Here is a 128,268-nt window from a genome sequence, read left to right as displayed (position 1 = left end):
ATATAAACTCGTGTAATCTCGCGTAGCTGTTTTTTTTTTTTTTTTTTTATTATTTTTTTATTTTATTTTCTGTCTTTATCTTTCTCATATATTTAAATCTCTTTTTGTTCGTTCACTTTTGTTACGTTTAATTTGAATGATATCATCAGTAGTATTATTAAATCTAAAATATGGGTAGTATTTCTATATATATATATATAATATTATTATCTATAATATAATATATATTATAATTAATATAATAATATTATTATTATAAATATAATAATATAATAATAAAATATATAATATATAATATATTAATATATATAATAATAATAATAATAATATATTATATTATATTAATATATATTATAATTAATATAATAATATTATAATTAACATAATAATATTATAATTAAAAATATAATAATATAATATAATATATATTATTATTTATATGTAATAAATATAATTTACTTTTAATTTACATTTAAACAAATAAATTACATAATTAAATATCACATTTATCAAAGTTACCCTTTTGTCAAAACTTGATTGATATTATCATATTATTTTAATTAAAATTAACTGAATTTATATTTCAATATTCTCTTTCTCTTTTTCTTTTTTTAAAAATACACACACACACACACACATATACCCGCAGAGAGAATAAGTGACAAAAAGAGAGAATAAAAAAAAAAAAACAGGGAAAATTCTAAAAAATCGATACGTGCCATGACTCGGTGATCCGCGGAAATTGAACGATGAGAAGAGGACTCTCTCTTTTTCCAACTGCGGTTTCGAAACTTTTACGAACACTCGAGTAGAAGCTTTTCCTTTTCTATTCTTTCATCGAATCTTCTATCCTCTTTCCCATCCCTTTTTTCTCAAATACACATACACGCAAACATACTAACACAAAAGAAAACTAAAGAAAGAAAGTAAGAAAGTAAGATAGAAAAACAGATCCTAGGGATGTTACAACGCATATAAAAACTAACACAACTTTCTTATAGGACAAATACATAGAATATTTCATATATCCACACTTATACAGCATATATACACACAGGCACACACACACACATAGACACATGTATCGAGTAACAGAAATCTTTCGACTTTACGACTTGTTCTTACTTCGATACACACATTGTACATTTCTAAAAATACATCCATGTGTCTATGTGAGAGAAGTGGAATGGGGTGGGGGGAATAGGTATGTGGGGGTGGGTTAGACTGGGGTGGTTAGGAGTATAGAAAGAGGTTGAGAAAAGGGCTGGTTGAAAGTGGGAAACAGCGTATGACTTGTTCGAGAGTTTTCGTTCAAGAAACTCACCAGACGAAGAATCGAGAATCGTTTCTACGTAATCTGGGACTTTGACGAGAAAGTAAGAGAGAGAGAGAGAGAGAGAGAGAGAGAGAGAGAGAGAGAGAGAGTGAGAGAGAAAGAAAGAGAAAAGTATGAGGATGGTCGAGGAGAATTCCGGTAGATTTATTTCTTGAAATCTTTCGACGAAGCGGAAGTTCAAAGGACTTCGAAGTCCCTTTTTCCACTGCGCAAAGGTGGGAATTGCTCGTTCGAAAGCTCCCTACGATCCGAAATTACGTTGCGATAGGTCGTAACGGGAACTTCTCTTTCTCTTTCTCTTTCTGTGAATACACACACACACACATACACACATACACACATACATATATATAATAAATGTTAGAGCAAGTGAGAAAGAAGATAAACGTTATTCGGTATTAGAACGACATACACAATCAATCCATCGAGATTCTTGATCGAGAAATGAAATGAAATAACATATGTGTATTTATTTGTGTATATGTGTGTATGTGTGTTTGTGTGAAAGAGAGAAAGTGAGAGAAAGTAATGGTAGTTGTAGTAGCTAGGAACAGACTGTGTGCTGGGAATAAAGCTTTTAACGGTTTCACTGAAGAATAGATTCAATATATAGAATTGTATGTATATGTGTTTGTGTATGTAGATGTTCATGTATATGTACGAGTGTGTATGTGTGTGCAGGAAGAGAGAAATTCGGTTAGCGGCATACAGAAATGCTTTGGGTGTAGGGTGGCTTGAAGAGGAGAAGACCTCAGACGGTAAAGTTGGGGGTGTGAGTTGGTTGAATGGGTGGGTTGGGTTCTGGAGGGTGAGGGATGAAGAAGAAAGCTTCTTCTAGGTGACGACGTTCGTGCATCTTTACCTACATGAACGTATAAAAGTAAAGGGAATATCCCTTTTTCTCGCTCTTTCTTTTTTTTTTTTTTATTTATTCTCATTGTCTGTCTATTTTTTATTCTCTTTTTATTTTTTATTTTATTTGATATATATATATATATATATATAGTTATATAGGAAATATCGTAAAATATCTAACACAAGGATAGACCCGACTGTTCGGCAAATGTTCCTGATGAAACATTCAACTGCAACAAAAAATGCAGCTTCATAAAAATTCTATTCTCCATTATGGTAGAAAATCTTTCACGGAATGGAATATCGGTTACTTACTTTTCGTCGAAGGTGCTTGTAATGGTAATACGTTTGTTATGTAGGTATGTGTGTGTACTGGTGCAGTATGCTATAAAAAATAAATGAATACTTATGTTGTTTAATTTATGAACTTGTGCAATATACGCTTATCCAATTTATATTTTTTGTTTCTTTTCTTGTTTTATTCTTTTCCATACTCTTTTTGATTATTTTTATTTTTATTTTCAAGTTCGTTGATCTTCATGTTTTCCATAATAATTCGTTCTTCTCGTAAAATGTGGCGTCTTCTTATATTTAAATGATCAATATTTTAATAATTGTTGCTTGCTATTGTTATTAATATTTTCATTGTAATATTTTATATTATTTTTAACTGTTAAATATAAGTGTTTTGATTTTAACGTGTTATTTCAAATGTAGTATGTAAAATGTATGGTAGATGGCATTGACATGTGTATATATAAATATGATTTAAATTTATAATTTTAGAATAAATAAAAAATTAGAAAATAAATTTACAAAAAACAATAAGTTAATTAACAAATAATTGCATTTATTTGCTTGCTAACAAATAAACAGCTAAATAATTATTAACTATACATATATTGTGTTTAAGAAAGTAATCTTTTAGGTTAGTTAAGGATATAACCAAATAACAGTCTTCATAAAATTATCTTTACTTTGTTTTCTTATTTTTTTTATCTTCTTTTAATTTTTTAACTTTGCTATAGAAGAATTCTTGAAAAAAATGTTGTTTAATTTAACGAGATTCATGAAAAATCATGAATGTAGATACACGTGTAATATTTTCCTTCTCTTTTTTTTTTGAGAATTTAACGGAAAGAAAATATCGTAAATAAATTCGTAACAGACTACGATTGGAGTGACATAAAGAGCGTGTATCTCTCTCAATAAACGAAGCGTCCTTCCCTCTGATTCTCTCCACCCTCTTCCACCCCTCCGACAATGTATCAAATGGATTTACGATCGGCTAGTATTTATTTGCTGTCGACGATGCCGATCATTGATCCGTATGTAAATACATTAAATCTTCCTGCCGGTTTATTGACATAAGTTTTTGCCCGAAACGTAAAAAAGTGATATTCCTATAGACCACTTCGTATATCTAACTCTTTCTATATTTATATATATATGTATATGTATATGTATGCAATATACAGATACTAATGTGTATATGTAAAATATCAAATTGATACGTCATGCTATGTAACAGATTATTTTTATTAAGAAAATTGGTAACATTCTTTTTTTTTCTATAATTTGCAGACGTGTTTGCTTGCAGTTGATATGTCAATTTGTTATGTCAATTTATTAAGGGGTAGAAAAATGTGAATATGTTTCGAATTAGAGATAGTTGACTAATTGTATGTTAAATAATTTATTTGATTATAGAATTGTATTTTTTAAATGCAATAAAACAATTTATGTAAATGGAATATAGGTTAGAAATATTTAATAATGTATTTGTCATTTATTTAATTAATTATAACATCCAAATATTATTTTTTTTATACTCTGCATGAGATTACAATTTATTTAAAATATTATTTATCGTAAGATTGTATTTTTTAAATGCACAAAATATTTGTATATGAAATATTGGGATCTCTGGCAGGGGCATGGTGTAGCAATTCGACCTATCTAATCTAATTTTGAATTTAGCCACTAGATAGCGTATTCAAGTGCTAGAGATCCCACGTGACGTAGCAAATCAACCTATCTACTCTAATTTTGAATTTAGCCACCAGATAACGTATTCAAGTGCTAGAGATCCTAATAGGTTAGAAATATTAATAACGTATTTGTTAATTATTTAATTAATTATAATATGCAAGTATTTTGTTCTATACCTTGCATGAAATTAATTTTTAATTATAATACAATTTACTGTAGATTATTATAAAATTATTTATATTAAAAAAATAAATCATTAAGTATCTCTTTTGACTTACAATTACTCTACAGTCATAAAAATCAATAACACATGTAAGTTAAGTTTAATTATATTCAAATTATTTTCTTTAACAATACTAAAATTAATGTTAACAATTTAAACATATATTTAAAACAAAGAATAAACAAGGAAAATAAAGTGCACGTATTTCTATAAATTTTCTCTTGGAAAAAAAGGGGTTCCCAAAGTGTCTAGGGAAAAAATCGATAGTTACTTTTTATCCGATAAAAATCTACTAGTGTCTAACGTTTTGCCGTTGAATGTATTTCGAAAAGAGAGGTAGTGCTGGAACAAAGTGAACGTACACAAGAGAAATAAATAAAGAAAGAAAGAAAGAAAGAAAGAAAGAAACCAAAAGAGAAAGAAAAGAAAAGAAGAAAGGAAGAAAGAAAAGGATAGAAAGAGTGCGTCAAAAGTCAAGAGGTGAAAAGGTTAACCCTTGCAGGAAACAATCGATTGGATCGAAGTTGTTTGGCCACCAAGGAAGAGTATATATTCATTTTATCGGCCGATACTTGCACCTATCAGAAGATTACCTTGTTTTTCTTTTTCTTCAAAATATATTACACCATCTTTCTTTAATCATAACCTCTAAATATTAACCTCTCACTCGTTAGAATTTATTTTAACTCTTTGTTTAATTAATTAATATTTTAACGGATGAAAAATACACACACACAATGACTCATTCTTATATTCAATTTAAATGATTTTAATTAATTATTTCTATTTTAAATTAATTATATAAAATGATTTTTATTCAATCAAATTGATTTTCATTGATATTTGCTCTATTTTTAATTCATTCTTATTCAATCTAATTGATTTTCATTCATTCATATTATTTTGAAATTCATTTTAATTCATTTTTATTAATTCATACTTGTTCCTATTCATTATTTCATTATATAAAAACATTTAAATTAACAAATAATTCATCCAACAATTTTTTCTTTAATTAATTCCACTAAATTTTCAAATGACATTTCTTTCTATCTAATTTATACTCATTCTCTTCAAATCTAAATGATTTTCATTCATTCTCATAGACATTCTAACTTTTATATTTTATACATGAACGTTTAAAAAGAATACACACATATACTCACCGAGCCTTAACTCATTCTAATTTATTTTAACTCATTCTTCCACACTTTAACTCATTCTAATACATTGTAACTCATTCTTTTATACTTAAACATTTTACGAGCTGAAGAATACACACACACACACGTACTTCAACTTATACTCATACATACATATACTTATCTATGTATACGTATACAAATATATATATATTATATATTCTTTTTTTTTTTTTCTGCTGCTCTTCCAGCACAGTATGTTTTTTACTCACATGGGGTAAGCCACGGGTGGCCGCACTATTACATGCTAGAACCTACGACGTCGGTCAGGCGTACATTTTTCGCGTCGCGACTACCAACTCTAGACCATCCTTTTTCCTACATACACAAGCACGCACTTATACGCACACATACTTAATCTTTTTCTTTCTCAAACACACCGGTATAGCAATGATTTTCCAGGAGGTCGACCGGAAAAATGAAAATTCCAGTAGGTGCTCGGTCTATTATGTTGCATCTATGCGGATGCACGACGATATCCCAAGTCTCTTATTTTCCTTATGCCACGTTTTTTTTTTCAAACTTACAACCCATAAGAGAAAGAAAAAAAAATATATATATATATTTTCATGTATACTTCGTGTATGTCTGTGTTTATCTGTGTATGTGTGTATGTAAAAAGGAAAATGATAGAAAAAGGTGGCTCGAGAAACGCGTTAAGGTCTCACCCCCGAAGCACCATGGCATATACTTCCAACACGACGCACGCTTTATGAGCTTTTTATGGGATCTCCCTTACCCCGACTCCCCCTTACACACCTACCTCTCTAAACCTCTCTCTTTTTTTTGAACTTCAACGCGAAAGAAAAGGAAGTTCAAACGGACGAATCGCGAGTCTGCTTTTGCTGCTGCATGCGATCTCTTTTGCGTTCCCGAGGATCCATCCAACGTTTTATATCCTTTTCTTTTTCTTTATTCCTCTTGGTATAGTAAAGAGAAAAAGAAAGAGATAGAGAGGGTTTGTTGGTGGAAATAGAGTGAGGATAGGGGGTCTGTATTCGATGATAAATTCGCGAACGAACACGTTAGCGTGTTATGGTGATAACGATTGAATTTTAACTGTGTACTTTATTGCCACCACTACTACTACTATTATCAACCCCATACCAACCCCTCTGCATCAATATATTCCATACAAATTTACATTCAACCCTAACCATTTTCGAGTTCATCGAAAGGTTTTAATAGTTTTATATGTCACTCATGTAGAACCCTATTTCTTATGGTTAGATTATTTTTATGTGGTATGTGATATGTATGTTTGTGAAGTTATGATAGTGGGGAGGGTGGTTTGGGTTTGTTGAAACCAGGAGATATCATCGATAGAATAGAATAAATGGGAACTGAAGAGGTAAACCTTTTCTGAATAAGTCAGATTTCTTTTTCAACATATTCGGTAGATTCATGTCATATTCTATTATGGTATAGTAGTTCTGAGTATGGGAATCTAGTCTTAGGATGGTCTATTGTGGACTCTACTTTTCTTGGATGAGTCTTGTTGTTGTATGATGATATTTTCGGATTCAGTTGAAATTGTTGTAGTGGTTTGATGAGTATTCGTAGTGTCTTTTTACGTATATATATATATATGATAATATATAAAAATATTAATAATCATAAATAAAAATATAATATATTTGCATATTACTACATTATACAATATTGTATTGTACTTTACTAAATTATACAATATTGTACTGTGTACTATACTAAATTATACAATATTATATTGTAATATACTACATTATACAATATTGCACTGTGTGTATTATACTAAATTATATAAAATTGTACTGTGTTTACTATATTACATTATACAATATTGTACTGTACTATACTACATTATACAATATTGCACTGTGTGTATTATACTAAATTATATAATATTGTATTGTGTGTACTATATTACATTATACAATATTGTACTGTACTATACTAAATTGTACAATATTATACTGTGTGTGTACTATACTACATTATACAATATTGCACTGTGTGTGTATTATACTAAATTATACAATATTGTATTGTGTACTATACTAAATTATACAATATTGCACTGTACTATACTAAATTATACAATATTGCACTGTACTATACTACACTACATTATGCAATATCGTACTGTACTATACTACATAAATAATATTTATAGGAATATGTACGCGTGTAATAATAAGAAAAATAAAAAATATTTTCGATAAATCGAGAAGACGTCTGTCGGAAAACGTTATATTTTCAATCGTTGATTAATAATCTTGAGATTTGACGTGTCGATGCTAGTCTAGGTAGACGCCTGACTTAACCTCGATTCGGCCGATGTGCTTCGACGTCCTCGGTGTAATCAATTTTCCGATCGTGCACTGTGCAAGACGGCGCACAATTTTTTATCGAACGATGCCCTCGATTCTACGACGAGCTTATACTCTCTCTTTCTCTCTCTCTCTCTCTCTCTCTCTCGTTCTCTCTATCTATCTCTTTCTATTTTTCTTTCTTTACTTTTTCTTTTTACTCTCTCTCTCTCTTTCTTTCTCACTCGCCACACTTATTCTCTCTATGTCTATCCTTCTTTCTCTAGCTATTTTCTTCTTCTTTTTCTTTTTGTTGTTTTTTTTGTTTTTTCTTTTTCTCTTTCTAAACCTTCCCCCCTCTAAAGCTTCGTACGAAGACGACACCTGTATGCGCCACTTGCACGAAAAGCTCGAAGCTTTTGATCGTTTATATGGGAACCCATCGGTCTTTTCTAACCTCACTTTCCATTTGCCTTCACACATTCATTTTCTAAAGAATATTTATTCCTTTTCAACGAGTTCTAATACTATTTTTTTCTTTCTTTCTTTTTTTTTTTTATTGATTTTTATTTATATGGTTTTATATGATTTGTTGATATTTTGTTTTTTTTTGTTTTTTATTATGAGAAAGATTCTCTTGTATTGACATTGTATTATCGGATTGATTATGAAATTGTAAGATCTTCAAATAATTTTCATGGAAGATTGAAATGTAACGCATTTAAGCTTTTTTTTTAGTATTTATATTTATTAAATTAAAATATATAAGTGCCAATTTGTTTCACAATCTCTTTCCATTTTTATGCTTAACTTCAAAATTTCGTTATTGCAAAATTTCTCAGGTTTTGTTTTTACCAAAAGAATTTTATGCCATCTACCGAAAATCGGCACGAACTTTCCAAACAATCCAATATTTTACTTCTTTTTTATTAAATTTATTACATTTATTCTATTATTATTATCGTAAGTATTATTTTAATATTATGATTATTAAATTGATGATTAAAAATTAGGAGAATGCTTTTTCTCTTCTCATAAAATCTAATGGAAAAATTGTACTTATCAATTCAATAAAACGCGTATCAGTATAAAAGTAAAATATACCACTTAAAATTATTTCTTTTCATATTTGAAATATCTATAATAAATCATAAATGGTATTGTTGTAAACGTGAAAAATAAATTTACTTTCAAATAGAATATTTTTCCCCTTATTCGCGAAAAATATATACATATATATATAGTACGAAATATAAAGTAAGTATAATAACTTTGATTTCCTTTTATGCGAAATATTTCGATATTGAAATTTGTCGAGATGGAGGAAAGAAAAATAAAAGACATCAAATAAAAAATGAAATATAAAATTCCATATATATAAAAGTAGTCTTGCACGAGACCTAATGCAATGGTGCATTCCAGCCTTATTTAACCCCAATTCAATGGTGTTTTCTAGTCTTACCTGACCCCGAATACAATGGTATTTTCTAGCATTGCTTAACCCCAATTCAATGGTGTTTTCTAGTCTTACCTGACCCCGAATACAATGGTGTTTTCTAGAATTGCTTCATCCCCAATGCAATGGTACATTCTAGTCTTACTTGACCCCCAATGCAACGGTGTTTTCTAGAATTGCTTCATCCCCAATTCAATGGTTCATTCTAGTCTTACTTGACTCTCAATGCAATGGTGTTTTCTAGCATTGCTTAACCCCTAATGCAATGGTGCATTTTAGTCTTACTTGACCCTCAATGCAATGATGTTTTCTAGCATTGCTTAACCCCCAATGCAATGATGCATTCTAGTCTTACTTGACCCCGAATACAATGGTGTTTTCTAGAATTGCTTCATCCCCAATGTAATGGTACATTCTAGTCTTACTTGACCCCCAATGCAACGGTGTTTTCTAGAATTGCTTCATCCCTAATGCAATGGTACATTCTAGTCTTACTTGACCCCGAATACAATGGTGTTTTCTAGAATTGCTTCATCCCCAATTCAATGGTGCATTCTAGTCTTACTTGACCCCGAATGCAATGGTGTTTTCTAGAATTGCTTCATCCCCAATGTAATGGTACATTCTAGTCTTACTTGACCCCCAATGCAACGGTGTTTTCTAGAATTGCTTCATCCCTAATGCAATGGTACATTCTAGTCTTACTTGACCCCCGATGCAACATTGCTTTCTAGCCTTGTTTAACAAAATAATTGTTAATTAATCTATAGGAGTGTCTCTTGTTACTTAAAAGCTCAGAATATATGATCTATATGCCTTCCTCTTCGAAATTTACCTTCAGACTGGCAGGTTGTCATCTATGCAAGTTTCTTTTATTCAATGTAGTTGAAAAGACTTTCCGATCATTAGGCATGTGTGCAACAGTAATAATAATTCTAATAAAGAAAATTCAAGATTAAAACGTTTGGATTTTAACATTCTTTTCATTCTAATGTATTTAATTTATTGTTCATGTGCAGTGATGACTTTTGGAAAAAATGCTTTTTTTTTATATTTATTTCTTTTAAATGAATATTCATGGCAACTATTAGTAAAATAGTTTTTAATATAAATAAGTATGTTTAATGTTATGAAAGAAATGATATTAGATTTAATTGGTAAATTTGCAAAAATTTCTAACACAAGAGACAATTTAAATTCTTATTCTTTTTTTCTCTCTCATAGAAAAAGTCGGCCAAATCGTAAATCACAAAGATATGATATTTTTTTTTTCTTTTTTTTTCTCTCTCTCTTTCTCTTCCCTAAAGCACCGGAAGACTAGTGTCCCACCGGAAGAGGACAAAAATGTCTCTGCTTACTCGGCTGTGTGTTAGCACTGGATGGCCTATTTCGCATCCTGATGCATCAGCTTCTCGACACTAGAAGTAATAAAAGTAAAAAAAAAGGGTCAGAAAATTATTGTCCTATTTTATTTTCTTTTGTCTCTGTCTCTTGTCAGATAATTTTCTTCGAATACTATGTAAAAATAATAATTGAAAATGATGATTTGTGTATGTATTTTAAAAATATTCTAACGTGTTCATTAAATCAATGTGAATGTTAATTAATAATTAACATAATGAATTTTCGATAAAGCATTCTAATTTGTTGATCTAATTTTTCATTCAACAAAAAATAAATTAACAAGTATAATTCGTTAACGAAAATAAATCAATATTACTGTTCTCATGTATCCTACGAGTTTCGGATTTTGTGATTAAAATTATGGAACTCCTAAACATTATTAAAATCAATTTAAATATTCCCTTTGATTGAAGTAATGATATGTAAAACGTATCATATATATATATATTTAATATAATATCAAATAAAATAAATAACGAATATTACTTTAAATATCATATAAATCCTTATTTGCATACGTACGAATATGCACCAATCGCAAAAACATAAAAAGAGAAAGGCAAAGGGAAGGGGAATAGAAAATAATTCAAAATGGGTTATAAGGATATAAAATACATTTCAACGAAAATGAGAAATTCTACTTAAAAAACATAGCGGCAAGTAGTAGTTATATATCATCCCCAAAAAGAAACATAACTTTTACGTGACCATTGGTGTAAAGTTTTTCTGCTGTTGCTGTTTGGAAGGACTAAAAAAAAAAAAAAAAACAAACCGTATTTCTTGTTCTACCTAAAGAAATAAAGAAACTAAAAAAACAAAAACAAAAATAAAAACAAAAACAAAATAGAATGTAACACGAACACAACATGTCGAGTTATTACCGATGCGTGATGACAGTAGTATAGTTTGCAAAAGTGAATGCCACGAAAAGCTCATCCATGCGTACAAAGCATGCCATCACACGTGTGTATGTATGTGTGTGTACCATAACTATAGATAAAATAGGATAGTAAAGGTAACGTTGCATAACTGGTCGTCAGGATGCACTTTCGTTTGAATTCAGTTAGACTAACGCACTGTACACCGCCTCCACTTTACCCCCTAACCCCTCTCGCCTAGTCACGTTATTCCTCATACAACAAAATGAATGACATTAAATTTAACGTAGGGCAATTTATCGAAGCGCAATACTAGCAGCTTGTAACACCTCGATTGCTACGACACTCATTCGTGATTACGCATAAATGCACAAAACTCGTGCAGATAAACAGGAGGGGTTAAATGTTCTCGGGTTGGTTAGGTTTAGCAAAAGCTAGCCGCCGAAAGCTAGCCTCCAAAAGCTATGCAAGAGCTATTGCAAGTGCTATAGCAAGTGCAAGCTTTTGCTATCTAACATTTGCCATCTAGCTTGCTCTTCTGTAAAGATGAGGTGGGGTTAGAGGTATGGGGCTGGGATTTGGGGGCTAGGGGTTGGGGAGAGGGGGCTAACGCATAAAGCACGGCTGTGCAAACACGTAGGTGTATCATTTGAGGGGACATTCGATGTGCTGCATAATATATGGACTGCGGCATGACGCCATCGTAATTGATTGTAGCGACCTGCGGTTTGGCACCCGCTGTTCGGAAGTGTTCCCAATTACTACAATGGAATATGCGCAAAGTTAATGGTAAAATATTCATTTCCTGAATAGTAATTCGTCCACTACTATCATCATCCATTTTACTAACGTTTACCTATTACTATTTCTATTCTTCATTATCTTTATCTAACGTTTACATTGCATGAAAACCCACCTATTTACTAATCCATTCATTTCAAACTGTTATCTGAAGCTTTATGGGTTTTATTTCTCCACAAATTTTCAAACAATATTAAGGAAGATTTTGAGGTTAATTGATGAATATGAAGAATCATATGGTAACTTGGTATATGTTCAAATTGTTAATATTGTAAGAATACATTTAAATACTCAATCTTTCATCGACATATTTGGTATAGGTTTTGACATTTCACCATGTGAATCTTGATATTCTAACCTATAATATATATAACTTGAACTAAAATTAAATAGAAATTAATTGAAAATATATTATATAAACTGAAAAATATATATGTTGACAGAATTATACTAAATTTTGATTATAACTTCGGTAAAATTAATTAAGTCGGTCATTAATCGTTGAAAATAGAGAAAGATAGAGATGATGATTCAGTAAGGATCAACTTCTTCAAACCGTTAGCACATAACGCGAGTTTACATTAGTAGAAATAGAATAGGAGGAAATAATAGAAGACGACTACTACGAGAATGACGATGTCGTCTTGCGACATTACGCAAAGTTGTCTGATTTATGCATTCACAAGAAAGAGTAAGAGAGATAGAGTGAGAAAGAGACAGACAGAATGAATGACTGAAACCAAAAGGGAAAGAGAATGAGAGAGATAGAGATATAGAATTGGTTTGAGCTGGGGGTGGAAGAGGGAAGGGCTGGTTGCACGAAGGATTCCAAAGTAAGTTTAAACGTTTCTGTCTTGAACGAATAGTTGGCACATCGTCGAAGTTTCGTCGAACGTTATGGGTCCCCATCTCAACCCCTTCCCTCCCTGTTCCCTTTCAAAACGGGTGGGGTGGGGGTTACGCAGAGTACATATAACACATTTACATGTTTACACGTTTACACGTTTACTGATTTACACATCTAGGTTTTGAGATACGTGCACCTGTAAGTAACAGACGGTGCGTAGGATGCAAAACCTTTTCGAATCTAGGATTAATGGGAACCGAAACGCGTTTAAATCATCGTGACGATAGTACTATGTACCAGAACACAAGAGTGTGTGTTAGAGAGAGAGAATGCAGAGTTACTCTCTAATGAGAATTTTATGCAACGACTCTTCGTAGAAGAACACGTGCTACCCTTGCACTGTTTCAAACGCGATATTAATTAATCGACTTTGCTTTCCTAACTCAACAGCTTTAGTTTTTCTACTTGGACGAATTACTACTACTACTACTACTACTGGATGGTACACGCAATTATTCTTTTTGCATATTTATTATTTATTAAATATAAATGTGTTGGGGAAAATATTTTGTATGTAAACGTTTGTTTCGTTTTAAAATGAGAATATCAAGTAATGCATTTGGTTTTTTTTTTAAATAATCAATTTGATCAATTATTATTAATTATTAATTATTAATCAATACTTGGATAATATACAACGTAGTTTATAATTATTAAATAATATTTAAATAGTAATATTGCAATGGTAATAGAATTTTATTTCAATTTGGATTATTTTGAAAAAAAGAATAAATGTATTATTGTAGAAGCAAATACACATGCACAAATATTTTACACAGTGTCATTGTTTTATAAATATATAAATTAGTATTATATTAATTTATAGATACTCCCATTGTACACGACTAACGCACACATAGTTAGTTTTATAACAGTATAATACACAGGAGGGGTAAATTCACGAAACCTTTGTGGTGTTGGAATTCCCTTTAGTTTGGATTACGCCAATTACATCGTGCAAAAGTCACATAGTCGACTCCCGGAACGCATTTCCTACAAATAATCTCTGCTAAAGTATATTTATTACGTTTTGGAAGTCGGAATGTTGGAATAGTTCGAACAATGTTTGTTACTTGTCGACATTTTCTCTTACTTTGTTAGAGATTAGAGTAATAACACGATTAACTCGTTCAGTTTTCCATCAAAATTCTGGTAAACAAAACTTTAAAGTAGCCAAATAAATTTAAAAGGATTGGATTTTAGTTATCTTTTAGGTTTATACAAATTTATATTTGATTCAATAGAAATTGTATTTTATAATATTCAAATATTATTATTCATTATTTGTTGAGATTGTATTCTTAAAATAACAATTGTATTTTAGTTAACACTATTTTTGTATTCTGTATTTTGATAGGTAATGCATTATATAAAAATTAGCACTATTTTTGTACTGTTTTTAGTATACTGTATTATAAAAAGGTTGGATACAGTATTCAACATTTAGGTACATATTTAAAATACTAACTATAATTATCTATGTATGATATATAACACCAATGCATACAAGGTTTGTTAACATTACCTTTTTACCTTGTATTTTGTTAGGTTATGCATTATATAAAAGTTATCACTATTTTTGTGCTATTTTCAGAATACTGTATTATAAAAAGGTTGGATACAGTATTCAACATTTATATACATATTTGAAATACTAACTATGTAATATATAAAATCAATGCACATTAAGTTTGTTCAAAATTTACAAAGTTAGGCTACGTAGATAGTGTGTTATAAAAAGATTATCATTACTTTGAAAATATAATAATTATACTGCATTTAGTATAGATGTATATTGATGTATATTTGGATTATCAAGTATATAACTAATATGTGTACATTAAATAATGTACATATATATATGTAGGAATATAGAATAATGGAACTATTACAAAGTAATTAACATTTCTATGCATTTGACTATCGTAATATTGGAATACACAAAGCACGATTAGTTGGCCATTGGTAGCAAATGGTTTTGACGTATAATACTTGATAGGTTTGCGCGTAGTTGGTTATTAGGTGAAATGTTTATATCATATCAACGATTATTGTTAGGTAATGACACTGATTCGCATTATTTGAGGGTTAATAATTCAAGTACAGGGTACATGGTAATACAGAAGCACGTAACACGTCATCCTCGTCCTCAGCTTGAAACGTTATCATGAAATTGATTTTGTGACGAACCCAACGATCCTTCTCATCCCCACTCTACTCGTTTCTATATGGATGTAATAGAGTATGGGAGTTTGATAGCTAATACCATAAGTAAACATCGACAGAGTTTCTGTTTTGCTCGAGTATACTTGAATTATATATACTACTTGGTTACGTGGATGATCCATCCGTTCGAACTGTTCAATTACCTGGATCAACAATGTTTTCTTTTCCCCATAACCAAATCTATGAAATTCATAGATCGACCTACTGTCTGATTACGTTCCCATAGAATTCAGTTTCATCTGAAGTATACTGGGTGTCTCGAAAATCACTTTAACAACAAATGATTAAACTAACGTATTCCTTATATTTATCGTAATGGTGAATAAGTTTTGTTATTAGTGCATTTTAGAAATTCTAAATGTGTTTTTTGTTTGGATTAGTTTATTTTAATGTTTATTTAATCAAAACGTGAATCAAATTCATTCTACCGTCAGTTTAATTAGTGCTAATATTTTATAGATGCCGGATATAACCGTCACCAATCGTTAAAGTATCAATAAAGTTACAATACTTATCTTAATTTTTTCTAAATACGAATGATACGAGTTTTAGAATATTTTTGAGAGAGACAAAAAAAAATCAAAAATATATAACAAAGTGTAAATATTTATCAAGAACACTTGCAGTTTGTAAATTATCGTTCGATTTGAGTCGACTAACTTTTGGAACACCTTTTATACATTTTTTTTTTATTTTTTATTTTATTTTATTTTTTTTTTATTCCCAAACAATCGAAATATTTTTTATCCAATGGACGAGGATATATTTGAAACTATTACTCCATTGCAATCGACGAGTAGTCCGAGTATCCACTGACCAGTTATCCATTCATAGTTAATTTCAATGTCTATCCTCGGGCATAGACAAGAGTTTTATTATTTTTTATTTTCTCCCCTATGTTCGATCCGTCAAATGAAGAGTGGCGGAAAGAGTGAGAAAGGGAAAATGATAGAGAAAAAGATAAAATGAGATAGATAGACAGACAGATAGAGAATTTTAGCGTGTAAATAAAAAGGAAAGTAAATATAAATAAAAAAAAAAAAGAAAAAAAAGAAAGGACAACCCTCACCAAAAAATAAAAAAAAGAGAGAGAGAGAGAGAGAGAGAGAGAGAGAATGATAAAATGAGTGAGTGAGTGAGAGGTGTATTGAAATGGATGTGGGTGGAAAATATCGTCATTCGAACACGATGAAACACAAGAGGGTAGGACATCAACGAGCAAATACATTGGAAAGTAGGAGGAATAGGAGTTGGACGATGTACAGGAGGAGGAGGAGGAGGTGATGGTGGAGAGGGGGGGATATCAGAGGAGGCAAAAGCTTAACGATGAAACGAGACGCGAAAACAACGGGGCCAATATTGTTTCCTGCCCGCGGAATTTTAACGCACCGCGAAAGCACCGTTACCCCGTTGACAGGATTTTGCCAGCGGGTTGCACTCTTTGTAATGCAATGTAACGGCTAGTGTATATGTCTGTGTGTACATATGTGAGTGTATATGTCCCACCTAGAATCTCTTTCAACAGTGAAAATGAGAAAGAGAGAGAGAGAAAGAGAGATGAAGCCCTTTTGAGCGTTCCAACGAACCACCCCCCCCATAAACTGCCCACTCTTTATGTGTCGGATATTCGACGATGTGTAGTAGCCACTACCTATCCTACCAACCCGCCTCAATCCCCCAACCCTAAAATCCCCTCTCGTTTCCCTCCTCTATCCTTCTATCCACCTACTATCCCTCATCCAAACCCACGTTCCAGAACCCCTTTTCCTCTCACTCGTTCACTCTTACTCTCACTCTTTCACTCCACTCTATTCCGAAACACCCCTCCCACCCTTGTTCGAGTAACCAACCCCTTTTTCCCCTCGCACATTCCCTGGTCTACCGTTTTGGCTCGTCCGAAAACGAACGGACCGTAACGACGACGTATTTCCAGTGAAAATTCGTGTTTGGTAAAAGGCAGCTGTGCTCCATTTAACGACTTTATAATCGTTCGTTGGTCACTTTCTTTTCTTTTTTATTTACTTTTTTTTTAATTTATTTATTTTCTTCTACTTCTTTAGATTCTTTCTTTCTTTCTTTTTCTTCTTCCTTTTTCAAGGATAATTTCGTTTTTATTTTTCTTGGTCAGTGGTATGAAGTTGATCGAACGTTCAAATTTTCCTATGGGGGTATTTTTTGGTAATTCGTCGAGTCTCTCGTTAGTTGGGGTTTCATCAGGATCGTTAGAAATGTATGTATTGTTATTTCAAATTGGATGTTTTCAATTACTTTTGTTTTATTTTATTGTTTTATTTATGTTCAAAGTGTTACTGTAATCAGGACATACATTTTGGTTAATTTTATGCAATTATTCGTTATTGGATTTATTTCTAAAAAAAAAAACAAATATAGAAAAAATAACGTTCGTACATATTGTCAGAAAAATTTATTAATTGTTTATTAAAATATATATGCAATAAATTATATTATAAATTATTTGTATAAAAAAAAATCTGTGCGAACCTTTTTTGGATAATTTTTGTTTAACTGAGGTATTAACTTTGAAAATAAGTTTGAGTTGGTTTCCAGAGAAATTGATGCATCGTCTATTAAAAATATATATATATATATATATATATATATATTTTTGTGTATGTTGGAAATTTTGGTGGATTTATTCCTTTTTTTCTTTATTTTTTTTATCTCGTTGGTCATTGATTTATAAAAATCATTCAATATCAGCTTTATTGTTTTCGGTCAAAATTGTTCAATTGTTTGGTTAGCCCCTTTTTAAAGCTGATCCTAAGTTTTTATCTTTGTTTTTTTTTATTTTTATTTTTTATTTTTTGCAAATATCTATGCATAAACGTATACATATTTTTGTGTGTATCTTTTGGTTTTTTTTTATTATTTATTGTTTTTATTTGTAAAATCTGTACATCGATAGTGTACGCGTTGAGATGATTTTTACAGATCATGGTGGAAAAAGGTTTCTTCCAATTTTTTTTTTGTTTTTTTTTTTTTTTTTTTAATTCTTTTTTACAGTTTGTTAAACCGATTCGCGTAATCGTTTAGATCGGCGTTTATTGATTAGTCAATTTTGGAACAAACAAATTTTCTCTTCGATCTGTCGAAAGAATTAGTTTCTCGAATTGGCAATATTTTATTTTTTTTTATAAAAAAATCAAATCAAAAAGTAACAAATGATAATCTTTAAACGATAATCTTCTAATAAATAAGAAAATGTTTTATGGTTCTAATATTTTATTACAGAATAAAAACAAAAGTCGTTTGTTTCTTTTAATGACGTCACGAAACAAAGATTACACTTTTGTAAAACAAAAACAAAAAAAGAACAAAAAAATAAAATAAAATAAAAGTCATTCGTTTTCTATCCCGTACAGTTCTGCAATTCACCTTGCAATTAAAAAAAAAAACCCCAAAAAATAAAAGAGAGAGAAAGAGAGAGAGAGAGAGAGGAACATCAAACTTGTACGATTCGATCTAACGGTACAGAAATACGATCTCGTGTACTTTACTCGGACGTCGTTAAGATAAAAAAAAAAAAAAAATAAAAAAAAATAAAAAAAGGTTGGTTAAAAATCGTGAAAATCGTAGGGTCGTCCTAACTCCTCCGAGTTAGTCGAAACCTTCTAATTTTATTTTTCTTTTTCTTTCTTTTCTCTTTTGCTTTTAGAACTACATACTTCCTTTTCCATTTTGTTTTTTTTTTATATTTTTCCTATGCTCCTTTTTTGTTTGTTTTTAAATCGTTTTTTTTTTTTTTTTTTTTTTTTAAATAGAACGAGAGAGATCCTCTCTCAACGATGTAACAAGCTTTTACGTCAACGAGGATATTACACACAACTCCTAAGTTGTAACTCTTCCTGACTTTTTATTCATTTCTTTTTTTTTTATTCCTCTCTCTCTCTATTTTTTTTTTTTTGATATTCGACGTTACGAATATATATTGTATAGTCCTCCTATTAATTCCAGAATTTATAACCCGTCCGGATCGTAAAAATCACGGTAGGCGAAAAAAAAAAGAGAAAAGAAAAGAAATGAAAGATAAAAAAGGGTCAAATCGTAGTGAAAGATCGTTGTGTCCGAGTTGGTGAGAACGAGACGTGAGAAGGGGTTGGTGAAGGGAAAGAAGGGAAGCAGGGGGTGACTCGTGGCTGAGGGTCAGGTTGAGGTGCGAAGCTAATGGTAGTGGGAAGGGTTCAGGTTTAAAGGTGGGAGACTAGTCGAAGAAGAGGTGGGAGCAAAAAAAAAAGAAGGAAAAAGATAGTAAAAAAAAAGGAAAGAAAAGGGGTGAGGGTTAGGGGTGGGGAGGAATAGTATAGTCGAGGTTAAGATAACAAAGAAGAATGGCTAACTCAACGGTAGAAAAGTCATGATAGGAGATTTGCCCTGGGATCGACGGAATATATATCGTCTTGCGAGAGAATAGGTGAGAACGAATCATGGTTGTAGAACAGTGAGATAGTGTGTTAGGGTACTCCTTTAAAAACCCCCGTGGTCAGCTTTATTCGGAAGGGATGCTAGGAAAATGGGTAAAAAAAGAGAACAGACACAACCTTCTGGTGGCAACTTACCAACCCCCAATGCCAAAACTTATACCGTTATTTTTCTATACAAAATATTACAATGTTGTTGCGTTTACGGAATTGGTATTACTGTAAATATATATATTCATATAAAATATAAATTTCGTTTGTATATGTGCTTAATCGGTAATCTCTAAAAGTATTAGGGGGACCTGAAAGTAATTTCGTTTCTACGCATGTCAATTTTTGTATTTTAATCAAAAACCGGTTGATTTTTATCAGTTCAGTATTAAAAATTTACATGATAGATGAAAACAGATCGTGGATTATGTTATTGATTAAAAATAAGAATTTGTTCAAAATTTATTCGTTTGAATTTAAGGTTAGAAAGCGACATTACTTTCCGATTCATCTAATATTTTACCGATTGTCTTGAAATTTTGAAACAACGTTGTATTCGCATACAGCTCGGTTTTTATTACATTAATTTATTTAGAAAATAACTCATTTATTTAAAAAAAAAAGAATAAAATACAGGTAAGTCCAGTACTATCTGTTGGTCATAGATTTTGATAATTGCAAAAAACCTTTGAACATAACCTAACCTTTATTTATACGACCATGTTTTATTTTGGCGAGAAACAGCTAGTTTTTCATAATTTTGTTTCTTTTTTAATTAATTTAATATTATTCAGGATTCTTAGGAAACTTTTCTTGCTGTCCAATTTATTTAAGAAAGAAAACAAAATACTACACTGATCAATTGATCAATTATTCAGTTTAATTTCCTAACCTAGTTATTTTATATTCATAACTAGGCCAATGATGCAAAGAACTAACCTAACCAATGGGAAGTTTTATAAAATCGTTTCTCGTATAGTATTTTATTTCTTTTTGAATATTTCTTATCACAATTTGTCTAAAAAGTATTTTAACTTATAAAAACACTCTGGAAATCGAATAGTTCTGTTCACTATCATATATATATATATATGTATGTATCTCTTTCTCTATCAATATTCCTATTTGCATTTGGATATTTTCCTAAATCATACATACCGTGTGTGAAATACTCAATCGTCCGTTGTTTCCTTTAGAGATTCCCATTTTCCTGGAACACACTATACTAGTCCGTTGACTTATTTATGCGTTAACTTCGTGGGTAAGGTAAAATACGTTAGAATTGTAGAACTGTATAACGGTATCGTTTCTACAAAACAGTATCCTTTTCGTCTTCAATATTTCGTTCAGTTTTCCTGACAAAAGAAAATAGCACATATTGTATAAGTATACCTCTCTCACAAATACACATATATATATATATATATATATATATATATATATATATATACATATACAGAAATAGAATAGACAAAAATCCTTTCTTTGTTTATCGAACTTTATCTTCCCAAAATGTTTCTCTACTTTCTACGGTCAAGCAAATCGAAAAATATTGTTCCACTTTCAAATGTACAATTTTGCAATTCCAAATAATGCACCGATGTTCATCTGACCATTTTTAGGATTCCACGAGTTCTACTCGTTTATCCATCATCCCTCCTCTCCCCTCACAACTCCCATTCACTTTCATATTTTCTTTGTTTTTTTTGTTTTTTTTTTCCGTTCGTATTACCATCGGGAACACTTTTGCTAAATATTTCTATACAAGAAGAATTCAACCATTAACATTGTAGAATTTTTATTTAAAAGATTTAAATATTATTTTCCATTTGGTTTAATATTATTATCGTTTTATTCTTTTATTATTTTTATGTTTCTACTTAATTTTACTTTACTTTAACGTTTTGTGCTTCTTCTTTCCACTTATATCATATATTTTTATTTTTTTATTTTTCTTCCACGTCCTGAGAGAACGTGCGTTAATTATCCTACCTGATGAAAAAAACATTACGCCAGAGGTACGACTTGCAAACGTCGAGAAGCTTACCTACTCGCGCAAAGCTTTACTTCGTTTTGCTGCATCGTTGCAGATATCTGGATTTCGAAAATGTAAACGATCAGAACCAACCAACTAGAGTCTCACACCACTCCCTCATCCCCCGTAACCCTTATTAAATATTAATGAAGTTCACCTACGTAAGCAGTTAAATATCAAAACGAGATTATTCTTTGAATTAACGATATTTATATTATCACTATATATTAATTCTACTAATACTTCATTAATATACTTCTTATTTCATACTTTGGATTAAGGAAGCTTTTATTTAAGATAGAAGATTTTTCAAATTCAATGTATTAACATTATCATCTCACATGAAGGATATTTTCATCTGAAATTAATCTTTTTTTCTTTTTTCAAGGGTTGTGATTGTTGATTTTACTTTTTTGTTTTTATTATGTATTTTTCTTATTCATTTAATTTATTGTTCATTTAATATTTAATAGATTTTAATATTGAAAATTAATTTGAAGGTTAGAATTGTTCAACCTTCTTTCTCATAGGTTCAAAATTTTTCAATTCATCGTCATTTATTTGGCTCATTGTTAGAACTTTTTAAAATGTATTTTTACTACAATTTCTTTGTGTTTTTAATTTTTTTAATATTAAACTAGAAAATGTATTTAACATGAAACTAACTTGTATGTAAGAATACACAGAAAACTTGTCCCTAAATTTGAGTATTGGGTCTCACTATTAGCACAATTTATGTTCCTAATTGAATTCTACAAACATTTACAATTTAAAATAATAAATTAAATGTCAACTTAGTTATTTTATAGTTTATAATAAATACAATGAACATTTTTTTTTAATGGTATAATCAAAATTATTTGATTGGTGTAAAGAAAGTGAGGTTAGGAATGTTCTTTTAAATGAAATAATATATAGCAAATGAAGATTATGATGATGACGATGAACATTTCTTTTTTTCTTAAATGATATAATCAAAATCGATTAATTTATACCATTTTATAGAAAGTGAGGTTAAGGATGTTCTTTTAAATGAAATAAAAATATAGCAAATGAAGATAATGAAGACAATGATGACGATGATATATTATATAATTGTATAATTAAAATTTATTAATTAAGTTAAAAAATGTGAGGTTAGGGATGTTCTTTCAAATAAAATAAAATATAGAAAATGAAGATAATGAAGATAATGATGATGATGAACATTTCGTTTCATTAAATGTTACAATCAAAATCAATTGATTGATATAAGGAAAGTGAGGTTAAGGATGTTCTTTTAAATGAAATAAAATATATCAAATGAAAATGAAGATAATAATGATGATGATGATGATGATGATGATGATATTAGATTATATATTATTATCGAGACTTAACGTTCTCACTCAATTTCAAATTCCGCGAAGTTCATCGTAATCTTTCGAGACTGTGGAACGCGGAAGTACCTACTTACGAACTAGGGAGGACAAATCACCGGAGGTACGTTAAATAACCGATAAAGTTGGCTCACCGAGTAGCAGCAATAACTCAGCAGAGTGTATCAGCGTAACAGGAAGTTCCGGTAGGGATGGTAAGGATACTATTTGTTACACTACTATTACTATACTTTTTCTTCTTCTTCTTTTATTTCTTATTATTTTTCTTTTACTTATTTCTTTCCCAGACCACACTGTTCACCTGTCCATATTTAAAACATTCGGTTACATGAAAAATACTTTCTCTTGTTCAAACTGAAACAGTAAGTGACAATAATTGTTGTCTTTCAAATTGGCAAACACTTTTCAGTGAACTACTGATATTTGAGGTTATGTATCATCTCAAAATTTACTCGAAAGTGAAAAGTGTTTGTCAATTTGGAAGACAATTGATTTTTTTTTATAATTATCATTAACCCTTCTCTACGAACAGCGCTTTTTGGCGCTCGGTTATAGACGCTTTCTCTCAACGAACAGCGCCTTATGGCGCCGTGAATTTGATTTACAAACATTACGCGTACCATGTCGTCCGTACAAACAACCTACCATCGCATTGGCTGCTCAGAGAACATTTCATTTTTAGGCGCTCTGCAGCGAAAGGGTTAAACTTAAAATTGAACGCTCACTTTTTTTCAGTTAATTGCAGAAATTTGAGGTTATGTACCATCGCAAAATGTACTCGAACTTTGTTTAAACTGAAAAGTGTTTGTTAATTTGAAAGACAATAATTCTTTTTTTTTTTCATAATTATCATTAAACTTAAAATTTAATACTCATTTCAGTGAATTGCAGAAATTTAAGGTTATGTAACATTAAGTAAAATAATCATTGATTTTAAAACTTGAATGTTATAGCATTCGAAAGTCAGTGAACGTGTTAATTAATATTTATAATCATAATATTTATTTATAAATTTAATGTTAACTATATTTTTAAGTAACCTTAAATTTTAAATATATATACAGTAAAAGGGTAATGAGATAAATCGCAATGGAAATATCAAAGTAATGAGATAAATCGTATAGAAATATTTTAATATTGAATTTATTTATTTGTATGGGACTAAAAAAAAAAAATAAAATAAAATAAAGGGGAGAATTAAGAGTAAAAAAAAAAGAAGCATCATAAACCTAGCGTTATTTTCATATAAGCCAGACACGATGAGCTTGTATGGAACACTATTGGATCGATGAATAAGAATCAGCGGTTCGCGCACGTGCTACTACAAAGAGAGAAAGTGAGATAGATGCAGACACGCATATGGAATATGAGAATATATAAGGTGTACGTATAAGATAAGTATTACACTTTCATGTGTATGCATAAAAATTGGTTTCATTCCATTGTTCTTAAATCATTTGTTTTTATTTATTTTTTTTAATTAATATTTTGTAAAAACATATTTCCGCAGGATTATTATATTTTTAATTACTGTACAATTGTAAATTAAAAAAAAATAATAATAATTGTTAATACAGCTTGCATATATTTATGTTTAAAATGCTATTTATATTTTTTAGATTTAATTTTTTTTTTTTCATACATCACTTAACAAAATTTTAATTATTAACTTTAATACTAGAAAAACATTTGAGTCATAGAATAATTAAAAAAAAAAAAAAAAAAAAATAAAATAAAATAACAAAGGAAAATAAACAAATTAAACAAGGACAAATTGTTATAACATAATATAACAAAATATTAAAAAATTTGTAAATAAATATTAAAAATTAAATAATATAAATATTAATTTTTTTGTATGCAATTTTATATTTAATGAAAAAAAAAAAGAAACAAAGATGACAATAAATAGATGCATAAGAATAAAAGTAGAGATCTAAAGTATCCATCCCACTTCCACCCCCTTCTTAACAATACTGAATAACCCTCATCCCCATTTGTAGTTTCAGTATATTCCGAATAAAGAAAAACTTTAGTATTGGAATGTTTTATGATAAATAATACCGGATAAGGACGATCGTGAAAACTATTTCGCATTACATTTTCATTGTACCTTAGTATAATAATACATGATTACCTTTTTATTATACACATATTTTATCTACGAGTAATTCTTGATATATTCCAAGTTAGACTAGTGAAAAGGAATTGGAAGAATTCTTGGAACGTAATAGCACGAGTATAGGATACTTAATATGAGAAATATATTATATCCGTAAGATTGAAACACATAGAAAACAGTGAAAGAAACAGAAAGATAAAATAGAGAAAAGAAAATGGGGAAAAATAGATAATGGAATGGTATTAACTTGATAACTTGTGTTATACCATTCCATTTCATTGATTTTATTATTTCTTTTTCTTCTCTCTTTTTTTTTTCCTTCCCCTCTCTCTCTCTCTCTCTCTCTCTAAATAAGAATTATCCTATTATTATTAAACATTATTAATAATATTTTTTATAATACAAATTTAATATACCAATCACAACAATAAAAATGTATGCTAATATTTTGTGTCAAATCAACATTTTTAATGTATGAATATTTTCCTTGTATTTTATTTATTTATTTAAATAAATAATGATTGTAATTGTTGGTGAATATATTAAATAAATTAATATTATAAAAATCTTTTATTAAATATTATATATATAATACAATTATACTTTTTCTATTTAATTAATAAAATCATTTAATTATATAAATTTTATTTAATAAATAAATAAATAATAATATTCATTTATATATATTTAATTATAATATATATTAATTTTATATATATATATATATATATATATATATATATATATATAAATAAATGATAATTGTATATAATATTATATATACATTATATAATATCATCACATTTCTATCTTTTTATATAAAAATTCAGTGTCACAATGTTTGTCCACAAATAATTTTGAAACTACTGAACCGATCTTAACAAAATTTTTTGTATTTTGTGTGATTTTTTTCAACTTAAAATATAGGATAGTTTTTACCGCGTTTATTTTGTTTTTTTTTATCGCAAATGTAAAGATTTATTATGTAAAGATTAACTAGGTTTCTAGGTTGTTTAAGTATTCAATAGATGGTGTTGTATTTCAATCCAAATTATTTCAATTTACACACGACATAACCTTACTTTTTATCAATTTATATATCCCATTTTAGTTGTCGTACTATTTTATATATTTTTATAATTTACTAAATAGTTTAGTATACATATATTTATTTCTGATTTGTTAACATTATTTATATTATAATAACAAGTAAAATTTTTGGATTATGTTCATTTTTTATGAGACACACTGTATATAAGTGAAAATGGCTTTTTATCGTATCATTGAAAAGTACTTAAGCAAATAAGAAAGGAAATCTTTGTGAGAGATGGCTTTCGATACTGCTTTGAAAAACGTCATGAGTTTCTTTAGCCCCCTCTTTCCTCCCCTTCTTCTTCTTCCACCCCCAACTATTCTATACTTCTACTTTTCCATCCCTCATGCAACCCATCCCCTTTTCTCAACTCCGTTCTCATCTTCTATCATCGCTTCTTCTTCTTTACTTCGTCACGTGCTTCTTTTCTTTTGATACTCTTTTCTTTTTTTTATTTATTATATATATATACATATATATATATATATATATATATATATATATATATATATATATATATATTTTTATATTATTATTATTATTATTATATATTATTATTTCTTCTTTGCTTCCTCTTTTGAACTCGTAGCTCGTTAGACGTCGCAAGTTGCTTTACAAACGATCGTCTTCTAAAGATGGTAAATTTATTTCCTGTCAAAGAAATCTATGTATGAATCTATAAGTGTGTTTACGTGTACAATTGTATATGTGTGTATGTGTGTAAAAAAGAAATAAGTATATCATATAAGTACTTTTATTCGTTCCATAATTTGATAGAATTGTATCGATCTTATTTTTTTCCATAAAGCTTTGATCTTTTCAAAGAGTCTAGTTTTTATAGGTTATGTTAAACGTTCAAGGGTTTTTATTTGTTATCATTAAAAAATATTTATACATTATAACGTCATTGTGTATCAATGAACAATAATTTACTTTTGTTTCTTCTTTTTTTTTCTATGTTCATGTAATGTTGAAAAAAAAAAAATAAAAAATAAAAAATAAAAGAAAAAAAAAATATTGATATAAATCGCTAGGAACATTTTAGGAAACCGAATACACGTTAAAGTATCCACCAAAACGAAATCCGAGATTGCATGGTATTTTCCTATCGAAAAATATTTTTCTGTAACCTCTGTTAACGTTCATCATGACAAGGCTATTCGGTTTTTTACACGGTTTGCGAGAGAGAACTCGTTGGGTCTCGTATTTTTGACTTCTCTCTCTCTCTCTCTCTCTCTCTCTCTCTCTTTATTTTTATTTTTATATTTTTATTTATTTTTCGTCGAGGAGGATAAAAAAATATTGCATTTTTCATTCCGTCAGCCGTCAGAAATTTCATTCCGTGGGTAACCATAGGTAACGATTTGTATGTGTAGTAGTTGTATAATAAATATATGTATGCGAGCACGTACAGTATGGAAACTAACATGATAGTAACTACTGGACACGTGATCATGGTAAATGGAATAAGGTAGGAGTTATTGTTAAATCTTGACAGACACTGAAACACACCAAAACACAGGGAACAGCTTAAGGTGTCCAATTCTGATGGTGTGTTGGAGATGGGATTGGACACAGGTGGTGTGGAGTAGATATTCTATAGACTAACCAAAGCTCAGAAGTCTTCCTTTAAAGGTCACCATGAACATTTGTTCTTCCCATTGTCCAATAGGAAGGAAGCTAAAGAAAATCTAAAGAAATTGTTTGAGTTGGTTTCTCGGTGAGCGATGGAACCAAGCCAAGTCAGAACACCAACAGCAGAAAACCGAATGAGAGAGAGAAAGAGAGAGAGAGAGAGAGAGAGATAGAGAGTGTGAGAGAGTTATGGGTTTTGCCGCATGAGACGACTGGATTCAAGGGATCACTTACCGCACGATTTCTAAAGGATTTTACCAAGGAGGAGACGGGACAATAGGGCTTCACGTGGGACTAGAATCTCATTCTTGAACGTATCCTAACCTCAAAACTATACCTCTCATAAAGAAAACTCCAATGATTTGATAATACATCTACTAATATTCTTCTTGTATTTAAATTTCATTTATAAGGTCATTTTTGAAATAAAATAAAATCAAATAATAAATTATTCATAATTTGAATAATTAATTAATTTAATTACTTTTGAACTCTTGCCAACATGGTGGCAATATGTATATTCCATTTTAAAAAATAGGGCTTTACCCCTAGTGACGAAATATTGAACTAATGTTTGTTCGAACGGACTTAATATTCCGATAGACCTAATATTATTCACGAAAGTTTGTTTGCAACTTTATAAAAAAGAAAAATCATTAAATTATTTAACTTAAAATCGTGAAGCATAAAAATATTGTGCCGTGTTTGTTCGTAGGGTGTTTTTCTTTTTTTATTTTGAGTTTTTTTTTAGACTATTTAACATCAAAATTATTTCGTTGATTTGATTTATTTTTGGGGTTTTTTTTTTCTATGTCGAGTTGTTTATTTTTTCTTGTTTTTTTCTTCTTTTTGGGTATAACCGGATGTATACGCAATCGCGCAGACAACGTATGGTTATTTATCACATGACCATGCAGCACATCCTCCGGTGCCGAAGATAAAAGCCGGACACTGGAATGAGTTGGATAGGGGTCGTTCGTCGAACGTAGATATCGTTTGAAACTTCCGTTTACGAACCGACAAACCCTCTCACTCGCTCATCCCTTTTACCATCACCCCTTGAGATCTTTCGATAAGATTACCGGATGCCACGTGTTTCTAACAAACTTCGATCATAAAACCACGTATGCGTGTCGTCACTTTACAGTATTACTACTCACTATCACTTTTATTCAATTCTATTAAATCTTATCCAAATGTTATTTGACTTTTTGATTTTTAATTTAATTCAATAAATCACAGATTTATCATGAAAATTCGTAGTTAAATGATCAATGATTAAATTGTTGCAAAACACTTTAATATAATTTTATTTTCAATATCAAATATCAAATTCTTATTATAAAATCATAAACGATTGAATTATTTTATTCGTGAATTAATATTAATCGTCTATTTAAAAGTAACATTATATTTAAATGAACAAATTAGTATATGGAATTACGTGATAGGTGAAAACAAAAGAAATCAATTATAATTTATTGAATGAAATTAATTATAAAATCTCATGAAAGAATAAATAATTTTAATAATGAATTAATATCAATTGTAAATATAAAAAAAGATTACATTTAAATAAAAAGAAACAGACTAATAAAGAAACAATAACGTGAATTGGTTATGTCACGTGATAAGTAAAAACTTACTTAAAAAGAAATCATAATTTATTGAATGAAATTAATTGCAAAATTTTATGAAAGAAGAGAAATCATTTTATATATAAATGAATATAAATCGTATATTTAAAAGTATAGGTTAGATTTAAAATGAGAAAAAAAGAACAAAAGATAAAAGAAAGAGGTTATGTATTGAAATAATAATATGAAATTCTTATGTCAAGTGATAAATAAAAATAAAAGAAAAATCATAATTTATTGAATGAACATTAATCGTATATATTTAAAAGTAAAGATTAGATTTAAAATGAAAAAAAAAAACAGAAGAAAAGATAAAAGAAAGAGGTTAGGTATCGAAAGAGTAACGTGAAATGCTTACGTCACGTACCACGTGATATAAGCCAAGGAGAATCGGTAGAATTGAAGAAGGCGGACGCGAAATAAGTAACCTCCGACCGTCTTACTTTGATCGTCTTTGGAGGAGAGCAGTGGGACGTAAAAAAAGTTTCTATGACTTCTCGCAAGTATCAACCGGCGAGGGAACAGCAACCAACCAACCAACCAACCAACCAACCAACGTACCAACCAACCAACCAACATACCTATATAAAAGTAGTATAGTAGGTATAGTTCAGTGAAAAGTATTGTCGTTTGGCAATTGTGTACTCTATCCACGTCTTTCGGTTCGTTCTTATTGTCGCACACGAACTTGCGAACCCACCAGCTTCCTTTTCTCGTCACCACCCTTGCTAGCTAGCTAAAGGAACCATCGGTGTACACTCGTCCACAGTCACATATCCAATAACGTAACACGCTCGCGACTCAGAAATCGAATTCCTCGAATATAGGAAGAAAGAAAGGAGAATGAGAAATAGAAGATCGGTTCCACTGGTTATATTGAAATACCAATTTGTTCAACTCTACGTTACATTATTTCCTTTCTATGTGACTCCTAATAGACATAAGGTTGTTGTCTTTTAAATAACAACAAAATTAAATATTCAAACAATTCATTTCTTTTAACATACATTGATTCAATCATGTGTTGCTTATTACAACGATTATATTCATGTGTAATATTATTTTATTGTTTATGTGTTATGCGATAAGTTTAGTATACATTTTTTTTTATTATTTTTGATTAAAAGTTTAGAATATTTACGGATATTTAAATGAAATGGAATAATTTGTTAGGAAAATAAATCAATGAATGCATTTGATATCAAATTAAATTGCTAGTATAGTATGTTTTTTTCCTTATCAATGAATAATTTTACTTCGAAGTATACTTGTTTTTTTTTTTTAAGATAAAAAAAACTTACAAATGTTTGCCTATTAAAAATATCGAATATTTTTAATTGAACATTTTCTCATGTTTGTTACTAAAGTTTTGAAACTTGTCCCATTAAGAAACTTCATCGGAATCATAGTTTTCAAATTAGATATATTTTTAATTGTACAAGAGAATAAACAAACAAAAAAATGATTGAAATCTTTTAAAAGCAACAACAATAAAAAAAAAGATAGATCGTTCCCACATTGATTTTATTTATCAGATTTATCTTTACAAACTCAAACCAAAATGATGTGAAACATTTGTCAATTAGTTTAATTATTTGTTTTTTTTTTGTCTGTCATAGTTCGTAGTAAATTAGTTTAGAAAATGGTTTTGGTACTGGTTTTTGGAGTCTAGTTTGAGTTTTGTTTCTGTGGAAACAACGTGCGAGAAAAACATCCGATAACGAAGTTACATTTATTACTAGGAAATAGTACGTAATCTACTTATTTTGTACCCGATCGATGCTGATGTCCTAAGTAAAGCTTCGTTCGTTCGTTCGTTCGTTCGTTTCGATGCTCACTGGGTGGATATCGACTTTTCCGTTTGATTCGGTTGTAAATAGTAGAAAAGGGAAATTTACTTAATATTAAGAAAAAAAGAGATATATTTAATAAGCAAATTAACAAACAGTGATACGGAACGGTTTCATATTTAATTCTTGATAATTGATTTTTTAGGTTATGGAAGAAAAAAGAAGGATAGAATTGATGACTGAAATTAACGAAATCAATGATAAACGACCGTTTATGATGAAAAGTAGGACGGTGTTTAACTATACGATACTTTTCTCAGAATTTTGTTGAGCTTCTAGCGTGTACTATTTTATATGTGATCGATATTACGTGGAATATGTTATCCACGTTTAGTGCTTCAACCATTTTTCGTTTTTTTTTTTTCAAAGAAACTATACGTTTTTTTGTTTTATTCCTTATAAAAATTATATAACATTTTCAATGCAAATGTCACGTGGCAAATGAATATCACGTGAATTATATTATTTATTTCATTTTTTTTTTGAACTCACTGTATACGTGAATGTTAACATATTAAAATAAAATTATTACAGTTGGCCAATGAGTTCGTAGAGTTATTTTTGTTTTTTGGTTTCTAAATTAAAAACAAACTGTGAGAAAAATTAATTATAATTATGATAGAACATATTTTTTCCTCTTGAAACAACATTTTTAGGTTATGTTTTGTAAAATAATTCATGACGTGTTAATTAAATACATTTAAATAATAATTTAATTTAATTAATGCTTGAATTTAAATAAAATTAATTATATTCTGTATTTTAATATCCATACGTGTCATATTTACGTATTTTATTTTTCCATTTAAATCAACACACCTAATTTGGAGTCAAAATAGTGTTAGAAAAAAAAAATAAATCAAATAAAATCACGTAGTAATTTTCAAAGCTTACTTTGTATCTAAAAATATTCTCTATAGTGTGTAAAAAATTAATTAATTACGTTCTTATATTATCATTGTGTTTCATTTTTGTGATAGTACATAGTTTTTCCTCTCGGAAGAAAATTTTTAGGTTATGTTTTGTAAAATAATCCATGACGTGTTAATTAAATACATTTATATAATAATTTAATGTAATTAAGGTTTGAATTTAATTAAAGTTAATTACATTTTATATTTTAATATCCATACGTGTCATATTTACGTATTTTGTTTTTCCATTTAAATCAACACACCTAATTTAGAGTCAAAATAGTGTCAGAAAAAAAAATAAATCATATAAAATCACGTAGCAATTTTCCAAGTTCACTTTGTTATGAAAAATATTCCCTATACTATAACAAAATGTTTTATCAAATTAATTAATTATTTTTTTATATTATCATTGTATTTCATTTTGGTTTCTATTTAAAATAAATCACACCATATATAATTTATTATCATAAAAATAAAAATATCCTTGAAAAATTTTTGTTTTAACATAATATCTCAAAATATTCCATATATATTATAGAGAAAAATATTCTATAGAATTGACTATGTAATAGTAGTTTCGTAAATATGTATTTGTGTTCCCCATTTAAATCGGCACGCCTGAACCAGTAGGGTAGATTTTACGATCAGGTTTGGGGTTCCAGGTTCCTTCCTGTCCCTTCAGCATCCTCCTATATCATAGCAATTCGTTCATTCCTAGTGTTACAGTTTATGGTATCGTCTTTACGATGCTTCCACCTGGGTTACCTATCCAAGCCACCTTCCAACTTCCATCGGGTATTAAATCAACGTTTCTCTGATATTACATACAGGTATTTCTACGAAGAAATTGTCGTGCGCGTTTGACCTAAAACGGGAGGTTGAACCTAAACCAAAGTCGGTTCCCAAAACTGGGTCGAAAACTTCTTAGAGTTATAGTCTCGTAGTTTTACAATCTTCGATAACTAAACTTCAAAATATATTTCATAATATTGAAAAAAAGAATAAAATCTGTGTTAGAAAATCGTTCAACAACTTTTGACACACCCTATACACGAGTATTAAAATTTCATCGATCGTATTGAAATATTTCTTTAAATGTAACCTTGAACTCTTCTAAACATTCCCATATTTTTTCTCAAATTTTTATTACTACGTTTTTATCTGTAAATCAATCAACAATTTCAATGATTATTATATTTATTAATTATACTAAACTAACAATAAATTCGTTTATATCTTCTTATCGATTATTCGATTCTTGATTTAATTGAAATAAATTTTGAATATTTGTACAGTAGAATACTACAAAGATTCGTTATACGGTTTGTTTGGTACAGTGTACAAATATACACAGTTCTATGATATTACATTTCTTTTGTTTACCTGGACAAACGAGCTTACGTATCTATCTCTAACATAGTTTCAACCAATCATATAAATATACAATATATCTATATATATACGCATGCATATATACATAAATCTAGAGATATGTATACACACAGTGTCCCCAAAAAAGCTTCTTTTATTAATCCTACAAATATTCAACAAAAAAATATTTTTGCATTTAAAGTATTAAAAAAAAAAATAGTCATCCTATAAATAAGCCCTTTTTCGTTATACCAACTACCCCTATAGAGTTCACAAGAATTTCATCAGGGTTATCTATATATATATATATTTTTTTAGTTGGCAATGCAACTTTCAGGACATACTGCAGGATTTATTGAACGTTTAAAAAACGAAACAAAGAATAGCCCAAAAAACATTTGGGGTTTGGCGGTGGGTTCTCTAGAACCCAGGATAGTTCGTTGTGGTTGAAATAGAAAGAGAAAGATAGCAAGAGAAAGATAGCAAGAGAGAGGGAGAGAGAGAAAGATAGCAACTACCAGTAAAGGCATTCCATGGTCAGAAGGTTAGGGTAACTGTGTGTGACTGTGGGTCAAATGCCAGACTGTGAAGAGCAAACGGGATATTACACTGCGTTCGTTAAATTTACCACAAACGTTATTCCCTCTTTATATATGTATGCACCTTTAAACCTTCCCCCCTCCTTCCCTCCCCCACCACTGTCTAGCACTTACCTAACCTATTCACCATCTTTCTCTTGTGTTCGTTCAATTTTACTAAGGTTTATGCATATTCCAGTCATTCCTACTGTTACTCAAAAGAATTTCAACGAAAAATTCTTTTATTTTACTTCCCCCTCCCCCACTCCTACTATTCCTTCTTTTTCTCCTTACCATACTGCCACCGCCATTTTTCTTTTCTCATACTTATTTCTTTTTTTTTGTTCTTTCGTGTGCATCTTCTTTTCGTTTTACGTTCCCCCTTTTTTTTTTAAGTCCTTGCTCGTGTTCACTTCGTTCTCTTAAAACTTGCCATCAAATCTTTAACACGGTAGGATTATGACTGCACGTTGTGGGAGTTAACCTTACCCATTGTAATTCGCCATCTTTTTCTTTTTTTTTTTTGTTGAAAAACTTTTATCTTTCCTCTTTCTTTATTTTTTGTTTGTTTTTACAAAAATAGTTACTTTCTCAAAGTTCGTGTGTCGTATTTGTCGCTTTTTACTACGAGGTGGAAATTTTTGCCTTGGGTTTTTACAATGATTTTGCAGTTTTTTTTGTTTTTTTTTGTTTTTGTTTTTTTTAAATCGATTACTTTGTTTCATTTTCTTTTTTTTTCTTTTTTCTTTTTTTTTTTTTGGCGAAACTTTTTCCACCTCGTTGCACTAAAGTTTAATCAAAAGTTAAGTAAAATAGTCTTTAATAGGTGGTAATTTATTTTTAGTGTTTCGAATTAATAATTTTTTTTAGGTTATAACATTTTTAAATTTATAAAATAAAATTAAAAAAAAAATAATATTCTGAGCTTGAATAGTCCCCGTTTAAAATGAATAATTGATTTAAAACATAACCTCTATAAACTTCTGCTACTACCCAATAACTTTTATTTTTAGACATCTATTAGCCTAATTTTCCTTCAAATTATAAAACAACAAGTGTATAACTTTTAAAACTATAAACGCGCTGAATAATACGGAGAAAAAAAAAACAAAAGAACAAAAGAAGTGGAAAAATCATTTCTAAAATTATCCACTGCTAAATTCTCTCTCGCCTAACCTAACTTAAAAAATAAAAATAAAAAAAGTAAACTTTTCTTTCATCCAGTGTTCAGGTAATTAGGTTACTAAATATAAAACTTCATTGTGTGCACGCAAACTTGAATAAAATTTTCAAATCTATTTGTATTAATTATCCAAAAACAAATGCCACCTATGAACAAATTTTAAAAACATCAACCTTTGTACCACCAATTACAAAACAACATTCTCATATTATACGAAAAGTTTGTAATCGATTAATACAAGAAAACAAAAAAAAACAATAACAAACAAAAAATCATCAAAAATTGTCTCTCACAAAATATAACTTACGAAATAAAAATAATATTAAAAAAAAATGTTGCCTGAACAATCCGATACATGCATGGCGTGTGTCATTTCGTTCAACCAAGGAAACTGGTGGTGGTAGAGGAAGGAGGAGGTGAAGAATCGAAATTTATTGGAGTATTTCATGTTTTATTGTTAGTCAAAGTTAAATAAAAAAAAGAAAAAAAAAACTGAAGCAGAAAATAAAGGTTTTTCCCCTGTCGTGCATTCTTCCAATGTACTTTGTGACACACGGAGGACTAATTCCCCTCTCCTCTTCTCTCCTCTTCAACCTACCCCTACCTATTTTCTTCCTTTTCCCCTGTTAGTTCTGTTTCCTGGTACGTACGATCGATCGATCGTACCAGGAAGCAGAAGGCACTTTACGTTGACTACGACGCGACAAATTATTCAACGCTCGGCGATGTCTCCACGCTAACGATGAATACAGCTTGCTGATACTCGTGTGATTTCATCGAAAAGAGTGAGGGAGAGAGAAGTAGTGGTGGGAGGGGGAGGGAGGAAAGGTAAAGAGGGTTTTAGGGTAAGGTAGGAGGAACAATCAGATGAATCTTCGATGAGAATCCCTTTCTTTCTCTCTCTCTCTCTCTCTGGTTTGATTGTTTGCTTGCTGATTTTATAAGAACCCCTCCCCTCCCCTCCCCCTTCCCCTTCCACCTCACTACTCTAGGAAAGTTTTAGGTTCTTACAATTAGCATGAGATTTTACCTACCCTATCCTTCTACAATTGAATTATGTATTTCATTTTTGAATGATTCATGGAAAAAAGGGAAAGCTTTTTTGCATCCCATTTTTCTTTTCTTTTCTTTTCTTTTGTAATTATTTATTTCGTATCTCGGATTTTTTGCTAATGGTTTAGTGCAATTAGATTTGTCGGATATTTTTGTATTGTGAGTTGAAAGTATTGATGTTGTTCGTTATACTATTCGTTGTTATTTTTGAATAAGAATGTTGAATTGTTTAATTTTTTCTATAGATTGTTGGCGTTTTATTTATTTTTTTTTTTAAGATTTATTTTTATTTTAATTGCTTTTTTTTCTTTTTAAGTAAATTATGATTGGTTTATGAGTATTTTTATGAATCAAGACTACAATTTATACATAGTATTATTTGAAGTTATATTAATGAATTTATTATAAGCAATAAAGTAACTTTTTGAATTATTTAAATTATTTTATTTTTATTATGAAAAAAAGCAATGCTATGATTCGTTTGGAATAAGTGTGTTCTAGGATCAAGAAAAATAGTAGTCAGTTATTCTAAAGAAGAGATACAAACGAGTAGATTTATTATAATAAGAGATAAAAAATAGTCGATAAGGGAAGGACTAGAACAATGTAGAGGAAAAAAAATGTTAGGTATAACTGGTGAAAGATTGGAACCATTAACTTAACTATTTTTTTTTTTTCAGTACTCATGAGTCGAATGTAACATTTCACATTTAATTTTATTATACAGTAGTAATGACTAATTTCAAAATTTAATATAATATAGTGTACATGTGGTATATACAAGTATCCAACAATAGTTGTCTGAAATGATTACTTTAAATAGAAACAGAAATTGCTTAAAAATTTAATAGTAAACTATAGTTGAGTTTACTGAATAGTTTACTGGTTTATTAACATAGAATGAATGTTTAAGTTAAATGTAAGATTGGAGTTATACTATAGTAATAGTACATTTTGAAATTTAGTTTAATATAATACAGTATAATAAACTATAGTTAATATATATATATAAGTATCCAACAATAGTTAAGTTTACTGAATAGTTTACTGGATTACTAAGATTGAATGAATGTTTAGGTTAAGTATAAGATAGTAGTTATACTATAGTAATAGTAAATTTTGAAATTTAGTTTAATATAATACAGTATAATAAACTATAATTAATATATATATAAATATCTAACAATATTGTTGTTTAAAATGATCACTGTAACTAAAAACAGTAATTATTAGAATCATAAGAATCTAACATTAAAATACAATTAACGTTATTGAATATTTTATTATATTTACAAAAAATGCAACAAATTTTTAGGTTAATTGTAACAACCTATTTATATTATAATACTAATAATATAAGTTTCAAAATTCAATCTAACATAATACAATATAATAAAATATAATTAACATGTACATAAGTATCCAACAATCATAACTTTGTATTACAGATACACAGAATACAAATAAAATGATTAAAATGATCAGAATCATATAATAAACTATACATAACGTTACTAAATTTTAGATTATATTTCCAAAAGATGGAACGATTTTTAAGAAAAGTAGTAAGATCCTAGGATTTCTTCTCAGTCAATTCTTCTATCTTTCTCTCTCTCTCTCTCTCTCTCTCTCATACTTTTTTTTTCCTTCGATCACCGTCACTCTTTCTTTCTCTACCGTTTTTGGTCTTACCCCGTGGGAATTGGGGGATTTGCGGTTTACCTCGAGCGTCCTAAGTACCAGACGCAAAAAACAAATGAACGAGCCGACGCCGTGATGGGGTGAGTCTGAGTGGGACACGAAACTTGGATCTAGTAGGTATCTTCTGTCTCACTTTTGCTCTCATATTCTTCTATCAACCCTTTTCCTTCCTACCTTCCTACCTCCGTTCCTATCTATCTCTATTTTTATCTCTTTCTTTCTTTCTAGGTAAAGCAATCCACTCTTTTTAACCGTGGATACTCACAAGTATTTCTCTCTCTCTCTCTCTCTCTCTCTCTCTCTAATTCTCATCCTCTCATCTTCTTCTTCTTTTTTTCTCATTCCCACTCACGAGGTTTCAACCGTCCGAACTTCCAACTCGCGTGTTGCCGGCAGCGGCCGATAAATTTTCACCGAATGAAAAGAAAACAGCGTCTGCACGTTAAAGATACCCCGTTCACTTGCTTTTTGTAACTCACCCCTTTCAACACTCGGCCAACCCTTGCTTGATTCGAGTTAAGTAGATGCTTCCTGCTTGAAATATCATATCTATTTTCCAGTTATTATTCCTCTCATATTAGTCTTTTCCTTTTTCTTTGGATAAGACAATGTGCTAGTTTTAGGGGATAGTAATATTAACTTGTTATAGTATAATATGGTATTTTATAGGTTATATTATACTTATATTGAATATTTTAGGTTAATTTGATAGGTCAACGGGTTTCTTTTAATTCAATTGTTGGCAGATTTTGGTTGAAGAATTGTTTTTATGTAAATGGTTGGATAAAAATTGTACAACCAACGGTTGAATAATTTTATCAATTGGGATGACAAATAATTCCAATGGAAATAAATAGAAGAAAAAATGAGAAATACATTCGGATTTAAAAAAAAAAAAAAAAAAAAGAAGGATCTAACAAAATGAGAAATAAATAGGAAATGGATATTGCCAGTAAGAGTTGTGAGAGTTCTGGGGATTGTAAGAAGAAGGAGGGAGTGGGGAAATGTACACATTTATGCGTAGGCAGGTATCACTGCGTGATAGTGGGTGGGTGGGGGTTTAGGGTACGAGTGGAATAAGGCAAAAGCATCGGGGGTGGGGTTGGGTGAGGGGTGTAGGAAAGGGGAAGAAGAAGAGATGGCTCACAGTTTTCTCGAAGTACCTCGTAAAACAGAGGCGATCGTAAAATCGACCAACTGAAACGACTCTGTGAAGCTACGTCGAACAGAGCTTGCTGTTACTCGCTTTGGTCTCTCGTGAATAAAGAAAGAGAAAGAGAGAGAGAGAGAGAGAGAGTAGCAGGAGTATCACGAATAAATAGAGAACATCCTTTCGCATTGCTGAATGACTTACGATTTGAATTTCACGAAATTGGAGTAACTGCGTTTAAACCTGATTCAACATATTCTGCATCTTCAAATTTAACAGTAGATTATTCTTGTTAAACGATTTCCTATTGTTCATTATTTCATATTTCCTAGTTGAATTGATAAAATTAAATTAGAAACAAAACAAATAAGAAAATTGCTAATTGCCAATTGTTATTTCAGGTAATAGTTATTGTTATACCAATTTTGATGATAATATTTCAATACATTAATTTAAGAATGATTCTTTTATTATAAATAATGATTTATTTTCACGTTAGAAAAGTAATTTGTTTATTGATGATTATACGTAATATAGGTATAAGAAAATGAAGTATAGACTAGGAAGATTCTCATTAGTCGATATGAATATCGTTCGACTGATTGGCAGTGTGTGAATGTTACTTAATTACACACACGTTAGTTTGAAAGATAACGAGAAATGAAGAGAGTGAGAGCTCGAGTTAGAATGAGACAGAAAAAGAGATCATATATATATATATATATAGTATAGTTACATTCGTGCGATCTACATGGAACGTTAACGAATCCTGGCACGTAGGAAACGAGCAGGTTTTAAGCTCACGTGAGTTTTCCTAGCAGTGCGACGATGCTAACCGCGCTAATGTAATTATGTAATTTAAATTTGAATCAACGCGCCAACGGGGAGTAGAGGGGAGATGAGTTGGAGTAAGGTGAGGGGTTCGAGGTGTGAGCAAAAAGTATGAAAGAATGAAAGATAGAATGAGAAATGAGAATATAAATGTGAATGAGAGTAAGTGAGTGAATGAATGAATGAGTGAGTGAGAGAGTGAGAAAAGGGATAACCACAATGGTTCTGGACACAGAAAATGGAGGAAACGAAACGTCGACGAGAAAACGGCTGAGTTTGACGATGGTGTATATGCTATTGCATTCCTATAACAGTTAGGCTCCTAGTAGTAGTGGTTCCTGTTGTTGTTGTTGTTGTTGTTGTTGTTGTTGTTGTTGCTCGTAGCTGGTGTGAAAACGAACAGATCCCTTGGTACACACTTCCGGCTTACATATTTGACAGCTGGGGAAATTATATTTCTCAACTGCCATTTAAGTTTGCACGTCGTTCCGTTCATCAGTTCGAATAGGCAACCCTCTCCGGTGAACTTCTCCTCATCCTTCTTTTCTTTTCACATATCTCTCTCTCTCTCTCTCTCCCTCTGTCTCTCCTATATAAACACACACACAAACATACATACAATTTCTTGCTATTACTATATCTAACGTTTTCTTGTCATCCTTCTCTTTCCTATCCTTCAAATCCACCTATCTCACTCTCGTTATCCTTTCCAGGATCCGAAGCAATTCCACTCCAAGGCTTAATCCCTTGATGGTAACACGATCTCGATCGAATGTACGAAATCCTTGCTGACACTCGACCATGCTTCCTTCATTCCTTCCTTCCTTCCTTCCTTCCTTCGTTGCTTGCTTGCTTAGTTTCTTGCTTGCTTGTTCTCGGTTTCTGATGTGCCAAGATATTCTTCCGAGCTTCGGAATGACTCGTCTTTGAAAATTGTTCTCCTACTTCGTTTTCTTTCATCTTCTTCTTCTTCTTTTTCTTTTATTTTTTCTTTCTTTTTTTATTTTTTCTTTTTGTTTAGTTTTCTCTTTCGATCTTTCTCATCTTATTCCGTACGTTCTATACTTGGATAAAACTTCTTCTTCTTCTTCATCTTTCTTTTTCTCTCTCTAGATGTGCTAATAACGTTATCACAACTTTCGCAATCTTATCGTTCGCTGAACGTGAAAAGATGCTAATCACAAACTACCCCAGGAACGTTTATTCTCGATTATTCTTTCGAATAAAGTGGAATAGAATGAGACTTAAATATTTCTTTAACACCCCCCCAACCCCTTTCTTCTTTTTCTTTCATTTCTATTCTGTTTGTTTGTTTGTTTGTTTGTTTTATCATTTGATATCAAATGCACGATAATTGTTTTAGAAATTGATCATATTTTAATATCACTGATTAATCTAATCGACCAATGAACATCTTTCAGAATATCTTATGTTAAATTTAAGAATTGTTTATTTTTTGTTAATATAGAATTATATCTCTAAGAGATGATCTTATATTTTTTATGTTACTGAAATCATTCTAATTTATTTAATAATTAATTTCATTATATATAACTGATAAATTTAATCAAGTAATAAACGTTTCTAAGAAGACGTAATTTATTCGTTTAAAATCTTCATCGAAAATCTAATTTATTTGTTTAAATCCTTCATTTATTTGTTTAATTTTTTTTTTCATGGAATTGTTGCTGTGTTTTAATTTGATTAAATAAAAAAGAAAAGAAAGTGTAGATCAAAGTTAGGTTATGTTCAAATGTACCACGAACTCACCAATGGATGGCACTGGACTTAAGTTATTTATTTTTAAAAAATTAATCAATTACTTTATAAATAAATTAATATAATAAAATTTGATCACACAACAATTAATAAATATTTAACAAAATAATTTTAAAGGATGATTACGAGAATTAATTTAGTAAAATTTTAATAATATTCATAATTTTTGTGTATTGATTTAATATTAAAAAAATGAACAAAAAAAAATCTTAGATAAAAATCAGATACACCGATTTGAACAATTTTTTTGACGAAATTTTCCGGATTTTTTATTTTTCCATCATTAACGGAATGTAGATTAACAAAATGTCAACTGTGAAGAGTTTGATAAAGCTATCTCTAGGGTTTTAAGGAAACTCGAAGGGGATGATCTTAAGGACGACAACTGGAAATGGCGGAGACACGCTCGTAATCCTGTCTCTTAGGGGGATGAAACGAATTGGCATCGGAAGTGTCGATGGACTTAAGCTCGCTTCACGGCCAACCTACAGGAAGAAGTAAAATAAGAAAAAGAAAAAAAAACGAAAGAAAGAAAAAAAGAAAAAGTACTAGCAGAAGAAGAACTAGAAGAAGAAGAAGAAGAAAAGGAAAAAGAAATAGTAGCAGTAGAAAAGAAAAAGTATTGAGTACGATGGGTGGGAATTGGGTGGAATGAGGGTGATAGTGGTGGTGGAGGTTGCTGATGGGAGTTAAGGGTACGAAGAAAATGGGGAGAGAAGGGGGAAGCTGGAAATGGGAGTAGGTTGAGAAAGAACCATTGTTTCCTGTCGCAGGAGGTGGAAACCAAGTCGAGAGGTGAAACGTCAGAAAAGGGTAGGTGGAAAAAGGAAGGAGGTTGAGGGTTTGATGGTAGAAGGAAAAGCGTCGATGCAACGAGAGAAACGAGGGTGTCTAACGAACTTGGAAAATAGTAGCTCGTAAAAAACTCTCCCTATCTTTCCTGATTGTTCTTCCGTTCTTCACTCCGTAGCCGCATACTTTGGATTTTCGAAGTTTAAACTTTTCGATTTCTTGTCTTTTTTTTTTGTTTTCCTTTTGTTTCTATTTTTTTTTCTCTTTTTTCATTTCCTTGTTAAAGAAATTTTTTCAAAGAAAGTAATCCCGTGAATTTTTCTGTCTCATCATTTGTATATTTGACTATATTTTAATATATATATGTATACTTCGTAAAAAAGAATGATTGAAAGTTAGGTTAGAAAAAAATACTTTTTTTTTTATATAAAATAAACAGGAACAATAAAGATATAGTTTCGAGTATTTTGCAAAAGTTTTAATTAAATTCAATCATTTTAATGTTTTGTGAAATGCAATATTAACACGTTGAATGTCATGTAAGGGGTTATCAGTAGACCAATCAGATAAATGCATAGCAGGTGGTTATACGTTCTTATCTGTTTTAAATAATATTATAATTATAATAATTAAATTAGCATAACGTTCAACGTGTTAATATATATATATATATATATAAAAGAATACATGAGACATTTAAATAATTTAATGTTTTATTGTTTTCAAAAAAATTACCAAAATTTTAGGAACCAATCCCATACTTCCGAAAATATTATTTCTACATTTGTTATAATGTAATTATATATAATAATTATAATAATTACATTATATAACTAATTAATTAAAAAATCGAAATCGACTATTCGCAATTGATAAACCAATCAAAATTAAGCAGTAGCGATATCTAGTAGCAGTAATTGATAATTATCTGTATCAAACGTAATATTATATTCTTGTAATTATATTTCACAATTACATATTAATTAGGAATAATAGAAAAAATAAGTACAAAATGTTTCATTAAAAATACATCGAATATTACATAATTTTCAATTGATATTTCATTAGATGAAAATTTGTAATTGGTCAAGAATGTTAAAACCAATGGTAATTTAATTTAAATAACCTAAAATAATTTACTTAATATAATATAATAATTTAATTTAATTATATTTTATAAATATATAAAATATTACACAATATTAAAAATGAATTCAATGATTTCTAATAAATTACAAAAAAAAAAAAATGTATAATATAGTTTAAAAGCACGAAATAAACATTCAACGTACAGTCTTGTTCAAAATCCATCATAAGATTGTCTTATTGTATCCTATATGAAAGTTAATTAAAATAATATTCGTAATAAATAATAATTATTTAATTAAAACATTATTTAAACGTTTATATAAATTTTCTAAACAAAATCAAATTCTTCGGAATATTTCATAAATATAATGATTATTATTATTTGGTATATTTTCAATGAATTTCTCGTAAAAACATAAATCATAATCTATTAGCAAAGTAAGCTTCTTTAACGACTATTTATAGCACATTAAATACCAAGCACAAGCGATATATTTATATACATTTTTTCTTCATTCACTCACGTAGATCGAATAATAAAGAACCGGTAGAATCCTATGGGGGTTGAAAGAGGAAGAAACAAAAAATAGAACAAAACAATCCCTTTACCTTTTATATATATATACGGTGGTTGGGGAAAAACAATTACAAGAAAACGTTGAAAAGAAACAAAAACGAAGAAGAACAAGAAGAAGAAGAAGAAGTAGAAAGAAGAAGAGAGGGATGAAGAGAAGGGTGCAGTTGAACGAAGAGAGGGTGAACGAGGAATAGGAGGTGGTGGAGGTGGTGGTCTGGTAATTTCCCGGACAAGAAAGCTCGCGCAAGGGACGCATTAGCCGAGACTGAGCAGCCCTTCCGTGTATTCCTCACCCTCCAACCACCTTCCCCCTCCCCCCCCCCGAGTTATAGCAACCCCTTTAGCGTCACCCTTATTCTTCGCTCACGGGCCTGCGTGTCTCGACATAACGGCCCGTAAAACATAATAGCTAACGAAAATACGGGACCATAATTCGCTCCCTTTACCCCACCACCATTCTTCTTCGTGTTGCTAGTACAATCCTCCAACTCCCTACCCCCTCTTATCCCAACCTATACTGAAACCATACCTTAAACCTCATCCCATCATCCCCCTTGTCCTTTATGTTCACCCTGTCCCTATGTGGGAGGTTAAATATCGTGGTTGGTGCACGTCAAAGGAATAGAATCAAGATCTATCTCGTAGAACAAAAATAAAACAAAAGATAAAATATAATACAGGAAGAAAGAAATAATAATAATAATAATAAAAAAAAAATAATAATAATAGTATTAGAGTAAAAGCGTAAGGGTGGAAATGTACAACCCTTTTTCTAAAATGTACACGCGAGAATTATTTCTTTTTATTTTTCTCTGTTTCTTTATTTTGGTGTGTGTGTGTGTGTGTGTGTGTGTAACTATGGTTGGAAGTTAAAGATCAACCGCGTCACGTTTTACTTAAACTACCCCTCTGCCCCAGTCGTCCCTTTTTTTTCACTACCTTCTTTTTATATATTTATCGTTTAAGAAGGAGGTTGTAGTATCGTGGCGTTAAACGTTAACCGTAAGTTTCAAGTTCATGGTTATAAGTTAAACCTCACACTACCATTTCTTTCTCTCTCCTCCATCTGCTTTTTCCGTTCTGTCGTGGCAACGATCGGAAAAAAGAACGTCGAACGTGCGTGGAATCGGAAACACGATTACTTGTTTTCGATACTTCTTTTCTTTTTCATCCTTTTCTTCTTAGTTGACGTTTCAACGAGAAAATAGTTGTCTTATCTTAACTTTTAATCTAACGTTTTTTATTTTCTTCAATATATTATAATAATTACAAGGATGTAATATTATATTGAGTAATTTTTTTCATACTCGTTGTCAATCTTTTTCTAACGTTACGAGATTTAAAAATAATGTTTAGATGATTAGAAAATTATTCAATTTATTTTAAATATTAGTGCAAGTATTTTATCATTATGACGTAGAACTGATCAACCTACCCTGAAGATCTTTCGATCAAGAAACGTAACTTAGGCAATTATACGCTGAGCGTAGCCGGTTGCGAGGTTTGGTCTCTCGAGACAGTAACCCAAAAATTTATTTATTTTATTTTATCATTATGCAAATGATATGCATATGTGTGTGAATGTGTATATTGCTATCGAGTATATAAAACGAAATAAATCTATCGTGAAAATAATTATTGAAATATTATTAATTAAAGCAACGTTATAAAAGAAAAATATAAAACATTATATCTAATATAAATGAAGTCAAACAACAAAATGTATAATACGTAAAAACGTGAAAATGTTGTAACACGTTCGAACACGTTTTGTTAGTTGCTATGAAGAAAGATAGTTAAGAAGTAAATAGGAAGGAGAGGTTAAACTAATCAAAAAAGTGGTTAGTAAGAAGTTCAATGTTTTGTTTATGTATACATACCTCACCTCTCAGATGGTATTTACTCTTCAACGTATAGTTTTATTGTATTGAGAATCTAATCGTCAAACTTGTAAACACACTGACCTTCGTGTCTGTTCGGAAAGTGATTCGGTGTTCGTCGTATTTACTTAGTAGTTATTATATTCAGTCTTAGTCGAACATCGCGAGAGGTGTGTAAACGGTATTAGAAAAGTGTCAAATTTATTTCGGGTGTACTTTTGTTCGTGTTTTATGATTATTCAAGTGATATGCATATATGTGCGCGAGTGTATGTGTCTATATGTGTGTTCATCGTTGGAGAATTACATACATCTATTTGGATTACCTGTGTATAGGAACATCGTATAAAACGAACAGGATGTATCTAACGTAAGCTAATCATTTTTTCAATTTTTAATATCAGATCGTTTTTTTGTTGTTGCAATAGTTATGGTCATATACAGTTTCCACATAATTATTTTTTCTTAGATCGTTCACGAATTTAATAAGCTTTCATATGGTTCAATGATTCGTCTCAATAGTCAGAAATTTTTACTTAATTTATAAAAATGTGTCTATTTCTTTTTATAGAAATTTTATTTAGAAACTTTTGAAAAAATAATAAAAATAATAAATTAATCGGTATAAATTAAATTATAAAAAAAATTACTAGATAATTCTAATTTTAGAAAATTCGTAAAAACAAATTAAATTACACAATTACAATATGTATCGAGTATTTTTGAGATAAAAGATAAACTAACGAAAAGAAAAACAACTATCAACATAAGAAAATATAAAGAAAGGGTTGACAAAATTTGTCAAGTAAAAATATCGACTATGCAAAGAGACGAAATTGTTCTCATTCTTTGTCACGTGAACACTCTATCTTCCTCGTTTTTTTTTTCTCTTATACAAACATACACACCTATTCTTTATCACTATCATTCTCATATCTCAAAATGTCTTCGAAAACGAAGCACGTACGTCTACCTTTATACTTTGGCTATAAATATATATAAATGTATATAAATGTATTCGTTTATGTATAAGCCTGTATATATCGGTCTCTAAATGTGCTTAAGTATTTTTTAACTATGTTCAAAATAAAAATCTGAATTCTTAAGATATTTATACAAAAAAGTATACATGGATTATATATATATATATATAAATTTTTGTATGTTGGTTTATTGGCTGTGTATAAGTATTTTAACTATAAAAATGAGATTCTGATATTTTTGAATACATATAAATATGTATAAATATATTCTTTTATACATGAGTCTATGTATATGCATTTTTGAATGTGTATGAGTGTATATGAGTTTGATTTTTTTAGATATACATGAACGTGTATAAATATATTCGTTTATATATGAATTTTATTTTAATTCAGAAACTAGTTTGATTTTTTTTTATATATTAATACATATATATATATCGAAATATCATATACTGCGTGATACACTAGTATATACAATACTAGTATGTACAATACTAGTATTTACAATACTAGTATATGCAATACTAGTATTTACATTACTAGTATATGCAATACTAGTATTTACAATACTAGTATATGCAATACTAGTATATACAATACTAATATATGCAATACTAGTGTATACAATACTAGTATATACAATACTAGTATATATATTATATAATATTTATAATATTATAGTTATTTGTGTAATATTGTATATAAGTATAAGTCCATACACTAGTATATAATATAGTGTAGTATACACACTATTGTGTAGTATTGTATATAAGTATATACACTTATATATAAGTGTATAGATTAGCATTAATTGTTTAAGTAATAATTATTTGATAATTGTATGACTCGCTCGTATTAAAAAAAAAAAACAAAATTCAAATTCTAGTAGTTTCTAGTAGTTTCCAGTATATATTGTCGAGTTTCGTTCGATCAATAAAAAGTAAAATCACCTAGGTTCGATTATTCTTCACTACAAAGCGTTTTACACCAAAGAGTATCTCCCCCTCTCTCTCTCTTTTCATTCTTTATCAGTGTCCTGTGTTTCTGTCTCTCTTTCGAAAATCAACGTGCAACCCTATAGCTTTTTGTCGCAAAGATGAAGGTTCAACGTGTACTTACGAGTTCTAACCCTTTATGTACAATACTCTCTCTTCGATAAACAATAGGGTGAAATCCAAAGAGAACAAAGCATCGTTTTATTCCTATGGTCACCCTTTGAAGAAATCCTATACTCATCTCTCTCTCTCTCTTTCTTTCTTTCTTTCTTTCTTTCTTTCTTTTTGTGTTAACAACACTTTTCTTGTACTATGAATATTTTAAATCAACTTTTTATATCTTTCATTTTATTGTATTTTTTTTTTTAAATATTATTCCCCTTCTATTGATCTTCGTTCATGTATTTAATTTAACACGTTCCACGCCACGTGTACCACCGGTGGTACACGTTAAACTTGTTCTTCAGGCCACGTGTATTACTGATGGTACACTTATCATTAGAGTTATTTATTTAATACGCTTAAAATATATGTTTATAATAAATTTAAAATATTCCTATTATAAAATATGAATGCATAATACAGCATGTAATATAAAACAAAGCACACATAAGTTTGTTTAATTGTTATATTTACAATAATTAATAATAACATGTAATGGTTGATTTTGTTAAAGCAAAGTTAAATGGCCTGAGGGACAAGTCAGGTAAAAAGGGCTTGGTTAAAGGAACGTGTTTATTTATTTTTTTGTTAAATCAATTAATTCATTTCGTCTTATTTTTTATTTCTTTTTTGTGAAGTGCTGATTGGTAGAGAAAAAAAAAAGTAAATTTAACATCAAAGTTGATTTTAAAGTTTACAGAAATTTAATTTCTTTTCTTTTCTTTTCTTTTCTTTTTACTTTTTCTTCTTTATATTTGAGTTTTTCTATTCAAATTATGTAACTCTTCATTTTGGTATCTAATTTCTTTATTTCTCTTTTTTTTTTTTTTCCTGTTGAAAATTAATTTCAAACAATTCTCCAACAATTTTTACATTCCTATTAACATTTTTCTGTATACATATAATTATGTATAAAAGTAATAGAAACATTCAATAGAAAAATTCACTTTTGATATAAATATCAATTATCATATTTTTATGAAAACCTTTCACCCTTTTATTCATTCAATCATCAAAAAAAATTATTTCAATTACTGAATTTATATTAAAAATATTTTCTATACAAAGCAGTTATAAAAATAAAAATAAAAATAAAAAATAAAAATGAAAAAGAAAAAACAAATACAAACACATCATAGTATAAATGTCTATAAAAACTATTAAAAAAATAAAAAAAAAATTAAAAAAAAAAAAGAAGAAGAAGAGGGGTTGAGCTAGGAGAAAAATGGGAAAGAAATTGAATGAAATATGTGAATCGAATAAAATATCGTCGAGACTTTTCACGTATTCATGGTATATTTACTGCAAGAAAAGCAGACATAGAAGCGACAGGAGGAGGAGGAGAATGGGGGGGGGGCTGGGTGGTAGAAGAGGAGGCCTTCCATTAATACGAAAAGATTTATCTTTATATCTCTTTCTATCTCTTTTTATAATTTTTTTAAATCTTTTTTTTCTTTTTTTTTTGTAGTAGTATTCTACTCGCGTATAGTCCGTTCCAGGATTTATAATTTAGAAAGATGATTTTTATAAAATAACGGACTATGAAGAAAACATATACATTCTCACATACACACACATATTATGTATATATCAAAATACCATATACTGGGTGATTCACTAGCTTTTGTTATCCAAATAGCTCCAAACAGCAGAAAAGTGAATAGGATAAAAGTTGCATGAAAAATTTAGATTAGTATTTTGTTCCTAGGTTAAGTAATTTTCGAGATTTATTGGTCAAATTTGTTTTTTTTTTTTAAATACAATGTTATATTTGAATACTTATTTTCGGATAGCGATTTTCATGACGAATCCAATGATATGCAACAATAATATTTTTAAAGAATAATGCAGGTAAAAACAGGAAAACAAGTCGGCCACAATACAGCTCTTTTGCGTCATGGTCACGTGATAGTCGCATCAGGGTTGCGTCAGGGTTTCGTCATCCTTCAGCTGTTTCGACAACAGTCGGTACAGATATTTTCTGAATAATTTTTATTGGTCATTGTCAAGTTTTGTATTTAATGTTACATAATATTGGATTCGTCTTGTCAGCCGCTATCCGAAAATAAGTATTTAAATATGATATTGTATTTAAAAAAACAAAGTGTTGATCAATAAATCTTGGAAATGACTTAACTTTGCAAAAAAATACTAATTAAGTCTTGAATGTTTCATTAAACTCTTTTCTTATCTACTTTTTTGGTACTGTCATACTTTCGGGGTTGTTTTGGTGCCAAAAGCTGGTGAATCACCCTGTATATGGTTATAAATATATAGGCATATAGTAGTAGTCAGTTTACCGGGATGAAACGGGGACTAGGTTCCAGAATTTTGAGAGATGCAAATGACTTGCCTTGCGCGTTTGCACGATTAATCATCCCTGTCGCGTACGGGTAACGGCTGATCGGTTTAAACGAACGATGACGAACGCTCTCCTATCTGTTCCGGTCGCGGCATGGTGCGCTATGGTGTGTGAATTATGAATTTCCTGAATTGCGGCTATTTAACCTACGATAGTGACACACACGTATTATGAATCACGGTGTGTCTTCTTCGTAGTTACCAATACATTATTTATCTTTAGATATATGAACCCTTAATAACAAAAATTTAGGTTAACCGTGTATAACTCTATTATTTGTTCAAATTTATTTCATCAGAAAAAATCTTCAGACAATTTTGATCTTTTTTTTAAGTGAAAACTTCTTTAGAATGGGAGTGATCTGAAGAGTAAATAAACGGAAACGAAGTTATGTAACGAAGCTATGAAACGGCTACTCCACCAAATAATGAGAGAAAAAAAGACAAACTATAGGATTGAGCCTGCGAGAGAATTAGACGGAATGTAGCTATACAGTTTTTCCTATTTTCGGTCTCCTCTTTATGCTATGCTTCGTAGTTATCGCTTCTGGTTGTATATGTGTGTGTTTGTGTGCGAGTGCATACTATCACTAAGAGTGGACACATACTATTTCGATACTAAACCTGATTGTAGGTAGGAGCAATAGAAGGGTAGAAGAATAAACAGAGATAAGTACGTAGGTATGCGACAAAAGTATAAGGTCCAAACGAACCGACGGTCGAAATAAAGAAAGAAGGTGCGTGGTCTGTTTTTTTTTTACGAAACGTTTCATTTCTTTTCTATTTAAAAATGTTTCTATTGTAATAAAAAAATTAATATTAAATAATTTATTTCGCAGATATTAAAATTAACAATTATGAAATATATAGAATATAATAATTGTATTTACTCCAATATTTTACCAAAAAAAAAAAAAATGATTATGAGATACATCACAGAAAAAGAATTAGACAAAATTCTAAAATAATTTTCTTATAAGTATCCTAAGACATGTTTTTTAATTATAATGTTTGCATTATTAGGAAATTTATACTAATATTTCAAAGAAATAGAAAAGTTTTTAAATAGAAGAAAGACGTTTACGAGGCTCTTTTAGAAGGCTCGTTTACGAGACTCTTCTACGAGGCCTAATTAAACACACCCTACGGACTTATCGGAAAGACCCTATGGACTTATCGGAAAGACCCTACGGACTTATCGGAAAGACCCTACGGACTTATCGGAAAGACCCTACGGACTTATCGGAAAGACCCTACGGACTTATCAGAAAGACCCTACGGAGTTATCAGAAAAAAACCCACTACTTTTCGGAAAAAACCTCACTACTTTTCGGAAAAAACCTCACTACTTTTTGGAAAAAACCTCACTACTTTTCGGAAAAAACTTCACTACTTTTCGGAAAAAACCTCACTACTTTTCGGAAAAAACCGTACATTCAGAGTAACTTTACTAAAATTAGTGAAGTTTTTTTAAGATAAATTTTGTATTTTTTTTTAGAATATATGAAGTATAATTATTAAAAAATTAGAATTCCTAGCAATGAATGATTTTTGTTAATTATTTGCTTATTAATAAATTATAAATATAAATAAAATTAGGCAAACCTTATATTTTATTAATATATTTAATTATCATATAGGTTATGTTACATTTAGTTGAAATTATTGTCTATAGATGGCAATGTTTTTTATATTTAGAGAAAACCAAAATTCACGTATTAAATTAGTAGATAGGTTATGTTACATTTAGTTGATATTATTGTCGATAGATGGCAATGCTTTTTATATTTAGAAAAAAATCACATTATTCCAAATATTCTATATGAGTATGTGTGTTTTTATCTAATGAAAAAAAAAATGAAAAAATGTTAAAGTAACATAAAATTTCGGTATTACTTTAAATTTATTATCCATTTGGACGATAAAAATTACTATAAAAATTGATGATAAAAATTGTTATAATATTTTATATTATATATCATGATATGGGCTTATATATATGTATATGTATATGTATTAAGTAAAGAATCAAAATTGATGAAAGACTTAAAGTGACAATTTTTAAATATTGCTATGAAACTGAAGAAAGTTATCACATTTCATACTTTATTAGCCATAGTGGTTCTTTCCATCTCGTAACCTTTTCTGATCCCTTTTTACGAGCTTTCGTGATATCATCCTTCAGGAGCAAACTGGGAAGAACGATCTTTTCATGATTTTCTTCCACCCTTTCTCATCCTACTCCCCCTCCCCCCACTCCTATTCTCTTTATATGTTCTTTTCTTTTTTTCTTTTTCTTCCTCAGTTTTCGTTTTCTCGCCACAGATGATCTGAGAATTTTCGAACTTCTTCCTCTTCTTCTTCTTCTTCTTCCTTTTCTTATTTTCTCACGAACTCCTGCACGAGATAAATGTTCTCTCAACATTTTCTTTTTTACAACAATAAAAAAAAAAAAAAAAAAAAAATACACAATAAAAAACTTGGAACATATTTTTGATGGATAGAAGTGGAAGAAGAAAATTATCCGTTGGTATATGAAATAAAACAAAACAAAACAAAAAAAAAATGGCGAAAGTTTGTCGACTATAATTCAATTTTTTTTTATACTTCGTTTTATTTTGTTTTTCGATTATTTTCAGATTTAATTCGAATTATTCGAATTGTTCCGTTTCCATTTTATTTTATTTCTTTTTTTTTGTTTTTTGTTTTGTTTAATAGAATGAAATTGAAATATAATTTAGTTGTAAAAGAATATTTTGTCAGGTTATATTTTCAAAGCGAGACGCGAACGTATCACCGAACGTGCGAACAAAGAGTGGGGATAAGAATGAGAACATGGTGGAGGGATGGTGGTTTTGAAGTTAGGCTATTTTTTAAGAAAACTAAAACCACCGTCATACCCCACTGTTACTCGTCATAGCAATCGAGTGAAATAGCGAGTAACGATCCGTCATTGTTAACATGGAAAACGCATTAGTAACTCGCCCATATATTTCGTTGTTCTCGTCAAACACTGGTAGAGAAAAATTCTCGAGAAATATACGTTTGTCTCGTTACTTTTTTAATTTATTTTATATATATATATATTTTTTTTTTATATAATAATAATATAAATTTTTTATTTTCTTCTATTGCACCAACACCATTAAAATGATAAAAATAACACGTATGACGACACGTGAATGAAAAGAATTAATAATCAATCGAATGTAAACAATTTTCAATTTATTTTCTTTTTTTTAATCACGAATAAAAATAATAATAATAATAATAAAAAAAAGAAGAATAAAATAAAGTCAAAGAGTCTATCGAGGAATTAATCGACCGCAAATGGGATGGGGGAAAGAAAAAATTCCCTCTGATTATTGATGTGAGTATTAAAAACAAAATCATAAAAAAAGTTAGTGATTGAAATAAAAAATATTGAGCAAACTGACATTCGATAAAAACTCAAATCCATCCTTTTATTTCCCTTTCCCTTTCCCCTACTCCCATAGACTCCTTCAATCCCCTCGAAAATATATATATGTATATATTTTCAAATGGTACGAAGTAGTAAAATTTGAAGTTACTATATATTCGAACGTATTCTGATTGACGAGCTTTTATGATTCCTATCAATACGAATACGAATATCGAAACATATCGATCGTTTTCTATCCAAGTCGATTTTGTATTCTATAGGAAATGTGAATTTATTTGTGTGTTAAAATGTATATTTGTGTATATATTTTGGAGTTTAAAAATGTCATAGATGGTTGTTTGTAATTTTAGCATTTTTGTGAAAAGTTTCTCAAGTGGATTTATATTAGTCGAATAGAATTTTCTATGATTTAGATTACTGTTATTGTTAAATATTATCCTTTTTTGTGTGTGATTTTTTTCTTTCAAAAAAAAAAAAATTATATTTCGATTGGTTAATTTTTTTTTTTTTTTTTTTTTAGAATATTTTTATGATTCCTAGGATTACATTTTGTACGTCAATTTATTTTTAGAAATGATTTGGTTTGATTTTGAAAAACAAAACGTAGAATTAGTTTAAATAATTATTTTGTATTATATTTATGGTGTATTGGATATTAATGTTTGCATTGAATTCATTTTTACGCTTGTATAAGAAGTGCATGTTTTTTGATTAATTTTATTTTATAAAATATAATTAACTTAAATGATAACTTCGAGTAGTTTCTAATTAATATAATAATAGAACCTCTCGTTCCTTGCTTTATATATGACATTAATTTTTAATTTTATTATAAATAAATTTAATATCCGAAACTAGGAATACTTTTAATTAAAATTAAATAAATTTCTAGGATATTAAATTAATTTAGAGATCGCATAAAGAATATGATTGTAAATATTTCTATTTTTAAATGCAATGAAATTTGTTCGAAATATGAAATAATTATTAATTAAATAAAAATTAATAGTAAGCACTTACCTTTTCCTATTTTACGTAGAATTATTTTAATTATAATTATATTACAATTACAATTATAAATAATAAAATGACGAAGTTTTGTCGTGATTGTAGAATTATTAATAATTTGAAAAAAAAAAAACATTTATACACCAATTTCGTATTAAACCATTAACTATTTAATATATATATATATATTAATATTAATATTTATTTTAATATATTTATATTTAATATTACTAATTAATATATATAATAATAATTATTAATATAATTTATTTAATATATATATATATATATATATATATATATATATTAATATGTATATTTAATATTACTTTATTATTTAAAAATTATTTAAATTTACTTTATTATATAAATTAATGTATATATTAAATTATAATAATATAAGAATTGTATTAAATTTAATAAAAATAACATGAATAAAAAATAAATAGAATGGTACAAAGGATTAAAAATAATCTGACGAAATATTATTCAAGGTTGTAAATATATTTTATTATTAATTTAATAAACAATAGCTACACACCTATCGCTTGAACCTTCTTCGGCTTTATATATATCTATTTTGCCTAAGAAAGGAATGGAATAGGAAAAATATTATAGAGATTACTGAAAAAATCGTATATCACCTGACACTCTCCTCTCCTCTCCCCCCCTCACTCTTTTATTCATTTTTTTTTGGTTTTGTTTTTCATCTACTTCTTCTTCCGTTCATTTATTCGAACATTTTTAATTTTTTTTTTTTTTTTATTTGCTTCTTCTTCTTCTTCATTTTCTTCTTTACATATGTTTTATTAATTTTCTTTTTCTTCGTCTTTCCCCAAAGGTTTCATTTTGTTTTATTTCTCACGTTTAATTTTTTTTTAATTTTTATTTTTATTCCTTAGTCAGGTGTTTTTAAGTACATAACTCGAAGCATTTGTTTTAAATCGTCTCTTTAGATTCGTATCTTTCAACGATTTCACGGAGTTTCACTCGTTTTCACTTCGTATAAATAATGTCGTCCGATATCTCACACGCATCTCACGAGGACACGACGATTACACGATGATCGATCGACATTCACTTTCTCTCTCTTTCTCTCTCTCTCTCTCTCTCTCTCTTTCTTTCATATCCATACATACATAAACGTTCACACGCATTCACGCATACTCCTCTTTTGAAAGCATTCGAATTTGAGAATGTTAGATACGACGAAAGAAGATGGAGGATAAAAAAAGAACACAACCGGCTGCTATGATATTAGATTTAACTTTTTCAATCTTTTCGTAAGTTTTTTTTCTTTATGTTTTTTTTATTATTATTATTATTATTATTATTATTTTCTTTTTATTAATACCTTTTTTTTTATCTAACATTGGTTATTCTTTACCTTATTTTTCCCATTATTTTTGCTTTCATTTGGTTTGCAAGAAACAACCCGAAACAATTAAATAAATAATAAAAGATGTATTATATTTTGAGAAAGAAAAAGAACAATATAATTTTGTTTGTTTAAATATTAACAATGTCAAAAGTATAAATGTACTTTTTTTTGATTAATTTTTTTTACTTGGTGAGATAATTTTGTTTGTTTAATTACAATCCAATTACCATTGATATTTAAACATCTCATACAAAAAATTAAATTTTATCTTTAATCACATTTAATAAGAAATAATAATAATAATTAATATTACAATTAAAATAATTATAATAAATTATTATACAATAATATATAATATTATTTAATAAAATATAATATTATAATAAAAATAATTATAAATACAAAAATAATAATAATAATAATAATTATTATTATATAAGTCAGTAATAAAAAAAAAAATACAATTTCATTGAGTTTTATCAACATGCATCAAACGATTGCTGCATAAACTCATTTATACTTAAAAAAAAAAAAAAAATAAAGATAAAAAAAAGAAATAAAAATAAAGAATAAAACTAAAAAAAAAAATAAAAAAAGAATTAAGATATCATCTTGTCCAACATTAGAAATATTTGAATTTGATTCGTTCGAAGGAAGTCAAAGTTTTGACTTTATGTTCGTTCAGGTCGCCCACTTACCGAAGAGGAAGAGTCCGAAGAAGGGACGTAACAGGTGGCACATTCTCTCTTTCTCTCTCTCTCTCTCTCTCTCTCTCAACACACACAAATACATACACATACATACACGTATACACATATACAGACTCTGACTCTTCTCGTTACTACTCGACGAAGTGCGATTTCACGACGACCTACCTCAACGTCATTATTGACGTTTTCGACTTCCAACACTCGAAAATCTCAACACATATTCATTCACATATACATACATGAATATATGTATACATACACATAGATAGAGCGAGGGGTCTACGGCCTTTTCGAATCTCAACTCGATGAAATCTTTGCGTACCGTTCAACCACCACAACCAACCAATGGCCCCACCACTTCAATTTCTATCCCCACTACTTCAACTGCTACTCCCACCACCTTATTTTATCCCTTCCACTCTTTCTACTTTATCGTTCTTTCTATTTCTTTCTCTCTTTTTCTCACACACTTTCCATGATCCGACTACTAGCTCGAAATTTATCGCTCTCAAACCCGTACCAACCTGGTCTCGAAGGAATTATGTTGGATCTATTTCTCTCTCTCTCTCTCTCTCTCTTTCGCTTTGTCTCTTTCTGTCTTTATTTTTCTCTCTTCAACGATTCGACGAGTATTCCATTGGGACTTCACTTTTACTAATTGCGTGCATGTATATATGTATATATATTTCTAAATTGTACTTATCCAACATTAATTATAATATACGATTTGGATTTCGATGATCGATTATCATTCCTAGGATAAGTAAAAAATATTATTATCTCTCTCTCTCTCTCTCTCTCTCTATCTCACTTTTTCATTTTGTTTTTCTCTTTCTTTATCTCTCTCTTTATTAATTTTATTATAAATCAAATATGAATGGTATTTTATTCAATGAAGATCTCATACGGGCATTTATTTTCTACACTTTTGCAAAATTTTTGATTAATTTATTTTATACATATATATATATATATGTATTGAGTTTCTTTATTGTTAATATTTATTTTGCATATTTTTATCGATCGATTTATGTGTATGAAAATGAACGGCGAGATATGAATGTGTTAATTTAATTTTATATTATATTTATTATATTATTTGCATTTATTTATAAACGTAGGTAATATATATATATATGTATAATTATTGTATAAAATATAATAGATTAATTGAAAATATCTGATTGAATAATTTTATTTTTATATATGAATAATTAAAAATATCAGAATATTGGATAAAAGTATGTAACAAAATGTTATATCACAATAAACATTTATTTGTGAATATTTTTTACTATATAAAAAAGAATTAGCAAATAATATTAAATATACAACGTATAAACTTTCGTACGTGTAAAAGATGACAAATAATTCGAGAGAAATTTTAATTAATGAAATATTAAATCGATCCAACGATAATTTTTTTATTTCTCTTTCGTTTAGTTCGAAAAGAAGAAAAAATAAATAAATAAATAATTGATTTATTATTGAAAATAAAAAAAAAATTATAAATGGAAAAAAAAACGAACAAAACAAAACAAGACAGAGTAAGAAGAAACGAACGATCATATAAAAGAGTTGTGTGTGTGAGAGAGAGAGAGAGATAAAGGATACCATTGGGGATCGAGGATCGAGATATCGATCGTTATAGGAATATCGACAGTAGGAAATATTGCTGTGCTAGTTTGTCGAGTAAAAGCAATAAAACACGCGCTTCCGCCGGATTCGTTTGGTCGTAACGAGTAAATTAGTATTCCGTTGGTGACCAGAACCTGGAAGGGGGGTGTGACAGGAGGAGAACTGTACGAGGGACAGGACCCGATCGCTTTTCACGTGGGGCTCGTCGTTGCCAATGAGAAGATAGAGTGTTAGTAGTTATAGGGTAAAAGGTAGGTGAGATAGAACCTGGGGAAGCTAGAGATGAACCTGGGGATGTTAGTGGTGAACCAGGGGGTGGTTTATTCGTAGTTCAATGGAAAGGGCTTGGTAAGGTAGAACCTGGTGAAGCTATGGATGAACATGAGGTGAACCTGAGGGAACTTTTAGGGGGTTCCAAAGAGAAAGAGAGAAGATATTATATTTGTAGTTGAAAAGGAAGGAGAATAGGGGAATTAGAACCTGAGGAAGCTAAGGATAAACCAGGGGAGGTTAGTGGTGAACCAGGGGGTGGTTTATTCGTAGTTCAATGGAAAGGGCTAGGTAAGGTAGAACCTGGTGAAGCTATGGATGAACATGAGCTGAACCTGAGGGAACTTTTAGAGGGTTCCAGAGAGAGAGAGATAGAAGATATAATATTTGTAGTTAAAGGGGAAAGGGAATAGGTGAGGTAGAACCTGGTGAAGCTATGAGTGAACGTGAAGTAAACCTGGAGGCAGTTTTAGGGGGTTCAAAAAAGAGAGAAAGATATATATATATATACATGTGTGTATAAACGCAAGTGAGACAAAACTCTCTCATGCACCTTTCCTTTTCCTCCCTGTTCCTCTTCCTCTTTTACTGGGAATAATATTTCGCAGAGTCTCGCTATTTACCGAGCACGCTGGACGTTGAAATATTCATGAAAGCAAACTCGTCGTCGCCTTGGCGACCCTTCTATCTTTCTTTCTTTATTTCTTTCTTTCTTTTTCTGTTCTTTTTCTTTTTCTTTCTCGATGGTCCCTATTATCTACCCTGTGTTACACGCAGCGTCTGTCTCGTCTTCATTATCCTCCTACTTCACCTCTTACCCCTCTCTTACTCCTCCTACTCCTCATTCTTCACCCTCCAACCCTCTCATTTTACGAATTCTCATTTTGTTTTCTTCTTTCGTCGTAACTTCTCTTTCTTTGCACATTCTTTTTTTCACGTTCCTTCCTATTCTTTTTTTTTTCTTCTTTTCTTTTTTTTACTTATTTTTTTTTCTTCTTTTTTTCTTATTATTATTATCATCATTATTATTATTATTAATATTATTATTATTATTATTATTATTATTATTATTTCGCACGCATACGCGCATACAATTACATGCATACATTTCGTAGAATACATTGGTGTATGTTTGACATTACTCTCATACGATTCCACACACATACTCGTACGCATACTTACAGACACGTGTGCACACACATGCAAGCTCGTAAGCTGATAATATGTACGCAATTTTTCTTTTGAGCCATTCCATTTGGGGTTGACTTTTTTTTTTTGTTCTTTCTTACAGTTTTTTTTTGTGGTTTATATGAAACTCGATCAATGGATCACACGCAAGGTCTCTCGTTTATTAATTAACATTAATTCGAGATTACTTCATTCGAAATTTGTTTCTTTACAATCATCTTCAATCATATCCGAAATTTTATTCGAGAGTTGTATAGCTTTTTAAAAATCAAGTTGAAAGTGTATATGTGTGTCAAAATTAGAAGGTTGGTTTGTAAGAAGGGATGAATAAGTTAGGATGTAAGATTTTACGAGACAAAATTCATCTTTGATCATATTTGAAATTAGATAGTATTCAATTCTTATAGTTGTTTTTGATAATAATTTTTACAAAATTTGTAAATATAAATCCTAGTATGAAGTTGAATGTGTATAGGTGTGTTAAAAGAAAGGAAGGGATGAATGGATTTTGTAGGATGGGATGGATCAGTTTTAAATGTGGGATTCAACGAGCCACCAGTTAAGCGGATATTTATGCACGTTTATTGTATTTTGTAGCACACTAGTTTCTCTATCGTTCTCTCTCTCTCTCGTTCTCTCTCTCTCGTTTTCTCTCGATATTTTACGATCGGTGAGCTCGTTGGGAAAACCGAAGTAGATAGCGTACTCTTTCGCGCAACGTCGCGTATATTTGCGGATTTGTTTATCGTTGTTTCGCAGCGTTCGTACGTACACTCGACCTATAGCATTCAATCCTCCACCCCCCACTCCCGTCATTTCCTCTGTGCCATCCCCACTCCTCACCATCGCTACCGCCATTGCCCCTTTATCCCCCGAAAACTATATTTTCTGATAACGTTTCTGTAAAAGTAATAAAAAAAAAAAAAAAAAATAAACAAAAATGTTAAAGAAAAAATATATAATATATATGTGTGTATGTATTATATATAAAAAATATTTCGATGATTATTTATAAAGCATTTTAATCGACACGCTTGATCAACCATTGCGTTGCTCGTTCACTGAGATATTACAAACATTGATATTTGCCCTTTTATACGGTTCGTAGGTTACCGTTAACGAATTTATTAGCAATTAGCTTGATTCGTAAAAGCATGTTTATTTGTATGTGAATTACTAAAAAAAGACGAAAAAAAAAATAATAAAATGAAAAGGAAAAAAAAAGAAATTAAAATTCACGCACGAGTTAAAAATATATTTCTCTGTTAATAACGTTTTAAACAGATCGATTATCGCACGAGTTTGAACGAGGATAGAAAATTTATAACACTTCGTATGGTTTAATTTTTTATAAATTAAAAATCTCGAGGAAAATTGATAGCAATTACGTTTGTATATTTTTAATCTTTTAGAAACATAATTTGTGATTATTCTCGTTAATTTGTTTAGATAAATTATTATTTGAATAATATTTAGATTTTATTGGAAATTAAATGAACTCGTAAATATATAAACTTGTCGTATAATTAACATTAATCACGTGTAAAATATATAACGAATTAGATTGAAACGATTGAACTGTAACAATTTGATTTTCTAAATATAATTCTTCAACAACAATACAATATTTAGCAAATTAAACAATTATTTTACAAACTAATTCAATTTAAATGATGAATATTACGTAAAACTGATAATATATTTAGGAACAATATTGTTTTGCTTAAACTTTGAACAAATTGAATCAAAAAACAATCGAATTATGAACCTAACCTCAAATTGGTATTTCATAGTTTGTTAAAATAAAGTTTTAGGTTAAGTATTGCACAACCAATTATATAAAATATTACGTAGAATCGATATATTTAAATACATCAAATCAAAAAACAATCGAATTATGAACCTAACCTCAAATGGGCATTTTATAGCTAGTGAGAATAGAGTTTTAGGTTAAGTATGTATCGCATCAATTATATCCAATATTCTGTTGAAAATGACCGGTGAACGACGGGGTAGAAGAAAGGAGGAATTCAATCTCTGACCGTGCGATTCACGACTCCGGCCGATTGTCGGATACGCGCGTAATTAGCGTGTCCACTCGCTCGACGATTAGGCGTCCTGTCCGGGTTGGTAATTAACGCTGGGCATCGTTAGCGCGTTAGTCTCGTTAACCACCGCGACCGTCGTTCGCGAGAACGTTGGAAATACCGTTGACGGGGTGGGGGCTTGGAAATACTAGGGGTAGTACAAGGGGGTAGGTACGGGGGAAAATGGCGGTTTTAGGGTTACGGTGGTATGGCGAAATTATACGATGTTTAACACACCCATACATTAACATATATATATATATGTTTTACCGTGAAATTGGAAAATGTCAAGGTTCACATAGTGAATATTAATACATACTAAATACTTAGGTGTAATATTTGATTTTATTCTTATATATTAATATTTCGAACCATGTGAATCTTAACATTCTCCAATTTAGGTCTTTAACGGTAACACATATGTATGTGTATATATGTATATGTGGTTTCAATTATGTTCACTCGTATGCGTTTGAATATTTGTATGGATTTCTATGTTAAATTGTACTCATATATATGTGTGTGTATATGCATGTGTACCTTTATGTGCTTTTTGAATGTAGGTAGAAAATTAAAAAAAAAGAAGAATTGAGACAATAGAAAAAGAGAAAGAGAAAGAGAAAGAGAAAGAGAAAGAGAAAGAGAGAGAAATAGATTTGATGGAAGACGATGAACGAAGCAAGGTTCGAAAGTAATAATCAAGAATCGAGCTTTGACCTCGGTGATGCAGTTGATGCATAGGAAAGCCGATTGAAAGGATCCTTTGAAAACGATAGAACTTAATTAAAAATCTCGTGGCGAGAGAGGAGACTCGGGGCTAGGACCTGGGACACGTAAATCCTGAAAAGGGGGAATTTTTCTTCAATCGATCGTTCGATCGATCGATAAAGATCGATCCATCGATCGATTTCGATTTCATCGCTTTTGTCGTATTTCTATGTGTGTGTGTGTGTGTTTTTGTCCTTTTCTTTTCTTCCCTTTCGTTTGACTTAGCTGTTCAACACCAACGTTATTTTCCACTCATCGCCTTTTCATTTTCTCTCTCTTTCCCCCCAACCTTCTCTCCTCTCTCTATTTCTTTCTTTCCTTTCTTTTATTTGATAACGGGGGTTGGGTGCAGCTGGAGGTTTTTTTTTTATAATCCGAGAGAGAGAGAGAGAGAGAGAAAGAGAAAGACTGACGAGTTTCAAATGAATTTCTTTCGTTAGAAAATTCAATACACTCGGTTATGTGTGTATGTGTGTGCGAGTTATTCAACTAATTGTAAAATGTAACGATAAAAGATAAGACCATTTAAAATACTCTCGACAATATCTGTTACACGACGATGGATAAATCAGCTGTCTCGAAGAAAAGCATGCCTTGTGAAAACGGACTGCATAGAGTCGAGTTTGAGTACTAAGTTTCACGCTAATTCCTTCCTAACACGCTAAGACGCGTGCCTGCCAATTGGAGAATTCCGAGATGTATGTATCCAAACCCTTTCTATACATATATACTAACAAAACCTTACTTCTTCAATTCCTACATTATACCCCAACCTCCAACCTCCAACCCCTAACCCCTTCTTGATTCAACTACATTTCAAACTAACCTTCTTCTTGGTAATGAAACTATTCGTGCACGATAAGTTTATCGCCATGAGTATACACACAAAGAAACGATTAATGACTTTTTACGATTTTATTGACGTCAAGTTTTGTGTTGGTTTTTTTATTTTTTTTATTTCATTATATTTATTTTTAATTGAGTTGTGTTTCATTTTTGGGAAAGAATTTATTCGATCAGTATTTTATATATATATATATATATATTCATTTTGTGATAATTATTTGTTAATATTTTTCTTCGATATTTTGTTCTCGAATTGTAATTAATAATTGGTTTGAGATTATACGTTTGTTTTTCATTTGAAATCGGTCAATATTTATTATTGATGTTGGTTTGTTTAATTATTTCATATTGATACAGTATTAATAATGATATTTTGTTCTATAATTATTGACCATTTGATTTTAATACTTAAACTATTTAGAATTATATTAAAGCGTTTTTTATTTTTTTTATTTAGTATATTAATTCAAATTAATAATTACAGCATTTTTAGGTTAAGTTTATATATAAGTTTGAAACAAAAGTGTTGATATAAATAAATAATAAATTTTAATTTTAGAAAACAATATTAAGGATCATCAAATAGTCAAACTAACTTTGTTATAACTTATTTGTGATAATTTCAGTATTAAAATACTTCATTTGTTATATGTTCATATTTGATTATAAATACTGATCAATTATATTTTAAAAAATACTGACCCAATAAACGTCAATCCATTTTTGTTTATTATTTTATTTTTTTTTATTGTTCGAAAAAAGGCTTACTCTTAGATCTTTTACAAACAACCGAGAGATCATCATCATCATCATCATCATCATTAAATATTTACAGTAACGATGAGATTTTGTTTTACTTTGGTCTCGCGACAAGGAAAATATTTTAATACAAATATTTATTAACTTAGGACGTGAAACAGCAACCGATTCTATTTGTTTTTTATTTCCTTTCATGGAATACGACAATTTTCCATGTGGTGTTGAAAATTCACCAATTTCCCTTTTACCGCATAACGTGTCCTTTTATTCCGTACTTTCACCAGTTGCAGATAGTCCATTTCATGAATAGTCCTCTCGATCATCGTCACTAATCGGCCAACAATAGGATTTTCTAACGCATCATCGACTCGTTCATGCTTATCCAATGTCGTTCCCATTAACCTCGTTTCTATTCCTGTTGATGTCGTTGTAACAGTTACAGTTGCAGTTGCAGTTACTGTTGCTGTTGCTTTTGCTCAGCTGGCGTGTTGCTGGCTCCCCAGAGAACAATAGATCCTGCCGGCTAGGTCGCTAGACTCTGAAACAGACAATGACAACAACAATGATTCCATGTTCGTTACTCAACTATGATAGGACAACTGCAAGAGATTCGTTAAAAACATTTTTAAACACTTAACCTGCTAAAAATGTCATTTTGTTGTTCACTTCTATCTCCTATCTTTTTTTTTATTTAACCATGTATCTATCTATCTAATCTATCTATCTATTTGGGGTTGGTCCTCTTACTCTTTTTTATTTTTGTTTTAGGGGATGCTCCAGTTCGAGTTCGGTGACACTACTCGGTGCAGGATTCGTTAAAAACGCTTAACCTGCTGAAAATGCGATTTCCAGCTTTCATCTTTCCCATTTTTCTTCATCCCCCATCTATCTATCTATCTATCTATCTATCTATCTATCTATCTATCTATCTATCTATCTATCTATCTATCTATCTATCTAGCTAGCTAGCTAGCTAGCTACCTATCTATCCATCTATCTGACTATCTGTTCTAACCCGAGCTTCAGTTCAGTTCATTTTTGTCTTTGCCTTTTGGTTTTTTTTTTTAAATCGCGATTTTCGAGCTCATTCGACGACGGGTCTATTGTCCGAGGATTAGAAAAAGAAAAAAAAAGAGCATGAGAAGTATCTCCCGTGAGAAATAGAAACGGTGGGGACAATGAGAAGGGGGTTGGGGTGAAGAGGGAAAACGGTTACTGATTCTCTTCTCTCAACAATGTCTCTTAACGAGGCACAGTTTGGATTTCCTAGATTTTCTCCGATTTACCATCACCATCACCATCAACCATCACCATCACCTTATTCGAGTTCGAATTCGCTCAAACGTGAAAATGAATTTTATGAATCGAAACCGTTTAGTTGTTCACCTTGAACTCACTCGTGTTTCTTTTGTTTAAATATTATTTAAACAATTTAGTAATCCAATCTTTTTTTTTTTTGAATTAACCAGTTAACTGTGATTGACGAGTATACTCGTCATGGCTCGATTCCCGCGACACAAAACGCTCTCAAATGAGGGCGCCACAGTTAACTGGTTCAATCAATTCAATCTCATGATTTAATAAATAATTAAATGTATATATAAATTTTTTTTTAATGACAAAAACATTAGCATCCATTTTGTAAATAATTATTTTATTTAAAAATAAATAAAAATGGGAGATATAAATTATTGAATGAAAATCACATTATGAAAAATCAATCTACACATGATTAGAGTAGTTTGTACGTTGTCTTAAAAACTAATCTATAATGAAAGAAGTAAAATAATTTGAAATGAAGAAATATATTTATAACGGGTGTACAATATTTTATCTGGAGATCATTTTTTACGAGTAATACGGTATTTATACCCATTCCACCATCATGAGGAGTGGGTGGAACCCACTTTCGTCAGATATAGTTTTCTTCGTATCCTTTCTCTTATAAGCGCAATAACTTCCGTTTTCTCTTCTCTTAAAACTCGAAGAATAGAAGAAGAATATGAAGACGAATAAGAAGAAGAAGAAGAAGTGCCGAGAATAAACCGCAAATAGACTAGACGATGAAACTTCACATAACTTTGCTGTACTATAAGAGAAAATCTTTCAATCTATTGTCTTCTTTCATAACCCCTCTTCACACATATACATGCACACACATATACAGTAACTTATACATACATACATATACATGTAGTAACAGAATACATGTACAGACGTATATTCTTTTATTTCTTTCTTAATGTTATCGGTTGTTTAGGAAACAAAATCTTTGGAAAACGATTTATTGTTAGTTGGAATCTTTAAATCAGTAGATAGGATGAAAACGTCCTTTAACGAGTACAAACTTGGTTGTCACGAGCTCGTTACTATCTCCCATGTTGCTCGTTATCTCTATCCTTCTTTCTACCAATATATATATATACTTTATATACATTCCAATATATAGAAAACTCCAATATACAAGATGACCCTGTAACTGATGGTACTAGCGATCAAAAGTTAATTCTATAATACATGAAAAAACTAATTTAAAAATTTATAATCAAATTTGTTAATATAATTACATGTTTTTGAGGAAAAATAAATTTAACAATTTGTCCAGTACACGTGTACTCAACAAACTATTGAAATTAAAAAGTTTGTATAATAAATATAAGAATAAAATTGACACTAGATGTATAGTCATACAGGTTAGGTTTGCTGACATACTAATCAAGTCTATTTATAATGTATAAATTGTCTATGATTAAAAAGTAAAATGATCGTGAGATTTGAAGTGAGGTTAGGTATCGATAAACATGATTAATGAATTACTTTCCGAATAACTTAATATATCTACACACTCAGATAACTAAGTACATATATATGTACATTCTTAAATATATTTTATACAAAAATATTCTAAATGCATATGCATAACCTATAAATATATATATCCCAATTGTACGAATGCAATACATGCAATAACATCAACAGTTATTTCTTTCATATATATATTAATATATTTAGATAACTGTAGTAGTATATATATATATATATATATATAGCAATAGTTATAAAAATTTGCAATAACCGATCGAAATAGGCGCGATCACCGATATTGCTATCGGTTCGTTCCACATCGTAGAATATTAACGAGCAAATCGTGTTCTCTTGTAGCTACACTTTCTCTCTCTCTCTCTTTCTCTCTCTTATATTCTCTCTCTCTCTCTATCTATCTATCTATCTATCTATGTATCTATCTATTTATCTATCTATCTCTCTCTATTCTCGTTGTAGCCCTTTCCATTCTCAATTCACCCAGTCTAGCGCCCATTTGCCAATTTGGTCGGTTCAACAACGCGTACCAAAGTTCTATCCGAGACTGTACGCAATCAGCTGCTAATTGGGAAATGATTGGAGGCGCCTATACCGATAGTATCGTAGTACTCTGACTACTACTAAGCTCAATTCTATGCTATAAATACCTTCATAAATGTCAAAGTTAACGAGCATGAAATTATCACATTTTATCATATCGTTCATCTACATATATTTATATCTATTTTTTTTTAATTTATATATCTATATATATTAAAATGTAGATTTCGTTTGTTCCTAACCTCTAATCTTCAAAAGTGCAATACTTTACCGATTGTCTTGAAATTTTGACACTTAGTTGCATTCGTATACAGCTAGGTTTTTATTACATTAATTTATTTATAATATAATTGTTTATATTGTTGTAGATTTCAGTAAATTCTCGGAACATTTGAGATTTTGTAAATATGTTCAAGCAGAACATTTGAACTTATTGAAGGGGTATAGGGGAAGGGGAAGTAGAGAGTAGGAAGATGATGATTTGGGGTTGGGGGAATTGTGGGATCTCTGGGGAAATTTTGGAGAACTACAGATGACCCCCAGGGAATTAGTGGGGAATCCCAATGGTACTGGAAGAGTCAGTGAAGAGGTGGACGGAAGTGATAGGGGAAGATACATTGATGTCGTAGACGTAAGTGGTGGGGAATTGGTCAGTGAAGGAGTGGGAAAGGAATTATTGAAGAGGTGGGGATATTATCAGTGAAGAGAGTGTACAAATAAAATGAATGAATGAATAATTGTTCATACTTAAAGTATACTTCATTTTGATAGAGTTATATATTTTTTGTTATTTAATTGTTGTTCATAAAAATTTATTTTTGTAAATTAGATCAAATCTCGTTACTTGTCCTTGACAAATTATATATATATATATATATATATATATATATATATATATATATATATATATATATATATATAATAAAAATATATTTAGGTATAGAATATTTTTGTATTTCATGAAAATAATTGTACTACGTAATCGTGTGTTTGTATAAATAAAAATTTAATTAAAAAACAGGCAAAAGAATAAAAACAAGAGAAGTAAAATGGTGGAAGGATGATAGTTGTTAATAAATCAGTAACCGGTAGTAAGTATTACAACGAATTTGCTTTGTTCTCGTTGTGTTGTTCGCGTGTGTGGTGCTTTCACGTAATTTATTTGATGTATTACTTTGGATCTGGATGATACACGGTTTACAAGTTATCCGAAAGAGCAGATTAAGGTCAGTAAACGCGGTTGACTACGTTCTCTCTCTCACTCTCACTATCTCACTCTCGTTTCTGTGACTTTGTAATCGTATGTAAAATGGATTCGCTAATGAGAAAACTTTTCAATGTGAAAATTCTGCTATTTAGTGATATATATATATACATGCTAACATTCCTGTGCTACCTCAATTCAATCTGTTTTTTTTTTTATACGAGAAATAAAAGAAAAAGAAGAATGCAATTCAAGATAAAGAAAGAAAGAAAGTAAAAAAAGAAAAGAAAAAAAAAAGAAAAGAATTAATCTAACAAGACTTCCACTTATCAGCAACAAACTGATTGAAATGATTTTCTTTTTTTTCTTCTTTATTTAAATAATTAATTTATAATTAAGAAAAATCACACACACAGGAAACAGAACCTTTTCAAAAACCTTGAATATTTAAAATAATTATTAAATTAATTTTATCTTTTTGATATGACGAATAAACAAAAGAAAATCAAAAGATAAATTCATTGAACTATTTTATTTGGTTTATAAATCAATCTCAAGTTTATTTACGTTTAAGTAAAAGAGATTTGTATTATATTAAATTGATCTACAAAGAAAAGAAAAAGAGAGAAAAAGAATAAAAATGAGTCCGGAAGCAGGTTCAATCATTTCGATTACGGTGTATAACAGAACGGAACGTAACGGAACGGAACGGAACGAACGAGTTAACCTTTTATGAATATCCAAGGGAAGAAATTCACGAGATTGTGTCAAACGGAATAATTCCCAGGATATAACAAAATAATCGTCCTCCGATTCGAACGAACGATCTCAAACCACTCCCGCACCCTTCCTACTTTCCAATCCTCTCGAACCCACCTACCCCCACTTCTCTTTCTCTCTTTACTACTCGCAATTGCACTAGTAGTAGTAGTAGTAGTATTATTATGTTTATATGCGGTATATGCGCAACTACGGGTTTGGAATAATCGATGATGGAAACTGCAAACTGCGATGTAAATACTCGGAAGCTTTAATCCATCGATTTAACTTTAAGTAAAACCGTACTCTTTGATTTAGTAGTAGTAGTAGTAGTAGTAGTAGTATTGCAATTGTGGTAGTAATAGTAATATCAAATACTATCGTACGTTTCTTTGTTATTCGATTTAAAGATCCCCCATGGATAAACACACCATATGACATACTAACATGAAGATAGAAGGAAAAGATGATACGAGTATTTGTTATGTATATGTGTATGTGTGTGTTTATGTATTGTATAGGTTTATGTGTATGTGTATGTGTACTATATAACTGGTTCTGAAATATTTACTGGTACTAAGCAAAGGACTGTAAGCGTTTGATGATAAACTGGGTTGGTTGCTTTTATCTTTCTCTTTTTATCTTTCCATCTCACTCACTCTTTCTCTCTCTGTCTTTCTCTCTCTCTCTCTCTCTCTCTCTCTCTCTCTCATTTTCCCTTTTATATATGAAAAAGGGAAAGATTATTAATAATTCATGATATGGTTTTTATTTTTTCTTTGACTTTCGCAAAAATTCAATAAATAGTCGATAAAATGAGATGAGATAATTTAATCTATTAGTTGTTTTTTAAAACTAAAGGGAAAATATTTATTTGATTGTTTCTAAAAAAAAAAAAAAAACATGTAAATAAATAAATCAAAATAATTATTTTTGTAATGTTCATTATATTTTATTTGCCAAGAGTAAAATGAAGCATTTTTTTGAAGTATTTTTTATTGATATTAGTTAATATTTTAGCAAAAAGCTTTTGAGCAAACGTGATCGTAAAAAAATAGGTATAAAAAGGTTGCAAAGTTTGTCTTTGGATTCTCTTGAAAAAAAGGAAAATACAAATGAAAGAAAAAAATGGCAAAAAGTGTATTTTAATTAATATAGAGAAGAAGGTAAATGAATATTGAAAAATAGATTCCTATATTTTTACAATAAAAACAAAAGTATAATGCTAGATTATAAGTTTAGAATAATTTTCAAATTGATATATTATAAAAGTTTAATGTAGTGCTATTAATAAAAAAAAACAAAAATTTGTTGAGTACTTTAAAAAATTATGTCTTAAAAAATGTATTTATATTTTTAAAAATAAATTGTAATAAAAAGTTTTGTATTTTTTGTCGAGGGTTAAAACCTTTCAAACCAACCTTTTACGCGGATACATTAATAACAAACATTTCATTAGCGTTGTGATGGAAACAAAAATGATTAATATTTAATTATATCCATTAGAGGTAAAATAAAAACAAAATAATTTATATATATATATATTTAATAACTACACACTTACATTATAGATATATTATATATTGTAAATTATATATAATTATTATTAGAATTTTTAATAAAATAAAAAAAAGATTAACTTCTTACACAAATACAAATACACACAATATATATATATATATATATATATATATATATATATATATATATAAATTACGTGTCACGTTGTTTGTCCGCAATGAACTCCTAAACTACTAAACCAATTTTAATAAAATTTTCCACACTGTGTGCAATTTCATTCAACTTGAAAGATAAGATAGTTTATATTTCAATTTATAATCGCAATATTATTTTATTGCGTATTATTTATTTATTAACAAAGAGTCATGATTATCGCTGTTAGTTCGATAAGATTCTAACAGATGGCGGTATAAGGTAATTCGTTGACTTAAAGACGTGTGTATGGGACTGATTGTGAGCCACAGTAGCGCGTGGAGAGGCACCCATAGTATATACTATATATTGTATATTATATGTTGTATATTATATATATATATATTTATTATTAGAATTTTTAATGAAATAAAAGAAAGATTAACTTCTTACACAAATACAACACACAAAACACACACAGACACATACATACATGTATGTATACTTTCGTAAAAGTAAAGTAACACGTGTTTTCGTTTCGTATAAGTTTCGAATAGATAAAGTCGTATGTATGTATGTACGTATGTATGTACGTATCTAAAATTTGCCTCTCATCTCATGAATACGTTATTCTCGAATGTCTCTTTCTCTCTTTCTCTTTCTCTCTTTTTTTTATTGAAGTGAACACTTCTTTAGAATGGGAGTGATCTGAAAAGTAAATAAACGGAAACGGAGCTATGTAACGAAGCTATGAAACGGTTGCCATACTAAATAATGAGAGAAAAAGAGACAAACATAGGATTAAAACTGCGAGGGAATGAGACGGAATATAGCTGTACAGTTTTTCCTATTCTCGGTCTCCTCTTTATGCTATGCTTCGTAGTTATCGCTTCTGGTTGTATATGTGTGTGTTTGTGTGCGACTGCATACTACAAAGAGTGGACACATATTATTTCGATACTAAACCTGATTGTCGGTAGGAGCGATAGAAGGGTAGAAGAATAAACAGAGATAAGCACGTAGGTATGCGACATAAGAATAAGGTCCCAACGAACCGACGGTCTAAATAAAGAAAGAAGGTGCGTGGTCTGTTTTTTTTACGAAACGTGTCATTTCTTTTCTATTTAAAAAAGGTTTCTATTTTATTGAAAAATTAATATTAAATTATTTATTTCGCAAATATTATTCTTATTAATGATTATGAAATATATAGATTAAAATAATTGTATTGTCTGCAATATTTTACAAAAAAAAAAAAAAATTGATTATAAGATACATGAGAGAAAAAGAATTAGACAACATTGTAGAATATTTTTTTTATAAATATCCAAAGACATGTTTTTTAATTATAGTGTTTGCGTATTTAGGAAATTTATACTAATTTTTCAATAAAATAGAAAAGTTTGTAAATACAAGAAACTTGATTACGAGGCTTTTTAACGAGGCTTGTTTACGAGACTCTTCTACGAGGCCTAATTAAACACACCCTACGGACTTATCGGAAAGACCCTACGGACTTATCGGAAAAAACCTCACTACTTTTCGGAAAAAACCTCACTACTTTTCGGAAAAAACCTTACTATAGAAGTGTTTACTACACTAACGGAGGTGTTTATATACCATGCATTTTTTAGTTACCAGAAGAAACTCGTCTCATTTCTTTGAATTGAAAACTTGCTTAATGTGTAATATGTTATCTATTTATATATGTTTTCAATAAAACGTATAATAATTTTTGAATGTGATAACAATAATATAATAATAATATTATAACAAATAAACCATACAATTATCCTACTCCTGATATTCTGCAGTCGTCTCTTTCTCTCGAAACTTAGTTTTTCGAAGGTTTCACTTCTAACACGTGTGATCTGCCCACGTGATATTTTTATTTTTTTTTCCCCTCAACATCCGAGTTAGAAACGGCAACTAGGTACGTTGCGAATATGCCAACCATCTGACGTATTTTCTCTCTTTTTTTAACTCCCACACCACCCCCCTCCGTTGCTACAGGAAAGGAGAAGAAGGGTGTAAAATAAAAAGAAGGAAAAAAAAGAAATAAAGGATGAAATGCCGAGGGTGTTGCTCAGAGGTATTCGAGGTTGTTGCTGTGAGCTAAGAGGAGGGTTGAGGATAGCAATGGGGGTTGGGGACAGGGAGAGGATGAACGGGGTGAGTGAATACTCCGGTAGCATTAACCTTCGTTACGCGTGTTTGAACTTTTCCCATACATTCATGCGTTTACGCTTAGTCCCCTTTTCCTTGCGTATTTTTTCATTATGAGAAAATGAGATAACCGATCATCCTTTTTTTTTTTTTATCTTCTGTCATCTTTTTTCTTTTTACTTCTTCTTTTTTTCTCTTTAAGCGTTCTATTTAACTCATCCAACATTTGTTTACAATTTTTTTAAACGTACAATAAACTCGTGATAAGTGATTGGCGAATATTTTAAAAAGGAAATTTATTGATCATTTTATTTTTTATCTATAGGATGTAAAAGAAAATGTGGGCTGTATAAATTAAGAAATATATATATATATAATTTTGATTAACGTTGATTAGTTAAGTGGATATTTTGTTTAGGTTAGGAATATTTTTACTTATTTGTTAAAGGATTTTTTTGTTTAGTATGACTTATTTTTAGGTTAGGTTTGTTTTTTAGTAGATTAATTTCGTGTGTGTTTTTTTTTTATTTACTGAAATTATTTGACTGATTTCTTTTTAGGTTAGGTTTGTTTTTTAGTAGACTAATTTTGTGTTTTTTCTTATTGGCTGGAATTATATGACTGATTTTTGTTTAGGTTAAGTTTGTTTTTTTTACTAGATTAATTTTACGTTTTGTTATTATTTGGAATTAGGTGACTGTTGTGCATATTTAAATTTAATTTTAGGTATTTTATTTACTACGATTATGTAATTATATTACGTAATTTGTAAATATAATTTTAAAATTATAGTATAGTTTAATTTTTTAATACATTAATTAATTATTAAATTTTATTAAGATATTTGCTAAATATTTTATTGTACTTGAAATCTTCAAAACCACAAAATTAATAACAAAAGTATATTAAACAATAAAAACATATTTTTAATTCAAAATTTGTTATTTAAACAAATCATTGACCAATCAAACAAGTACCAATCAAATAATATATCAATAAATTGTACAATAATCTAATCAATAAAAAATAACAAAATTATATTATATCTTAATGATCATAATAACAATAAATCATTAATAAAATTATTCATTTTGTTAATTACATTGAAATAATTTATTTCTTTTTTGATATTTTGTTTCTCGTAAAAAAAAAGAAAAAAAAACGTACAATTTATTCAACAAAATTTGCTATCTTATTTATGTAACAATTCGGTGCATAAATGTATATACGAATATATGTTTGAATTTGTGAATATATATTTACCTCGTGAAAAAATCAGCACGAATAAGAGAGAGTAAGAGAGAAATAGAGAGAGAGAGAGAGAGAGAGAGGAAGGTAGAACGTTTCTTGTCGTGGGAAATTGTCAAGACAGCCGTAAAAATAGTGAGCGTGAAAGAGCATTAAAATGCATTCGCCTGGAGCCAGGAAAAGAACATCTCCTTGGATCTCACGTTGGTGTCGAGAAAAATCGCATTTTCGAATCGTTGAATCTATATATATATAGATACATGAACATTTATATATATATGTAAGTAAGTCTTGAACTTATTCAAGAAAAACGTAAAGTTAAACTCATTTTCGAAAAAGCTTTTTAGATAAGGAAAAAAAGAAAAAGATGAGCAAAAAAAAAAAAAAAATAAAATACGAAATGAAAAAAAAAAAAAAAATTGGAAAAAGTACCATAAAAAAGATGAACGCGTAATATTTATTATGTTTGTACAGTTCGATAAAAATTCAAATGAGTATTTTCGTACTAAGAAGAAGAAGATGAAGAAAAGGAAGATGAGGATAGAAATAGAGTTACGGTAATAAGTTGGCGTTTTCGAATGAAATTCAACCAGGAAATACGTCATTTCCTTCTGTGGTCAGAAAAGATGAGATAAGATAAGATTAGATGATATAAAATAGAATTTGTACTTTGATCAATTCACGAACAAAATAAAATAATCTATTTATCAAACGATAATTTGACAAAATTTATATATTTTGTACAATTATATTTAAATTCAAATTTATTTAACTTTTTCTTTGTAATTTATTCTATTTTATTTTTTTTTTATTTTGATTAAAGTAACTAAAAAAAAAAAAGAAAAAAACGATCAAGCAAAGAATAATTTGTAGATTTTTTTCTTCTTATTAATCCATTCAAAAATTTAAAAAAAGGAAAAGAAAAGGAGAAGTAACACGTAACTCAACTTTAAAATGTGACTTCCTTATACACCCCTCCCCCATCCCCATAACAAGTGGGACGTCAGGATTTACCCAAATCTAATTTAACTCGATGATAAATGTGACACCCGTGTTAGTACGAGGATTTGATAATGAGTGAAATATGTTTACTAATGTTAATCCTTTTGTTATAATTAATGAAATAATTTTTCTATTAATTTTGCATTATTTTGATAAGATTAATCAAAAAAAAAAAAAAGAATTCTACAAATATTTTCAGTCAATGAAAGTTGTAAAAATTGATGATCCCTGCTTTGTTTAAAATTTTATCTAAAAAATTATAAATAATACTAAATATTAAAAATATTGTAAATTATATTAAATGTTAAATTAAAGTATGTAAAACATTATATCACATATATTTAATAATAAATATTAAATATTAAATATTATTTAATATAAAATATATAATATAGAATATTTTATATATATATAAATTATATTATATATTATATAATATATTAATATTAATTATATATATTTTAATATATTAATTATATATTAATTATATTATATATTATATAATATAAAAAATATATATTAAATATTAAAAATATTGTAAATTATATTAAATGTTAAATTAAAGTATATATATATAAAACATTATATATAAAATAATAAATATTAAAAATATTATAAATTATATTAAATGTTAAATTAAATTATACAAAACATTGTTGACTAAATGAGTCTTTATTCCACACAAAATTGTTTTCGTTGGACGCATATATGCGCTCACAATACTCGAAGGTTTTAAACTACTTAACATGGGGCTAGAAAATTGGTTTAAAAAATTTTCGGGAAGAAATTTGTTCATTCTTTTTGTTTGTTTCTATAAAACTTTCGTCTGAGACGTTGATTAATGGTTTTTGTCGAATTTTCTTTTTCCCCCCCGGTTAAATCTGTTCAAATTTTCCTCATATTTTTCCATAAAAAAGATCACCACCATCTACCTAACCTCTAATTTTGTTTTCTTCTTCTTATATTTTTTGTTTGATTTTTTTTCTTCTTCTTTTTTTTTTTTTCTTTTCATTCCAAATCTTTCAAGGAAAGAAATTAGCTCTGAGTAGAATTACGTGATTTCTTTTTGCGTGTTCCTTCGAACGAAAGTTCAAGTGTCGTTTACACTGAATTTCGTCTTCGATCGATGTCAGAGGGGGGAGAGGAGAAGGGGATGGGAAGGGGGAAAACATTTTCATGGATATAAAAGTTCGAACGTTTAATATGGAATTCTGACAGAGAGAGAATCGACCTGATTTCTTTTACCTTTCTTTTACCTTTCCTTTCATTTTCTTTTCTTTTCTTTTCTTTTCTTTATTTTTGCCTTAGAAAAAATATCTCTCTGCGATTCTTAAGAAAAAAAGAAAAAAAGAAAAGAGAAAGGTAGGGAAAGAAAATTCACATAAAAAAAATAAGAAGATGGAATGAAATGTAAAGGGATAATAAAAGAGATTAAAAAGTGAATAAAAAGAGGAACCACAAAAAAAAAACAAGAAGAAGTAAAATTAGGTGAACAAAAATGAGAATCAAATTTTACGAATTGTTCAAATATTTAAACTCAGGTTTTATTCTAATTTTTTTTTTTTTTTTTGTTAATTGAATTAATGAAATCATCATATTTATAAATGATTTTATATTTAATAGTATTATTTATTAAGAAAATTGTTTGTTACAATTTCTTATAATCTTGTCTTATCTTTAACATAAGTTGGGAAACAATTCTGGTGATATTTAGTGCTTTCCCTCCATTAAAGCGGTGTTTCAAAAGGTGGGAGATGGATTTTACATACAAAGAGGATCAATTTAAATATTTAAGAGGACAATATCAAAATTATTCGTCACTTTATTACTTTGTATAATCAAAATATCATTATTGTTAACAATAAATTATAATTGTGTCAAGTTTAAAGTAAATTGGTTAACCTAAAAGTGAATAAAAAATAACCTAAAAATCTTGACGAAACAAAGAAGTAACGTGATTTAAGAACAAAGTTAGACAATTTATTTTAAATTGATTAAATCTTGACAAAATACGACTTCAATTTTTCCAATTAATTAATAAAACAATAAAACAAAAGTTTTATCAATAGTTGTATAAAAACATTAAAATGTAATTGTAATTATTTATACTTTTTATTATTTAAACAATTATACAAGTTAGTGTATTATGTTTTCAGATATCATAAGTGATAAAAAATAATAATTATAATTATAATAAAACAATTATTTATATTGTTTATTATTTATATTTATATAAATTATATTTTATATTATATTAATATTTATATTATTTTAAATTATTATTATATTATTATTTAATTATTATATATGATAATAAAAATTATATATTTTATATTTATATTTATTAACAAATATAATAATAAATTAAAATATTATTCACAAATTTGAAATGTTCGAGCAAATACAAAAACCTTTCAAACCCTGACATTTACAACAATTTAAACAAAAAGATTATAAATTTTATAAAACATTTCGAAAAATTTAATTAAAACTCAAATAAAATAACCTAAGCAATACCTTAAAAGACAATGATATGATGAGCAGACGGTGTAACCATAATACCAAGTGCCAACTATAATAGTATGCTGCATTTAACAAGCTTTTGGAGACCAATAGACGAGTGGAAGGTTACGCTTAATGTGTTTCACTGTTCGTTCTTGTGTCTCATGAGAAACTTACTGAGATGTTGAATAAACGTGTGTACGTGTATATGAAAGACAGAGAGAGAGACTATGAGAGTAACAGGGTTGTAAGGAGGAAGGGGTATAAAGCTCAAGGCTATGTGGTCAAAAGGATGGGTTTGACTACGGATATAACTGAACAGATAACGCGTTTAGTCTGTGCAGATGGGGACCGTTTAATTGCCTAAATTGATATCGTATCGTGTTAGGGCTAGGGCTAGGGCTAGGTCTGATGTTCAGACAGATCCTTTAAGGGGGTTTGCATATATGTATATGTTACACGTACGCATAGATATATGTATATGTATATGTTATAAGTGTATTGTACTTGAACCCTCTTGGCAATCCCTTTCTCTGAACAACCCAACAACAGCCCCTTCGCAGTCGGAAGCTTTCACGCAATGAAGCTTGGCTTTCTCTCGTAGAACGATACCACCACCACCACCATCACCACCCTGCTGGGTTGCAAGCTTGATTCTAATGTTTCAACTAACGAGGATTCGTTAATATTTTATTCCTTTTTGTTTTTTACTGTTACTCGTTTATTCGTACCTTTTTTTTTCTTCATTCTTGTTTGTTTTGTTCTTTCTTGTTTTATTTCAATACGTTATGTGTTGTATGATGGAGGTTAGGTTGTGTTATTTTATTATTCTATGATGGTTTTATTATTTTTAATATATTTTATTATTATTGTAATAGTATTCGTTGAAAGTAATTATTGTAGGATATTTTTAAAAATGTTGTTGAATTGTTTTATTTAATATTGTATGCTTTGTAAAGAAAATTGGGTCATTTATAATTAATTGGACAGAGGGCGTCGTTCGATTAATTTTCTCACGAGATCCTAACCTTTTTATTTATACAAATTTTAATTATAAATATTGATTGATCATTTATTTAAAATATTTATTTTTACATTTAAATATAAATTGAATTAAAAATATAAATTTTTAATTCATATAATTTCTGCATATATATATATATATATAAATATACAGTGACTCAAACAATTGATCAAATGTTCTCTCACAGTGTTTAAATTTGTATATAATTGAATAAAGGTTAAAAAGAACTGATTTATATAATAATTTCAATGATCAATATTTATTATTATATTTTTAAATAGAAAAATATTTATTTATTATAAAATATAATAATAATATTTAATTTAATCGATCATATTTTCTTATATTTAATGTAATATTATATTTAGAAAAGTAATATCAAAAGATGCTCTATCATCGAATAGAAAAGTGTCAAAAAGAAAACGAAGGATGATGGTTGGGTTGGTTTTTATGGTTGATACGTTATCCAACGTAATATCACACGTTGCGAGAAAATGTCTGAGTGGTGGTATGAGAACAGGTGCACGCAACCAAGTCAGACAGACATACACATACACACACACACACATACCCAAATACACACAAGCTAACACACTCATACAACCAGGAATATTATTATACTGTGAGTGAGAGAGAGAGAGAGAGAGAATGCGACCTTAAACGTTTCCCGCAAAGCTTAAGGTCCAATTCGCATCCATCAACGTCAGGAACGATTTTCTACGCGTTTTAAATGCCGGATTGGTTCTATTTGATGATGGCACCTGCCGTGTTAAATCATGTGTTTCAGTATAAAACAACAACGACCACCATCGCTCTTGCTTGTTGTTGCTGTTGTTTCTGTTGTTTGTTGTCGGTTAGTTGGCACCTTTTGTCAAACTCAAACGAACACTTACCAACGTTTCAATCGATTTTTTTTTTTTTTTTTAATACTTACTACACGGTGAACTCTAACATCATCATCAATCAAAAAATAAAAAGAAGAAGAAAGGGAAGAAAAAATTAATAAACTTGAATAACAATTAGATTTATTTTAACGAAGGACAATAGTGTTTTGTAAAACTTGAAATATTTTTAAATGTTAATTATTTTAATCCTTTGAGTGTTGAATGTTTGTGATGTTTAATGTTAAGTGTTTTAATAAGGACGAAATTATTTATTAGTAGTGTGGTTGTTTAATTGTCACATCTATCATAAATATCACATCTATCATAAATCATATTTAACAATTAACAAGTTTTTGTTCCTTGAATAATTTAAAATAACATTGAATTTGCATTTATATTGACAAACATCCGATAGTCCATATTGGGAACTTTTATCAAGGACGCATATCCGCGCTCATATCATTCAAAAGGTGGAAGTACAAGTTTCAATTTAAAATTGCATCGTTTAAATTGGTTACACCATTTGAATGTTTGAAACAAAGTTTCAAATAACGTCAGTCACTTTTGATCTTCACAATTAATCCCCTTAAGGAATAAAATAAGTCCTTAGATGTCAAGTGGACCCAAAAGTGTATCCCACGGCCCAAATATAAGGTCCAAGAATTAAAATAGGGGTTTTGATGATACTTGGGGATACTTGAGATATTTATTTTGAATAAATGAACGAATTTTTGTGGAAAACAGTATAATTAATTATTAAACAAAAATTTACTTAGGAACTTTTTGATCTAGCTAGTATTTTACTGTTTTCATAGTAATATTATCGTGTCCATCTACGTGCTAAGGATAATTAGTAATAAATTGTCGGGGACTGGCTTTACGGCGACGTCAGTTTTTCTGACTCATTCTCTCTTTCTCTTTCTCTTTCTCTTTCTCTTTTTCTCTTTTTTTCTTTCTCTTTATCATGAGAATCGTTTCGTCGACAAAAGCATTTTCCCGGTAACGACGGCTTCACAGTCGGGTCTGGTCGATACGGAAACGAATATGCATGCCGTTGTAAACTGTCGCGTGCACGTCCATAACTTATGCGTGTATGATTCGAATAAAAATCACGTCAGTTTTTTTTTTTTTAACCCATTTCGTACTAAAGCTTCCTTTTTTTATTTTGTTGTTGATATTATCAATTTTTTTATTTCTTATTTAAACCTTACAGTGCTATAAACGCATATATGCGTTTGATCAAAATTACTAGAGTGGTCTATCGATGTATATACGTGTTTGTTAATATGTAAAATAATGTAATGTTTATATTAACACTATGACGTCTGGTAGCTCTACGTTGGTGTCATTCGAAAACTATCGGGTAAATGCCAGTGGCTCAACGTTGGCGCCATTTGAAAATTATCGAGCAATCGCGATACACAAAACATTTTAGTTAAATTTACTCATCACTCAAAGGGTTAACAAAAATCAAATATAATATACATGTATTTTTGTCAATTATTAAACAAATATATTTAGCACGTTTTGTTAATGGGACTCACTGAACCCCCACTCCTTCTCGTTCTTCCCAAAAAAATAAATGCATCGAACATAATTAAGATTGTACATAACATTAGAATAAAGTCGTGTAAAATAAATGTATGTCGACACATTAATTGCATAAATTTGTAAAATTAGTAACAAATACGACTTACAGATAACATTTTATTACGATACTTAAAAAAAACAAAATAAGAAGCTTAGATTTTATTTAAATTGGAAAAGAAAAAGAAGAAAATAACGAAATTGTAGTATCACATGTGTGTTTTGTTTCTTCCCACGAAAAAATAAGAAAATCAAAGGGGACAAAAGAAATGATCGTTGCTTTGTTAAAAAGAAAAATAAAGGATGTTCAAACCCTTTCCCCCCCCCCCAACCCTGACTAAGCCCGTTTAATTATTTCGATCTTCCCTTTTATATCTTTTCACGTGTATCTCCGTATAATCAGTGTGCTTTGAGTAGTGTGTTTCGGTATCTCGTTGGTGGCGATATTAGCAAAAGGGAATACGTTAGCCCTCCGGAACTATGGCTATAGAATGAAACGTGATACATACGAGTGGGTTGACACGAGATAGAAAATCTCGAGTTAGTAAACTACGAAACCTAGATTGGGGGGGGGGAGAGAATAGGAGTGGGTTTAGGGGGATACTGGGAATGGTAACACAAAGAGCCTCGTGACGCGGCGATGTCCTTTTCTTCTAGGATGGCTGATCAAAGAGGCACCCAAGAAATGTGAGCGAAAAATAAAACGAGAGATGGAAAGAAAGAAATCGAGAAAGAAGAGTAGAAAAAAAAGAAATATAGAACTAGTAGAAGCAGAAGACGAAGATTGAAAATAAAATGGGTATATGTAAAATAAAATAAAAAAAAAAAAAAAAAAAAATAAAAAAGAAAGAAAGTATTGACATATTATACGTAATACGGAAATTTAGCTTCTAGGTAAAATTGTGCGTGTTCACTGTTCGATTCTATGAAAGAAAAAAGAAAGAAATAAATTCTAAACATATATAGAAACGTGTTCAATAGTATATGTGTAAGTCATTTGTGTGTGTAGCATAGTTTCTGAATATTTTAGGGTGGGGGTATATTTCTATGAAACAAAAAACAACAAAAATTATATATATATGTACACGTATTCCACAGTACACATTTATGTGTGTGTACAGCACAGTTTGTGAATATTTTGGGGTGGGGGTATACAGTTATATATGGTTTCATGTATAATACATACACACACACATAGTTATATCTAAAAATGTGTATACCTGTATAGGTGTACGAACAAAAGGAAGAAAAATAGAGAGAGAGAAAGAGTGGGGGTAGTACAAAAAAAAAAAGAAAAAAAGGGACAGAAAGATTGGTAACGCTAGAATTGTCATCAAGGGAGTTTAGCCCGTGGCGCTAAAATTTCTACCTCGACTGATTTCTGCCCAAGTCCTCATGGGTTCTCCCCTATTCGTTGAACAGGAATCTTTCTTATTCTACTTCTTTTTCTTTTTACCCGTTTAAACAAACCCCTACCTCATCTTAACCATTTTCTTCTAGCAACAAACCTTCCCCTTCCCCACCTCTGCTCTCAAACAACTCAACCAATAGCGTACCAGTTCAGTTCGTTCCGTGATAGCTTCTTTTTTTTCTATTTCTTTTTCTGGTTCTTTTTATTCTTTATCTCTAACCACGGTTCGTTGCCATAACTATCATTCCCTCAACCCACTGACAGAGGGGTACAGAGGGGTACCTCTCAACGTAACATCTTAGTTTTTTTATTTTATATTTTTTTTTTTTTATTCTAAAAACTGACTCTCAAGATTTTCTTCTTTTCTTATGAACGATACTATACTTTTTATTTTATTGTAGATGAAGGGAGGAATATGGGGGTGGGGTTAGGGAGGGTCGCAGACACGTATCAAATATTGAACGATTATTTTTAGATTTGATTTTTATTTTTATTTTATTTTTTATTTTATTTAGGTGTTAATGCAAATATGATTTATGATTTTTGATGGTGGATATTTAATTCGAACAGTTGCAGAATATTATTTTTATTTTTTTAAAATAATTATTTTAATTTATTATTATTTTCTTTTATTTTTTTTTTTTTTCTTTTAAATCCTCTGAAATGTTTGATTACTTTAATATATTTGCAACACAAATTTGTACAATAATAAACTTAGAAATTTGATAACTTTCATGTTTTCTTAAGTATTTTATTTGTTTAATTTAAATTGGTTTTATTTTCAATGATGATTGTATTATTATTTTAAAAAATTAAGTTTTCCAATTTATAAAAAATAAAGAAAAAATGACTCGACGTTTTCTATTCGCTCGATTTATTTAGTCCTATTATTATTATTATTATTATTATTAGAATTATTATTATTATTTGGGTTGTTTCTTCTTTAAAAATATCAATGTACAAGGATAGAGAAATTCTATTCGTTTGAAAATTTCTTCCTTCCAAGTTTTGTTGACTCTTTCGAAGAAAACTTTTCTACCTAAAGCTTCTTCTTCCTTCCTCTTTTTCCTCCATCTCCCTGATCCCCCAACTCTCTTCTCATTCTCCACTTCCTTTTCCTATTCCGTAGAGAAAAGCGATACGCTTAACAAAAGTACGGTCACGAGAGACAAGTTGGTTAATTAATTGTATCGTTGATATCATGTTGAAAATTCGTTGACTAAAATGAAAGAACTTGAAAAGAAAAAAACGAAGATGAGAATAAAAAAAAAAAAAGAACAGTAACAACTGATGAAAGTACGAGTTTAAGTTACGGGAATTTATTTATAAAAATCGATTGAACGGAAAAGAAATACTTATTTGAAAAGACTAAATGTGTGTGTGTCTGGTAATGAGATAGAAAGACGGTTATGGTTCTTCGAAGTTGACGATGGTGGAAGAAGGCAAATGGAAAAGGTAATTACACTTCGTTCAACTAGTTTCGCACTCGACTGCAATTTCACCGATCGGTTGCTGTCGTACTTTAAACGTACATACCAAACCTACTTTAAACGACATGCTGGTTGCTTGTATGCTTGCTTGCTTGCTTGTGTTCATAGTTAGGCGGTACACGTGCGTGAAATTCGTTTCCCCATTTAATGTCTTTTACAAAGCTACTTTCCAATCCTATTGAACTATCTATCTATCTATATATATATATCTATATCTTCTATTAGGTTTAACAAATAGTTCATAAATATAGCAAAAGTTTCGATAAGATATTGTCAATGAGATTTGTCATTATTATTATTATTATTATTATTATTATTATTATTATTATTATAATGAATTTTGTGTTGTAAATTTTATGAAATTATCTTGGAATTTTGTGTGGTATTTAATTTGTTACAATATTTTATTCGTTTATTTAAGTTTTAGGTTAATTTTTGTTGTTTTCTAATTATTAAATTACAAATTTAGGAATATTATTGTTTTAAGATTGTATAATGTTATTTTTGTGTAATATTATTCCTAATTGGTTTCCAAATTAACCTAAAAATGTAAAAAGTAGCCTACAAATTTAAAAACTAACCTACAAATTTCAAAACAAACATAACATGTTAAAAACTAATCTAAAAATTTGTCACGTCACGTTGTAGACATACACATAATAAATATCTCTAGAACAACATTTTAATGAATGAACAAATAAATCAAAGAAATCAATATTTCGCAATTGTACAGACATATAAAATAATCCATAACATATCACATTTAATGGCAGACAATATATCGCGTTAGTAATATTTTCGTATATATATATATATATATGGCAGTTTATTGTAAAGTGTAGAAAAGCTCGATTATGTACGTTTGTTAAAGGTAAGCATGCAAGCAAGCATGCAAGCAAGCAAGCATGCAAGCAACCAACCAACGAACCAACCAACCAACCAGGTAGGCGATAATGAATCAGCTTTAACGTGCCACTGAAAAAGCTCAAATTGTTTCTACTTGCTCGTTGATATTCGCGTTGGACTGTCTGTTAATTGCGTATACACGAGAAATTATACATGTCAGACGTAGTAGTATTAACGTTCTATACTAATGATAAAGAAAGTGTGTATGTGTATGAGATAGAGAGAGGGGGAGAGAGAGAGAGAAAAAAGATGCATTAAGAATGAATAAGAGAGAAAACAGTTTGTTCAAGCATCGTTTTGAATTTCTCTTCTTTTTCATCATCCCAACTATTGTATATTTAAATAAAAAAAATATGTGCCTGTGTGCGTATATATAATATATGTGTGTAACAAGAAAAAAAGGGTATATACTCGAGAATAAAGCGACAATTTACATTTTCCAACCTTCATCCCTATCTATCCCTTTTCTTTTACCAAGCTATCATTTTCCAAAGAAAATAGTTAAAAAAAAAAAAAAACTGATGAAGAAAATTTCACAGAAGAGCGATCAGCTCTTTGATGAGAATTCATTTTTTTCTTTTTTTTCTTTTTTGCTTCTATGTTTTAATCCATATAAAAGAAACGAGTAAAGGAAAAACGGAAGTTTCTTTCGATAGCTCGTTAAGTTTTAAATCGGAAGTTGAATAGAATTGAGATTGAATGATGATAAGGAAGAAGGAATGGAGTCCCAAGAAGCGGGGTTGTTAAAAGGGGTGGGGTAGGAAGGGGGGGAGGGTTTAAGAAGGAAAGTTAAGAAAATTCTCAACGAGTAAACGTTTGATACTGTACACATACACACATATATACAACCATACATATATATATGTTTCTTTTTCTATTAGAAAAGGAGTTAGATCTCATTCGTTTTCGTGGTTGGACGAGATTGAAAAATCTGTCTGGAGAAGGGGATGTGGGGTAGTAACATCATAGGGGTTGGTCCAAGTAAGAAATGAAGGTGGGGGATGGTTAGGTTAGCAATGGGGATGAGATCGTCAGCAGCAGGTTCGAAGAAGTATTCTCCTTTCCATCCTCGTCCTCGGTTCTATTTTGCAATACGCGCACGGTGCTCCGCGTCAGCACTTGCACCCTCCGGCTTCTGCATCCGGGAGGGTGCAAGCAAACCCCCATCACCCTCACCCTCACCCAACAAACTCCACACCTAACTCTCTGTGTGTGTACACCTAACCTAAACCTATACACACTGACTCACTCAGTCACTCAGTCAGTCATTTACTCACATACACACATATATATATATATATAGTTGCAACGTGGTTGGTGGCACCTCGATGCAGCTGCATTCGCGTTCCCGGTGACTGCAGCTGCTGCCAGATCTCTATATCTCTTGCTTTTACTCTTGCAGGATTGCTGAGGCCTCTTTCCAATCCCCCCTACCTCCCCCTACCCCGTTTCTATAGTACCTTGTACATCTACCACCTATTCCCCACACCCCCTTAGTCATCCCAGCCCACCCCACCCTAGCCATATACCTCGTAGCTACCAGTCTCGTTTGAAACTCTCGTCAGGCGAGAACGAAATTGTCCGTTGTGCTCGTCTCCTCGTTTTATCGTCTACGTCGAAGGAAGCCAAGGGAAAATGTGCAAAACGAGGAAGCAAGAAGAGAACAACTCTCTCTCTCTCTCTCTCTCTCATTCTCTCTCTAGCTTTCTGTATCTTTTTTCTCTTTCTAGCCCCCCTCCTTTAGAGAATGGCACATTTTTCTTCTTTATCTATTTCATAACCCATCTGAGTTCCGTTTAACGATTGAACGTACTACAAGTATGATGCAACTCTGTGCATATTATATTGCCAATAGATTGGAATATTGATGTATTTTGTTTCTTTTTTTTGGGAAATTATATTCATATTTGTTATATGGTAGTAATTTTCCTTTTAACTGCCTATGTTATATTGGCTATTCAATAACTTTTTTAGTAGGATATTTTTAATGGTCTATTGTTGTTTTCTTTTGTTTTGTGTCTGGTCCCATCTGTGTTCTGTTTAAACGATGAGACGTTTAGTATTATGGTAATATTTTTTGGTTATATGATTTATATTGGGTTGGCAAGAAAGTAATTTCGGTTTTCTTTCCTGCCAACCTTATAATATTATATATAAATAATATAATAATAATAATTAATTTAAATAAATATATAAATATATTGTGACGTTCCGCCACGATTTGCCACCCAAATTTTTTCGCAGTGATTCAAATCCAGTTGCGCGAGACATCATTCCAGTAGTTCGCCAAATAACAATAGAAACTGTCTTGCACGGGACAGTCCTTTCAATAGTTTATTTCAATAAAAAGAATGAATATTCGAGAAATGCGAGTAATAGTGATTCTTTTATGTGTACTACTTATAATTGTTTCTATTGTTATTTGGCGAACTACTGGAATGATGTCTCGCGCAACTGGATTTGAATCACTGCGAAAAATTTGGGTGGCGAATCGTGGCGGAACATCACAATATATATATTTTATTTTATTAATTTCTTTATTATATTATTTTATTTTATTATATTATTTATTTTATTATTATATTATATTATATATATATATTTAATTTTATAATAATTTACTTACTACCGAAATTATTTTCTTGCCAACCCAATAGTTGTTGAGAATAATTTTGATAGATTTTAATTGGTTATTGATAGTAATTCAATTAGTGTGCTTTTTTTTATGATGAAAGTGTTCTCAATTTGAGTTTTGTTTAACAAATGTTTTACAGAATATTTTATGAATGTATAGTATTAACAAATAATTCTTAAATACAATATGTCGTTTACTATAACGTATAATATTATAGATTTAGTTTCTATTATTATATTGTGACGATAATATTTCTATTATATGTATGGCATCTCCATTTATGTTTAGTTTAACAATCCAATGTTCTACGTAATGTGAATAAATACATAATCATAATTATTATTCAGGAATAATATGTATATATTATATGTTATATTGTTAACTAATAGGTAATACGATTTCTAGTATGCTTTCTACTATGATTTAATTATTATCTTGCTTTTAATTCCCATTAGTGTTTAATTTAACGATTCAATCTTCTGCATATTATCAATTTATTTCTACAATTAAATTTTATTCACTAATTATTTCGCACAATAGATTATTTTATTTAATAATATGTAAATTTTACTTTCTAATTAAATGTTGATCATACAATTTAATTATATATTGTTAAATATTTCATTCAACAATATAAACAAAATCTTATTATAATTTCAATGAATTATTTTGCATAAATTCTAATGAATAATATTTATGAATATGTATATATTTAATAATTAATTAGTACATGTTAATAATTAGATTATTATTAAGTTACGATTATGTTATTATCACAATTATTAGATAGGTAAATCGTCGATTTAGTTTAATTAATGGTTTGGTTGTTATCGGTTAACTGTGGTTTAAAGGACGATAAGGACCCGATGATAGTTAAGTCAGGGTGTGGCTGGCTGTGAACGCGGTCAAACGCGTATCAAAGTAATTAGCGAAGCACGCTAACGATCGATACTAAGTTAATCTGCAGCAAAGTTTTTCCAACAAGTTACCTCGGAACTGAAAGATGTAAGAGTAACACAGTAGTTATACTTGTAATAGTAATAGTAATAGTAGTAGTAAAAGTTACAGTAGTAGTAGTAAAAGGTAAGAGTAGTATTAGTAGTATTAGTAATAGTATAGTAATAGTATTACTAACAGTAATAGTAGTAGTAGTAGTGGTATATCATCGTTTGATGTATGTAGTTGTAGACAATTTATACTTTAACGAAAATTAAATCACTTTATTATAAACCACTTTGAAACATTTCTGTCGATACGTTTCAATTGAACTCTCATAAAAAAAAACAAAAACGTCTATTCCAATTAAAATACAAATATTATAATGAAAGTATCATTATAATTGTTATGATGTATATTTATTTAAAAAAAAAAAAATAGAAGTAATGAACATTTTTTCGTTAATTATATTATATTTTATTTCGTAGTGTTAGATCAAAACGTATTATATTTTACCGATTGAGATATTTTGTTCATTGTAGAATAATTTTCGTTTGAGGTCAAGCTTTAACTAATTATCGATCGGGTTTTTGAACGTTTTCATTTTGAAATAATTCTATTTCATCCATTTTTAATTTATTATAGTATTGTTTAATAGAATTGTGGTAAATCAAAATTATAATTGTACGAATATATATTTGAAATAACGTTGAAAATATAATTATATACAAATGTACATTTTTAATTGATTTATTTAATAAAAGAAGAATTTAATAATTTTCTTTTGTAAAAGAACAATTAATTAATTTATTTGAGTATCGATGAGGATAAAAAGAAAGAATATTTGAATCATTGGATAATAATGATATTTAAAAAGTATGGTGAGAAATAATAAAAAGGAATTGCGATACAGAATTCCAAGACTTAATCGAGTTCAAGGCCATTTACCTTAACCGTACTCAAGGATCTCGGTCAATGGGGTATCTTCATTTTCGGGAATGCTCGAAGCGGGGCAAGAGGATAATGGAGTTCTCGAGTTATCCTAAACGGTAGGACAAAACCATCGACGAAACTTCAGAAAGCGTAACTCATTCTACGATAACGTGAACTGAAACTATTCCTTTAGGTTAAACGATATTGCTTTTGCTATCTTTTCGTATCTTTTGGAAAATTATCTTAATGATTAAAATTATCGAAGAAAGAAAAAGGAAGGGGAGAAAGAAGCTATCCAAAGTAAATTAAAAAATTAAATTTAGTATCTTTGAGGTTGAAAAGTTGTTAAAACAATTTGTCTAGTTATAGTAGATTAGAAAAGTTTTCTACCCCAAATTTTGAACAGAAATATTGCGGATCAATTTGTCCTTTATTATCTGATATTAGAACAAAAAAAAAAAAAGAATTCAAAATTATTACTAGAACAATTTACGATTGGATTCTAGTAAGTTTTCTCACTTTTATGAATGAACGTAATAAAAAAATGTAAAAAGAACCAAAGTAAAATTTTTCCAACGAGTTAAACTTACTAGATAAACCGTTTGAAGAGAAAACAAAATTACTAGGTATACAAAAAGAAATTTTATATTTAAAATCGCTTAAACATATTTACAAAATATATTTTTCAGTAAACTGTTGAAAAAAAAAGAAAGTTTTTACCAGTACCACCCGTTATAACAAACTAACGGAGTATTTTCTTTCCTCTTAATCCTTCGGACAGTGGTGGTAGGGAATGAAGGAACGACAGTATGGAAAGGCAAAAAAATCAGGCATCTTTGTTCTTAGTTATCTCGAACAATGTCCCTTGTTCTTCAACGGTAAATCTGAATAATCCAAAACCAAGCCCGTTGAGCTTACGTCTCGTTTTTATTCCTAGTCTCAAACTCCCCTCCCCTTCTTTCCCCTAGTCTCCTGGCCGTTCCCAAACCACCCCCACCTCATCCCATCAAACCATACAACCAAACCACTCTTATTTCCAGTAGTATTAGTAGTAGTAGTAGTCGCAGTACAACCATAACCATCCTCATACCATTTCTTTGCACTTTTTTGCAATACTAGCCAGAAACCCACCGAGGTAAGGATTTTATTTCCAACGTTCAGTTAGAAAAAAGAAAAGAAGAGAAAAATATATATAAAGAATGAAAAAAAGAAAGAAAAATAAAAAGACTTATGCACGTTCGACGATGTTTCAACGTCTGAGCGAACCGTCGGTGCTGTTGTCCTATCACCGTTGCTTGGACGTAACAGCTGCAGCATTCCGGATCGCGAAATACGAAGATGAAAACGTTCAAGGGATTGCATTGATATATATATATTGGGTTGGAGAACAAATTTTTTCGTATTTTCCTAACACATATCTCTAGGATATTAGATATTATTTTATTTTAAGCTTAGTTTCATGAGATTTTATTATTATGCATTATAAATTGTATTATTTAAAAGAGATAAATATATCAAAGTGTGAATATTACTGTAACGTATTTATCTCATTAAAAGTGTTCCCCAAGGTAATTCCCATGATAATAAACTTATAAATCGTATCTAACATATTAACTGTCAAGATAATCTACAAGTAACTAAATATCGATCAGATAACATTGAATAAGATCATTTGTATCCATTAAAATGTTGTTAGAATTCTATAGAAAATTACGAAGATACTTTATCCCTGACCCAATGTATATGAAACTGGTAATAGGAAAGGAAAGAAAGAAATGGAGAAGAATAAAAGCAAGATAAAGGGTCTCGATGCAGAAAAAGAAAAAGAATAGGACAAAAGATGGGTAGGGTTGAACTACCAAGTTGAATTCCTAGACTCCTAAGTTTCTGTGTTGTCGTTGGGTTGAGAAAACATCGATGCAACATTTACATAGAAAATATTCTTCAGGGTTCTAAACGTGTGACCATGGAGAACCGTATGCAGTCAAGAGAACGGAAAATGGGAGGAAAGTTAGATAGATGGATGGATAGATTGAAAGATAGAGTCTGAGAGAGTTAGAGATAATACCAAAGAAGACTACCTAGACTACTACATCAGAGTGAGTGTGAATGTGAATGTGTATTTATGTGTGTGAGAACACAGTATACATATACTGTAAACTCTCTCTTTCTCTACAGCAGCTTGCTGGCAGCTATATCAAGTTACGCTCTAACGCCCATCCACCAACACCCTTCTCATTCCTCCCTTTCCACACCAAACAGGCACTCCTCATCCCTCCCCACCTTTATCAACCCCCACCCCAAGCCTAATCCAACTCAACTCACATCACTATCCACCACCCCCTTGAATGCCTGACTTCAACGTCCCACTTCTTCTTCCTATATTCGATCCTGACTCAACTTTTATGTCCCCGGGACTCGACATTATCGTGGAACACTGTATGCACTGTTACTATCGACCACAAGATGGTTCAAAGTTAATCTTACTTACTATTTATTTCCTCTCTCATGTTCTAACCTCTCCTATACGTGAAACATACTAATTCACTTGAACATTTACTTTCGCATACTTCTATGTTTATCTTGAAGTTTATCTGTTTCTTTTTCACGAATACCTAGACAAGTTTGTTCATTCGTTCCAACTCTCAGGTATTTCGATATGGTACTATGTTATGTGAACTATACTTTTCATGGATTATACTTAAGAGTCCTAGTTCTTTTTCAAATAGTATAAGAGGGAAAGAAAAAAAAAGTTGTTCTGAAGGAACCAAGTAGTAGGGAATGAAATTTCTTACAGTTTGAAAACACTCGAGAACTATTCTTTTTCTTCTTTTCTGTTTTTTTTTTCTTTTTTTCTAAACGTTATTCTAAGTACTTCAGTTACACTCCATCGGATCAAGAACAAGTTCTTATATTCTAGACTTGGTATTTTTCTTCTTTTCTTTTCTTTTTTTTTTCTTTTCCTTTCTTTATTATTCAAAAGTTGTTTAGATCTCATTTATTTTAAATGTTTAAGTATTTTAAATAAAGTTTTTATGGGGTAAAACAGACGATATGGTAAAAGCTTACTTTTGCATGGATAAAGAACAATCTGATCCACTTGTAAATCAAATGATACAAAAATAAGATGTTTTATGTTCTCGATGTAACTCGGTTTATTTCAAAAACAGATGGTACCGATGCAATTTATTATTCCACTTTGCAAAACTCAAATATAAAATGAGATTTTTAGGTTAGAATTTTAAAGTAATTTAATTTATTATCACAAGGAAGCAAGTAATTAATCCCATTTATCGATACCTAACCTCAAAATCATTCAATGTATCTATACAGATGGTAGTGATGCAATTTTTTATTCCACTTTGCAAAACTCAAATGTTAGGTAAAACGAGATTTTTAGGTTAGAATTTTAAAGTAATTTAACTATCAAAAATATATTAATTTGTTAGAAAAGTAATTTAGTTTACTATCACAAAAAAGTAAGTAATTAATCCCATTTATCGATACCTAACCTCAAAATCATTCCACGTACACATTTCATCTGTTTTTTTTTATTAAAATTCATTTTAATTTCAATTAAATAAAATTCTTTAATTTTTTGATATTAATTATTGTTTTATTAAGAAAAAAAGAAGAATATTAAATGAATTATAATAATCATTAAGGATTATTGCTTTTCCGTAACATCGGATTCAGGAAATAAATTTTTATATCTTTGTCACACACACACACACACACACACATACATCTTACAGTTTTACGAGGAGGCAGAAGTAAAAAAAAATATTTTTTTTTTATGTTTCTACTAAATGATCCCCTCTCCTCTCACTCTCTCACACTTTATCTAATTCATTCTCTAGCAAGTTGCGGAAATAAGGAAGGAAAGTGAATTATAGTCATTAGGATTATTGCTTTCCATAAAGGACGAGAGGGATGATCGTGGTATGAGAGTAAGGAGGTTAAAAGGTATTGATACGGATTGGAGAAAATAAATTTTTATTTCCCTCTCTCTTATTCATTTGCTATACTTTTTTTTTTTCATTTCTTCTTCATTTTTTTTTTATTTTGTCTATCCCCTTCTCCAGTTTTACGATTTTACGAAGAGTAGGAGTGGTGCCTGGGGGTAGGAGGGTTTGAGAAAAAACGTTTCATATATTTTTTGTTCTTTTCCCCCACCCTTCACCCTTTTCCCTATCGAACGACAGACCTACCACCCAACTCTATCCTTTTTTTTTTTTTTTATTTTCTAGACGAAGTTACCAGTAAGAGCGGTACGAAACGTTCCCCTAGCATTTTCCAGTTTTCCCGTTTTACTTTTTCTTCTTCATCCATCTCTTTTACGGGCAGCGCCGGTAATCACGGAAGCGAGGGTTTGAAATTCGAGAGCCCGCTAATGGCCGGTGACACTCGCTCGTCGTTCGCTTGCTGTAATCGGATCGACGTGCTATACGTTCGAAAGCCTTCCTAGCCATCTGCATTCGGTCTTTTTTTTTTTCTTTCCCCATCCCCTTGTCCTCCATACCTTCTCCCTTCTCCCATACCCTTTCCCTTATCCCTAGCCCCCTGGCAGAGCATTTTTTTAATTTTCTCTTTTCTTTTTCCTACTTTTTTTTTTTGTTTTTTTTTTTTGTCTTTTTTTCATTTTCTTTCTCTTCATATCCCTCCCCCCCCCTCCCTTCCCCACTTCTCTATTTTTTTCCCGAAGTTTTTTTTTTATCGCCGAGAGGCATCGTTGCGCTTGCCGTCATCGGATCGTGCATGCTTCGGCTAACGGGAAAATGTCTTCCCAACTATCACCCACCTACCTTCCCCTTCCTTCTCAACTCTTCAATCCCCACCACCAATGTTCTCTCAAATGACGGAGATAGAGTGAGTGAGGAAGGGGTTTCAGAGGTGGGGGGGGGGAAGGGACAAAATGTAGAGAACGGGATTGTACAAATCGTGATTTTTCCTCGAATTACTTTGAAAAGACCCAAATCCCTTGGCACGAAATAGCTTTTTTCCTGAACCTTTAATTTGTTCTAGCCTTTTAATCTTGATTCTTTCTCCATTGTCACGGATACTTGGTATAAATTTTTTTTTTTTAGGTCTCTTTTTACGTCGAATGGGGGAAGCTAAAAATTGTATGGAAAATAAAAATGACAAGAAAATAAGAGAGAGAAACTATTATTATTATTATTATTATTGAAAGTGTTTGATAAAGTGGAGAATGGAAGATTATTTTCCTTGTTTTCTATCCTTTTTTTATTTTATTTTTTTTTTTTTGGGTTAGATGCTGAGACCTGTTGAGTTTTAATCGAGGTTATGTGTTTGATCGATCAAAGCTATTGGACAGAATTTAATTTAGGTTGGTTATTGTAATAGGAAACGAAAAAAAAAAAAAGAAGAAGTAGTTAAATTAGCTAAGAGCATAATTGTTAAACGTTTATTCAATTATAATAATATATTGTTTATTGTTTTATTTGCTCGATTAATTTGAATTCGCGTGATTTAATTTAATTATCAGTTGATCAGAGAAATTATGAGAATTAATGAACATTTGTACCATTAAAAATTGTTCATGTGAAGAAATAAATTAGTACGAACACAATTGATTACTTTTTTTTTTTTTTTAAATGGCTGAAAAAGGAAAAGCTAGAGAACAAATGAAAGAGAGATAGAGAGTAAGAGGGAGAGTAACAGAGAGTAAGTCGGCCGTTTAACGCGTTAACGGGCCTTTGGAAGTCCCTTCAGAGGGATGTCCGTAACACAGTAGGGTTGGGACGGATTGCTGAGAGGTCGTTGGGATAACGGAGAACGAGGGCTTGCAAATGAATGCATTAATTAATTAGAGAGAGAGAGAGAGAGGGAGATAGACAGGGTGTTTGTGAGAGAGCAACAGACCTAAAGCATGAGAGAGAGAGAGAGAGAGTGAGAGAGATAGGTTCGAAGCAAACGCGTAGCGACGAGACGTCAGGGATCATATCCCTGACATGGTTGACGGGCATCTCGCGCAGCTGTCCACGTTATCCTGGAATTATGCTGGCCTATGTGAACCTGTCCACGAATCGGGGCCTTTCCCGTCGGCTTCGTTTCCTGTTGGTTTCTCCTACGGCATGCGTGGCTCATCAACGTTGATATTCATCTACCTTCTCTAATCTTTCTCTAACACATACTGACGTACCATATAAATTGTACAATCGTTTATCGTGTTATATGCTAGTATTACGATGGTTTTAAAAGTTTCATTTACTATTTTGTTAGAAAAAAAAAGGTTTAACTTCATTTTATCTGATTTTAGTGAACAAAATATACAAAAATATGGAATATGTTAAGCTATTTTGAATAGAATACAGCTACGTTGTTGTCGTTGAAATTATTAATGTTGGTTTAGTAAATGATGACGTCATTTTAAAGTAATTAATTTTGACAATTGTTATTAATGTTGAAGAGTGATGGATTGGATTAGGATTTATGAAATGTGTCAGGTTGTTGTTTAAAATGTAGTTTACTTTCTTTTGACCAAAGAATAATTTAATGACAAATTACTCATTTCTTGACAAAATGTTAAACAAATTACTCTTAAGTTTGTTAATTTATTATATTTGGGGTATAGGTATCAATAATATCGTTAAACAAGTATCATAAACGAGTATGAATTTGTATTCCAGACTAAATGTGGAATAACAAGAGAAATCATGACCAAAGTATAGAGGGCTTGAGGGTAGAGATGAGGGAGAAAGAAAAAGAGGGTCTTGACGTCAGGAGGAAGTATCACCGCGAACGTGCTTGGTGAAAAGGTTAAAGATCATAGTCTCGACTAGGAAGCTTGAATTTATGCCGACGTCGTGATATGATTTGACGAAGAGGACAACTAGGACAACGACGAATAGATGTGAGAACCCTGGAGCTTTTTCATGTTGGGTGTTCAACCTTCGTTGGTTCCGTCGTTTCAGATAGAAAAAGACAGATGGATAGATGGCTAGATAGATAAAGAGAAAGAGAGAGAGAGAGAGAGAGAATCTTTTCGAACCGGCACGAGTCAGCCCTGATCCCCAACCCGTTGTATTTAGCGAAGCGTTGAATGCCTCTGGGTGTTTCATACTAGAGCATTAACGTGTGAGTTCATGCAAGAAAAAGGGGAAACCAGGATGTTTCGATCGATCAATCGACGTGTTAGACGTCCCGAGTAATCGATTTCTTTGAGAGAACCTTTTTCGTATAAGTTTTTCCAATTATTTTGACATCGTTCAATAATTTTCATAAATATTATAATTTATTATTGAAATAACGTTTCATTTATTAAACAGTTTAGTTTAAATATTTTTATCATGAGATCTGTGAATAATTTTTCATATTTTAATAGTACAAATATAATTTTATTTAGACATATTCATCGTGCAATAATAAATATTTAACAAATAGTTTAATAATAATATTTATTTGTTCAAAATTCGATGAGATTAGATTAAGAATTCGAGTGGTGCAAGCAGAGTTGTAATCAGACAGGAATTAAGTAGAAAGAGAGTAGAAAGAGAAAATATACTCGACCATTAAGTAGTAAAAGTCAATAGTGAGACCATCAACATTAAAGTAATACGTGTCAATGAAAATTCATACGAACACTCAAGTAGTACATACAAACGTTTAAATCCGCCAACAAAATCAAATGATTTCATTTACTGTGCACTCAAACAATTAATAAACATTCTCACAACATTTTAACAATAAAATAATCAAAATCAAATCCCTAAAATATGGAAAAATATCAGACTTGAATTCTAGTGCTTAATTCGTGATTAGAATTAAAATTCTTAAACGTGTAATTTGAACGATTATAACCGTGAAACTGTAAACCATGTACCACAAGTATTACAAAGAGAATGTTAAGTGTATTTACTTGGCATAGTGTAAAAGGATAACGAAGAGAATGAGGAAGAGGAGGGGGAGGGAATCGATTACTTAACACGACTTTCGTGTTGGTAACGCGAGGAAATTCGCACGTGTCCCATTTCATGAATATCAGCCATCGTCAGGAATGGTCGATATTGAGAGCAGAAGGAAGCCGCAGTTACGGCTAATGAGGAAGGATCGTACGAGCATCGACTACGTTTCCGATTTGTCGGTAACATCAAAGAGAGACTATTCTCTTTATCTCTCTCTCTCTCTCTTTCTCTCTCTTTCTCTTGCTCTCTCAATATAACATTCCCACACTCTCACACTCTATTTAGCCTTCTTTCTCTAAATCCTGCTATCTTTGCCACTCATCAAATGGTAACTCTCCGGAAAGCAGCATCACGTTCAACAACGGTGCTAGAACGTAACGCCTCTAGACTAAAGTACTGAGTACCAACCTACCTATAACCACCCTCATCTCCCCTCTACCCTTCATCACCTCCTCCTTCTCATAGAATGGAAAGTACGAGAAGGGTTCTGGTTTGAGCCCGGAACGATGTTTCTGACCGCCAATCAGTCGGTCGGTGATAATCGAGCTTCAACCCAGCTACGTCAGTGAAAATCGCTACCAATCCCGTTAGAGGTACCATTCAAAGAGGGAACTTTCCAAGTAACCCATGCTGGAGACCAATCGATCGATGTAATCGCGATGTTCTATGGTGAATCGGTAGATTCGACCTGAGGAATACTACCATACCACTACCACCATCATCAAAATTACCATCACCACCACTATCTTTACTAGCAGGTAGAGTAGGCAAGTGTATCCACTTACTAGGTTTCTAGCTAGGTAGTAGTAGTAGTAGTAGTCAAGCTTCTAGTTGGGTAGGTAGGTAGGTAGCTAGCAAGGTAGGTTGCTACTTAGGTAGACACCTACCTATCATATACCCCAACCTACTCGAACACACCACCACCTTCTCCTTAACGTCACCCTGAATCCTTCATGTCTATCTATCTATCTCTCTTCAACCCCTCAAGAACAATGGAACGCTTTTCCTCAGGGAATATCAGACAAGAGAAGGACGAGTTCTCTGAACGCTGGAGAAGCTCCAGTCGATGTTACCCTCCGTCCATTGCTTGCTAGACTGTTAGAGAGTAAGAGGAAGAGGAGAGAGGAAGAGCACTTCCTGTTAGCCTCGACCCTCGTCCGCAACCAGCCGCAGGCCGCAAGCCTCCGTTACCTCCTGCGAGCCGTAACCCCTAACCTCACTCACGCTACTCTCGCCCTGACCTCCTGCCGACAGCGTAATTGTTTAGAAACCCCTTGATCTGTAATTTCACCGCCTCAACTCCTCTTCCTCTCTCTCATTCTATCCTTCTCTCTCTCTCTCTCTCTTTCTCTTTCTAGATCCCATACTCGAAACATGCTTAACACGACTACTTCCATTCTATCTATCCATCTCACTCTATTGCATTCCATTTATATGTGTCTCGTTTCTGTCATGGTTTTTTCTTCTTTTACATTTTTTTACGGTGTTTTATCCTTTATTGAATATTGTAATATTACTTTTATATAAATAGTTTATTTAATTAATACATTTTTGTTTTATTTTTAAATTGTTTCTTACATCTTTTGCATTAATCTTTTCCCTTTGTACATTATTATTATTATGCATTATTAATATTCCTTAACTCGACTTTTATTTCGTCATTTTGAACTTTGTTTCATATACTTTATTTTTATGTTTGTTTATATTCTTTATTTTACTTTTAATACTTTTTCCCAGTAGACTTTTATTTCTCCGACACAAACTCCCGACTTTCCCTCCGATCCTGTGACTTTTATTTCTTTCCGTTATTTCACCTTTTTTCTTTCTCATTCTTTACTCGTTTCGTGTCTCCTGTCTTGTTTTTTATTCATCCGGGTTTTTATCTTATTTTCCATTCTTTTTTTTTCTTTTTCTTTTTAATCTAATTTTTATCAGTCAATTTTTATCTTTATCTTTTGGCGTCTACCTTTGCGTCATCTTTTTTCTCAATGCATATTTTTATTCATCTTTTTTTTTTCTTTTTTCTTTTTTCTTTTTTTTGCGACTCTATTCTATCATTTTCATTCTTTTTCTAACTTTTATCAGAAAGAGAGGAGTTCGATATTCAGAGCATGCACGACGAACCATGGCATTCCTCTTTTTTACGTCGTGCTCGAAGAAATCCTCTTGGAAGATAAAAAGGCAAAGCGGAAGGATCGCGTGAGATTCTCGCGATTAGAATTTCTGTTTTCTTTTTTTTTTTTCTACTCTTTTATTTTTTTTTTTTTAATCTTTTTTTACATTAAGTGAATATTTTCTATCGAATAAATAAGATCGGTCTTATTAATTGAATATACCAAGGGATGAGTTTATTTAATTATAATTATAATAACGAAAAATTGTAACATTTGCAAATATTTTAGGTTAGGTGAAAAGTTCGTGAAATATTGTCTTTTAATTTTTTTTTTGTAAATATTAAACTAAACTTTAAATTGTGTGTGAACATCTTTCTTCGTTAAAAGTACATATATATTTAATTTTATTATTATATTAATTAAATATCAGAACGGATAAATACGTTCGATAGAAAACGAGTATAACCTAAAAATAAATTCTATTTTCTATCCTAACAATACTTTAAGTTACTTTCAAGCTTAAATTAGCTTCTCTATCTTACATTACTCATAAAAAAAATATATATATATATATATATATATATATATATATATATAAATGCAATAAAGTGAAGAAATTAAAAACATAACCTAGAAAAATAACACGAGTAATCTAAAAATATATTCTCTTCACTACATTCATAATATTTAGAGTTTAATTAGCTTCTATCTCTTACATTTCTCATCCAACAAAAAAAAAAAAAAAGAAAATATATATGTTAAACAAAATGAAGAAATTCGTAACATAACCTAAAAAAAAAATAACACAAGAATTCGAGAAATAAATTCATTTCGCCATGTTTGCTTAAATATTATCAATTATTTATCGATCACAACGATGATTAGGTATCAAACAAAAAATAATAATTAATAATAATTAATTGTGAAAGAAAAGTGTAATCGTTAAATGAACTTACAATGTCTTCGAGTTTTGAGCATCCTTTTCTCGTGGTGCAGACGAGTGCAACGATGACACCTCCGGCGAACATTAGAAGAAGAAATACCGCGAGCCTCCAACCATGATCTTTTTGTGGAAAAAGCTTCTTGGCGGCCGGTAATCCGGCGACCTCAGACGTCGTGACGCCGAGACGCGACGCTTTAACTAGAATCGTCCTAAGGCGTCTCGACGCCTTTTCGCAGCCCATTTTTGTCGGTGGATTATTGTTGCTTTTTGAGTTAGAACTCGATCTTGATTTCACGTGCACGTGATCCATCTTTTTATTATTATTATTATTATTATTATTATTATTATTATTATTATTATTATTAATATTGTTATTATTATATTATTAGGATAATAATTATTTTCTATTTTTTCTTTTGCAATAGAAAAATTATTGATAGTTGACACACACCTTTATCAAAATTGTTCAAATATTTAAAGTATTATAATAGAAATGATTAATCACAAAAATAATATTTGTTATCATTGTATTTTATCGAAGATCATTTTTGTTTATAGTTGTATACATGAATCACTGTATCACTGTATAACTAAACACACGTTCTTTCACGCGTACCTAGAAAATATATTATATATATATATATATATATATATATATATATATATATATATATATGTGTGTGTGAGTGTGTGTATGTAAGCTTTTTCACGTTTAAATACACTTAATCACTCGAGGAACAAATTAATGTGGATTATTATTCGTTTAAGCACAAGCATTGAGTTATTCCTTTCAAACTGATAATTAAATTGATTATCTTAAATCTTCTTTTTTTATCTTTCAATAAATGAATTATCAAATTTTCGAACACCTCATCATTTATCTGTTAGATTCGATTATTTCGATAATGAAGATATTCTTTTCTCTCTCTCTCTCTTTTTTTCACTTAGGAAACTTCGGACTCGACTATTTTTCAATCAGATATTCTGCATTTGGAATACTTAAAGGACAAACGGTATTAACGTTTCAAGTGGATTGAGTAGAAAAAGTGATAAATTTAAGATTTTATGAGATTATATTTCCAGGACGATTTCGTTATTACTCTTTTCTTTCGTTTTCTTGTTTTCTTCTTCTTCTTCTTCTTCTTTTAGTTTTCTATGGTTGAAACCACCATAAGCCAACGTAGACGCAGTAGCCTTTTACGTTACTGCAAACCAAGTCGTTAGATTTTTATGACCACGGGACGCGAGAGAACGCGAAATGGCGAATGGAAATTGAGATTCGTTGAAAAATATTATACGGTTTGTTTTATCCTGGAAAAATACTGACTTGGATATACTGAAAAATGATGACTTTGATGATTATTCAAACTTCTTTTCTTATTTTTCTTCGAATATACTCGATTCACTCTTTTTTTTTTTTGTGACGTTGATCGTCACCGAAAAAGTTGACGAATGATTTGAATGATTTCAATCTTCTTTTCTGTTTCTTCGTTTTTTTCTTTTTCTTTTTCTATATCAACTTGACGATGATTAGATTTTATAATTTGTTTTCGTTGATTGAATGAACTGTTGAGAAGAAAAAAAGAAAAAGAAAAAAGAAAAACAAAAAAGAATTTAATTCGAATTACTTTCGGGAAAAGGAACCAACGTATCTAAATTTATTCGATAACTTGTCTTCTCTCTCGAACTTATTTCTGTTTATTTTCTTCTTTCTTTTATTTTATTTTGTTCAAATCGATTGATCAATCCGAAAGAAGAAAATTCCTTCCTCGAGGGAATTGATTTGTATTGAACCTTTCCTTCAAGAAAATAGAATCAAAAATAATCGGAGATTTTTTTTTTTTTACATTTGTCGTATAACCTAATCTGACGATCTTTCAATGTTTAACATTTAAGAATAAAAATAATTTTAATAAAAAAAAAATTAAAAAAAATTGTAATCCTTTCGATTATCGAAATATTCAGGGGGAAAAAAAACAACAACCAAAATTAAGGTTGTTCTCCTAACGTTGTGTTAGTTTATCCTCTTCCTTTACTTTTTTTCTTTATCACGTCCGTTTGAGATCCTACGATCGATACTCCTTCGTGACGACCTTCCAAAGTCGAGGGTGAACCACCCCCATCGCGCCATTAAGCTTCTATATCGTCGTGGTGATTCCAGGAAGCAGCGGGTACCTCTCTTCTTCTGATTTTATCACTTTGTACACGTCAGCTTGAATTTTTTTTCTACCAACATCTTTTCCTATCACATATTACATATTACGTATACACATACACACACATACACACGCTTTGTATATATTATCTCTGTTCCTTTTTTCTTCTTCTCTTCTTCTTTTTCTTCTTCTTTTTTTGTCACTATTTTATTTTTATATTTCTTTTTGTATTTTTTAAAACTGAAAATATCCTTTTATCGAAGATCCACTGTTCAGGATTTCAAGAATATCTTTGAAATATTACTTGATGCAGTTAAGTAAATGTATTTTTTGTAAACACGCGAAACGTGTGTTCTTCTTTGGTGCTGCCATTACTGAAACAGAAAAATAATTTCAATTTGTTAGATAAAATAATAGTGAAATTTAATTATTATTTGATTTATTTATTATTATTTTATGTTCATTAATATATAATAGGAAAGAGAATCGTCCCAAATATGTGTAATAGTTTGTGGTATTATTTAAATAATTATAATGTAAAAATTTATAATATAATTGTATTTTTTAAAAGCCTTATTTTCACAGGAAACTTATAAAAATATTTTATATAAATTAAATTTATCGTTTATAAATAATAATTTAATATTATTTAACATTAATCATAGAAGATATGTTCAATCTATTTATAATAAATATTATATACTATAAAAAAATGTATTTTATTTTATTTATATAATATACATTATAAAAATATTGTATATAAAATTATTTAATAATTTAATAAAATTTAAATATAAATATTATCTAATATATAGTATAAAAGAGTATTATTATAAATTAGCAAACACATCTAAATATTACAATAATGTTTTCTAAAAAAATATATTATATATTTATATAATAATTGAATATTTATAATTTAATAAAATTTATAAATATAAATTATATAATATACATTAGAAAAAAATATTAATATAAATATAACCAAAAACATCTAAATATTACAATAATTGTTTCTAAATAATATGCATTGCAAAATATAAAATCATCTTGACACCTTATAAAAATTAAATATGAATGAACAATTCGTAATAATAATTAACAATACACAAATTATAAAAATAATTTAACGAACATAATTTCATATTAAAATTTTCTTTTATTAAACGTTGTACAACAAGCTTGTAATTAATGTAAAACAAGTTAGTTCATTTAACTAATAGAATAATTAAATCCTATATACATAAAAAAAAAGAAAAAAAGAAAAAAAGAAAAAAAGAAAAAAGAAAAATAGAATCTTAAGTGTAAGATTTTTTTCTGAAAGCCCCAGAGTAAAATTCTTAGATGAATGTAATATAGGTCACGATATAACGATGAAATTTCATTATTGTTACGAGCCGGTTTATAATGGAAATATATCTTCGAAATACGTAGCTACGGACTTGGCTACACCACGAAAGAACGATATTGAAAAGCATTTGGCGATACGTCCATGATCTATCGTGTGACGCAATACGCTGTGCTTTCTTTTAAAGGATCGCTTCCGGCCGTTAAAACCAGTAAAAAGGTTTATATCTCATGGAAAAGGACGATATTTCCGAGTGAACTATTTCTATAACGTTTATACGATTTTTCTTTATACATTTATACTATTATTTTTCAATTTAAATCAATATTACATTTTTCTTCTTTTTTTTTTTTTTTTCATTTATATATTTTTAACACCGTACAATAATAAAATTAAATCGAAAAATTTCTATCCAATAATTTTGATCGTATAAACTACTCAAGTTTCAAAGTTTTGTTTCTTATTTATTTTTAAGGATTTATAATTTATTTTTAAATTTTTTAAGGTTATTACATTGTAAAAGTAACATATATATATAATATAATAATATAATAATAATGATAAAATAATAATAATAGATAAGAAACATTGTAATCAAATATAAAACACAAAATTTTCAATATGGCGTATCATTTCAATCTAGATGGCGCCCCTATTGATTTAGATCCTACATTTCGTCGATATAAAACATCATCTTAAACATCTTCTTGTATCAATCAGTATCTTTTAATAATAATCTCAAATATATTAATAAATAATTTCTTCTAAGATGCACAAATACACCTATAACGTGATTTATACTTAAAAACAATTAATAATACTAATAATAATAGTTAAAACATAAAATTTTCAATATGGCGTATCATTTCAATCTAGATGGCGCCCCTATTGATTTAGATCCTACATTTCGTCGATATGAAACATCGTCTTAAACATCTTCTTGTATCAATCAGCATCTTTTATAAATAATCTCAAATATATTAATAAATAATTTCTTCTAAGATGCACAAACACACCTATAACGTGATTTATACTTAAAAACAATTAATAATACTAATAATAATGGTTAATATCGTGAAAGCCTTTTAAGGTATTCAGTTTAATGTGAAATTATATTGAAAAGCATCCCCAATTCCTAGATTATAACAAACGTAATAGGAATATCGATAACATCATAGGAATGAGATCTCGAAATTGGAGAAACGGAATCCAATGTAATTTGTAATTAATCCGTAACCATACAAATACACATGTAAATATACAAACATATAATATCCCTTTAGGAATCCATATGTTTGAACAGGAAGAGAACATATTCGAGATAATCAATGTTTCATCTTCTTAATGTACGAAAAAATCTATCTTTTGAACTATCCAACTAAAGCAACAAGATATTGAGAGAGTACGTTTCACTCGAGTTGATTCGAAAAAGTTTCGACGAACTACGATTGTTTCTCTTTTCTCTCACCCCCATCTCATCCCACTCCATTCCATCCACCCTCACCCCAACCTTCTTCTCTTAACTTCACTACCCTAGCTGCCTCTTTTTCAATCCCTTAGCCTACATCACTATTTTTGTAACTCCGTTCTACGGTCCAGCACTTTATGGAGAAACTATTTCTAACCCCGTTCCACGTTGCTCAGACAGACATTGTATTTTTATCGAGAATAAGCAGATGAATCGTCGTAAAGTAAGTAAGAGTGCAAAAGGTCAAGATACTTTTCTTTCCACTATCTTCATATTTTTCTTCAAGTTTTTTTCCTTTTTTTCCCCCCCCTTATATCTGACCAACATCTATGTCAATGATTTTTCATAATATTTATTTCAATTAACTACTCATATTCAATTATTTGTATTGTTTAATGTAATTTTTACGGATGAACTTTTGATCTTTTGCTAAAATTACATGATCAAGGGAATATAAGTTTTTTTATAATTAAATTGAATTATTGGTTATTAAATTTAATCAGAAAAGTGTTACAGATGCTAATTGTTTTTTCTTTCTTTCTTTCTTTTAAGTGGTATTTCTGTTTTCACTTGCCAATAAATTATTTTAAAATAATTAGTCGATTATTGGTAAACGATAGAGTCGTTTTCAATTTGATTAATGAATTTCTCATCACCTTTTTAATATAAATAAAAGATATAATATTATTTAATGTATTTTAAACTTCAGTCTAATTAATCTCTTGAAAAGCTGTATTAATTTTCTCTCAATCGTATAAAACTCACAATCAGCAAATATAACCTAAATTACAAAAAAAAAAAAAAAAACAAGAAACCTTTTAAGATAACTTAACCTATTTAACGTAGATAATTAAAATACGATATAAGTGGAAACAACAATAATAATAATAATAATAATAATAATAATAATAACAAAATGTATGTAATATGATTAATAAATAATAACCTAAATTATAAAAATAAAAAAGCTTGTTAAGGCAAGGTAAAAAAGAACTTTTTGATATAACTTAACCTATTTAACGTAGAAAAAACAAAATACGATATAATGTTAAATAATAAATAGTAATAACAAAATTGATGTTATATGATTAAAACATAATGATTTATCGTTCTAGAATAGATAATAATGAGGTAAGACGATAGCATCCTTCATTGTCGTAGAAAAGCAAGGAATAATTTAGAGATGGTAAAATTTCGTGCTCGTTGCTAAACGGATGATCAAGTTTCTACAGCAAAGTATAATCCCTGTAGCTAAGCTATTACACGTTTTCATTCTCTTCTGAAGTCCTTTCTTGTGAAAGAGAAAACAAAAGAGACGTTGTTCTTGAAAGAAGCTCGTGAAAACAGAGAAAACCTCGAGAACGAAACAAGGAAAGAGAAAATGGAAAAGGTACGTAGGTTTGTTTGTTTGCTTGCTTGCTTATAAGGACTTTCAAGTTTTCATAGTAATTTAAGAAATTATGCCACAAAGCTTTCATTCTTGGTTAAAGAAGATTGAACAAGGTCATCTGTAACAAAACGTTTCACTAACTAGTTTTTATTTTAACCTATTCTTTAAGTGTTAATTGCTTTTTCTTTTTAACTCGACAAACGTGAGCATACTTTTACGCGAGTACTTTTTTTTCTTCTTTTTATGTGTTTTTTTTTTTTTCCAAAATTAATTACTATTCTTTTAAAATTACTTTCTGTTAGTTTTGGAAAAACAGAAAATCAATTTCTAGGTCAGTAGATATGTAAAAAATAATTAATGTCAAATATTTTGAAAGAATGTAAATTAATTTGATAAAATGTAGATTTTTGATTCATTCATTTGGGTTATTAAAAATTTATTATAAAATACTTTTAAATTATTACTTTCTGTTAGTTTTAGAAAAAAAACAAACAAACAAAAAACTAATTTCTAGGTTAGCAGATATGTAAAAAAAAATATTTTGAAAGAATGTCAATTAATTTTACAAATTGTTTAAAGATTTTTGTGATTCTATTCATTTGGATTATTAAAAATTTATTATAAAATACTTTGTGATATCGTATTATGATTTTTAAATTTTTCGATGAAAATATTTTTGAATTGTTTTCTATTATACAGGAAAAAGATATTTCGTTGAAAAAAACTCGAAGAAGATGGATTAGAAAGGGGTGAAAAATCGGTAAGAGAAACGTTTTATCAAGTTTCCCCTTTTTTATTTTCTAAAGAATTTTTTTTTTTTCTTTCGCTACTCGCGCTACTCACTTGGTTCCTTTTATTTTCATTTTCTTTTTATTTTTCTCGAACGAAACGATCCGTAGCCTTTCCGTAGAAGAGAAGCGTCGTACTTTTTTAGTCAGAGTTTGATCCGAATAAAACAAGTGCAACGATCTTGAAGTAAAAATTCTTAAAAGAAAAAGAGAGAGAAAGAGAGAGAAAGAGAGAGAGAGAGAGAGAGAGAATTGTTAGGAGTTGCTTTACGAAGAAGAAAAAGAAGAAAAGCGCTAGTAACGGTGGTTAAACTAAGCAAAGAAAACTCTTGTCTAGGTTTATTCCAACACTTTTTGTTTACTCGAGAAATCGAACTTAGGGAAAACCGCGTTTCTTATATTTTTTATTATTTTATTAATTGCTTTTTCAAAAACAAAACTCTCTTTTCTCATTGATCAAACTTATTATTTTTATTCGCAATCCCCGCCCCCCCCTCCCCCCCAGAAAACTAAACAAGATATTTCTAATACGAAAATAATTTAATTATAATCGGAAATATTTCATTATTTAATCAAACATTATGTCAAATTAATTTTATACTCTTTGAACATCACGTTTGAATATTTATTTGTATTAAATTATCTCGTTTAATTAATTTTAAACAGAATAATATTCATTGAAATTATCTGAACCAATCCCAAGGATAATTATGATTATCATTATTATTATTATTATTATTATTATTATTATTATTATGAGATGATTTAATAAAATTTCAAATATATTTTGCAATTGTAAAGATATCATATTCAGTACAGAAATTGACAAAATTTAAACAAATTTCGTAGATATATTAAACGTTTAACAATGATACTTAAATCAAATGCAACTTGACAGTAAACGTGAAACTTACATTTGTCATTTACTAACAAACTAAATGTTAAACTTAATAACTATAAATAAGATTAATCAATTAAAATGATAATCAGTATAATAATAAGAAAAAAGTACGAACAATCTTATCAATATTCAAAGAACGTTGCAGAATCCTTTACATCAAAGTGAAAGCATTCTAACGTAAGCATCTACTCTAATTTACTAATACCATGTTCGACAATTCAAATAACAAAGACATCTTGTCAAAGTAATTCTATGCCGTTGGATCTTGTATGAAATTGTATTTGCCTTGGAATGATGAACTGGTTTCGAGAGACAGCTCTATAGAGAAAGACAAAGATAGATAGAGAAACTGAGAACAGTGAAAGGGGTAGCTTGGGTGATGGGGTGTGTGGGGTTGGGAGGTTAGGGGGAGGTTTGGGATGATGGGGTGTGCTTTGGGGTTTGAAGGAAGATTCGTATCGACAATTTATACGTCCAACGAAATCACCATTGGCAGTTACAATCGGTTGCTAGGAAGCATAGAAGAAGAGGGTCAGATCGGTGAGGGACGAGGAATAACGTTCTAACGAAAATTACGTGCTTTGGAAGCTTGGAAATGGCTTGTAGGCGTTTACATGAAGGGTGATCAATTTCGAGAGATTAGTGAAACTGGTCGTTGGAATTAAAGGAGAATTTACCATTAGAATCTCATCCTCCCACAAAACCTCCCACTTTACACCAATATCTGCAGGAACCCCCATACTCTTAACTGGTATTAGTTTAATATTGATCGAATCATTTTTCATTGATTTTTGCTTTTAATAAGAAAATGAATGGTAGATTTATAATTATTATTTAATAATGTGTCAATGTGAGTTGTGAGATTGAAAATTATTTGATACTTTGATGTATTGTTTCAATACTGTTCTGTAATTTGAAGACTTGATGTTTATTATAGGTTTATATTTTTAAATAGTTTCTGTGTCAATATTTGATATAAGTTTAATATTACTACAATAGATAACAAAATTGTTAGGATTAGTAATAAAATTTGTAAAGTTACTAATTCATATTTGCTGACCATTGATTTTACAAAATACTGACCAAGTAAATAGAAGTTAAATTTAACCAACCTAGCGTGTTCAAATCTGTTCCAAACGTGAGAGAATGGAAACCACAAATACTATACTGTGTGAGCACTTAACAGTACAACCAATATAACAAAAATACTAATACCATAACATTACAGATAATTATTGACTACCCCTGTCTATTCCTCTTATTGGAGAAAATTATATTTACCCATATTCTCTATTCCCTTGGTATAGAAATATACAGTTTATAAATAAAACTTAAATTAACTTGATGCATTCCAATCTGTTCAAATCATCACAGAAAAAAAAATTCAATAACATGATCATCAATATTTGACAGTATACTAAATTAAACTAAAATTGAACATATCATTATAAATATTGGTACTATTTATGTTAATTATTAAGTACATGTTTCATTTCTCTTACATAGAGAAATAAAATCAAACTAACCTATATTATTTAAATCTATTCATACTATAATAAAAAATATTGAACTGACTAGTATGCAAACTAAAACTAAAGTTAAATGTATAATTATTGAGACTCTAGAACTATTTATTTTAATCATTAGGTAAAACGATAATTACTAACTCATGTTCTATTTCCCCAAAGCAAGAGAAATTCTTAGAGATTAGTTGAGAAGCTTTTAGAAAGGATGGAAGCTTTCTTGGCACATTCTCCAACATTTACAAAAGGGAAAGAGGGTTGAAGGGTTGTAAGAGGAGGATAGAATTTTCCTAGCGAATGTTACGACTACGACAGTCTCAAGAGTTTCTAGAAAGCGAATTAGCTTGGCACGATTAAGCTTACGGTCTATGATCTGGATTATCGTTAGGGCAACGTGATTTAGATACGATTCGAGTTTCCTTACACTGAAGTGTGTCTTACATGTAGTAATGTTCGACTTATCCTTTCTCTTTCCCATTCATTTACTCACTATAATGTTAAGCCTTTAATAAAAATATGCCTAAAGCTAAACGAGTAATACTATTAAATGAAATCTCCTTCAAAGTCCAAGTATATCTAAGTTTAAGTATAGGATACTTGTGAAACTTCAATAAGAAAAGTCTCCTGTGTTTAGTATTATAGATACTTAAAACTCTTTACCCAAGTTTCATTTTATCGATAAGAAGAATGGTGGATCTTAGAACAAAATCCCTTATCATGTTTCGAGAATCTTTTTTGTAGATTAATAATAATAATGATAAAGAAGGGAAATGGTTAATGTATAAGATTTAAAAGATTTCACTCTCTTAGTATAGTGAAAGAAAGTTTTTTTTTCTTGCTAAGACACGTTGTGGTAGTATGGCAAATGTATAGAATGTAACAAAAGTAAAACAAAGTAAAAAAAAAAAAATATGAAGAAGAAGAAGAAGAAGAAGGGTCTTCTAGTAACACACATGGTGGGCATAGAAAAAGAGAGAGAGAGAGAGAGAGAGAGAGAGAGAAAGGTAAGAGGGTAGGGACTGTGTTGTATTTTCATATTCCTCGTTCCCTTCACATGTTCGTCATTTATTCAAGCCTCTTTCGAAACAGAAATTGTAAAAGTTCGAAAACCCTTCGAGCCATACGTTCTTTTCTTAGATAGTAACACTACCTATATACACATATACATATATATTTATACTATAACTCAATGCATGTGATACATATACTCCTATACAGATATCTGATACGTGTTTGAATGTACAAACGTCTATAGATACATATTTTTATAATATATTATACTTTGAATATATTTATACACTTTGATGTATGTTTAATAAATAGTTTGCATATATATTTTTGAGTATACAAAAACATGTGTATTATACATACATTTTTATTGTATTTGGGTGTAGAACATTTGTATGTACTTGAATTTAGGTTAACATTTTGAAGTATACAGTAATATATGTATTATACATACATTTTTATTGTATTTATGCATAGACATGTGTATTATACATATATTTTTATTGTATTTGGGTGTAAAACATATGTATGTACTTGAATTTAAGTTAACATTTTGACGTATACAGTAATATATGTATTATACATACATTTTTATTGTATTTATGCATAGACATGTGTATTATACATATAATTTTATTGTATTTGTGCACAGAACATATGTTGCACTTAGATTTATGTTTAATATTTTGAAGTATACAGTAATATATGTATTATCCATACATTTTTATTGTATTTGTGCACAGAACATATGTTGCACTTAGATTTATGTTTAATATTTTGAAGTATACAGTAATATATGTATTATACATGCATTTTTATTGTATTTGTGGGTTGAGTATATTTATAAACTTGGATACATGTTCAATGAAGGTAAAAATATATTTTTAAGTATGTAAAAATATTTGTTAAGTATATACACATACACTTTTCTTGTATTTTTACATTGAATATATGAACTTGAGTGTAAATTAAATATACATATATATATATATATATATATATATATATATATATATATATTGTGTGTAAGTGTATGTAGTTACAATAGAACGTTTGAAACGTTTTCTTGAAGCTCATCTCGTATTTTTACGGTGACAATGGGAAGAACCACTACATCCTTATCGGATCGGACTTCGGTTGAAAAGTTTACGTCCGGAGTAATGTCCTACCTTTCCTCTACTATTTCCTTTTTCTCTTTCTTTTTATCTTTCTTCTTCTTCTTCTTCTTCTTCTTTTTACTTTTTACTTTTTCTCTCTTAACTTTTCTTACTCTTTCTCTTTCTCTCTCTCTCTCTCTCTTTCTATCAGTGTCATTTTCTTTCTTTTTGCTTTTATTCTTTCCATTTCCTACCACCTTTTCATCTTTACGTCTCCTCAAGGATGAATAAACGATGACACGGAGACCTTCCAAAGGTAATTTATCGATAGCTCGATCGATTTCTCTACTACAGTTTTAAAAGGGATATATACCTACGACCTACTCTTCTTTTTCTTACGTTGATCATTTTATTTCTCTCTTTTTCTATCTTTATATTTTTCTTTCTCTTTTCTGCCATTACTAATTCGAAAACAGACATTTCAATTAAAGAACTTCCAACGGATAATTCGACTTAGTCGTACCAATTTCACAACTGTTTAAGTGTTACTTCTATGTACAATACAATCAAGTGACAAGGTGATTACCTAAGTGTAACAAATAAAACTTACAGTTACCATCCATTTTATAGCTTCTTATTTTCTAGAAAATTGTCTAACGAGAATTTTGTTTTAATTTTTAACGTTGTCCAATCATTAATGTTAATCAAACAATTGAATTTATCTGATTATTTGTATTAAGTGTTTAATTGGAAAAGTAATTAAATTTTTTCGTCACCAATTAATCATCATTATTGATACCTAACCTTACTTTTAATCTACATATTCTAAGTTCATACCTCATTCGAACTCTAATTGATTCAAAAATTGATTAAATTTGTTAATTGATGCCATTAATTGGATTTTAAGTACGAACAAATGCATTTTTATTTATCGTTGAAATATAAATCATAAAAATAAATCATAAAATAAGATTTATGGTATAATCCAATGTTGCAATTATTGCTATAGAAATATTTATATTATATACTTTTGTTTTAACGAGATGTTTGATGGTAGGAATGATATAATTTTTCTATCATGTCTAATCGTTTTAAATCGAATTAAGTATATTCCAGGATTGAAGGTGAAATTTGTTGGTAGTATACACGCGGTTTCACTGATATATGGTCCAGTTACACGCGGTCAGAGGACTTGGGGGGCTTAATGTGATTTACAGGAGGGTCAGAAGTTCCTCGCGACGGACCGTATGTTTCGAAAGCCCTGTAAAATTATTGGAACGTGACACTGTGTCCTGTTCTCTGTCTCTCTCTCTCTTTCTCTTTCTCTTTCTCTTTATACTAGTTTACGATCGAGTAAATAAACGAAAATTGTACTCCCATCTCGATAAGAAATGATTGATTTTGTTTCATTGAATTTGTCAATAAATTAAAAAAAAAAATATATATATATATATATATTTTATAAATTTTTCCACATTTTTCAATATTTACGCTAAAAATTAGTCGGTTGATTGAAAAAATGTAAAAAAAAAAAACAAAATGGAAGATTAACTTTTAATATAAAATATCGTGCATTGAAATTGGTTAATGGATGAATACTAACATTTGTTGTATTTTTCTTTCATTTCGGAATGCAATTTTAACTTTTAATTTGGCGTATTTAATAATAAATAAATAAAATAAAATATAAAAAACATTCACCAGACGATTTTTGTACATTGGAACTGGTATTAATCGAATCTGTTGTATTTCTCATTGATTTTTCTCTTTTTTTTTTTTTTCACCGTTTTACAATTTGACAATATTTAGCTTGAAAAAAAAAAAGTAAAATAATACATTGAATATTAAAATTGAAAAATAATACAATAAAATTTTCCAACGAGTTTTAATATTCACCGAATGAATATTTATTTATATATAAAACAAATAAAAATCCTTTCCTCATGATAAAATAATATTTCTATTAAAATATAAGTACAAATATTAACTAAATTGATTGCTTTATAAGAAAAAAAAAAAAAAAAAATTCATAATATAAGACCATAAAGTTACTACCATTAGGGTTGTGAGTTAGGAAAGTAATTTCGTTTTCCGTGTAGAAATTACGTTAGTCGCCATTATTGATACCTAACCTCACTTTTACCATGAAAATTATTTTACATTTTAACAGTAGATAATTCAAACGTCATTTCAAAACCATTGTTGGTAATATTATAGTGTTAGAATATTTTTCATAATATTGTTTAATATATTTATATAATATTTATGCATAAATATTTTATGGTTTTTATGTGTATAATATTTTATGTATAAGTGGTAAAGTTTTTTTTTTTTTTTCGAAAATCGAATGAACCTTTTCCTTAAAAACTATTGCCTCTTCGTTGATGCATCCATCCGTGATGGAACCCTTCTTTCATCTCCCGTTCCCTTTAGGTACTCGCCCTTGAGTGAGTTTTCACGCCAACGCGCGAATTTGCTTCGCTGCACTCTCTCTCTCTCTCTCTCTCTCTTTCTCTTTCTATTTTATTTTATCCATCCATCTATTTTTTTTCTCTCTCTCTCTCTTTCATGTAGTTCAACGTTCGCAAGAAATTTTCTTTGTTTTTTGGTTCTATTCTCGTAAAAATACACGGAAGGATTGCTAGTGATGGAATTAGAAAAAAAAATATATAAATGAAAAAAAAAACGTAAATTTTTAACATTTCAAATTTCAATGTTATTATTAAAAACTATTACTTTTTTTTTTTTCAAAACAAGTTAATTTAATGAATTTTATCACACATAAACAAAAGTGCTATCTTTCATTTTAGAATTTTGTCTGTTATAATTTTAATTAAAGCATGTCTTGATATGAAATTTTAATTATTTTAATTAATTATTATGCTCGTAAGGAATGTTTAAACCTTATTTACAGAAAAAAAACTTATGTAAAATAATCTTATAAATTATTTGTAAGTTTTCTAAACAACAACAACAATTTCTATTAAATAATATTATTCTGAAATTTTAATAAAATTTCACTTATTGTAGATAATTTATATTAATTAAAAAATAAAAAAAAATTATATTTTCTAATGAACGTATTTACGTAATCACCATAAATGAATAAATTTAAAGAAACATAATATAGAAAAGAAACCCAAGGAAAGAGAGAAAAAGAATAAACAAAGCATTTTTACGAATGCAACCCTCGTGTATGGTATAATCCATGAAAAAAAGTATAAAAAGAATAAAGAAGAGAAAGGATAACAGTTTTAACCCGTGAGATCTTATAATTTCGTTCAGAAACGTCTTTCTGAAAATGACTGGGATTTGCATGAAACGCTCGTTATGTCTCCCAGTTAAAAACCTTTCGGTAACAACGTCCGACGATTACGAGAACTTTTATTCTCAGGGAGCTTACAAGGATCAGTCTCATCGTTTTGAGGTCGTCCTCGAAAGCTTACCGAAGGCCAAGATCGTTGTTGGAAGAAATAAAGAAGAAAAAGAACCAATGAACGAACTATAAAGAGAGAGAAAAAAACAATGTCTTTTGTGTATTTAAATAAGAAGAAATTTTAATCTGACAATAAAAAATGTTCAAACAAAGAAAGATAACCGTATTCGAAGTTTTGTTCGTTGAATTATTTCAAACTTCATTTTGTTCATTTTATTTTAATTTTGTATATCAAAAGATTTCATATTTATAGGTTAGATTTAAGATAATGGCGATTACCGCCATTTATTTTTCTTGGCAAAAAATAACAAGATGGATGTATTTCATAACCTAAATTATTTCATAAAACTTGGTATAGTAATATATTTTTAATTATTATTATTAATTAGAAATGCAAATTGGTAATTAGTTTTAATATTGCTAGATATTAATAAATAAGCAACAAATAATCTAGATAATATTCTAGGTATATCAATCTTTTTCAAAATTAGAATATACACACATGCATATGCATGAAAGATAATAAATAAAATAAATAGCAAAGTAAATAAATAAATAAAAATAGAAAATAGTAATGAGATAGAAAGAGTGAGATAGAAGGAACGTGTTCAACACGTGTTTCCCTTATCGCGTTCATTCCGAACTACGGAGTTCAACCCTCAACGTCCTACCTACCAACCCTTCTCCCAGTTCTAACCCCTCTACTTGCAACCACCCTTCTCTTTTACCCTCAGTGTCGAGGCCATACCATCGAAGCTATACAACACCCCGTTCATCGTTTCATTCGATGCTTTCTTCCATTTTTAGTATCGCATACCAACACACTAATACCCCTTTCTAATACTACTACTATTATTATTACTATATACCAATACTATTTCAACAACGTTCACCTAGAGAGTGGACGAACCCAACTCTGATTTATTTTTCTCCTCAATAATTCTCTTTTATTTTTCTACCTTGTGCTTGGTTGCTAGCTCACTAGCAACTCGCGGCAGGCTTGCTACCTGTCTTTTGATCTATTGCTCTTTCTTCCTCTTTTTTTATTTTTATTTTATTTTTGTCGTTTTTTATTCCTTTTTACCATCTCTTCTCTCTCTCTCTTTCCTAACACCAGGAATGGCGATTCATTTTTATTTACGATCTGACGCTGGGTACCTTCTTTCCACTCACCCTCATCTTTTTTGTTTTGTTTATCTTTCTCTCTCTTTTTTTCTCCTGGTTTCTTTTATTTTCCTGCTTTTCACGATTATTAAGGAAAACTTAAAGAATATTAAACGAGGTTATTGTAATTAAATATTTCTTTTTCTTCTTATTATTATTATTATGATTTTAATTGTTTTTCTTTTAAATTGATTTATCCAAATCAGTAATTTTTTTTAAATGAAATATTAATGAGTATATTGATTCATATGTTAATTATAATTAATAAAGTGTAATAATTTATTTAATATATTTTTATACAGAATTAAATTATGGCAATATTTTCTATAATATTTGTTTATCGATAAGATTGATCTTTGACATTTAAATTTTCCTGATTGGAAATACTTTAACAAACTATTTGTTACGTTTATTAATACTTCATTTAATTTGTCACATAATTGTGGTTATCCTTTATATAATATACAGTATTATATGGAATAACTTAACTGTGTGTAATAAAATTGCTAAGCTATTAAATTAGATTCATCCGTGGTAGCAGAAGTTGATTATAATGATTGGCATTGCTTCTAATTAGAATAGTAATTATAACTTTCGACAAAGTACAACGTACAGAGTATAATTTATACCGGACGGAAGATAAGAATATCAGCAGGATAGCACGGGACCAATCATAATCAAGATTAATTATCTTTCAAAAAAGGTGTAATCAAAATCGATAATCGACGTTTTAATCAAATTAATTATTTCCAATTAATTCATTATAATTTATTATTCTTTATTATATGTATATATATATGTGTTTTTTTTTATCTTAACAGTTTAATCCAACTAAATATATGGAAAAGTTTATTTCGTTGATTTTATTATTATTCTATGAATATATAATAAATATTAATGAATAATAATAAACGTAAGCTTTTAAATAAAACGTGAATTCTTTGGGAAATTTTCGTCAGGCCACAGGTGTTATTTTGTATTGAAAAAAAATAGTTGAACGTGTCAGTCACCGATGACTGACGTGGCACTTAACGTGTTAAACACGTTGACCTTGACGATTAAAAAAAAACATATCTAAAAATCAGCGTGACGTAAAGAATAATTTCTTGAGATAAATTATTGCTTGTTAGATTTATTAATAGTATGTCAAGTATTATAATAAACAAAACAGATGAAATTAAAGATAATAAAAGTTCCTCTAACGTAACAAAATGTAATGAAAATTACCGATTAAAAAAAAAAAGAAAATAAAAAAATAAGTCATTAATAAGTGAGTGGGGGCTGAAAAGGAAGGGGTAAGGGGAAAGAACAAAAAAAAGAAAAAATAAATTTTGGGAAAAAACGAACGTCGTATCGAAAAGTGGCGGTTTCGATCGGACGAAAAGAAAAAAAAACAACAACAGGACAAGAAAAAAGGAATATAGTAAAAGAGTATAGAATAGAATGGAATAGAATGGAATAGAATAGAATAGAATACAATAGGATCGGATAGAAAGAGGGAAAGGAAGAAGAAAACGATTAATAACCGTCGATCACACTCTCTCGATTACGAGCAATTTCACGAAGCAACACCGGCAGGTGCTTTCCCGTCGTTTACACATTCTCGCGGCTTTATTTACGAGCGATCCACGTGAAAAAGCCACTTTCCGCAATCGGCTTTTCCATACCGACGAAAAATCCAGAACGATGAAAAGGGAAATAGATGAAAAGAGATAAAAGATATTTACGCTAGGAATCTCATCACCGAGGAAAAAAATATCAAAATTGATGACATTTAAATCCTCTACGATTCATATTTATATATATATATGTATCTTTCTTTATCTGTAAGTTTAACAGATAAAGAAAGATAAGAAATATACAAGATTTACATATTAAAATCTTGGAAATTGTAATTTGAATTATTTCAGTTTTGTAGGTTGGAAAGATGAATAGTAGTATTATATTTTTGTATTATGACTTTTATTTTTATATCTATAATTATTTTTATATTTATTTGCAAATAATTCAATGTTTAGTAAAAGTATTTCATATTTTAGTTAAAACAGATTAAGAATAATATACAATATTTATATTAAATTAAAATTATTTCTTCCTTTTTTAGGTTAAACTTCTTAGAAAGATGAACAGTAGTATTATATTTGTATTTTCTAATACTATAATTTTTATATTTATTTGCAAGTAATTAAATATTATTAATTTAGTATTGCATATTTTAGTTATACAGATAATAGAATAATAAAAAATATACAAGGTTTATATTAAATTCAAATTAATTTTTTTTTTTTAGGTTAAACTTATTAGAAAGATGAATAGTAGTACTATATCTGTATATATTTTAATTCTTTTATTTTGTTAACAGTAATTTTTATAATTATTTGCGAGTAATTTAATATTTAGTATAAATATAATAAATATTTTATAAAATATACACAATTTATATTTTAATATGAATTATATTTATAATGCTCTGTCGATATATAAGATGGTTTTTTTAAATCACACTACTTTGTTTAGGTTATTTCTAAATATTATTCTTATTTAAAATATCTAAATAAATTAACTTAACAATCTATAACTTTAACAAACTAGTATGTAATGATTAATCTTGTCATTTACATTTGCAATTTAAAAATACAAATAATTATTCAACATTGACATTAATCCTAACAATCCCTGACCTACCTTATCAACGGAGTATTACAAATTTATTTAGTAATTCTAAACGAGAAAAAATGAAACATGAATTTGAAAACAAAAACTAGTTAGTCTCATTTTTCTATTTATCGTAAATACGAAAAATGTGATTTATTGAACATTTCTGTCGCATTTTATGACAACGATATTTATTTCGAATTTATTGAAAACAAAAAAAAAACAAGAGTGGGTTAAAGTATTGTTAGAAGTGTTCACTGTTCTGTTGGAAGAACAATTGAAATAATACAGAGAGAAAGAGAGAGAGAGAGAGAGAGAGAGAGGTAGTTTTGATCGCTTGAAAAGCGTTAAGCACGTCTGACAGATATTTCGAGTGAAGCTTTACCCCGAAAGCCCAGCGTTAAGCTATTAAAATGAACATAGTCTAGTTAGCAGGGAAGTTGTGGTAAATACTGAGCCCTTCTAGACAGGACAACGACGACGGACCTTCGAGAATCGCTCTCGAACTTTACTTGAGCTCATCAAATACGTCCAAAACTGCAACCATCTAACTCAACTAATTGACTTTATCTCTCAGGAAACTGAATAATAATAAAATAATCGAAGTTGAATTGTCTCGAAAGAAAATGAATTTTAAAAGAAGTAAAAACAAAAAGGTTAACCTAAAAAAATTACACAAAAATTACAATAAAATATTTAATACGATAATTGAAATTAATTTTATATATTAGAATTTTTATTCTAATAACTGAAAATAATTTTATATATGAAGATTTTTATTATAATAATTAAATATAATTTAATTTACGAAAACTTTTATTTTCTAATGTTAATAAAATAATTAAAAATTCAATTGTTACATTGGTTTATTAAATTATTGGCAATACAATATTTAATACGTTAATTAAAAATAATTTTATATATTAGAATTTTTATTTTATAATAATTGAAATTAATTTTATATATGAAGATTTTTATTATAATAATTAAATATAATTTAATTTACGAAAACTTTTATTTTCCAATGTTAATAAAATAATTAATATTCAATTGTTACATTGGTTTATTAAATTATTGGCAATACAATATTTAATACGTTAAGTAAAAATAATTTTATATATTAGAATTTTTATTTTATAATAATTGAAATTAATTTTATATATGATGATTTTTATTATAATAATTAAAAATAATTTAATTTACGAAAACTTTTATTTTCCAATGTTAATAAAATAATTAAAATTCGATGGTTTCATTTGTCAATTTAAATTATTGAAAAACAATTCAACGAAACTAACTTTGCGACAAAAATGTGTTTGAATAATAAACATATTTTAATTATAAAATGAAACATATTGAAGTCATGCAAATATATTTATATTATGTCCTGAATTTTCTGTCTCTTATTGGAAAATAAAAATAGTTTAAAACGTTATCTGTATAAATACAACGTATAATTCTAAATCTGTAATGACCAGTCAGATTTAGGTCAACAGCTTACTCTTATCGATAGTCAAATGATCGAGTCATAAAATAATCGGTTTGTTCCTACATGCCAAATGAGACTTTAAAAGGGAAGCCAACATTTTACGAAACTAATCTTCTCTTTGTTTTATCATGAATTTAAAACAGCCCCACCCCCAATAGGTTTTTTAAGTAATTATGACGAACTGTGATAAACAAATTGTACAAAATATCGATCGATACTTTTACCATTACAAAAAATCAACATTTATAAATACGAAATTTTTTATTGGAAATATCAAAAATTTATAATCACGTGTGTTAGTTTTTGTTTCATGTTCTTTTTTTTCTTCTAGTTTTATCGATTGGTTTGAAATTTTAATTCTAAATTGTAAAATTGCCAATGTCAATTCGAATTAATGTAAACGAGATCGTACAAAGAGTTCACAGTTCACAGTTTTGTTCTAATTTTTTTTTTTTTTTTTTTTTAAATTACTGAACATTGAATTATTCTCATGTGTTAGATTATCGTGGAATGAAAATGAAATTGCAGTAACGATAGGATGTAATTTAAATATAAATATAATTTGTAGCATGTATATAATATGTAATAATAACTTTGGTTGGATCTAACGTTTGTTCTTATTACGAAATATCTACGTGTGCATAGAATTATGTAATGAGAAAATAAAATTGCATTGGTCAATTAGATTTCATCTGGAACACGAACATTTTTGTAAAATTGGATATAAAAACCGTGCTGTATCTCGTTTTCCCTTACATATTATTTTTTTTTTGCTCTCATTTAACTGATTTTTATTCTCGATGTGTTTTTTTTTTTTTTCTGAATATTCCACGTGTTATTAGAAAATTCTCGAATGGAAATAAAATTGAATAAATTAAGATAATAGCAAATTGCTTTAGCAATTGCAATGATCATCAGATTTAATTCAAAAATGAACATAATTTTATCAAATGAATCATAATCATGGAATATATGATTTTTTTTTTCTGAATTATTTGAATATTCACGTGAAATGAGAAGAAATGATGAGATTAAATTAAAATTGCAGTATCAATCAAAAATAATGCGAACATAAATTTATTTTTCGAATGAACTATAACTGTTCAGCATATTTTTTACTTTCATTTCTATTTTTTATTTTTTTACTTCTTATACTGAATTTTATTCAGAACATTTGAATATCAACGTGAACAATTGAATTGAGAATTGCAAGGTTAATGTGATTTTATCTAAACACGAAAATTATTTTTTAAGATGAGTTATAACCTTGGAAGGTTATAATAAGGAATCCTTTCTTATCTTTTTATTTCTGAATAATAAAATATTCAATTGTATCAGAGTATTATTGAAAAAGAATGAGATTGCAAGATCAACGATTGATAAAACCCTTTTTATACACGGACCAATTGTATTACAATTTATTTCATTATTCATCATAAATTATACAATATATATATATGTCAATGAAATAAATTTTTTGTTCATTTTTATTTAAATTCTAATATTGAAACAATTGTGTTGAAATTTATTGACAAATAAATTAAATAAAAATATGTAATATTAATTGGGCTTAGATTGAAATGATAAAATGATTCGTTTGTTTTTTTTCCAACGAATGAAATAAATCATATTTTATTTATCATGACATTTATATTATAACTATTATATAATATTTATATAGAATACGTCAAGTGAAATAGAAGCTTTTCTTATCAGAACTCAGTGAAATAAGCTAATTTGGTAGAACGTCGATCGCGTTACAGTAATACCGCCGATTTCTCCTATCTGATCCGCATAGACGTTTTCAATTTTCCATGTGTCTGCCTTTAAGGTGCCGTACGGGATTTCGAAAGGTACCATCATCATTTTTCCTCAACGTTGAAATTACTTTTAGATCCTTAACAAATGCCGACTCATTGTTATCCGATAGGAGAGAACAAAATCTTAGGGTTGAAAGGAAGAGGTTTGTTTCGAGTTAAAACGAAAGAAAACGAAAGAAAACGAAAGAAAAAAATCATATAAACGTATAAATAAATAAAATACAATTTTAAAAATATTTTTTAAACATTTTTTTATTTCTTCTACTTTTGTGGTATTCTTGTTTCGATTTACCTTTTTTTTTTATGTCTGAGTGCACACAATGATTGAAAATTTTATTTTACAAAGACAATTTATTAAAAATAAAACAATTCATTTGTTTAAATATTTTCTACTTTATTTTTCTACTTTTGTTTTGTTCTGTTTTTAAAATATGTTCATAGTTCGATTTGTTTTTCATTCAGTGATCGAAGAACGAACAAAGTAAAACAAAGTGCATTTTTTGTCAGACTTTTTTTTATACTTCGTTTCAATACTCATCGATTGTTTCGATTTTATAATTATGCGCATGGTTGAAGATTTACTTACTTAAAAAATAAAAAAAAATAAAAAGAAACAATCATTAGATTCAATCTTGATGGCTACCCACCCAGCACACCCTCCTTTTCCCACCCCTACCCAAACAACGTGACTTCCAACGTGGGTAGGATTTACTCGGGAACTGTACACGCCATGCGTAAACAAGCAAACAATAGACCACCCCCACCCCCTTACCTCTCCAACCCCTAAATATCCGAAGGTTCGATCATCGATTCTACGACAATTACGATAAAATATTTAAACGTTTCTCGAAGAAAAATATATTTTTTGCTTTTTTTTTTTGTTTCATCCTTTTTTTCTTCTTTCCCTTGTTTTTTTTTTCTTTTCTTTTTTTTTTTTTTAAGATTTCGACAAATATTTTTCTTCCTCGTTGGTTTTCTTTGGATTTGTTTGATAATTTCAAACAAAGTAAATTCAAATAGCAATTTCGACAATTAATTTCGTTGCTTTAAAATCAATCATAGTTTTAATCGAGTGCATTGTTGTTGTTGTTGTTTATTCCATTTAAGATTGAATATTTAAAATTGAGTATTGCGAGATGTGTATCATTGATAATTAATTATAAGTAAGCAATTATAAAACGTTATTATCGTACAGCTAATGAAAAAAGATGTATTTGCTCTCATTTATTTTCGGAAAAGAGAGAGAGAGAGGTGAGAGAAATGAAAAGTTTTGAATTAAAATGTTGATAGGGTGTGAGGGTGGAAAATAAAAAATGATTTGTGAGTGGTTGGAAGTACGTTTTAAATTATTGCAAATATAAGATGATAAATTTCACGAAAATTTTGACGTAATTTGAACACACACACACACATATACACATATTTGTAAATATATATATATATACACTTTTTGCAATAGACACACATACACATATAAACACGCATAATCACGATTATATAAAAGAATTATAAATGTTCGATACATTTCCTAAAATAAGTTGAACGGTATTACCAACCTTTCGATGTGAATGAAGAGAAAATCCATGGATGATGGAAAAAAAGAAAGAAAAAACCCAGTTGAAAAAGTAGAAATCAAAATACAGAGAAAGAGAGAAAGATGAGAAGAGAGAAAGAAAGAGAGAGAGAGAGAGAGTAAAGAAAGTACGAACGATAAATACGAATCAAAAAAAGATAAAAGAAGAAAATATTTTTTATAACAAATGGAATATATATACAAACGTTCACAATGCAAATTTTCCTCTTAAAAGCAAATTTATTCTTTCTTTTGTCTTTTTATTTTTTTTTTATTTTTTATGTCAGATATCCCTTGAAAAAAAGAAAAGGGCGGATCGTAGATACCGCAGCGCAACCTTTCTTCCAGATAAAACCTTTTCTCTTTCTCCTTTATCTATCTTTCTCTCATTTTATCTGCCTGTTCCTCTCGATGAAATTTATCGTAGAGGCTCGGGAAATAGGTGTGGAAACTGAAATTCACCAACACTGCACATCGGCTTATAAGTTCCAGATTCGAAGATTCCTTTTTCTAACGGATCAAAAAGATGAATCGATTAAATAAACAAAACAATTAAATAAATGAACAAATTTATACATAAAAATGAACAAAATAATATCGTAAATTAATTAAAATAATTTTTAAACAAACATATATAGATACACGTATTCGAAATATGACATATCATACAATATATTTATTTATATAAAAATTAAAAACAAGCATGAAACAAAAACACAACAAATTTATAACAAAGTATATCAAAAATAATATATACAAAAAATTAATTAATTTAAAAAACAACGATCGCACAATTTAGCAGAAATAAACTAAAACTGCAAAATTAAACGTAACGATGAATGAAAAAGGAGGTGAATAGGGTAGAATAAGTAATTGTAATTAATAATAAAGAGAAAGAGAGAGAGAATGAAAAAGTAAAAAAAAGTGTCACGCCTCGTGTAAAACTTTACGTTCACACCGGCTTAATTCTCCGCACGATTCGTCTTCGAAGGCGTCGCGGTGCTCACTGCGGAGACTCGGCTGCGTACCCGCCCTTATAGCATCGTGTTGCGCTCTCGCAATCCCCCCACCACTTTTCTCTCTGAACCATCCAACCCTCTCTCAGCCCCCCGACCCCTTCCACTACCGTTATCCCACCAACTACCCTTTCTATCTGTCTCTCTCTTTCTCTCTCTCTCACTTACTCTCACTCGTTCGCATTCGGTTGCCTGCTCTCTGCCCTGCCGCCACACTACTGCCAACCTCCACCCCTCCTCTTGTGCCACCCCAACCCTCTCGCTCAACTACTACTAGCCCCCCAACCCCTTCCCCTGTCCCCTTTACCTTCATTCTCCTCTCATCTTGTCATCCTCTTCCAGTGCCACCTCTTCTTCTTCTTCTTCTACTTCTTCTTCTACTTCAACCCTTCACCCTCCTAACATTCTCTTTCTCTTTCTATCTACCCTCATCCGTCCCACTCGGCAGTAGCACCTACCTCCCCTCGTCGTCTACTCCCCCCCAATCCCTCGCCTAACCTCCGCGACCATCCCACTCCAACCGAAACGTCGACACCGTGCAATCCACCTTACGGGATAACGCGAACGGTTCTGCGGAGCAAGAAAGATAGGGAAAAGAGAGTGAGTGAGTGGGAGGATTCAAAAGACCAACCGAAGCTTTATTCGAGCATGCTACATCACCTAACTCTCTCTCTCTCTCTCTCTCTCTCTCTCTCTCTCTTCTCTCTATTCTTCTTTCCCTTTTCTATCCTTTTTAGTTCTCACCCTCTTTTACCCATCCGAGATTGGAAAATGAATTTACGTCGACTGATTTCTAATCTTCAAGCGTGAAATTCATACAATATTTCAATTTGCACCGAACCAGACCCGATCTATCTGTCTTCTTCTTCTTTTTCTTCTTCTTCTTCTTCTTCTTCTTTCATTCGAAATACTTTTTCTTATTCTATCACGATGCTTTCGTGAGAAAAATGAAATTTTTACGTATCCACCACCACCACCACCACCTTCACCTTCGCCCTTGCCCTCTTTTCACGTATCCCCCTCGCACCCTTTACCAACCCCCGTTTTCTTTTCTTCGACATCTTTCAGTCCCACTGTCCCCTCCTCCTCTTTTCCTCACACCCCATTCTGCAATGACTACTATTCCTACAACTCCATCCCTACTTCCTGTGCCCCCTTTTAGTCGTCTTGTAATTCCTCTTCTTACTTCCCCTCACCCCTTCTTTCTTTCTCACTCGTTCTGTCTCTTTCTAAACTCCTCGTCCTAGCCGTTCGAAAAATTCCTACGATTTTTCACGGTAATTCGCGTTATACGTTGAAAAAGGGCCGACGTTCAAAGAGACTCGAGCGACCCGTTACTCAAATATACTTCGACGTTTCCCACGTTGGAAATGGAATAATATATATATAGGGATTTTCCTATGTTTTTTTCTTTTTTTCTTTTTTTTTATTTCTTTATTCCTTTTCTTTTTTTTTTTTTTCACAAAGATTTTTTAATTCGTTAAATGGATTTGTGTTGTGATATGTCTGAATACGA

General features: G+C 29.5%; 1 protein-coding gene across 17 annotated transcripts; it reads right to left on the bottom strand.

The window, feature by feature from the left end:
• Window positions 1–56,073: 56,073 nt before the first annotated feature.
• Window positions 56,074–126,767, bottom strand: LOC107066729 (uncharacterized). 17 transcript variants are annotated; one of them, XM_089174901.1, is made up of 5 exons: window positions 126,074–126,767; window positions 103,021–104,450; window positions 102,372–102,536; window positions 101,934–102,230; window positions 56,074–65,773 (listed from the first exon to the last, which is right to left on the bottom strand). In XM_089174901.1, exons 4-5 carry the CDS (start codon window positions 102,228–102,230, stop codon window positions 65,759–65,761), a joined length of 312 nt encoding a protein of 103 aa, XP_089031027.1. In that variant the 5' UTR covers window positions 102,372–102,536; window positions 103,021–104,450; window positions 126,074–126,767; the 3' UTR covers window positions 56,074–65,758. The 17 variants fall into 17 exon arrangements, with proteins under 17 accessions (XP_089031027.1, XP_089031053.1, XP_089031047.1 ...); XM_089174927.1 differs by having other exon boundaries at window positions 101,934–102,536; window positions 103,021–103,125; window positions 103,248–104,450; XM_089174921.1 differs by having other exon boundaries at window positions 101,934–102,536; window positions 126,074–126,246; window positions 126,670–126,746.
• Between the last annotated feature and the right edge of the window lie 1,501 nt (window positions 126,768–128,268).

This window comes from Polistes dominula, unplaced genomic scaffold (genome assembly GCF_049000335.1).
Source record: "Polistes dominula isolate Pdom_NZ unplaced genomic scaffold, Pdom_raw_medaka contig_32, whole genome shotgun sequence".
Taxonomy (NCBI): Eukaryota; Metazoa; Arthropoda; class Insecta; order Hymenoptera; family Vespidae; genus Polistes; species Polistes dominula.
This window is presented reverse-complemented; position numbering and strand designations above follow the sequence as displayed.

Excerpts from the sequence above, each read along its gene's own strand:
- LOC107066729 (XM_089174901.1), bottom strand. The coding sequence starts at position 102,230 with ATGGATCACGTGCACGTGAAATCAAGATCGAGTTCTAACTCAAAAAGC.